We start from the raw sequence: 144179 nt of genomic DNA, 5'->3' as shown, positions 1-144179 counted from the left end.
TACCAATTAAAAAAAAAAATCAAAAGTAACCCCAAAACTCATTAAATCTACTGGTTTAGTGGATGTTTTGTGGTTTGTTGATGTTGGTTTTTTGTCTGCTTTTTCCTTTATGTACTTTGTTTACATTGTATCTCCATCCTGTTAAATAGCTATAATTGCTTACAATTTAATTACTATAGCTCTTCAAACTAAATATTGATTTATTGTTATTGTATTTATTATATAAAACTGCATTAATATAAATATCTTTGCTTCATTTTAATTTTTTTGTTATTTCCATAGATTTTTAAGTTTTTTACAAATTTGAATTTCGCTTCACTTGAAAATAAAACCACTGTAATTCAATTGTCCATTTACTCAGCTTATGTAGGAGAGCAAATTAAGATTTAGAGAAGTTCATCAAGACTTGTCTGTATTCAGTGGTACTTAGTGGTTCTTATAGGAAGACTGAACATAAAAGCCTAGAAAAAGATAACTTACAGAATGGCTCCTGAACAAGCTTGAGTAATCAGGAAATAGTTTATGTAAATATTTCCTATCTCATCAGTGTGTTTTATCTAGAATTGGACTACAAAAGAAAATAAATGGCAATGGACATATATTTCCTTGTTTTCCTATTACTTCATTGCAAACAGGATGCTTTCATTTCCTAGGTATTTTCTGCTAGTATAATTGGAGCTGATGATAAATGTGATAACAATAATCACAACTCACCTTCTTGGGACCATGAAGTGGCTCCACTGGGTGCCATTATTGTTTGACTCATTCTTCTATGAGAAATCAGTCTTAAGACCCCAGTTAAATAAATAAACTGCTTACCACAAAAGTCTATATTATGACGGTCATTATCCCTTTTATAACATCCCTTTTATATCTTTTTATAATGCCTCCCTTTTATAATGCCCCTCTCTTCTATTCATTGTGGGAAGAGCCCTACATTCAGGTTGTTTTATCAGAAAAAAAGGTGGAATCTCTCCGTGACTTATTTCTTGCTAAGACCTAGTCAGAGACATAAGGATTATAACTGACTCAATTCTTTATTTTATTTCAGGATTCAAACCATAATAAGTTAAAATTAATTTGTTTTTACAGGTAGGTCTCAGTGAATAAACCGTAATCAATATTCTACCCTAAACACAAACTTTACTTCTCTTCCAGTGAGACATAGTTATGTCAACATTCAGTGAATTACCCTGGCAGAACTGCTTAGGCTTTTCTTTCTCTTGACCTCCAAAAAGTTTCTCACAAAGAGAATTTTAAGAAATTTATTGCTCATTTTGAACACATGGACACAGGAAGGGGAACATCACACTCTGGGGACTGTTGTGGGGTGGGGGGAGTGGGAAGGGATAGCTTTAGGAGACATACCTAATGCTAAATGACGAGTTAATGGGTGCAGCACACCAGCATGGCACATGTATACATATGTAACTAACCTGCACATTGTGCACATGTACCCTAAAACTTAAAGTATAATAATAATAAAATAAAAAAAGAAATTTATTGTTCATTTTATTTGGTGTAGATTAGTCTAAATAATCTAATAAACAGATACAGGGAATCACATACAAAGAACTTCTGTTTGATAGTAAAACACATCTTATAATTTTACTAGGATAACATTTCTATTACTACTTGTTTACTTTTTGTCCATAATTTGCATTACCACAGTACTTATCAATTGATGAGAAATAATGTGGGCTGGGTTTTTTTAATGTGGCCACTGGATTAAAAAATTAACTTTTCAGTAATCAGCAAAACCTGATAGAATCTATTTTGCTCCTAAGAGAAATCTTTAAGAAAAAGAATTAAAAGAAAAGTTTACAGAATAAATGCCCTATCATAATAGAACTTTGGAATAAATGTTCGCACAGTATTTTTCTTAACTGTTCTACTACCCAGTGAAAGTGGCAAAAATACTCTCTGTTAGATATTTTCTAATCCTTAAGTGACTTGTCATCTTTATAGAGTGAGAGGTCATTTGGCAAGTGGAAGAAAGTTAGCTTAGACAGTGATGGGTAATCTAATAGGGGTGACAATTTGGGACCACCAGGACATTATTGCAAGCATCTAGGCCTACTATTTATACTGGAATATGTCAGGTCGCCAGAGAGGAAGAATAAAGACTTTGAGACTGAGAATCAGCTATAGGATACCAAGGTTAATACACACAAAAAGAGAAGATAAATGGCGTTTCCCAATTTCTCAAGGAAGAGGGTAACTGGTAAGTTTCCATGAGTTAGGAGAAAGTCAAGTTACCTGGGCCTTATCTTGGACCACTGGTTCATAGTTGGCCAGGAAAAGTGTTATGAGTTTCCTGCTGAGTTATCCATCTGCCCACAAATTGAGTTATTCAAGGAAAAGCTTACAAAAATTGAAATATCCAAGTATATTTGAGAAGCTTAATAAATAGTAACATATTCTGGTTCAAATAAATCCTTCCTCATCTTTAAGGACAGCTCAGAATTGGTAAGAATTGTATAGGTTAATATTTGAGCAAACTGGAATCAGTGATAATAGCCATTGTCATAGGAAATCTACAATCAACTCTGATCCTAGATGTGAAATATTGAGAAAGTCTTAAGAAGAAAATACACTCAGGGTTAGGAGGATAACTTGGATCTCTTAAAGGAAATAAGTGGAAGCTCAGAAAAATCAGTGTTTTTTTCTATACAATGGTAAATGTGCTAAGATATAAAAGAGCAGTAGCTGAGCTGAAACACCCCACCATACAGGACAAACAACTCTAGTACCCTTCTTCCCTAGAACTGGACTAGGCTCCCAGAGTCTGACATACCAAAAGACCCCTCTCCCCAGGGAGCTGAGTCATCACTGTGCTGCTCCATTCCTCCAAGGGCCCAAACAACAGCCATGCTCAGTCATTCTGGGATTCTTGCTGCTTCTGCTGCTGCTGCTGCTGTACCTGGCCTCACAGAGTCTGCATTATTGCTAAAACCCACCATCCTGGAGTCTAGAGTCTAGGTTCTACATGGTGCCTCATCCCCAAGGACCCAAGTTGCCACTGAGCCTTAGTGGCTCAGGTTTCCAAATTATAGTTATACCCTGCACCCTGGGATTGAACCTTCAGAGTATCCCTTCCTCCCAGGAGTCAGGCCAGGGCTACCCTCCCCATAGGGGGTGGAATCACAGTACAACTAAACCCCCTGGACCCAAGCTGCCAGGGGGTATCTCAGAGCCACAGATTCTGTTGCTGTGAGCAACCAACCAACCCTGCAACAGAGGGTGAACCTGCATTCCAAGGCCTAAGTGCCACAATAGGTTTGTCAGACTCTGAACCTAGCACCGTCAGCCCCACATTGTCCAAGCACCTGTATCTGCTGGAATCCTGCTGTTTGGAAACTGTAAGACATAATGAGAAAAGGGATCTCTTCAATTAAGTCTCTCCATTGTGAGGAAAGTGAGAATAGAAGGATCTCAGGAGCTTTCATGACAGAGAATATTAATAGCCTACACTGCCACCATGACTACTACAAACTTCCAGAGCCTAGGACACTGACGACCTCCAGTTATTGATTATAATGAAAACAGCTGAAGAAACTGCACGGAGACTATATCACTGCAGCTATGCAGAAACAGAATAACCATACCCTTTCTAACCAGCACACTAAGATCCCACTGCAGGCAAAAATCTTTTTCTATGAAATCCACTCACATGTTGAAAGAGGTGATTGTTCCACCAGATACACAGACATCAATGCAGGGACACAAAAAAAAAAATATGAAAAGGCAAGGAAATATGACATCACCAAAAGACATTAATAACTCTAGTAACTGACATGAATGAAAGGGAAATCAACAAATTGCTGGAAAAGGAATTCAAAATAATGAAAAGGAAACTCAATTAGAAACAAAAATATAGATAGATAAATCAACAAAATAAGAAAAATTAATATATGAACAGGAAATTCAACAAAAAGAAGAAAAGTTGCAGTTGAAGAATTCAATAATTAAATAAAAAATACAATAGAGAGCTGCAACAGGAGACTTGATTGAGCAGAAGAAAGAATCACTAAACTTGAAGATAGGCATTTGAAATTAACCAGTTTGAAAAAAAGATATAAGAATAAAAAAGAGTAAAGAAAGTTTACAAAACTTACCGGACACCATAAGCCTGCAAATTGTAACATGAAAATTCCAAAAGAAGAAATGGAAAAAGTTTGAAAAAAATATTTCGCTGAAATAATAGCTGAAAACTTACCAAGTGTAGGGAAAGATATAGACATCCACATCTTGGGAGACTAAAAGTCCCCAAATAAATTCAACCCTAAAAGTCCTCTCCAAGGCATTTTATAGTCAAAATGGCATAAGTGAAAGACAAAGAGTGAATTCTAAAAACAACAAGAGAATAGCCCCAAGTTACAATAAGGGAATTCCCATAAAATAAATACAGTTTTTGCAGCAGAAACCTCACAGGAGGGGAGAAAATGAAGTTATATTCAAAATATTGAAGGAAGAAAATTGTGATCCATGAATATTATACACAGCCAAGCTATCTTTCAGAAATGAGGGAGAAATAAAATATTTCCCAGACAACAATTATGAAAGTATGAAAAAGCAGGGTGTTACAGCACCCTCAAAAGATTGCACTAACTTTCTAACATTGGATCCTAACCAAAATAAAAATTTTGACATTCCAGAAACAGAATTCAAACTATTGATTTTAAAGAAGCTAATGGAGTTTCAAAAGAAACCTGAAAACTAACACAAAGAAATCAGAAAATCAATTTGGGATATAAAAAAGAAATTGACCAAGTAGATACATATATCTTAATTTAAAAAAAAAGAAATAAAAAAATGTTTTGAAGGAACTTAAAAATACAGTTGAAATTTTCAACAACAGACCAAGCAGAAGATGGAATCTCAGAACTTGAATATAGGTCTTTTTCATTAATTTGGTTAAACAAAAATAAAGAAAAATATTTAAAAAGAATAAACATACCTGGCACATTGGTTCATGCCTGTAATTTCAGGGCAGATCACTTGAGTCCAAGAGTTTGGGAGCAGCTTAAGAAATATAGTGAGACCCAATCTCTGCAAAAAAAAATAAAAGTTTAAAAAATTAGCTAGGCATAGTGGAGTGGCATGTGCCTGTGGTTCCAGCTGCTTGAGACGCTAAGGCAAGAAGATTGCTTGAGCCCAGAAGTTTGAGGCTGCAGTGAGCTATGATGGTACTACTGCACTCCAGGTTGGACAGCAAAACAAGACCTGTCTCAAAAAAAAAAAAAAAAAAAAAATTAGTGAAGCTTTTCAGAAGTATGGGACAAATTGTTCAACTTTATGAATCATTCTTCTTGCCAGGGGACAAAAAAAGACTAAATGATTTGAAAACCTATTTAAGAAAATAATCAAGACTTCCCTAGTATTGCAAGAGATTTAAACATTCAGATACAAGAGGTGAAGTGAACACCAGAAAAATACATTGTAAGATGAATTTTGCCAAGACATGTAGTCAACAGACTATCTAAAGTCAACCTGGAGAAAAAAATATCCTGAAATCAGCAAGAGAAGAGTGTCTAGTCACCTATAAAAGAAATGCCATCAGACTAACAGCAGACTTCTCAGTCCACTGTTACATGCCATTATATATTGGGATTCTATTTTAACAGCGTTTGAAGAAAAAAAACTGTCAACCATGAATTTTATATTCTGTTGGAATAAGCTTCATAAATAAAGCTTTCCAGAAGTGCAAATGCTAAGACAATTCATCACCACTAAACCAACACTACAAGAAATGCTCAGAGTTAAAAACATGGAAACAAAAGGTCAATACTTGTCATCATTAAAACACATAAAAGTGAAAAACTCAAAAGACTTATAAGACAGTTACACAAATGAGGAAGAGAGAAATCAAATGACAACATGACAGAACTCTACCAAACCAAAATTACAAACAGACTATAGACAAAACAATCTACAAAGCAATAAGATAACAATTAATATTATGACCAGAATAAAATTTCACATCTCAATTAACCTTGAATGTAAATACATTAAATTCTCTGCTTAAAAAATATAGATTAGTAAAATGGATTTTAAAAACCATGAACCAACTACATATTGCTTAAAATAAACTCATCTTACTGATACAGACATTTATAGACTAAAGGTAAAGAAATGAAAAAACATATTATATGCAAACAGGAATGAAAAGCAAACAGACTTTAAACCAACAATCATAAAAGATAGAGAAGGTCTTTATATAATAATAAAAAGATAAATTTTTTAAAAATTGATTTTGAAAATTTTAATAAGACCTAATAATCCTAAATACATATGTGTCTAACATTGAAGAACCCAGATTTATAAAACAAATATCAACAGAACTTTAAAAAAAAAAGAGAGAGATAGAAAGCAATACAATAATAGTGGAGGAGAAGGGGTGGCTGGCAAGATGGCCAAATAGAAACAGCTCTGGTCTGCAGTTCCCAGCGAGATCAATGCAGAAGGCGGGTGACTTCTGCATTTCTAACTGAGGTAGTGGGCTCATCTCACTGGGACTGGTTAGACAGTAGGTGCAAGCCAGGGAGGGTGAGCCGAAGCAGGGTATGGTATCGCCTCACCTAGGAAGCACAAGTGGTTGGGGAACTCCCTCCCATAGCCAAGGGAAGCCATGAGGGACTTTACCAAGGGAAACGGTGCATTCCAACTCAGATACTATGCTTTTCCAATGGTCTTTGCAAACCACAGACCAGGAGATTCCCTCGGGTTCTTACACCACCAGGGCCCTGGGTTTCAAGCACAAAACCTGGTGACCATTTGGGCAGACACCGAGCTAGCTGCAGGAATTTATTTTTCATACCCCAGTGGCACCTGGAACGTGAGCAAGACAGAACTGTTCACTGCCCTGGAAAGGGGGCTGAAGCAGGAATTTATTTTTCATACCCCAGTGGCACCTGGAACGTGAGCAAGACAGAACTGTTCACTGCCCTGGAAAGGGGGCTGAAGCCAGGAAAGCAAATGGTCTAGCTAAGCAGATCCCAACCCGTCAGAGCCCAGCAAGCTAAGATCCACTGGCTTGAAATTCTCGCTGCCAGCAGAGCAGTCTGAAGTTGACCTGGGACACTTGAGCTTGGTGGGGGCAGGGGCATCCATCATTGCTGAGGCTTGAGTAGGCGGTTTTCCCCTCACAGTGTAAACAAAGCCTCTGGAAAGTTCAAACTGGGCAAAACCCAACTCAGCTCAGCAAAGCCACTGTAGCCAGACTGCCTCTCTGGATTCCTCCTGTCTGGTCAGGGCATCCCAAAAATAAGGCAGAAACCCCAATCAGAGGCTTATAGATAAAACTCCCATCTCCTTGGGACAGAGGACCTGGGGAAATGGGGGCTGTGGGTGCAGCTTCAGCAGACTTAAATGTTCCTGTCTACTGGATCTGAAAAGAACAGCACAGCGCTCAAGCTCTGCTAAGGGACAGACTGCATCCTCAAGTGGGTCCCTGACCCCTGTGCCTACTAACTGGGAGACATCTCCCTGATGAGATCGACAGACATCTCATACAGAAGAGCTCTGGCTGGCATCTGGTGGGTGCCCCTCAGGGACAGTTTCCAGAGGAAGGAACAGGCAGCAATCCTTGTTCTGCAGCCTCTGCTGGTGATATCCAGGCAAACAGGGTCTGGAGCAGACCTCCAGCAAACTCCAGCAGACCTGCAGCAGAGGGGCCTGTTAGAAGGAAAACTAACAAAACAGAAAAGAGGAGCATCAACATCAACAAAAAGGACGTCCACACAGAAACCTCATCCAAAGGTCACCAACATCAAAGACCAAAGGAAGATAAATCCACGAAGATGAGGAAAAACCACAAAAAGGATAAAAATTCCAAAAGCCAAAACACCTCTTCTCTTCCAAAGGATCACAGCTTCTTGCCAGCAAGGGAACAAAACTGGATGGGGAATGAGTTTGACGAACTGAAAAAAGTAGCCTTCAGAAGGTGGATAACAACAAACTCCTCCGAGATAAAGAAGCATGTTCTAACCGAATGCAAGGAAGCTAAGAACCTTGAATAAAGTTTAGAAGAATTGCTAACTAGAATAACCACTTTAGAGAAGAACATAAATGAACTGATGGAGCTGAAAAACACAGCATGAGAACTTTGTGAAGCATACACAAGTATCAATAGCTGAATTGATCAAGTAGAAGAAAGGATATCACAGACTGAAGATCAACTTAACAAAATAAAGCGTGAAGACAAGATTAGAGAAAAAAGAATGAAAAGGAATGAACAAAGCCCCAAAGAAATATGGTACTATGTGAAAAGAGCAAACCTACATTTGATTGTTGTACCAGAAAGTGACGGGGAGAATGGAATCAAGTTGGAAAACACTCTTCAAAACAGTATACACCAGAACTTTCCTAGCCTAGCAAGACAGGCCAACACTGAAATTCAAGAAACACAGAAAACACTACAAAGACAATCCTCGAGAAGAGCAACTCCAAGACACATAATCACCAGATTCACCAAGGTTGAAATGAAGGAAAAAATATTAAGGACAGCCAGAGGGAAAGGTCAGGTTATCCACAAATGGAGGCTCATCAGACTAGCAACAGATCTTTCTGCAGAAACCCTAAAGGAAGAGAGTGGGGACCAATATTCAACATTCATAACAAAAAGAATTTTCAGCCCAGAATTTCATATCCAGCCAAACTAAGCTTCACAAGTGACGGGAAAATAAAATCCGTTACAGAAAGCAAATGCTGAGAGATTTTGTAACCACCAGGCCTGCCTTACAAAAGCTCCTGAAGGAAGCAGTAAATATAGAAAGGAAAAAAATGGTACCAGCCACTACAAAAACATACCAAATTGTAAAGACCATCAACACTATAAGGAAACTGCATCAACTAACAGGTAAAATAACCAGTAACCAGATAGCATCATAATGACAGGATCAAATTCCCAAATACCAATATTAACCTTAAATGTAAAAGAGCTAAATGCCTCAATTAAAAGACACAGACTGGCAAACTGGATAGTCAAGACCCATCAGTGTGCTGTATTCAGGAGACCCATCTCCTGTGCAAAGACATACGTAGACTCAAAATAAAGGGATGGAGTAATATTTACCAAGCAAAAGGAAGAAAAAAAAAGCCAGGGTTGCAATCCTAGTCTCTGACAAACAGACTTTAAACCAACAAAGATCAAAAGAGACAAAGAAGGGGCATTACATAATGGTAAAGGGATCAATGCAACAGAAGAGCTAACTATCCTAAATATAAATGCACCCAATACAGAAGCACCCAGATTCATAAAGCAAGTTCTTAGAGACCTACAAAGAGACTTAGACTCTCACACAATAATAGTGGGAGATTTTAACACCCTACTGTCAATATAAGACAGACCAACATGACTGAAAATTAACAAGGATATTCAGAACTTGAACTCAGCTCTGGACCAAGCAGACCTAATAGACATCTACAGAACTCTCCACCCCAAATCAAGAGAATATACATTCTTCTTAGCACCACATCACAATTATTCTAAAATTGACCACATAATTAGAAGTAAAACACTCCTCAGCAAATGCAAAAGAACGAAAATCATAACAAACAGTCTCTCAGACCACAGTACAATCAAGTTAGACCTCAGGATTAAGAAACTCACTCAAAACAGCAAAAACACCTGCAAACTGAACAACCTGCTCCTGAATGACTACTGGGTAAATAACGAAATTAAGGCAGAAATAAATAAGTTCTTTGAAAGCATTGAGAATAAGGGCACAACATACCAGAATCTCTGGGACACATTTAAGGCAGTGTTTAGAGGGAAACTTATAGCACAAAATGCCCACAAGAGAAAGCAGCAAATATCTAAAATTGACACCCTAACATCACAATTAAAGGAACTAGAGAAGCAAGAGCAAACAAATTCAAACACTAGAAGAAGACAAGAAATAACTAAGCTCAGAGCAGAAATGAAGGAGGTAGAGACTCGAAAAACCCTTCAAAAAATCAGTGAATCCCGGAGCTGGTTTTTTGAAAAGATCAACAAAATACATAGATCGCTAGCCAGAATAATAAAGAAGAAAAAAGAGAAGAATCAAATAGACACAATAAAAAATGATAAAGAGGATATCACCACCAATCCCATAGAAATAAAAACTACCATCAGAGATTGCTATAAACACCTCTACGCAAATAAACTAGAAAATCTAGAAGAAATGGATAAATTCCTGGACACATACACCCTCCCAAGGCTAAACTAGGAAGAAGTAGAATTTCTGAATAGACCAATAACAAGTTCTGAAATTGAAACAGTATTTAATAGTCTGACAACCAAAAAAAAAACCATGGACCAGACAGATTCACAGCCGAATTCTACAACAGGTACAAAGAGGAGCTCGTATCATTCCTTCTGAAACTATTTGAAACAAAAGAAAAAGAGGGACTCCTCCCTAACTCATTTTATGAGGCCAGCATCATCCTAATACCAAAACTTGTGAGGGACACAACAAAAAAAAAGAAAAATTCTGGCCAATATCCCTGATGAACATCGAAGCAAAAATCCTCAATAAAATACTGGCAAACCGAATCCAGCAGCACATCAAAAAGCTTATCCACCATGATCAAGCTGGCTTCATCCCTGGGATGCAAGGCTGGTTCAACATATGCAAATCAATAAACATAATCCATCACATAAACAGAACCAGTAACAAAAAACACATGATTATCTCAGTAGATACAGAAAAGGCCTTCGATAAGATACAACACCCCTTCATGCTAAAAACTCTCAATAAGCTAGGTAGTGATGGAACTACCTCAAAATAATAAGAGATATTTTTGACAAACCTACAGCCAATTTCATACTGAATGGGCAAAAGCTGGAAGCATTCCCTTTGAAAATCGGCACAAGACGAGGATACCCTCTCTCACCACTCCCATTCAACATAGTATTGGAATTTCTGGCCAGGTCAACCAGGCAAGAGAAAGAAATAAAGCGTATTCAAATAGAATGAGAGGAAGTCAAATTGTCACTTTTTGCAGATGACATGATTGTATATTTAGAAAATTCCATCATCTCAGCCCAAAATCTCCTTAAGGTGACAAGCAACTTCAGAAAAGTCTCAGGATGCAAAATCAACGGGCAAAAATCACAAGCATTCCTATACACCAATAACAGACAAACAGCCAAATCATGAGTGAACTCTCATTCACAACTGCAACAAAGATAATAAAACACCGAGGAATACAACTTACAAAGGATGTGAAGGACCTCTTCAAGAAGAACTACAAACCACTGGTCAAGGAAATAAGAGACTACACAATCAAATGGAAAAACATTCCATGCTCATAGATAGGAAGAATGAATATCATGAAAATGGCCATACTGCCCAAGGTAATTTATAGATTCAATGCCATCCCCATGAAGCTACAAATGACTTTCTTCACAGAATTGGAAGAAACTAAAGTTCATATGGAACCAAAAAAGAGCCTGCATTGCCAAGACAATCCTAAGCAAAAAGAACAAAGCTGGAGGCATCATGCTACCTGACTTCAAACTATACTGCAAGGCTACAGTCACTAAAACAGCATGTTACTGGTACCAAAACAGACATATAGACCAATGGAACAGAACAGAGGCCTCAGAAATAATGTTACACATCTGCAACCATCTGATCTTTGACAAACCTGACAAAAACAAGCAATGGGGAAAGGATTCCCTATTTAATAAATGATGTTGGGAAAACTGGCTAGCCATATGCAGAAAACTGAAACTGGATCCCTTCTTTAGACCTTATGCAAAAATTAACTCAAGATGAACTAAAGACTTAAATGTAAGTCCTAAAACCATAAAAACCCAGAAGAAAAATTAGGCAATACCATTCAGGACATAGGTATGGGCAAAGACTTTATGACAAAAACAACAAAAGCAATGGCAACAAAAGCCAAAATTGACAAACTGGATCTAATTAAACTAAAGAGCTTCTGCAGAGCAAAAGAAACTATCATCAGAGTGAACAGGCAGCCTACAAATTGGGAGAAAATTTTTGCAATCTGTCCATCTGACAAAGGGCTAGTATATCCAGAATCTACAAGGGACATAAACGAATTTACAAGAGAAATTAAACAACCCCAACAAAAAGTGAGTAAATGATATGAACAGACACTTCTCAAAGGAAGACATTTATGCAACCAACAAACTTTTGAAAAAAAGCTCATCATCACTGGTCATTAGAAAAATGGAAATCAAAAACCACAGTGAGATACCATCTCATGCCAGTTAGAATGGTGATCATTAAAAGTCAGGAAACAACTGATGCTGGAGAGGCTGTGGAGAAATAGTAACACTTTTATACTGTTGGTGGGAGTGTAAATTAGTTCAACCATTGTGGAAGACAGTGTGGTGATTTCTCAAGGATTTAGAACCAGAAATACCATTTGACCCAGCAATCCCATTACTGGGTATATACCCAAAGGATTATAAATCATTCTACTATAAAGACTCATGCACACATATCTTTATGGCAACACTATTCACAATAGCAAAGACTTGGAACCAACCCAAATGCCCATCAATGATAGAGTGGATAAAGAAAATGTGGCACATATACACCATGGAATACAATGCAGCCATAAAATGGATGAGTTCATGTACTTTACAGGAACATGGATGAAGCTGGAAACCATAATTCTCAGCAAACTAATGCAGTAACAGAAAACCAAACACCACATGTTCTTACTCATAAGTGAGAGTTAAACAATGAGAACACATGGACACAGGGAGGGAAACATCACATACCAGAGCATGTCATGGGGTGGTGGGCTAGGGGAGGTATAGCATTAGGAGAAATACCTAATGTAGATGATGGGTTGATGGGTGCAGCAAACCACCATGGCACATGTATACCTATGTAAGAAATCTGCATGTTCTGCACATGTATCCCAGAACTTAAAGTACATTTTAAAAAATGAATTTAAAAAAATTTAAGAAATTAACATACTTTATGAAATTAGTCATTGAAAATTGTACACATATCTCTATTAAAATAATTTGTGCTTCAATCATTTTATAATTTTTAATTAAATAATTCCATATTCTTATAAAATCAATTTTTAACTTATACTGATATTACAAAAGTATATTTAAATTGGAGAACCACCAAATTACATTCCTGATAAAAGATTTATCACTAAAAAATTGCTAAAGAACTACTCAGTATTACTGGAACATTGCTTTATTCTCACTGAAAGTCACATTTTTTTTTCTGGAAAAGGCAACTTGTTTTTCATTTTTTTAACAAGTTAACCTCTTGTGACCCAGCTTCTAAACAGACACTGGAAAATAAAAATGGCCAATTCCCATCTTCCAAAATAAACCAAACAGCTTAGAACAGATATTGAAAAAAAAAAAAAAAAAAAGGTGGAGGACTCCAACACCTTCCTGACAGCACTGGATAGATTATTGAGACAGAAATCAACAAAAAACACTGTACATAAATTGGACTTTAGACCAAATACCTAACAGACATTTACAGAACACTTTACTAAATAACCACAGAATATATATTCCTCTCATTAGAGGAATTAGAACATTCTCTAATCTAAAACATTTCTTAGGCCACAAAACAAGACTCAATAAATTTTTAAAAATTAAAATCATACCAAGTTTCTTCTTGGATCACAACAGAATAAAACTAGAAATCAACTCCAAGAGAACCTCTTAAAACTATGCAAATATGCAATAACTAAACAACATACTCCTTAACAATTTTGGGGTCAATGATGGAATCAATTTCTTTTAAAAGAAATTTTTTGAAATAAGTGAAATTGGAAATACCGAAACCTCCATGAAACAGTAAAATCAGTGCTAAAATTAGAGTTTATGGTATTAAATAGCTACATCAAAAAATAGAAAGATCACAAATAAACAACTTAATATCTCACATCAAGGAACTAGAAAAACAAGAACAAACCATACGCAAAGCTAGCAGAAGAAAAAAAACAATGAAGATCAGAGTATAAACAAATAAAATTGAGACCCCAAAAAATACAAAATATCAATGTAACAAAAACTTGGCTATTTGAAAAGATAAATAAAACTGATAGACTGTTAAAAAGAATAAGAAAAGAAGATAAAAGATCCAAGTAATCCTAATCATAAATGAAAAGAAGACATTGCAAATAATCGCAAAGAAATATAAAAGATCAGAGACTACTAGGAAGAACTATATACCCACAAATTAGAAAACTGACAGAAAATTGATAAATTCCTAGAAACATACAATCTCTCAAGAATGAAAAAGGAAGAAATAAAAATTCCAAACAGATCAATGATAAAGTATGAGATTGAATCAGTAATGAAACACCTTACAACAACAAGAAAAGCACAAGACTAGATGGATTCACATGACGTACAAAAAAGAAATGATACAAATCCTCCCAAAACTTTTCTGAAAAATTGAGGAATAGAAATTTCTCCCTAATTCATTCTGTGAAGCCAGTGTAACCTTGATACAGGCTTCCTGTAAGCTACACAGGAACACAACAAATAAAATAATAAAACTTTACACCAATATCCCTGATGTGTAAATACTCAAGAAAATACTAGCAAATTCAACAGCGCATGAAAAAGATAATACAACATGATCAAGTGTTTTATTCCAGGAGTGCAAGGATGATTCAACATACACAAATCAATAGATGGGATTCATCATGTAAACAGAATTAAAGACAAAAACCATATGATAAATTCAATAGAGGCAGAATAAGCAAGCATTCAATAAATATCAGCATCTCTTCTGGATAAAAAATCTCGGCCGGGAGGGCTGGAGCCAAGATGGCCGAACAGGAACAGCTCTGGTCTACAGCTCCCAGCGTGAGCAACGCAGAAGACCGGTGATTTCTGCATTTCCATCTGAGGTACCGGGTTCATCTCACTAGGGAGTGCCAGACAGTGGGCGCAGGACAATGGGTGCTGCACACAGTGCGCAAGCCGAAGCAGGGAGAGGCATTGCCTCACTCGGGAAGCCCAAGGGGTCAGGGAGTTCCCTTTCCTAGTCAAAGAAAGGGGTGACAGACGGCACCTGGAAAATCGGGTCACTCCCACCCCCATACGGCGTTTTTCCGACGGGCTTAAAAAATTGCGCACCAGATTATATCCTGCACCTGACTTGGAGGTCCTACGCCCACGGAGTCTCACTGATTGCTAGCACAGCAGTCTGAGATCAAACTGCAAGGCAGCAGCGAGGCTGGGGGAGGGGCACCCACAATTGCCCAGGCTTGCTTAGGTAAACAAAGCAGCTGGGAAACTCGAACTGGGTGGAGCCCACCACAGCTTAAGGAGGCCTGCCTGCCTCTGTAGGCTCCACCTCTGGGGGCAGGGCACAAACAAAAAGACAGCAGTAACCTCTGCAGACCTAAATGTCCCTGTCTGACAGCTTTGAAGAGAGCAGTGGTTCTCCCAACAGGCAGCTGCAGATCTGAGAACAGGCAGACTGCCTCCTCAAGTGGGTCCCTGAACCCCAAGCAGCCTAACTGGGAGGCACTCCCCAGTAGGGGCAGACTGACACCTCACACGGCCGGGTACTCCTCTGAGACAAAACTTACAGAGGAACAATCAGCAGCATTCGCAGTTCATGGAAATCCACTCTTCTGAAGCCACCGCTGATGGTACCCAGGCAAACAGGGTCTGGAGTGGACATCTAGCAAACTCCAACAGACCTGCAGCTGAGGGTCCTGTGTGTTAGAAGGAAAACTAACAAAGAGAAAGGACATCCACAACAAAAACCCATCTGTACATCACCATCATCAAAGACCAAAACTAGATAAAACCACAAAGATGGGGAAAAAACAGAGCAGAAAACCTGGAAACTCTAAAAAGCAGAGCGTCTTTCCTCCTCCAAAGGAAAGCAGCTCCTCACCAGCAATGGAACAAAGCTGGACAGAGAATGACTTCGATGAGTTGAGAGAAGAAGGCTTCAGACGATCAAACTACTCCGAGGTACAGGAGGAAATTCAAACCAAAGGCAAAGAAGTTAAAAACTTTGAAAAAAAATTTAGACGAATCTATAACTAGAATAACCAATACAGAGAAGTGCTTAAAGTTGCTGATGGAGCTGAAAGCCAAGGCTCGAGAACTCCGTGAAGAATGTAGAGGCCTCAGGAGCTGAGGCGATCAACTGGAAGAAAGGGTACCAGTGATGGAAGATGAAATGAATGAAATGAAGTGAGAAGGGAAGTTTAGAGAAAAAAGAATAAAAAGAAATGAACAAAGCCTCCAAGAAATAGGGGACTATGTGAAAAGACCAAATCTACATGTGATTGGTGTACCTGAAAGTGATGGAGAGAATGGAACCAAGTTGGAAAACACTCTGCAGGATATTATCCAGGAGAACTTCCCCAATCTAGTAAGGCAGGCCAACATTCAGATTCAGGAAATAAAGAGAACACCACAAAGATACTCCTCAAGAACAGCAACTCCAAGACACATAATTGTCAGATTCACCAAAGTTGAAATGAAGGAAAAAATGTTAAGGGCAGCCAGAGAGAAAGGTCGGGTTACCCACAAAGGGAAGCCCATCAGACTAACAGTGGATCTCTCAGCAGAAACTCTACAAGCCAGAAGAGAGTGGGGGCCAATATTCAACATTCTTAAAGAAAAGAATTTTCAACCCAGAATTTCATATCCAGCCAAACTAAGCTTCATAAATGAAGGAGAAATAAAACCCTTTACAGACAAGCAAATGCTGACAGATTTTGTCACCACCAGGCTTGCCCTAAAACAGTTCCTGAAGGAAGCACTAAACATGGAAAAGAACAACCAGTACCAGCCACTGCAAAAACATGCCAAATTGTAAAGACCATTGAGGCTAGGAAGAAACTGCATCAACTAATGTGCAAAATAACCAGCTAACATCATCATGACAGGATCAAATTCACACATAACAATATTAACTTTAAATGTAAATGGACTAAATGCTCCAATTAAAAGACACAGACTGGCAAATTGGATAGAGTCAAGACCCATCAGTGTGCTGTATTCAGGAAACCCATCTCACCTGCAGAGACACACATAGGCTCAAAATAAAAGGATGGAGGAAGATCTACCAAGCAAATGGAAAACAAAAAAAGGCAGGGGTTGCAATCCTAGTCTCTGATAAAACAGACTTTAAACCAACAAAGATCAAAAGACACAAAGAGGCCATTACATAATGGTAAAGGGATCAATTCAACAAGAAGAGCTAACTATCCTAAATATATATGCACCCAATACAGGAGCACCCAGATTCATAAAGCAAGTCCTGAGTGAGCTACAAAGAGACTTAGACTCCCACACAATAATAATGGGAGACTTTAACACCCCACTGTCAACATTAGACAGATCAACGAGACAGAAAGTTAACAAGGATACCCAGGAATTGAACTCAGCTCTGCACCAAGCGGACGTAATAGACATCTACAGAACTCTCTACCCCAAATCAACAGAATATACATTTTTTTCAGCACCACACTACGCCTATTCCAAAATTGACCACATAGTTGGAAGTAAAGCTGTCCTCATCAAATGTAAAAGATCAGAAATTATAACAAACTGTCTCTTAGACCACAGTGCAATCAAACTAGAACTCAGGATTAAGAAACTCACTCAAAACCGCTCAACTACATGGAAACTGAACAACCTGCTCCTCAATGACTACTGGGTATATAACGAAATGAAGGCAGAAATAAAGATGTTCCTTGAAACCAACGAGAAGAAAGACACAACATACCAAAATCTCTGGGACACATTCAAAGCAGTGTGTAGAGGGAAATTTATAGCACTAAATGCCCACAAGAGAAATCAGGAAATATCTAAAATTGACACCCTAACATCACAATTAAAAGAACTACAAAAGCAAGAGCAAACACATTCAAAACCTAGCAGAAGGCAAGAAATAACTAAAATCAGAGCAGAACTGAAGGAAATACAGACACAAAAAACCCTTCAAAAAAATTAATGAATCCAGGAGCTGGTTTTTTGAAAGGATCAACAAAATTGATAGACTGCTAGCAAGACTAATAAAGAAGAAAAGAGAGGAATCAAATAAACGCAATAAAAAATGATAAAGGGGATATCACCACCAATCCCACAGAAATACAAACTACCATCAGAGAATACTACAAACACCTCTATGCAAATAAACTAGAAAATCTAGAAGAAATGGATAAATTCCTGGACACATACACCCTCCCAAGACTAAACCAGGAAAAAGTTGACTCTCTGAATAGACCAATAACAGGCTCTGAAATTGTGGCAATAATCAATAGCTTACCAACGAAAAGGAGTCCAAGACCAGATGGATTAACAGCCAAATTCTACCAGAGGTACAAGGAGGAAATGGTACCATTCCTTCTGAAACTATTCCAATCAATAGAAAAAGAGGGAGTCCTCCCTAACTCATTTTATGAGGCCAGCATCATCCTGATACCAAAGCCGGGCAGAGACACAACCAAAAAAGAGAATTTTAGACCAATATCCTTGATGAACATTGATGCAAAAATCCTCAATAAAATACTGGCAAACTGAATCCTGCAGCACATCAAAAAGCTTATCCACCATGATCAAGTGGGCTTCATCCCTGGAATGCAAGGCTGGTTCAATATACACAAATCAATAAATGTAATCCAGCATATAAACAGAATCAAAGACAAAAACCACATGATTATCTCAATAGATGCAGGAAAGGCCTTTGACAAAATTCAACAACCTTCATGCTAAAAACTCTCAATAAATTAGGTGTTGATGGGACATATCTCAAAATAATAAGAGCTATCTATGACAAACCCACAGCCAATATCATACTGAATGGGCAAAAACTGGTAGCATTCCATTTGAAAACTGGCACAACACAGGGATGCCCTCTCTCACCACTCCTATTCAACATAGTGTTGGAAGTTCTGGCCAGAGCAATTAGGCAGGAGAAGGAAATAAAGGGTATTCAATTAGGAAAAGAGGAAGTCAAATTGTCCCTGTTTGCAGATGACATGATTGTATATCTAGAAAACCCCATTGTCTTAGCCCAAAATCTCCTTAAGCTGATAAGCAACTTCAGCAAAGTCTCAGGATACAAAATCAATGTACAAAAATCACAAGCATTCTTATACACCAATAACAGACAAACAGAGAGCCAAATCACGAGTGAACTGCCATTCACAATTGCTTCAAAGAGAATAAAATACCTAGGAATCCAACTTACAAGGGATGTGAAGGACCTCTTCAAGGAGAACTACAAACCACTGCTCAAGGAAATAAAAGAGGATACAAACAAATGGAAGAACATTCCATACTCATGGGTAGGAAGAATCAATATCGTGAAAATGGCCATACTGCCCAAGGTAATTTATACATTCAATGCCATCCCCATCAAGCTACCAATGACTTTCTTCACAGAATTGGAAAAAGCTACTTTAAAGTTCATATGGAATCAAAAAAGAGCCCACATCGCCAAGTCAATCCTAAGCCAAAAGAACAAAGCTGGAGGCATCACGCTACCTGACTTCAAACTATACTGCAAGGCTACAGTAACCAAAATAGAATGGTACTGGTACCAAATCAGAGATACAGATCAATGGAACAGAACAGAGCCCTCAGAAATAACACCGCATATCTACAACTATGTGATCTTTGACAAACCTGAGAAAAACAAGCAATGGGGAAAGGATTCCCTATTTAATAAATGGTGCTGGGAAAACTGGCTAGCCATATGTAGAAAGCTGACAATGGATCCTTTCCTTACACCTTATACAAAAATTAATTCAAGATGGATTAAAGACTTAAACGTTAGACCTAAAACCATAAAAACCCTAGAAGAAAACCTAGGCATTACCATTCAGGACATAGGCATGGGCAAGGACTTCATGTCTAAAACACCAAAAGCAATGGCAACAAAAGCCAAAATTGACGAATGGGATCTAATTAAACTAAAGAGCTTCTGCACAGCTAAAGAAACTACCATCAGAGTGAACAGGCAACCTACAAAATGGGAGAAAATTTTTGCAACCTCCTCATCTGACAAAGGGCTAATATCCAGAATCTACAATGAACTCAAACAAATTTACAAGAAAAAAACAAACAACCCCATCAAAAAGTGGGTGAAGGACATGAACAGGCACTTCTCAAAAGAAGACATTTATGCAGCCAAAAAACACATGAAAAAATGCTCACCATCACTGGCCATCAGAGAAATGCAAATCAAAACCACAATGAGATACCATCTCACACCAGTTACAATGGCAATCATTAAAAAGTCAGGAAACAACGGGTGCTGGAGAGGATGTGGAGAAATAGGAACACTTTTACACTGTTGGTGGGACTGTAAACTAGTTCAACCCTTGTGGAAGTCAGCGTAGTGATTCCCAGGGATCTAGAACTAGAAATACCATTTGACCCAGTCATCCCATTACTGGGACTATACCCAAAGGACTATAAATCATGGCGCTATAAAGACACATGAACACATATGTTTATTGCGGCACTATTAACAATAGCAAAGACTTGGAACCAACCCAAATGTCCAACAATGACAGACTGGATTAAGAAAATGTGGCACATATATGCCACGGAATACTATGCAGCCATAAAAAATGATGAGTTCATGTCCTTTGTAGGGACATGGATGAAATTGGAAATCATCATTCTCAGTAAACTATCACAAGAACAAAAAAACAAACACCCCATCTTCTCACTCATAGGTGGGAATTGAACAATAAGAACACATGGACACAGGAAGGGGAACATCACACTCTGGGGACTTTTTTGGGGTGGGGGGAGGGGGGAGGGATAGCTTTAGGAGATATACCTAATGCTAAATGACGAGTTAATGGGTGCAGCACACCAGCATGGCACATGTATACATATGTAACTAACCTGCACATTGTGCACATGTACCCTAAAACTTAAAGTAAAAATAATAATAATAATAATAATAATCTCGTCCGGGTGCGGTGGCTCATGCCTGTAATCCCAGCACTTTGGGAGGCCGAGGCGGGCGGATGACGAGGTCAGGACATCAAGACCATCCTGGTTAACACAGTGAAACCCCATTTCTACTAAAAATACAAAAAAATCAGCCAGGCATGATGGCGGGCTCCTGTAGTCCCAGCTACTCGGGAGGCTGAGGCAGGAGAATGGCATGAACCTGGGAGGCAGAGCTTGCAGTGAGCTGAGATCTTGCCTCTACACTCCAGCCTGGGTGACAGAGCGAGACTCCGTCTCAGAAAAAAAAAAAAATCTCAAAAAATAGGCATAGAAGAAACATATCTCAAAATAATAATAGCTGTATACGACAAACCCACAGCCAACATAATAATGAGCAGAAAAAAGTCAAAATAATTCCCATATGAACTGGAACAAGATAAAAATATCCACTTTCACCACTCCTATTCAAAGATAATACTGGAAGGTCTAGCCAGAGCAATCAGATAAGAGAAAATATATAAAAGTCATTTAATTTGAAAAAGGGAAGGACAAATTATCTGTCTTTGCTGATGATATGATCTTGTGTGTAGAAAATCCTTAACAATACTCCAAAAAACTCCTATTTGATAAACAAATTCATAAAGTTTTAAGATCTAAAGTCAAAGTGCAAAATTTAAAGACATTTCAATACCAATAACAATCAAGCTGAGAACCAAATCAAGAAGTCAATTTCATTTACAGTAGCTACAAAAATCTCACCTAGGAATATGTTTTTTGTTGTTGTTTTGTTTATATATATATAATTTACGTTCTGGGATACATGTGCAGAACATGCAGGTTTGTTACAGGAGTATACACATGCCATGGTGGTTTGCTGCACCTATAAACCTGTCAACTACATTAGGTATTTCTCTTAATGCTATTCCTTGCCTAGACCCCCATCTCCCTACAGGCCCTGCTGTGTGATGTTCCTGTCCTCGTGTCCATGTGTTCTCATTGTTCGACTCCTACTTATGAGTGAGAAAATGCAGTGTTTGGTTTTATTTTCCTGTGTTAGTTTGCTGAGAATGATGGTTTCCAGCTTCACGCATGTCCCTGTAAAGTATGTGAACTCATCCTTTTTATGGCTACATAGTATTCTGCCTAGGAATATGTTTAAACAAGTAAGTGAAAGATCTTTACAAGGACAACTACAAAACACTACAGAAGAAATCATAGATGACACAAACGAGTGGAGAAACATTCCATGTTCATGGATCAGAATTAGTATGGTTGAAATGACCATATTGCCCAAAGCAATCTACAGAGTCAAAGCAATCCCTTTCAAAATTCCAATGCCATTTTTCAAAAAATTAGAAAAAAAGAAATCCTAAAAATCATATGAAACCAAAAATGTACTTGAATGGCAAAGCAATCCTAAGTAAAAAGACCAAAGCTGGAGGCATCATATTACCTGACTTCAAGTGTTACTACAAGGCTACAGTAAGCATGGTACTAGTATAAAAATAGATACACAGATCAATGGAATAGAACAAAAAATTCAGAAATAAAGTTACATATCTACAGACAACTGGCCTTTGGCTGTCAACAAAAATATACAATGGGAAAAGAACACCCTTTACATAAAGTGGTCTTGGGAAAATTGGATTGCCATTTGCAAAAGACAAAAATTGGATCCCTATCTCTTACTATATGCCAAAATCAACTCAAGATGAATTATAGGCTTAACTGTAAGACCCGATACTGTAAAAATACTAGCAAAAAACCTAGGAAAACTCTCCTGGACACTGGACTCCATAAAGAAGCCATGACTAAGACCTCAGAAGCATAAGCAATGAAAACAAAAATAGACAAATAGGATGTAATTAAACTATAGAGCTTCTGCACAGCAAAAGAAATAATTGACAGATTTAACAGACAATCTGCAGGATAAAAGAAAATATTTGCAAGCTATTCCTCTGACAGCAGAGTAATATTCCAAATATACAGGAAACTCAAACAAGTCAACAAGAAAATATCTCCTAAATAATCCAATTAAAAAGTAGGCAAAGGACTTTAATAGGTATTTTTCAAGGACGTCACACAAACGGCCAACAAGTATATATAAAAATTATCAATATCAGTAATTATTACAAAAATGCAATCAAAACTGCAATGAGATATCATTTTACCCCAGTGATAACAGCTATTATTAAACAGAAAAAATAATACATGTTGGTGAGGATGTGGAGAAAGGAGAACGCTTATACACTGTTGATAGAAATATAACTTAGTACAACCTCCATGAAAAACAGTATGAAGATTTTTCAAAGGACTAAAACTAGAACTACCATTCAATCCAGCAATCCCACTACTGAACATACACCCAAAGAGAAAAAAAATCATTATATCATTACATTATAAAGATATCTGCACTCATACGTTTATAGCAGCACTATTCACATTAGCAAAAATATGAAAACAACCTAAGTATCCATCAGTGGATGACTGATAAAGAAATTGTAATTCAATTCTTTGCCTTCTACTTTTAAACTTAACTTCCTCGTAAAGCAACATTTTCAATTACCTACTCCACCCTAACTCATTCTGATCACCTGCTCCACCCTAACTCATTCTGATTACCTGCTATCTGCTTTGCCCTGACTCTTGCCAAAGCACTCACCCCATCATTCTCTTTAAATTAGCTAATTGGAATTAGGTTAGCCTGTGCTGTCTAACACTAGTCAATAGGGGAACCACACAGCAGCAGGGGCCATGTGTGTCAGGGATAAGAACTCCTTCCCCTCCCTTGTCCACATGTGGGCTCGCCATTGTTCCATCTGTAAGCGTACACCCTTCTATATAGAAGTAACTTGCCTTGCTGAGAATTAAAAAGAAAATTTAAAAAAAAGAAATTGTAATAAATATAATAGTATAAAATACACACACGCACATGCTAGAATACTATTCAACCATAAAAAGAAAGCAATCATGTCTTTTTCAGCAGCATGGATGGAACTGGAGGCCATTATTTTAAGTGAAACAACTCAGAATCAGAAAGTCAAATACCATACGTTCTCACTTAAAAGTGGGAGTTAAATAAAGTATACATATGGGCTTAGAGTATGGAATAATAGTCATTGGAGACTCAGAGGGTGGAAGGATAGGAGGGGGTTGAAGAATAAGCAATCACTTAATGGGTACAATGTACACTATTCCAGTGATGGATACACTAAAAGCCCAGAGTTCACTGTTACTCAGTATATCCATAGAACAAAAGTGCACTTTTACCACCTAAATTTATACAAATAAAAAGAAACCAATTCAATCTACAAAAAATAAAATACCTAGGATTTAATTGAACCAAAGTGAAAGATCACTATTAGAAAAACTGTAAAATACTGATGAAAGGAATTGAAGAGGAAACCAAAAAATGGAAAGATATCTCATGCTCATGGATTGGAAGAATCAATATTTTGAAAATGTCTATACTGCAAGTGTTCTGCAGATTCAATACAATCTCTATCAAAATACCAATGACATTCTTCACATAAGTAGAAAAACAAATTTTAAAATTCATATGGAACCACAAAAGACCCCAAATAGTTTAATCAATTCTAACCAAAAAAGATGAAACTGAGGTATCATACCACCTGATTTCAAATTGTACTATAAAGCTATAATATCCAAATCAGCCTGATAGTGGCATAAAAACAGACATATAGACTACAGGAACAGAATAGAGAGTCAGAAATAAATCCACACACTTACAGCCAACCCATTTTCAACAAAGGTGCCACAAACATACATTGAGGAAAGGACAATCTCATTAGTAAATGGTGCTGGGTAAACTGGATATACGTATGCAGAAGAATAACCCTAGATCTCTGCATTATAACATATACAAAATTCAACTCAAAATGGCTTGAAGACTTAAAAGTAAGACCTGAACCCATGAAACTACTAGAAGAAAACATTGGGAAAATACTTCAGGACACTGGTCTGGGCAAAGAGTTTTTAAATAAGACCTCAAAAGCACAGGCATCAAAAGAAAAATAGATGAATTAGATTATATCAAGCTAAAAAGCTTCTGTATAGCAAAGAAAATAATTAACAAAGTGAAGAAACAGTTTACAGAATGGGTAAAAATATTTACAAACTATTCATCTGACAAGGAATTAATAACTAAAATATATGAGGAACTTAATAGCAAATAAATGAAGATAGTAATAGTAATCCAATTTTTAAGTAGGCAAAAACCCTGAGTAGATATTTCTTAGATGAAGATATACAAATAACAACCAGTTACATGAAAAAAAATGCTCAACATCAGGTAAATGCCAATCAAAACCACAATGAGACATCATCTCCTCAAGTTAGAATAGATATCATCTAAAAGACAAAAAATTACAAGTGCTAGTAAGGATGCAGAGAAAGCATACACTATTGATGGGCGTGTAAAGTTGTAAAGCCACTATGGGAAATCAGTATGGCATTCATCAAAACACTAAAAATAGAACTACCATATAATCAAGCAAGTCCACCACTGGATATATATCCAAAAGAAAGAAAATCCATTTATCAAAGAGGAATCTGCACTCCCATGTTTACTACAGCACTATTCACAATAGCCAAGACATAGAATCAACCTAAATGCTCACCAACAGATGAATGGATAAAATAAATGTGGTATATATACAAAATTGAATACTATACAGGCATAAAAAAATAATAAAATTCTGTTGTTTGCAGCAACATGGATAGAACTGGAGATCATTATGTTAAGTGAAATGAGCCAGCACAGAAAGACAAATAGTGCATGTTCTCACTCAAATGTATGTGCTAAAAAAGTGGAACTCATGGAGGTAGAGAGTAGAATGGTGCTTACCAGAGACCAGGAAAAGAAAGAGGTGGGAGACGTAGAGATGTTGCTTAATGGGTACAAAAATACAGTTAAATAGAAAGAATATGTTCTAATATTTGATAGTACAGTAGGAAAATTATAGTTAACAATAATTTATTGTATATTTCAAAGTAGCTAGAAGACCAGAATTTTAATGTTCCCAACACAAAGAAAAGAAAAGCATTTGAGTTGATGGATATCCCAATTACCCTGATTTGATAGTTACACATTGTATACATGTATCAAAATATCACATGTCCGATAAAATGTACAGCTATGATATATTAATTAAAAATAACCAAAAAAGTAAAGTGGCTCATGAAGAACAAATTTAAGATACAAAAGTTAACATCCTTAATGCGTTAAAAACTCTTAAAAATGAATTTTAAAAAATTAACAGAAAATTGGCAAAAGACATGAGCATACAAGTCACATCCAACAGAAACATAAATGGTTAAAAAATATATTCTAAAATGTTCAAACAAATTGAAATTAAAGTTGGGAATTGTGATTCTCACCTGTAATCCTGATACTTTGAAAGGCTGAGGTGGTAGGATTGGTTGACCTCAGAAGTTCAAGGCTATAGTGAGTTGTGATCATGCTACTGCACTCCAGCCAGCCTGGGCGACATAACAAGACCCTGTCTCAAAGGAGGGAGGGGAGAGAGACATTTTTCATCTATCAAATAAAAAGAAATGGTACTGTGGGTAAAACACTGGTGCTATGAGAGATGAAATGTCAAAGTCTGCTAGTATGAGTATAAATTGATACTTGTTTGAAGGATAGAGTGGATTCATTATTCAGTCTTTAAATTGTTCATACATTTGCAATCAATTATCCCACTTCTTGAAACCTTATGCAAATAATCAAAGAAAAAAATTTAATGTGGAAAATAAGATATATAAAGGTAAAAAACTTGAAAATAAACTGAATATGAGAATAGCTAAATACATTATGAACCTCTATAAAATGGAATATAATGTCATTCAAATCATAATTTTGAAGAATAAGGCAAATTCTCAAGATGTAATGTTAATGAAAGAACAGGATGAAAAACTACACTAAAAATAACGATGTATTTTAAACTCTTCAGATACATATCAAACAAAAAAGACCAAAAAAAATGTTTTAATGGTTAACAGACATCAATTCTGGGTGTGGTAGTTTTAGTAGTTTTTAATTGCTTTTTACCCTGTTCAGTACATTTCAGGTTTCCTACAGAAAGCATCTATTACTTTTATTTATTATATTTAATAGCATAAAAAGATATTATAACATATCACATTGTTATGTATAAAGGGACTCTGGAATCTATTATATTGACTACACATTGATGATAAGTGCACCATTGGGTAATTTAAGACCAATTACTCTAAATTGCCGACACTGAGGCAAATACACAGGTTGATCTAATCATTGTGTTAAAATTGTATTTGAAATTGAGATAAGTGGTACAAATCACACATTTTCAGAACCACAATCTGTTAGCAAAACATTTTTTTAACATCAGAAAACATCTTGATGTTTATTTGGGTACAAGAATTAAAGGTGAAGTAAGAGAAGATAAAAAACAAGTTCAAAATCATTTAACTGCAATTACCCAATCTAGAATTTTGAAAATTCAATAGTAATTGGACCTTGATCTTTCATTAACAGTACTGAGTCTGGGACACTGAAATCACATCACTCTTCTAACTTTGGCATGTCATTTCTACAACTGATTTATCACCAAAGCAAACCTGACTCCAGCCGTATCTAGAGCAACAGAAGTCTCACCTCTGAGGAACAGAAAAGCAGCCAGAACATCTGATGATCTCTTTTGATTACAATTAATACTGGTGGTTAACTTAATGTCTTCTGGAGCTAACTTAAGTTTCTGAAAATCAGTGCCATTATAATTTTCCTCTGTCCTAATCCTAAAAATAGACAAAGATGGTTTCTAGATCTAAACATGTAAATCCTCTTTTACAGTTGTTTTAAAAACACCAATACATGGCAAAAGCCTGAGAAAGGGTTTTAATGAAGAACGTGAAGAAAATGTTGGTGTGGAGACAACTGTATTAATGAATTCCACTTTACATTCAGTGATACTGAGAAAGGAAGAAGTTTCAAGGGTTAGGAAAAGGTTGATAGCCTTTAGACATTCACAATGATTCACTTTCCCAGCACTTTCTGAAAGAGAATCATGAACTGAGTAACAATCAATAAATACATGAAAAACTATCTTCACTTTATTCTCTAACTTTCTGGTAAGAAGACTGACATCTATATAACCATGGATTTTGAGAAAACCATAATTTATCACTTTAGAAGGAAACATAAGAATAAGAGTAGAATTGAGGCTGGTCACAGTGGCTCACGCCTGTAATCCAACACTTTGGGAGGCTAAGACAGATGGATGACTTGGGCCTAGGAGTTCGAGACTAGCCTGGCCAACATGGTGAAACCCCATCTCTACTAAAAATACAAAAATAGCCAGGCATGGTGGCCCATGCCTGTAATCTCAGCTACTCAGGAGGCTGAGGCAAGAGAATCCCTTGAACCTGGGAGGCAGATCTTGCAGTGAGCCAAGATTGTGCCACTGCATTCTAGCCTGGGTGACAGAGCAAGACTCCATCCCAAAAAAAAAAAAAAAAAAAAAAAAAAGACTTGATTATCACTTTTAAAATTTTATTTGAAGAGAAGTAAAAGGAAAATAGCAACTGGCAGAATAAACAGAATATAACTTACTGATATTTCCTCATTTTTTCACATAAAGAATATGTTGTTAATCTTTCACCTCAAAGCAAATCCTAGTAAGAAATATATTTACTTTGACTGATTTCTGTAACTTCTAAAATTATGTAAAATGTAAAACACATTTTATAAGTTTTAGGAAATTTATATAAAAGGAGTCAGCATATCTACCAGTAAGTATGGTACCTGATTTTACTTGTGGTTACTTGTGATTTTCAGTAAATAAGTTTAATGAGACATATCAAAATGGTACTAAATAGAGATTTTCTCATTTTTGCAGGCTTTACTTTTGATATTATATTATCTTTAAGAGAAAATATTTTTAGCAGGGAATAATATCACTAACATATATAACATTGTCAGGAATTGTTATACAAAATAAAAATTCAACATTCGTTTAATGCAGTAAAATAGTGTACTTTTGATTACAGATTTTAAAAAATTGTTTCCCTAATGGAACAGAAAAAAAGTAAAAAAGAAGCAGCATTAATTCAAGAAGAAATTAAGTATCTAACACCAAAAACATTTTGAGTCAAGACTTGACATAATATTTACACCATAAACAGTCAAACCCTAGCATGGTGAATCTTCATACACACACAAAAACAGAAAAAAAAAAAAAAAAAAAAAAAAAAAAAGGTAACAATTATCAGGGAAAGTTAATCACACAAAATAAGCATGTGAAGAAAAAGTGAGTTTATAATATGCTTTGTTATCTATACAACCAGTATTTGATGGTAAATTATCAGCCAAAAGAAAAAACATTTTTACAAACACTGTGAAAATGAGATTTATTATAGCTTAATTAAGTATAAAGAGTTATTTGTCAAAATACTAAGTAAAATCTGACTGAATCCATTATGTCATTTGCTTAAAACAATAATTTAAAATAGTATCTTTCCTGAATCCTTTTCTTTTTGTTCAAATTTTATTTAAAAAGGAAAGCAACCACTAAATCTGAAATCAGCAACTTGTATGTGTAGTAATAATCCTTGGCTATTTCTGTGTGCTATAAAGATGTGGGCCTGGGAATTTTCACTGGATTGAGGGTAGATTTTTATTTTCATTTACACATAAAAAATCATTGAGTTTGATTTAAGGAAACCTGTAACTGTTAGTATTTCTATTGACATGACATATATACTTCAAGGTTTCATTCTGTCCCTTGACAAACAATAAATAAAAATAAGATTATCATTCTATAAATGGCTTTACACATTGTCATGACAAAAATAAAAGAACTAAAGATGAATGAGAAGGAAGAAGAGAAAATTAAGGAATGGAAAGAGAGAAGGAGAAAGCGAAAGAAAGCAAACATGAGCTTCATGTTCTTGAAGGAAAACTTGACTTTGGGATTAGATTTTTAAATATGGCAGTTACTGCCATAAAAGTACAGTCATCATTCCTAGGTAAGAAGAACTTATGAACACAGAGAAGAAAATTACAGGCACCGGGGTCTACTTGAGGCAGGGGTGGAAAGAGGGAGAAGAGCAGAAAAAATAACTATTGTATAGTGAGCTTAATACCTGGGTGATGAAATAATATGTACAGCAAACCCCTATGACACATGTTTACCTATCTAACAAACCTTCACGTGTATGCCCAAACCTAAAAGTTAAAAAAAAAAAAAAAGAAAGAAAGAACTGGAGACAGACACAGTCTTGGGGAACAAATGACAATTTCTATGCAACTCAAAATTTCTGCTTGTTTTTTAAACTAAAATTGACCATCGCTAAAGCGTAGGTAGCTTAACAGTGCTTGATCAATAGGAAACACTCATTAAATATACTTCTTGATTGACTGAGTGACTGAGGACTTTGAAAAATCAATATTTTATCTATGTTAGTATTTATATAATCACTTTTTAAACTCTGATCTGTGGAAATTAGTTGTGTCTGGGACTTACCCTGGGATAGTAACCATATAAAAGCAGTGACCATCTAGTGACTTTTGGTAAAATAAACCCTTAAAAAAATGCATGTTCTTAACTTTAAAGAAATGTATAAAAATATATTTAATAATATTAATACCTCAATGAAACATTTAACAGATAAAGAATTTTAAAGATACATTTAAATTTTTTCTTATTCTATTTATCATCAGTGAAAACAAACTTCATTAACATTTTCTTTTAAATCAAGGTCAAAAAAGGCAGTGCCATAATTAATTTTTAGTGCCTCATGACTAGATCAGGTTTTTAGTTTTATTTAATTTAAAAATTATAATCACAGACCTCAGAAACTTCACAGCATTTCTCAAGGAGACTAAATTCTTCCAATGTATAATTTTATGATTTCATCTTTTATTTCAGATTCAAGGGGTACATGTGCTTGTTTGTTAGGTGGGTATATTGCATGATACTGAGGTTTGGGTTATGAATGACCCCGTTAGCCAGGTACTGAGCATAGTACCTAATACGTAGATTTTCAGCCCTTTCCCCCTTCCTCTCTCCCCATTCTACTAGTCTCCAGCTTCTGTTGTTGCCATCTTTATGTCCACGTGTACCCAATATTCAGCATTTACTTATAAGTGAAAATGTGGTATTTGCTTTTCTGTTCCTATGTTAATTTGCTTAAGATAATGGCCTTCTGTTGCATCCATGTTGCTGCAAAGGACATAATTTTATTCTTTTTATGGCTGTGTAGTATTTCATGGTGTATATGTACCACATTTTGTTTACCCAGTCCACCATTGATGAGAACCTAGGTTGATTCCCTGTCTTTGCTATTGTGTATAGTGATGCAATGAACATAAGAGTACATGTGTCTTTTGGTAGAACAATTCATTTTCCTTTTAGTATATACACAATAATGGTATTGCTGAGTTTAATGGTAGTTCTGCTTTATGTTCTTTGAGAAATCTCCAAACTGCTTTCCACAGTGAATAAACTCATTTACATTTTCACCAACAGTATATAAGAATTACCTTTTCTCCTCAGCCTTGCTAGCATGTTATCTTTTGACTTTTTAGTAATAGCCATTCTAACTGGTGTGATATGATATGTCATTGTGGTTTTGATTTGCATTTCTCTGATTAGTGATGTTGAGCATTTTTTCATATGCTTGTTGGCTGCTTGCGTGTCTTCTTTTGAGAAGTGTCTGTTTATGTCTTTTGCCCACTTTTAATTAGGTTTTTTTTGGCTTGTTCAATTGTTGCTTATAGACTGTGGATATTAGAATTTTGTTGGATGCATAGTTTGCAAGTATCTTCTTCCATTCTGTAGGTTGTCTGTTTACTCTGTTTATCATGGTTTTTTTTTTTTCTTTTTTTCTTTTTTTTTTTTTTTTTTGGCTATGCAGAAGCTATTTCGTTTCATTAGGCCTCATTTGTCAATTTTTATTTTTGTTGCAATTGCTTTTGAGGAATTAGTCATGATTTCTTTCCTGGGTTGATATACAGAATGGTATTTTCTAGGTTTTCTTCTAGGATTCTTATAGTGTGTGGTCTTACATTTAAACCTTTAATCCAACTTGAGTTAATTTTTGTTTATGGTGAAAGGTAGGGGTCCTGTTTGCATATTCTGCATCTGGCTAGCCAGTTATCCCAGCACCATTTATTGAATAGAGAGTCATTTCCCCATTGCTTATTTTTGTCAACTTCATCAAAGATCAGATGGCTGTAAGTGTGTTATGTTATTTCTGGGTTCTGTATTCTGTTCCATTGATATATCTATTTTTTTCTTTTCTTTTTTTTTTACCTTGGCTAAATCCATTTATTTATTTATTTATTATACTTTAAGTTTTAGGGTACATGTGCACAATATGCAGGTTAGTTACATGTGTATACATGTGACATGCTGGTGCGCTGCACCCACTAACTCGTCATCTAGCATTAGGTTTATCTCCCAGTGCTATCCCTCCCCCCTCCCCCCATCCCACAACAGTCCCCAGAGTGTGATGTTCCCCTTCCTGTGTCCATGTGTTCTCATTGTTCAATTCCCACCTATGAGTGAGAATATGCGGTGTTTGGTTTTTTGTTCTTGTGATGGTTTACTGAGAATGATGATTTCCAATTTCATCCATGTCCCTACAAAGGACATGAACTCATCATTTTTTACGGCTGCATAGTATTCCATGGTGTATATGTGCCACATTTTCTTAATCCAGTCTATCATTGTGAGACAGGGTCTCACTGTGTTGCCCAGGCTGGAGTATAGTGGCACAATCTCAGCTTACTGCATTCTAACCTCCTGGCTCAAGCATCCTCCCACCTCAGCCTCCCAAAGTAGCTAGGACCATAGGCATGCATCGCCACACCTAGCTAATTTTATTTTTTATAGAGAGAAGTTCTCCTTATGTTGTCCAGGCTGGTCTCAAACTCCTGGGCTCAAGTGATCCTCCCGCCTCAGCCTCCCAAAGTGCTAGAATTACAGGTATGAGCCACCACACCTGGCTAATCTATTTTTCTATATAATTTTTGTAATCTATTTTTAATTTATTTTAAAACTTACATACTAATTATGAAAGTATTTTTAGAATTTAATCAAATTGTTAAAATCATTTTATAATATATTGGCATTTACCTTAAACATATTTTTGCCTTCACACAGAAAAGTGGTAACTAATATTTTTATCCACTGCTTAAGTTTGTAATTAGCTGCAAATCAAGTAATGTGGCAAATAACAAGCAATGATTAGTATGAAACTGAAATAATTAAGTAATTCCAAAATATGTTTTTTAACCACTGGGTTTTCTCACTCTTCAATTTTCCAATCACGTATTTAATTGGAGCTATTAAATATTTTCAATAGTCTATTTTTACTTCATTTTCCATATTTCTCTCTCAGATCTCTAGTAGAGACAGGAGAAGAAAAATGACCACTAAGTAAGCATCAAGGAGACTAGATATCAACTGACAACTGTGAGAGCCAACTACACATGAGGCACTATCCTGGGCCATTTTGAATTTGATAAATTTAGCAATCTTTAAATGATTGATAATGGCAAGAGATTTCTACCTTTTCATTTTTCTAAATTAAAACATTTGAAAGCAACAACCATCTAATCTCAAAATCATTTCATGTTTAAAATAAAGATACTTTGACAACAAAAAAATGTTAAAAATTGTCTCAGAATCAGTTACAATCCTTTAAATTCTGCATCTTCAGGTTTATGGAAGACAATGGTTTTACTTTTCTCATTTGGCTGAAGCCTAGAACAAATTTTATCACAGTTCAGTGTTTATCTATGGATCTGTTCTTAGGAAAACCTGGTTTGTGAGTTTGTGGAATGAAAAGATGAATAATACACAGTAGCTGCCTTTAATAAATTTAGGATCTAGGAGAGAGATAAGAGTAGTGCACAAAAAATTAAAATGGGCACAGCAGTTGCACATAATAAAAACTGCAAAAAAGGCATAATTTGCATAGTTATTATGTGTTAAGTCATTCCAGTTGCTTGTCATGAACCCTATGGTAGATACTGTTACTATTCTCATTTCAGATGAGGATACTAAGGCTGGGAAAAGGTATGTAATTTATTCTAAGTGACAGTTTCTAAGTGATAAGCTGGGATTCTCACATATATCAATTTGACACTAAAATTCTCTGTTACTGGAAGAATTCAAGCAGAACCTATAGAATTTGATTTGTGGAAGAAGTTTCAAGTAGATGACCCCCAACCTTTCTCCTCCATTTGTAGCAGGCTATGTTCTCACAGGAGGTTGCAAACTAAAAAGAGGATGCTCGACCAAGAATTCAGAGAGGGGTGTGTGTGTGCATGCATGCATATGCAGACAAGCACGTTCCTGTGTGTGGAGTGGGGGGATGGTTGTTGTCCATATAGAGGGCAGAGTTGCAGCAAGCTGTCTTGAATGAGACTTTCACAGTACAACGTGGAAAGAAAAGAGTAGATATTTTAGAGCCAAACCTTGTGGAATATTTCCATTTGGGGAACAGCAAGATAATATTGTTAAAGCAAATAGAAAAGGAGTAATCAAAGTAATAGAAGAGATAATATTTATGGATAAACCACCCACAAAGAAGCATAGGCAACTGTACATGTATTGAAACATTTGTCATCCCTCTTCAACTAAGACGTCTTTCCATATCATTATAAACTGAAGTCATATCACTCTAAATTTCCAGTGAAAGGCTTTTGTAGAATTATAAAATCGTAAATCAGAGTGGATCTCAGATTCTGTTCCTTTTAAGGCTTAGAGATTTTAGAAATAAATTGTTAGGAAATTTTAAATCCTTTAGAAAGAAGTTGGGAAATTTTAAATCCTTTCTTTTTCTTTTCACATGAGAACCCTGAACTTGCACAATAGAAACAACCTGTCCTTTGAATTTGATTGTCTTTATTTTTTAGTCAATTTGAGGATAAGCTTCAGAGTGTTTTATATTCTCTGAAAAAAAATGTGTCTGCTTCTGAAGCACATGTTTCCTATTGAATATCTTTATAACTCATCATTAAATTTTCAATCTTCTATTCATTTTCAACCTATCTAATTTTCCCAAGCCTTTTGCTCATGAATGTGAATTACTAGACTTCTAAAAGTAATTATATAATTTATCCAAATATAAGTTGAAAGGCTTAGAGTTTATTTAGTCTCTCGGTGGTATCAAGGATTAATGAAAGCCCCCAAGAAAAAGCAAAGGAAATGACATAATTTCAGTATTAGTTTGGGCTCAACATCTCCATATTAAAAAGGAAGAACATCTGAAAACTTTTTCTTGGCAAATCTAAATATTGCTAGGAAAGAGTTCTCAGAACCAGTGATCCAGAGTTTATCAGATCTGAAGGATTTCTCAGACAGAGCCTAAGATGCTGACTAGTGACCATTTCTAAATTATAGAAAAACAAAAACTTAGATATCGTAATTAATACATTTTTGAGAAAAAGAAAGTTAGTTGTAATTTTTCTCAAGGTAACACTGTTACCTGAGTTAATATATATAACAGCAATGCCTCATTGATCCAAAACCCTGCGGGAAAGTGGTACTGCACCAAAGCAGTGTCCAGCTAACCGAAGCTTACTCCTTTAGGCAAGATGTTATTTGAGTCATTCTTATTAGAAATCTTTTAATACCTTCATTGATACCCACCTTACTAAACAGAAAACACTGCTCTTCATCTTTTCTTCATGATTTGAACACTCTTACTATGATCCTCAGTTATTGTCAGGAGAGATGCACAAAAAATAGTGCATGTGCAGCACATGATATAGAAGTACCTCAGAAGCTACTAGGGAATGGTGAGTCATCTGCCTTCAGCTGAGTAGTTTTTATACTTCCTCTGATTCCACTGTCAGCCCTGACAGTGTCTACTGCTGTATCTCTGTCCTTTCTAGTTTCAATTATTTTTATTACTGTGTATAGAATTCTGAAAGAATCATAAGAAGGCCTATTGAAAACTTAAAATGAGTTGTGTGTGTGTGTGTGTGGGCGTGTGTTACTTTTTATTTATTTATTTATTTATTTTGAGATGGAGTCTCGCTCTGTTGCACAGTCTGGAGTGCACTGGCGTGATCTCAGCTCACTGCAACCTCCACCTCCCGGGTTCAAGCAATTCTCCTGCCTCAGCCTCCAGAGAAGCTGGGGCCACAGGTGTGTGCCACCATGCCCAGCTAATTTTTGTATTTTTACTAGAGACAGGGTCTCACCATGTTGGCCAGGCTGGTCTCGAACACCTGACCTCAAGTGATCCACTCACCTCGGCCTCCAAAAGTGCTAAGATTACAGGTGTGAGCCACCATACCCAGCCATGTATAATTTTTTTTACTATATGATAGGTTATCAATAAAGATGTCTTTTGTTTATTCCTGGGATTAAATCTTGTTCCAAAGAAACAGCAATCCAAACTCCAAGTAAGTAATAATTGTAGTTTTTTGTTTTCATTGCATAACTTCCCTATTACCATTTTTGGTCACTGAAACCTGTCAAACAGAGACAATGAGGAGTGTGCTGAGAGCAGTGGCTTACTATGGCCTCACTTGGAGGTCAAGGCACTGGGATTACAGGCATGAGCTACTGCACTCAGGAAGATTGCTTAAGGCCAGGAATTTGAGACCAGCCTGGGATCCTGTCTCTACAAAAAAAAAAAAAAAAAAAAAAAAAATTTAAACATTGACAATAATTAGTCAGGCATGGTGGCACAAACCTGTAGTCCTAGCTACTTGGGAGGCTGTGGCAGGAGGGTCGCTTGAGCCCAGGAGTTCATGGTGACAGTGAGCTATGATCATGCTACTGCACTTCAGCCTATGTGACAGAACAAGACCCTGTCTCAAAAACAAAAAAAGGTGAAACATCAATCAAAATTATACTATATGGTTAGGTAAGCAGAATTACCTTTCATGAACAACTTTTTTTAATATACTTTAAGTTCTGAGATACATGTGCCGAACGTGCAGGTTTGTTACACAGGTATACATGTGCCATGGTGGTTTGCTGCACCCATCAACCCATCAACTATGTTAGGTATTTCTCCTAATGTTATCCCTCCCCTAGCCCCCCAACCACTGAGAGGCCCTGGTGTGTGACATTCCTCTCCCTGTGTCCATGTGTTCTCATTGTTGAAATCCCACTTATGAGTGAGAACATGAAATGTTTGGATTTCTGTTCCTGTGTTAGTTTGCTGAGAATGATGGTTTCCAGCTTTAGCCATGTCCCTGCAAAGGACATGAACTCATTCTTTTTTGTTTTTATTATACTTTAAGTGCTGGGGTACATGTGCAGAACATGCAGGTTTGTTACATAGGTATACATGTGCCAAGGTGGTCTGCTGTACCCATCACCCTGTCATCTACATTAGGTAATTCTCCTAATGCTATCCCTCTCCTAGCTCCACACCCACTGACAGGCCCCAGTGTGTGATGCTCCCCTCCCCTGTGTCCATGTGTTCTCATTGTTCAACTCCCACTTATGAGTAAGAACATGCAGTGTTTGGTTTTCTATTCCTGTGTTAGTTTACTGAGAATGATGGCATCCAGCTTCATCCATGTCCCTGCAAAGGACATGAATTCATCCATTTTTATGGTTGCATAGTATTCCATGGTGTCTATGTGCCACATTTTCTTCATGCAGTCTATCACTGATGGGCATTAGGGTTGGTTCCAAATCGTTGCTATTGTGAACATTACTGCGTAAACATATGTGTGCATGTGTCTTTATAGTAGAATGATTTATAATCCTTTGGTTACATACTCAGTAATGGTGTTTCTGGGACAAATGGTATTTCCGATTCTAGATCCTGAAGGAATCACCACACTGTCATCCACAATGGTCGAACTAATTTACACTCCCACCAATAGTGTAAAAGTGTTCCTATTTCTCCACATACTCTCCAGCATCTGTTGTTCCTAACTTTTTAATGGTCACCATTCTAACTGGCATGAGAGGGTATCTCATTGTGGTTTTGATTTGCATTTCTCCAATGACCAGTGATGATTAGCTTTTTTTCATTTTTCTTGGCCACATAAATGTCTTCTTCTGAGAAGTGTCTGTTGATACGCTTTGCCCACTTTTTGATGGTTTTTTTTTTCTTGTAAATTTGTTTAAGTCCCTTGTAGATTCTGGATATTAGCCCTTTGTCAGATGGATAGATTGTAAAAACTTTCTCCCATTCTGTAGGTTGCCTGTTCACTCTGATGATAGTTTCTTTTGCTGTGCAGAAGCTCTTTAGTTTAATTATATCTCATTTGTCAATTTTGGCTTTTGTTACCGTTGCTTTTGGTATTTTAGTCATAAAGTCTGCCCATGCCTATGTCCTAAATTGTACAGCCTAGGTTTTCTTCTAGGGTTTTTATGGTTTTAGGTTTTATGTTTATGTTTTTAATCCATCTTAAATAAATTTTTGTATAAGTTTTAAGGGAGGGATCCAGTTTCAGTTTTCTGCATATGACTAGCCAGTTTTCCCAATACCATTTATTAAGTAGGGAATCTTTTTCCCATTGCTTGTTTTTGTCAGGTTTGTCAAAGATCAGATGGTTGCAGATGTGTGGCATTATTTCTGAGGCCTCTGTTCTGTTCCATCGGTCTATATATTTGTTTTGGTACCAGGCTATTTTGGTGACTGTAGCCTTGTAGTATAGTTTGAAGTCAGGTAGTGTGATGCCTCCAGCTTTGTTCTTTTTGCTTAGGATTGTCTTGGATAGACTGGCTCTTTTTTGGTTCCACATGAAGTTTAAAGTAGTTTTCTCTAATTCTGTAAAGAAAGTCAATGGTAGCTTGATGGGGATAGCATTGAATCTATAAATTACTTTGGGCAGTATGGCCATTTTCACGATATTGATTCTTCCTATCCATGAGCATGGAATAAGTAGGCAATCTTTTCCCCATTGCTTGTTTTTGTCAGGTTTTGATGGGCAGTATTTTATGAGGATTTTTGCATTGATGTTCCTCAGGTATATTGACCTGAAATTTTCTTGTTGTTGTTGTTGTTGTTTTTCCATTTGATTGTGTCCTCTCTTATTTTCTTGAGCAGTGGTTTGTAGTTCTCCTTGAAGAGGTCCTTTATATCCATTGTAAGTTGTATTCCTAGGTATTTTATTATCTTTGTTGCAATTATGAATGAGAGTTCACTCATGATTTGGCTCTCTATTATTGGTATATAGAAATGTTTGTTATATTTGCAAATTGAATTTGTATTCTGAGAATTTTTCGAAGTTGCTTATCAGCTTAAGGAGATTTGGGGCTGAGACGATGGGGTTTTCTAAATATACAATCATGTCATCTGCAAACAGAGAAAATTTGACTTCCTCTCTTCCTATTTTAATACCCTTTCTTTCTCTTGCCTGATTGCCCTGGCCAGAACTTCCAATACCATGTTGAATAGGAGTGGTGAGAGAGGGCATCCTTGTCTTGTGCCAATTTTCAAAGAGAAAGTTTCCAGCTTTTGCCCATTCAGTATGATATTGGCTGTGGGTTTATCATAAATAGCTTTATTTTGAGATACGTGTCATCAATACTTAGTTATTGAGAGTTTTTAGCATGAAAGGCTGTTTAATTTTATCTAAGGCCTTTTCTGAATCTACTGAGATAATTATGTAGTTTTGTCATTGGTTCTGTTTATGTGATGGATTACGTTTATTGATTTGTGTATGTTGAACCAACTTTGCATCCTAGGGATGAAGCTGACTTGATCGTGGTGGATAAGCTTTTTGATATACTGTTGGATTCGGTTTGCCAGTATTTTATTGAGGATTTTTGCACTGATGTTCCTCAGGTATATTGACCTGAAATTTTCTTTTTTGTTGTTGTTGTTGTTGTGTCTCTGCTAGGTTTTGGCATCAGGATGATGCTGGCCTCATAAAATGAGTTAGTGAGAATTCCCTGTTTTTCTATTGTTTGGAATAGTTTCAGAAGGAATGGTACCAGCTCCTCTTTGTACCTCTGTTAGAATTCGGGTGTGAGTCCATCTGGTCCCGGGTTTTTTTTGGCTATTAACTACTGCCTCAATTTCAGAACTTGTTATTGGTCTATTCAGGGATTTGACTTCTTCCTGGTTTAGTCTTGGGAAGGTATATGTGTAAAGGAATTTATCCATTTCTTCTAAATTATGATGGACTTTTCCTTTCCATTTTGTTCATTTTTGTGTAGTTGATATTTTTAGTGATTATATTTATCCTTCTCTAGAGATAAAATTATATTACATACTAAATATCCTTTTTTAAAACTTGTATTCAAATATGTCCCTCTAGGAACACTGAGAGTCACTGATCTAGTTTTTCAACTGGAAATCAGAAAGTTTTATTATTAAATAGACCCACATATTTATTAATTTAAAATCACTGAACATTACCATAGAATGCTCAGGGAGAAAGCTAAGACTATAAGATATACACAATTGGCTGGGTGCTGTAGCTCACGCCTGTAATCCCAGCACTTTGGGAGGCCGAGGCGGGTAGATCACGAGGTCAGGGCCAGCCTGACCAACATGGTGAAACCCTGTCTCTACTAAAAATACAAAAATTAGCCGGGTGTGGTGGCACACACCTGTAATACCAGCTACTCAGGAGGCTGAGGCAGGAGAATTGCTTGAACCCAGGAGGTGGAGGTTGCAGTGAGTTGAGATCATACCACTGCACTCCAGCCTGGGTGACAGCAAGACTCTGTCTGAAAAAAAAAATAAAAAATACACACAAGTGAATTCTTAGAGAATTAGTGGCTGATTTTTCAAAACGATTAATGGTATTAGAAGGCTTCTTGTCTTTAGCAAGTATAATAATCACATGAACTCTGCTTCAGTGTGCTTTGGAGTGACAGAATATCTATCCCTTACCCCTGGCCAAGCCCTGCCTCAGGGATGGAAGTTGGTAATAGGCTGTGCCTTACATAGAGTGTGAGGATATTGAAGAGCTGCTAATTTTAAAAGCTAAAAATATTAGTTTGCTTGTTAAAATGTATGTGGCCTTTAAATAGCTTTATCAAAATAGCTACATCAAAATATTTCAATGAAAGTGTCCAGTACCTATCCAGACAGTGCATGTTGAACACTGCACACATGCTTGAGCACATAGTAGTGCTCAATAAATGGTGACTGTCAGTATCATTTATCTTCACTACAACCATTCTAGATTCCTAGTGCTGGCAAAAAATTCAGCAAACATTTGCTAAGGACCTACTCTGTCCCTAGGACTGGCCCAGCATCTACGAGGACAGAGAGGAGCTATCAGCTCCAGCAGTAGCTTTCCTTATTTTTCTGGAGCTTTCCCAGGAGCTGACCCGGCAACATAAAAACTCTGCCAAGGCTGGCATGGGGAATGCAAGAACTGGCCTGGAATGTTTTATTTGAGCTCCAACTGATTTATTATTGCGTTTTTATTTATGCTCACAGCTGTGGCTATAGTATTATTTTTAGAAGCTGAAAAACATAAGTAAGGGGAAAGAAAAGGTGCTTTTCCCTACCGAATTCTTTAACATTTGAAAAACAATAAATTGTAAAATTCAGGGGGACATTTAGAGAAAATGGTAAAAACAGAAATTATTTTAAGATACTTTTGTGCTTCCAATGCATTTGGAAAATAGTTTTGAAAAAAGTAATGAAAAATGCAATGCATAGATCCAGGGAGGGCAGGGATTAAAAGCTAAAACATCAGTGTCCGATGCCCCCAATATTCCTACAAAACCAGACACTTGGTTCATACAGTTATGGAATTTTATATTCATAAAAATGATCCAGGCATATTCATATATTTATTTAAGATAAGACATACTTTACATTATACATGGGGACCTAGTTTGTTATGGAGGAAAAATAAAATGTGCTTTCAGTCTAACTAAAATTCTCTCTAAATCTAAAGTTTGAATATACCTCAAGTAATGAGAACTTCAGAATATTCCTATAATTGAAGGTCAGGGAAAATTATACAGTTATAGTCTGTATTTAAAACTTTATGCTGAATACAAATCTACAGTGTTTTTTAGAATTCTTGAGACTGGAGAAAAGCCTTGGTTAGGTATCATCACATAGCAGGAAAGTCAGAGACCTCAAGAAAAGCAAAACTGACAGTTCAGATTTCAAAAACATACCTAGGTTAATGATTAACTGTCCAGAATTGTGGTCAAGTTAAAGTTTACAGGAAGAGGCAGGGATGTATCTAGATTTTTGTGAGATATTGAAGTTTATATAATTGAGAGTAGAGGAGTCCTCTTTAAGAAAAAGAAATAGGCCGGGCGCAATGGCTCACGCCTGTAATCCTAGCACTTTGGGAGGCCGAGGCGGGCGGATTGTCTGAGCTCAGGAGTTTGAGACCAGCCTGAGCAACACGGTGAAACCCCATCTCTACTAAAATACAAAAGAAATTAGCTGGGAGTGGTGGCGTGCGCCTGTAGTCCCAGCTACTTGGGAGGCTGAGGCAGGAGAATTGCTTGAACCCGGGAGGCAGAGGTTGGTTGCGGTAAGCCAAGATCGCATCACTGCACTCCAGCCTGGGCAACAGAGAGAGACTCTCTGTCTCTACAAAAAAAAAAAAAAAGAAAAAAAAAGGAAAAGAAAAGAAAAGGAAATAAAAATTACAAACACAAAATTAGATCCATATGAGTTAGCTATTATGCTAAATGCTGGGGATACTAAAGTTAACAAGACAGGTAAGGCCTCTGTCTTTGTGGGGCTTCATTTGAGTTGAGGGTGAGAGATTACAAATGAGTAAGAAAAAGGTACAGCAAAATGCAGTAATTTCAGCTAGTGTTAATATATCTTAAGAACATAAAACAGGAGAATGGAATAAGGGGCATTCATTTATTAAATTAACTTCTCTGATATATCATTGTAAAACATGCAAGGGTGAAGGAAATGTCATCATGACCCTCAAGAAGCTTATCTAGTCAAACAAATAAAATATTCTACAATGCATGGAAGGCAAGCAGCATCAAATATGGAACGGAAAGTAGAAGAAAAAAAGGCTGGGATGTTCAAAGGAAGGAGGAAGAACAAGGAAGGTTACCTGAAGAAGGATTTGCTATTTCAGCTGGGCTTTAAAAGATGGACAGATTTTACCCAGACAACTATAGGAGTAGAAGAAGCAGTACATCCCATGTGAGTATCTGAAATGCTAAAGTTTAAATACTCAAAGTTCAGTGAGATAACATCCCTGTTTAGAATTCACATTTGAGCATCTTTAAATGTCCAGCAAAATATTTTAACTTTTTTATTTTTTCTAGTGTCATCTATATATTTCACATAGCTATGGTACTTTCTTGAGAAAACTTAGTTGAAGTGCAAGTTAGAGTTCTGTTAATATATATCAGTATTATTTTTCATTAACTGTGTCATAGTTACAGCAGCTTACTAATTAAGGTGCAGTTTATTAACACATTGAAACTGTTTCCACTAATAGCAAAAACTCACTTGCATTGCTAAATAGCATTAATGTTATTTATTGTTGAAAGCATCTTAAATATTTGAGCTGCAAAGATAGTTGTCTGCAAACCAAAATAATTTGAACACAGAGTTGACATACATTTTAAATTTTATTAAAACATTTTAAATGGAAATAAAATTACTTTAAAAACAAATAAAAGATTAGGCAGCTATAAACCTACTCTAGAAGCCAGTGGCAAACTTCAAGTTCCCATTCAAAGACAGCAAGCTTTCTCTTATTATTGTCTTCTCAAACCTAATCCTTTTCAGTTATTTGGTTGTGGTGGTGGCAGTGGTGGTGGTAATAATGGTGGTGGTGGTGATGGCTCTAGCCATCTTCAGCACCTGTCATAATGTGAGCTGCCTTGGGAATGAGGTGTGTCTGACCTTGGCAATATCAGCCAGGGAGAAAGAGGATTTCACCAGAACCAGGTAACAGATCATTAGGAAACAATATATAGACATTATATCCAGAGCATGGTACATAAAGCTCATAGGAGGGTGAGACCTCAAGGTCTCTTGATTGCCATTGAGAGACAATCTTGCAGGTTTATCACAATCCAAGGAAATTCTGCTCTTATGGGGATGCAGTGCCTGCTCTTTAGGAAGCAATAATTAAGTAAAAACTTCTACTTGTTATTTACTATTAGCAATCAAACTGCTGATATACTTCCTGCTCAGAAACTGAAGAATTCTTGGTCTTTCAGTGGGGACAGATATTACGATGTAAATATGAAGGGAAAGGCTGGAGCTGATGGCCAGAAATTTAGAAACTGTCTTAGAGACGTCTCATCTGTTTTTCAGTTGCAAGGGTAAAGTTACTTTAAATCACTTCTCATCAAAACCATGGTCACAGGCTTGCCAATGAGATAACTTTCTTTCTCACATAGAGTACAATTTTAACTAAGATAATTGCTTCTCCAGATTAATACCAAAGATAAATACTACCCCAAGAAGGAAAACTGCAAAAGAGAGTTCTCAGAAGAAAGGGAGTAAGGTTAGAATCCCATTTTAATCATCTTTTCTTGCATTCACGGAAAATCATTTGCAAGGCATCACTTTGGTGGTCACTAGGGGAATGCAACACAAGAGTGCCTGTAGTTTGGTTAAGAAAAGCAACATTCAGTTATTCTTCTACTGGCCCATGTTCCAGTTATGATGATGGCCTCCCTTCCAAGCCCCAGCCCCAGTAGGTCCCCAGGGCAAACAGCCTGCCACTCTCCACTCTGAGAGCCAACTCTGACTCTGGTACTCCTGGACTCTCCATCCTGCTCCTGTTGTAATTACCTTCCTTGCCCAAACCTCAGCCTTTATTCAATGCCTGAATCTCCTGTGTGACTGCCCCCAGAATCCCTACTAATACTCTCTGCCCATTTCTCCATTTCTGGAGACATCTTGGTACTTCATATTGAGCTCTTTGTTGACAACTGTTTGCAGAAGTCTGACTCTGTTGCAGCCTCCAATGGGTACAATTTTAAGTTCTAATCCAGCCAACTTCTGTCAATCCCAAGACACAACACCCTGTCAATAAACCCTAACCATTGCCTCACCTTTTCCATGAAAAGAGAATGCCTTGTACATCCTAGGAAGCTCATAGTCCTGGGGCATAGCAACCCAAACTAAAAATACAGAAAGCATTTAATCGGGTTGGGCGCAGTGGCTCACGCCTGTAATCCCAGCACAATGGGAGGCTGAGGTGGGTGGATCACGAGGTTAGGAGATCGAGACCATCCTGGCTAACATGGTGAAACCCTTGTCTACTAAAAATACAAAATATTAGCCGGACGTGGTGGCGGGCACCTGTAGTCCCAGCTACTGGGTTGGCTGAGGCAGAAAAATGGCATGAACCCGGGAGGCAGAGTTTGCAGTGAGCCGAGATTGTGCCACTGCACTCCAGCCTGGGTGATAGAGAGAGACTCCATCTCAAAAAAAAAAAAAAAAAAAAAAAGCATTTAATCAAAAGTAAGAAAGGGGATGTGTCTGTTTTCTATCCTGCATGTAACTGATGAGATCATGACCAAGATACTCTGAGTATTCTTAAAGAGAATCTGAAATAAGCTAATAAAAACAAAAATGTGTCCAAACATGAAGAGAGTGGTTGATGAAGAAAAACCTTGAAAATATTAAATATCTCAGAAAAGACATAATGAAAGAAGTGTCAATGAGCATTTAAAAATGTAAACTAAGCAAACAAGTGTTTAGTGAAATAAAACAACCAAAAGAAATATAATTGAATTAAGTAAAACATAACATTAAAAAAGTAATAGAAGTAACAGTGAGTTGGATATCAATAATTAACTTTCAAAGGAAAGTTAATTGCTGTCATGTCCATTGCCCACATAGAGCAAATTGACTATAACATAAGAAAGTTTTGCCCAATAGCAATAAAGCAATCACTACATAGCCAGAGCACTTGAATAAGATAGGAGTGAAAGGGCAGCATTATAACCTGTTCCTCTAGGAATTGAGCTCTGCATACCTCTGATCTAAGTATGTGTGATTAGATTTTAATATAGGCAACACCCTAAGCCAACAAACTACTAAATGAGGCTGTTAATAGATACTCAGTCTAAAACCCCAGTTATACTAGAACACTATTGAACGCCAATTTTTTTCATAAAGTAAAGCACAATTTTCCCCCAGAAACTGTCCCTCATCTCATCCAAAAATTGCTTTGCCTTATTAGCCTTGCAACTCTGGAAGCTAAAACTGGAAGTTAAATTCCATTCTGGCCTTGCTCTTCCAAAATCAGTGTAGGGTATGGGACTAGAACGCTAGACTTAGTATAAGGACAGATACTAGTCCTGACCCCATCATTAATAAGCTTTTTGGCCCTGAACAAGTCACTTCTCTTGATCCCCTTCTCATTCATTAACTGAGAATGCTCTTAATTAATAGCTGCCTTTCTTAAATCTTTAGTGCTATGAGTATAAAATGAGATGATGGTTGTAAAAGGGGTTGAAGCGTGGAGGATTTGAGGAGGGCTGCCCAGGGATGCCTAAGCTGACTGAAAGAACAGACAGTAGGCATGTGGCAAGGGGTCATTTAAGGAAGAGGGAACATAGATGCAACAGAAATAATGAGGGTTCCAGAGAACCATAAGTGATGACTTATGTATGTCAGAAGACTGAGCTGCAGAAGGACTCAATTAAGAGAGACTGTGTGCCAGGCTAATTAGCTCACATTTTATCCTTGTGGAGAAAGTTGTGCTCAAGTTTGACCTCTTGCAGTTTTCCTCTCTCAAAGAATCAGCAAGTGCAGAAGCCTCCTAACAGAATGTGGTCACATATATTTTCATTAAAGTATGTTTAACATAGACAAAGGTTGGAGAAAGATCAGCAGTGTGCTGCCTTTTTCAGAGCATTTAGGCTACCAAATCAACAATATTCTGCTGATAACAAACTTCCATGAAGCCATGGAAATAGTTTGATTATATAAAAACTATAACTTAGATGATCTGGTAATCCTGATTCCAGCAAGGATGGGTGGTCAGGGACCTGAGATAAAGCTTGAGTTCTCTTTTCCAAGGCCCTGTGAATTCAATATTCAGATTTAAGGATCTTCCTCTAAAATTACAGAATCGTGATGCCTTAGGCTTTTGAATGAGTGGCACTTCCTCCTAAATTAAAAATGCTTTTGTGGAACACCTTCCACATAGCATACACTGAAGTAGCTACTTTCACATATAATGTCCCTTTTAATTCTCCTAAAAACATGTTTTTTTCCTTTAAATTTAGTATCAAAAATTAATTATATTCCGAGAACTTCATAATATCCTTTGAGATCATTAGCATAGCTCTAGAGGGTCCTCCCTGATACCATAAGAATCACTAGTTTATAGAGAGTCATCTTTCAGTAGCTTTGGCATTATCTACCATTACTCCTAATCTTTGAACACCTGTTTTGAAACAGTTATTAAATCCTCATCCATGTTGCTGCTATTTTTTCTCCTTTTTATTAAATTGCAATAGAAATGGATAGTCAATCCATCCAACATTTTAAGATGTCTCTCTTTTTTGTGAATAGAATGAGTAGCCAATAGCAAAACACATCCTCACATAGAATTCTAAGTTACACTTCTTTTCACAAAATTCTGGTGCCAAAAAATGTCCCCAGAAATAAATAATCTGCAAATATCACTGAAACAGATCAGGACTGATGGATGAATCAGCCATGATCATAAATCTTGAGTGAAAGCTGAAAGGAATAAATAACTTTCCTTTTACTTTCTCATGTCACCAACTCAGTAATGACAAGATCCTCTTTGAAAAGATATAGATTTAAAAGCTGTCTCTCCCATTATATTGTGAGTACATTTTCCCTTCTTCAGACATCTCCAGTTAAGGAGGTATAGAATACCAAATAAAAGGTGATATTAAAATTATTAGCCAAGTTTTCAGCAGTCAGCTAGAATTACTGATATGTTGCAAGAAGTTTCCAAAATTACTGACTGCTGCCCTTAAAAATATTTCAATAAAAGTTACTTCTATGAACAGTATTGTTTATAGTTTCACACCTATTGACCCTTCATAGCTTGATATATTGGGGGAACCTGCCCCCAATATTTTAACATAGGTTCTTTCTATTTTCCATAAGTGTTGGCCAGCTGAAAAATAAAGAGAAAGAGTACAAAGAGAGGAATTTTACAGCTGGGCCACTGGGGCTGACATCACATATGGGTAGGACCGTGATGCCCACCTGAGTCTCAGACCAGCAAGTTTTTATTAAGGGTTTCAAAAGGGGAGGGGGTGTAAGAACAGGGAGTAGGTACAAAGATCACATGCTTCAAATGGCAAAATGCAGAACTACTAATAAGGGTCTAACAAAGATCACATGCTTCTGAGGGAATAGGACAAAAGGAAAAAGCAGAACCACTGATAAGGGTCTATGTTCAGCAGTGCACGTATTGTCTTGATAAACATCTTAAAAAACAGAAAACAGGGTTTGAGAGCAGAGAACCGATCTGACCACAAATTTACCAGGGTGGAGTTTTTCCCCACCCTAGTAAGCCTGAGGGTACTGCAGGAGACCAGGGCATATCTCAGTTCTTATCTCAACCGCATAAGACAGACATTCCCGGAGCGGCCATTTATAGACCTCTCCCCAGGAATGCATTCCTTTCCCAGGGTCTTAATATTAATATTCCTTGCTAGGAAAAGAATTTAGTGATATCTCTCCTACTTGCACGTCTGTTTATAGGCTCTCTGCAAGAAGAAAAATATGGCTCTTTTTGCCCAACCCCGCAGGCAGTCAGACCTTATGGTTGTCTTCCCTTGTTCCCTAAAAATTGCTATTATTCTGTTCTTTTTCAAGGTGAACTGATTTCATATTTTTCGAACACACATGTTTTACAATCAATTTGTAGCTAACACAATTATCACAGTGGTCCTGAGATGACGTATATCCTCAGCTTATAAAGATAACAGGATTAAGAGATTAAAGTAAAGACGGGCATAAGAAATTATAAAAGTATTATTTGGGAACTGATAAATGTCCATGAAATCTTCACAATTTATGTTCCTCTGCTGCGGCTCCAGCTGGTCCCTCCGTTCAGGGTCCCTGACTTCCTGCAACATTGATATGTCTAAAGTTTGCCATTCATGTCAAATTCTTTTCATGAAATTTTGATTACTTTCAGAGCTGCCTCCTCTGGAACATTTATTTATACTTGATTTTTTTCTCAAAAAAAAAAAAAAAAAAAACAAGTACTCCACTAGGGGTTAGGAAAACAATTATCTAATCTACTTAAACTTGTAAGTTAATTAAAATTAATAAAATTCTGTATGTTAGAACTCCCCAAAAGCAGTTTTATGGCCTAAAATTCTGCGTTTGTTTTAATGAAAGCTAGTTTAGGGGCAAGGAATTAACATCATTTCAACTAATTCAAATAAAAAGGAACTCACAGGACAGGGAGCTAGGGATAAGGAAGCCATCAAGAATCCAAGCAAATACTCCCTTGGCCACTTGGTCTGTTTCTTAATCTCTCTCCCCACCACTCCCACCTCACCTCTCCTGCAACCCAGCATTGGCTTCCATCTCTGTTTCTCTTTGCTATATTCTCTCACTGCATTTCTACTCTTATCCATAATTTCTTTGCCCACAACTTTAGCTTCTAGATGGTTTTGGCTCTAAAAACACAGACACTGACCCCAACGTTACATAAACTCAAGATCCAGCACCCATCACAAACTGAGTCTTTTGACTCAAGTTCTTGAGAGGAAGAATTTTGGGGGCACATGCCAGACAACAGAGTCAGCCTGCTGTCCAGATAACCACTGTGGTCCAAACTGCTTGGCCAGATAACAAGGTCACATGGACACTTAGGCACATCATAGCACAGCCTATGTAGAGTGCAGCCCCCAGAGAAAGTGGTGAAGCTGGGCAGCCTCTAGTGTTGCTTCTGAGGTATCATTAGGTTCCCTCAGGAAACTGATGATTTGCATAATTCCTCAGCTACACCCCCAAAATGACTGGAGCTGAATAAAACTGAGAATCTCGGTAGCACTTGGCATGCTGAACGCAGCTTTTCCACTCCTGACACACTCTGCCTCAAAGGACAAATAAAAGCCCCCTGAGTTAGGCAATACTTTTAGTTACAAAGTGTCCTACCCTTACCCTTAATATGACATTGGGTTTAAATGAAATTTCTCCTGAAAAGCAAAACAGTTTTTAGAAATATTACTAAAGTATTGATGTCACTTGACTTTTTTCTCTCAAAAAAAAAAAAAGTACTCCTTTAGGGGTTAGAAAACAATTATCTGAGCTACTTAAACTTGTAAGTTAATTAAAATTAATGAAATTCTGTAATACATTAAAACTCCCCAAAGGTACAGGCATTTGCTTCTGCTACAAGCACAGCTGGCCTCTCCCTAGCTATTCACATACACCTGCCAGATTTATTAGCCTGAAATGAGCATGAAACCTTAACAGAGCTGGGATCCTGGGACATTCGCAGCCCTCCCCGCCCCCCCACCCCCCTTCCTCCCTGGTCTGTGCAGAGCTCCCAGGTCTTTCTGACTAAACCTCAGCAACAGGCTCCAAACCTTTAGCTACAGCGGCCTCACCTGCATCCCACTGCTTGTTTGTCAGAGTCTCTTTGACTGCCTTCCTCATCTCTGGGATTCTGACCTAGCTGACCCACCAGGAGCTCAAAATCCTGTCTCTACCACACACCCCTCTTTCTCACTTCTCACACCTTTTTTCCTGTGTCATGCCTCACACTTGTAAACTGATTCTAACAACTCCAGATTTCATTTTCCTGTCCATATCTGTGGTGTTTTTCCACCCCCTCCCTGTCCAACTGCTCTGATCCCTTGGGCTGACCAGACCTTCCACATCCTGCACCAGCCTGCCTCCACACTTAATTCTCTGCCTGTTCATTTACCAGGTTAAGTGCTGTTATTCAAGTTAATGTCTCAGAGAAATTAGTTCATTTGCCTCTGAGATAAGAACTAAAGAAACTCGAAAGTACTGCATATGACTCAGAACATTTACCAGACTTGTCAAAGCATCCAAACATGAACAAGGAAAACTGACCTCTGAGGTGAAAGTTGCCAAACATTTCAGTCTGCTTGGAAATGCCAACATGGTTGATGTTTCCTATACAAATTCCACAAGGCTGTGAATAGAAATAAAAACATATTTGGCCAGGCACAGTAGCTCAAGCCTATAATCCCCGCCCTTTGGGAGGCCGAGACGAGTGGAGCACCTGAGGTTAGGAGTTCAAGACCAGCCTGGCCAACATGATGTCTCTACTAAAAATACAAAAATTAGCCAGGCGTGGTGGCGGGCGCCTGTAATCCCAGCTACTCGGGAGGCTGAGGCACGAGAATCACTTGAACCCCTGGACTGTCAAGAGATGGAGGCTGCAGTGAGCCGAGATCGCGCCACTGCACTCCAACCTGGGCGACAGAGCGAGACTTCATCTCAAAAAAAAAAAAAAAGAAAAGAAAAGAAAGAAAAACATATTTAACCAAAGAAAAAGACCAGAAGACTAACAGAGTTAAAGGATGACCTGCTCTTTCAGATTCAGATCTTAAATTGCATTATAAAAATCATATTTAAGAATTAAACCTAGTAAAATATCAGTTAAATTATATATTTGAAACTTAGTCCATCAAGTAAACTTGCTTGGTAAAACTGTGTATGTTCTTTGAAAAATAATTGCACTCACATCATAGAGTAGAAAAAAATTATTTTGAAGTGTGGCTTGAATCTTGGACTTGGTAACAATCTTCTATGTTAATTTCCTAAAACAGGTAAAACTTGGAAATACTGTCTTAATAGGGTCTATCCCATTAAACTGTATTCCATTTTATAAAGCCCTCAATGGGATGACACAGAAAAGGTCTGATGTCTTTTGGAGTACTATTCTCACTGTGTTATATACTAAACTTTTTTCTTTTTATTTTTTTGAGACAGGGTCCCACTTTGTCACCCAGGCTGGAGTGCAGTAGCATGATCTCTGCTCACTGCAGCCTCAACCTCCTGGATTCAAGCAATCCCCCTCCCTCAGCCCCCCAAGTAGCTGGTACTACAGATAAGCACCATCACATCCAGCTAATTTTTGTAGAGACAGGGTTTCACCATGTTGCCCAGGCTGTTCCCGAGCTCCTGGGCTCAACCAATCGCCTGCTTCAGCCTTCCAAAGTGCTGGGATTACAGGCATAAGCCACTGCACCTGGCTATAATGAACTTTTTAATGTACTTTCTATAGCCTTAAGTCTTACTTAAATGAGAATTAGTTAATCGTATCGGACAAAAGCGTAATGAAGTATAGGCTAAGATAGAGAATACTGATAACCCACACATTTAAAAAGTTTTTTTTGTTTGTTTGTTTTGAGACAGAGTCTCGTTCAGTCACCCAGGCTGGAGTGCAGTGGCCCAGGCTGGAGTGCAGTGGTGCGATCTCAGTTCACTGCAACCTCTGCCTCTCGGGTTCAAGCAATTCTCCTGCCTCAGCCTCCCAAGTAGCTGGGATTACAGGTACACACCACCATGCCTGGGTAATTTTTGTACTTTTAGTAGAGATGGGATTTTACTATCTTTCTTCAGCTTCAGGTATATATGTGCTGTTGAGAGGCCATTTTTCCCTGATTAACAAATTTGGGGAATGAGAAAAATTTTCAACAACTACTGAAACTGAAAAATTTTTGTCAAGCCAAGAGAATTATTGGGAGACTTGCTGTATTAGTCTTCTAGGGCTACCATAACAAGGTACACAGACTGGGTGGCCTAAAAAACAGAAATTTATCTTCCACAGTTTTGGAGGGTGAAAGTCCAAGATCAAGGTGCCAGCAGGTTTGGTTTCTCCTGAGGCCTCTTGTCTTGGATGGCAAACAGCAACCTTCTCTCTGAACCCTCATATGGCCTTTTCTCTGGGTGTCCCCATCGCTGGTGTCTGTGTGTCCAAATTTCCTGTCTTTATTAGGACACAAGTCATATTGGATTAGGGCCCACCTGAACAACCTCATTTTAACTTTTCATCTCTTTAAAAGTCCTGTCTCCAAATACAGTCATATTCTGAGGTACTGGGGATTAGAGCTTCAACATAAGAATTTTGGAGGGACACATTTCAGCCCATTAAACTTGCCAAGAGATGTTCATAAAATTTAGAATAATTATTAATCAAACAGATTCTTAAATAGAGGAGACAGTCTACTCGCAGCTTCCATAGCATTACCCTGCTGAATTCACAAAACAAAGGAGGACTGTGTTATATCCACCAAGGCCACAAAGCAATGTACTTGTTGATTATGATAGTACAACTGTCACAGGATGCCCTAATTTACAATGCCATAGAGAGCTCCTACATTTACTAAAACTGCGATTTGATTGTTAAACTCTTAAAAATCTAGTTGTATGCCTTCCAAAAGGACAGTGAGGTAAAATTTTTTGCCACATATTCTGATTTTGAGTCTTGAATATTATAATATTCTCATAGATATGGATTTTCAGAGATTCTTTTTAAACAACTTTAAAGCAGTTCTTTACAGATTATAAGTGTATATAACATAATCAAAATAAATGAAACGTGGTATTAAAACTTCTTACATTATTCAACAAAAATGAACCATTAAAAAGGGCTTTATAGCTTTAATTTGCTATAGCATTAATTAAAAGGAACAAATAAAATAAATTATTGGTAACGCAGACAAAAAGTAAGAAAAGCATGTCAATTTCTTAAAAATCAAAGTATTAATGCTTCATACAGAAGGAAAGAATACATTTATGAACAAGAATTAAGGCAATATATGAAATAGAAATAGCAAAATAAAGTTTCTAGTTGTATAGTGTTTCACCAGTAAATCAATTAGAAATTATTTGCACTCTGCAGACAGATAACCTACAAAATGGGAGAAAATATTTGCAAACTATGCATCCGACAAATGTCTAACATCCAGATTGTATAAGAAAGTTAAATTTACAAGCAAAAAACAACCCCTTAAAAAGTGGCAAAGGACATGAACATTTTTCAAAAGAAGACATACATGTGGCCAACAAGCATATGAAAAAATGCTCAACATCACTAATCATTAGAGAAATGCAAATCAAAAAAACTGCAATGTGATACCATCTCACACCAGTAAACAGCTATTATTAAAAAGTCAATAAATAACAGATGCTGGTGAGGTTCTGGTAGAAAGGGAACCCTTATACACCGTTGGTGGGACTGTAAATTAGTTCAACCATTGTGGAAAGCAGTATGGTGATTCCTCAAAAAGCTAAAGGTAGAACTACCATTCAACTTTGCTATCCCATTATTGGGTATATACCCAAAGGAAAATAAATCATTCTGTCATCAAAACACATGCACATGTATGTTCATTGCAGCACTACTCACAATAGCAAAGATATGAAATCAACCTAAATGCCTATCAGTGAAAGACTGGATTTTTTAAAAATGTGTTACATTTGCACCATGGAATACTGCACAGCCATAAAAAAGAATGACATCATGTTCTTTGCAGCAACATGGATGGAACTGGAGGCCATTATCCTAAGTGAACTAACACAGGAACAGAAAACCAAATACTGCATATTCTCACTTGTAAGTGGGAGCTAAACATTGAGTACATATGGACACAATGAAGGGAACAATAGATACCAGGCCTACTTGAGGGTGGAGGGTAGGAGGAGGGTGATGATTGAAAAACTACCTATCAGGTACTGTGCTTATTACCTGGATGACAAAATAATCTGTAAACCAAACCCCCATGACACAGTTTACCTATGACAAACCTGTACATGTACCCCTGAACTTAAAATTAAAAAGGAAATCATTTGTATTCTGGGACAAAAAATAAAAATCACTTTAAAAGATTGAAATGACATGCCAAAAGGAATTTTAAATCACAACTGATGGACATGTAAGGAAGTAGAAATAAACTAAAAATATGAACCTGAATTATAGAAGTAAATAAAATAGATTTCTCTTTAAAAGGAGTTATTATGGGGATTTCAATAAAAATTATAACAAAACAAGCCAAGGAAACAATGACATTAGAATTAGTGCCAACTGAGCCACGTATTTTGTTGCAATTCTCTGCAAAATAAAGGATGATGCCACCATTGAATGCCTAGTTTAAACTGTGCTTTTAAACTACTGTGGAAAAATCTATGGTAATCAGAATAATACATACACAAAAATCTAAGATTTAGAATCTTTCAAAAAATATAAATTTCTCCCCCAAATTTTTTTAATTTAACTCATAGGTATGAAAAATGTTTTAAGTTTGATTTTTTTTTTTTTTGGTTCTTTGCTAACAAAATACAGCAAAGAGATGCCACTCCCAAAAGAGATATTTTCCAAAACGAATGAAATGAAAATGGAATTCCTACTATTTGGCAATTCAATATTTATTAAATACCTAACAGAAAACACCTGAAACCAGGCCAGGCTTTGTGCCAGGCAGATATATCAATGATTAAAATATCAAGTACTTACTAACTGATTCCTATGTGCCAGGCACTGCTGTAAACATTTTATATTCATTATCTCATTAAATTTTCACCAAAAAAGCCTTTGGGGTCACTCCCATGACCAGAGGCAAGGACAGGTGAATGACAGAGCTAGAGCTAGAACCTGGGACATGTGATTTCAGGGCATAAACTCTTCAATGTCACTACCAAGCTAAGGAGGACCCGTTACCTGTGGAAGGTATCTGAGTTACCGGTGGCCTATCCATACAGGTCTGCAGCGATGTCAATTCTTGCCTCCTCAGAAGAAGGAATTCGGCTGAGGGCCATAAGGCAAAGGAGCTGTGAGTGAGTTTTCGAGCAGGAGTGGGAGTTTATTTAAAAAAAAAAAAGGCTTTAGAACAGTAAGGAAAGGAAATAAAAGAAGGAAAGTACAACTTGGAAGAGGGACAAGCAGGCTACTTGAGAAACCAAGTGCTCAGCTTGACCTCTTGACTCTGGATTTTATATGTTGGCATACTTCTGGGATCTTGAGTTACTTCTCCCCACTCCTGAGATCTTACTGGGAAGCCGCTGATCAATTTCAGGTGTTTTCTTTTTCTTTTTTTTTATCTTGCAATCTTATTGGGAAGCTGCTGATCAATTTCAGGTGTTTTCTTTTCCTTTTTTTTTTTTTTTTTTTTCCTTTGGAGACAGAGTCTCACTCTGTTGCCCAGGCTGGCATGCAGTGGAGTGATCTCAGCTCACTGCAACCTCCACCCCCCAGGTTCTAGCGATTCTCGTGCCTCAGCCGCTGCCACCCCCCACCACCCACATTCCCCGCTATAGCTGGGATTACAGGTGTGTGCTACCACCCCTGGCTATTTTTTGTATTTTTAATAGAGATGGGGATTTCACCGTGTTGGCCAGGCTTGTCTCAAACTCCTGGCCTCAAGTGATCCACCTGCCTTTTACTCCAAAACTGCTGGGATTACAGGCATGAGCTGCTGTGCCTGGCCTGGTTTCAGGTGTTTTCTGTTGGGGGCCCGCCATTCCCTGGCACCAGCTGTGACCAATTATTACTTTAGAGAAACAGTTAACAACTACCTGACCATCACCTGATGGTCACCCGACACTCCTAGTGTCTGTGCTGGGGGGTTGGAGAGGGAGCCCTCTCCTGCCCTACTCATACCTAATGCTACCCACTGTAACAGACCCAGGGCTAGGTCCCAGAGGGGTCATAAGTGAGTTATAGAATCATGAATGATAAAATGAAGGTCATAAAGGACATTAAAGAGTCATTTGTTTATTCATTCAACAAATATTTGTTGGGTGGTTACTCAATAAAGGTTCTGTTTTAGATACCAAAGATCCAGCAGTAAAGACAAAATTGCTGGTCTCATGGAATGTGCATTCACTTGAAGAAACACACAATGAAAAAAGTGAACAATTTCAGTTAGTGATAAGTTCAAAGAAGAAAGCCCCTCTCTCTAAGGAGATGGCATCTGGATGGAGACTTGAATCTCAGCAATGAGAAGGCACTACTCCTGCAACTACCCAAGGGAGAACGTTCCAGGTAGAGGGAAAAACGTATGTAAAGACTCTAAGTCTAGACGAAGATGTATGCATTCCAGGTCCCAGGGAGATGGAAAAGCTGAACCAGTCAGATATAAAGTCAAAGAAACAGTAGAAATGAGAGTAAACAGGAACTTTAAGATTACCTTCTTAATCTTCTTTTGGGGAAGAAATTTCATATTTGAAAGAATAACACCACAAAGATCTGCATTCTCTTTATCCAGATTTGTCTAGTGTTAACATTTAACCCATTTGCTTTATCATTTGTTTTCTCTTTACATGTGTCTGGGTGTATGTAGATGCATTTTTTAACCATTTCAGAGTGAGTTGCATGCATCCTGGCCCCTTGCCCCTAAACACATCAATGTGTATTTTCTAACAATAGGAATGTGTCTTACATAACCACCTGATAATAATCAACTTGAGTCAAATTAACATTAATACAGTACTTTTATCTAATCTCCCACCTGTGATCCAATTTAATCAATTGGCCTAAAACTGTCCTTTTTCCCTCTACTCAGAATCTCATCTAGTAATCAGATACTTCATTTTGTTGTTATGTCTCAAATAAAACATTACTCATTTTGGTTTTGTCCAATGGTTCCTTTGTGATTAGGTTCAGGTAATGGATCCCAGCCAGACTAGTACCTTAGTGACGTGTCCTCCTAAGGGTACTGTATATAGAGAAACTCAATGTCCATCTGCCCCTCACTGATAATGTTGATCACCCAGCCAAGGTGTTATCTGATTTCTCCACTATAAAATTATCATTTTTGTTCTTCCAACTAATAAGCAATCTGGAGAAAATCATGCAAACATCCTAGTCTTTGTCCAAGTCTCCCTCTAGATTTATACCCCATTAATGATTTGTGCCTGACCCTATCTTTACTATGACAGTTGCAAAGTGGCTATCTCAAACTCCAGGATTCCTTCCCCATTTACCACTGGTCTTCAGCATTCTACTATAAGCAAGAGTCCTCTCTTCTCTCTAATTTATTTATGTTACTTGTCATCAGTGTGAATGGATTTGTATTCTTCCAATGGTACACAAGTTACTAAAGTTCCTAATCATTTTAATATTTTCTAGTATTTCAATGCCCACATTTTCCTAGTCTTGGCCAGTAGGAGACCCTTTATTCTGGTTTGTATGTCATTGTGATTATTATTTCTTGGAGCATTCCTTTGTACTTGCTAGCATAATGCTGTCCAGTGAACTTTCTGCAATGATGGAAATGTTCCGAATCTGGGCTATTCAGTAGTTTAGCCACTGGCCATGTGTAGCTATTGAGCATTTGAAATGTGGCCAGTGCGACTGAGGAAGTGACTTATTGATTTTATTTAATTTTAATTAATGTAATTTTAAATAGCCACAAGAGGAATGCTTCCAGTTTTTGCCCATTCAGTATGATATTGGCTGTGGGTTTGTCAAAAAGAGGTCTTATTATTTTGAGATACGTCCCATCAATATCTACTTTATTGAGAGTTTTTAGCATGAAGGGCTGTTGAATTTTGTCAAAGGCCTTTTCTGCATCTACTGAGACAATCATATGGTTTTTGTCTTTGGTTCTGTTTATATGCTGGATTACGTTTATTGATTTGCATGTGTTGAACAAGACTTGCATCCCAGGGATGAAGCCAACTTGATCATGGTGGATAAGCTTTTCGATGTGCCGCTGGATTCAGTTTGCCAGTATTTTATTGAGGATTTTTGCATCGATGTTCATCAGGGATATTGGTCTAAAATTCTCTTTTTTGGTTGTGTCTCTGCCAGGCTTTGGTATCCGGATGATGCTGGCCTCATAAAATGAGTTAGGGAGGATTCCCTCTTTTCCTATTGACTGGAATAGTTTCAGAAGGAATGGTAACACTCCTCCTTGTACCTCTCATAGAATTTGACTGTGAATCCGTCTGGCCCTGGACTTTTTTAGGTTGGTAGGCTATTAATTATTGCCTTAATTTCAGAGCCTGTTATTGGTCTATTCAGGGATTCAACTTCTTCCTGGGTTAGTATTGGGAGGGTGTATGTGTCCAGGAATTTATCCATTTCTTCTAGATTTTCTAGTTTATTTGCATAGAGGTGTTTATAGTATTCTCTGATAGTAGTTTGTATTTCTGTGGGATCAGTGGTGATATCCCCTTTGTCATTCTTTATCGTGTCTATTTGATTCTTCTCTCTTTTCTTCTTTATTAGTCTTGCTAGCAGTCTATCAAGATTGCTAAACTTGATCTTTTCAAAAAACCAGCTCCTGGATTCATTAATTTTTGAAGGGTTTTTTGTGTCTCTATTTCCTTCAGTTTTGCTCTGATTTTAGTTATTTCTTGCCTTCTGCTAGCTTTTGAATGTGTTTGGTCTTGCTTCTCTACTTCTTTCAATTGTGATGTTAGGGTGTCAATTTTAGATCTTTCCTGCTTTCTCTTGTGGGCATTTAGTGCTATAAATTTCCCTCTACACACTGCTTTAAATGTGTCCCAGAGATTCTGGTATGTTGTGTCTTTGTTCTTGTTGGTTTCAAAGAACATCCTTATTTCTGCCTTCATTTCATTCTGTACCCAGTAGTCATTGAGGAGCAGGTTGTTCAGTTTCCATGTAGTTGAGTGGTTTTGAGTGACTTTCTTAATCCTGAGTTCTAGTTTGATTGCACTCTGGTCTGATAGACAGTTTGTTATAATTTCTGTTCTTTTACATTTGCTGAGGAGTGCTTTACTTCCAACTATGTGATCAATTTTGGACTAAGTGCGATGTGGTGCTGAGAAGAATGTATATTCTGTTGATTTGGGGTGGAGAGTTTTGTAGATGTCTATTAGGTCTGCTTGGTGCAGAGCTGAGTTCAATTCCTGGGTATCCTTGTTAACTTTCTGTCACGTTGATCTGTCTAATGTTGACAGTGGGGTGTTAAAGTCTCCCATTATTATTGTGTGGGAGTCTAAGTCTCTTTGTATTTCTCTAAGGACTTGCTTTATGAATCTGGGTGCTCCTGTATTGAGTACATATATATTTAGGATAGTTAGCTCTTCTTGTTGAATTGATCCCTTTACCATTATGTAATGGCCTTGTCTCTTTTGGTCTTTGTTAGTTTAAAATCTGTTTTATCAGAGACTAAGATTGCAACCCCTGCCATTTTTTGTTTTCCATTTGCTTGGTAGATCTTCCTCCATCCCTTTATTTTGAGCCTATGTGTGTCTCTGCACGTGAGATGGGTCTCCTGAATACAGCATACTGATGGGTCTGGACTCTTTATCCAATTTGCCAGCCTGTGTCTTTTAATTAGAGTGTTTAACCCATTTACACTTAAGGTTAATATTGTTATGTGTGAATTTAATACTGTCATTATGATGTTAGCTGGTTATTTTGCTCGTTAGTTGATGCAGTTTCTTCCTAGCCTTGATGGTCTTTACAATTTGGCATGTTTTTGCAGTGGCTGGTACCGGTTGTTCCTTTCCATGTTTAGTGCTTCCTTCAGGAGCTCTTTTACAGCAGGCCTGGTGGTGATGAAATCTCTCAGCATTTGCTTGTCTGTAAAGTATTTTATTTCTCCTTCACTTATGAAGCTTAGTTTGGCTGGATATGAAATTCTGGGTCGAAAATTCTTTTCTTTAAGAATGTTGAATATTGGCCCTCACTCTCTTCTGGCTTGTAGAGTTTTTGCTGAGGAAAAGAGGAAGTCAAATTGTCCCTGTTTGCAGATGACATGATTGTACATTTAGCAAACCCCATCGTCTCAGGCCAAAATCTCCTTAAGCTGATAAGCAACTTCAGCAAAGTCTCAGGATACAAAATCGATGTGCAAAAATCACAAGCATTCCTATAAACCAATAACAGACAAACAGCCAAATCATGAGTGAACTCCCATTCACAATTGCTTCAAACAGAATAAAATACCTAGGAATCCAACTTACAAGGGATGTGAAGGACCTCTTCAAGGAGAACTACAAACCACTGCTCAGTGAAATAAAAGAGGACAGAAACAAATGCAAGAACATTCCATGCTCATGGGTAGGAAGAATCAATATCATGAAAATGGCCATACTGCCCAAGGTAATTTATAGATTCAGTGCCATCCCCATCAAGCTACCAATGACTTTCTTCACAGAATTTGAAAAAAACTACTTTAAATTTCATATGGAACCAAAAAAGAGCCTGCATTGCCAAGTCAATCCTAAGCCAAAAGAACAAAGCTGGAGGCATCATGCTACCTGACTTCAAACTATGCTACAAGGCTACAGTACCCAAAACAGCATGGTCCTTGTATGAAAATAGAGGTATAGACCAATGGAACAGAACAGAGGCCTCATAAATAATACCACACATCCACAACCATCTGATCTTTGACAAACCTGACAAAAACAAGAAATGGGGAAAGGATTCCCTATTTAATAAATGGTGCTGGGAAAACTGGCTAGCCATATGTAGAAAGCTGAAACTGGATCCCTTCCTTACACCTTATAGAAAAATTAATTTAAGATGGATTAAAGGCTTAAATGTTAGACCTAACCACAAAAGCCCTAGAAGAAAACCTAGGCAATACCATTCAGGACATAGGCATGGGCAAGGACTTCTTGACTAAAACATCAAAAGCAATGGCAACAAAAGCCAAAATTGACAAATGGGATCTCATTAAACTAAAGAGCTTCTGCACAGCAAAAGAAACTACTATCAGAGTGAACAGGCAACCTACAGAATGGGAGAAAATTTTTGCAATCCACCCATCTGACAAAGGGCTAATATCCAGAATCTACAAAGAACTTAAACAAATTTACAAGAAAAAAACAAACAACCCCATCAAAAAGTGGGCAAAGGATATGAACAGACACTTCTCAAAAGAAGACATTTATGCAGCCAACAGACATATGAAAAAATGCTCATTGTCACTGGCCATCAGAGAAATGCAAATCAAAACCACAGTAAGATACCACCTCAGTTAGAATGGTGATCATTAAAAAGTCAGGAAACAACAGGTGCTGGAGAGGATGTGGAGAAACAGGAACACTTTTTCACTGTTGGTGAGACTGTAAACTAGTTCAACCATTGTGGAAGACAGTGTGGCAATTCCTCAAGGATCTAGAACTAGAAATACCATTTGACCCAGCCATTCCATTACTGGGTATATATCCAAAGGATTATAAATCATGCTGCTGTAAAGACACATGCACACATATGTTTATTGTGGCACTATTCACAATAGCAAAGACTTGGAACCAACCAAAATGTCCATCAGTGATAGACTGGATTAAGAAAATGTGGCACATATACACCGTGGAATACTATGCAGCCATAAAAAAGGATGAGTTCATGTCCTTTGTAGGGACATGGATGAAACTGGAAACCATCATTCTGAGCAAACTATCGCAAGGATAGAAAACCAAACACTGCATGTTCTCACTCACAGGTGGGAATTGAACAATGAAAACACTTGGACACAGGATGAGGATCATCACATACTGGGGCCTGACATGGGGTTGGGGGTGGGAGCAGGGATAGCATTAGGAGATATACCTAATGTAAATTGCGAGTTAATGGATGCAGCACACCAACATGGCAGATGTATACATATGCAACAAACCTGCATGCTGTACACATGTACCCTAGAACTTAAAGCATAATAATAAAAATAAATAAATAAATAGCACAAGAGACTAGTGGCTACCATACTGAACCCCACAGTAATCTAACAGAATGAGATTACTGATTTTAGGATCATGTATTACCTTTTCTGCTACAGCACTGGAATCAGCAATTTCTCCAGCGGATCCTGTTTTTTTTTTAGCAGGGAACAATCTTAGAGACCAAGATCTGCTACAAGATCTTTGCTTGTGGACCCTTTCAGTAGACAAAGCTAGGAAATATATACATGTGTACATATATGTATACATATATATTACACACACATTTAAACATACATACATAAACTTCTGGATATATACAAGCATAGACATCAATATATAACTATTTTAGAATCATGGTTCATACTAATGCTTCCAATTCCAATCCATCTCTTCAGACATCTTCTTTGCCTTCCTCCATTTTATTTTTCTGTGTCTCTTCATCCACTGAGAACTCTGGTTCCCAACAGTCAATATCAACTCATTTCATTGTGTGCTCAAACCTATAGATATCAAAAGTAATTTTAGAATTGTTTCACTCATACCAACATAAAAATCAAACCTATTAAGAAGAGCTGAGGATGTGTTTGCTTTTCCCTCCCTACCTTCCCCCAACTACAATGCAACCCAAGACAGAGGTTATAGTGTTGTTCAAAAAAATTTTTCAAAATTAAACAAAAAGTATACTCAGAGATGTGTCACTGTATGACCTATCCTTTCCACCCTGTTCCCCTTCCCTAACCATTCCATATAGTTAACCAACTTCATCTTTTTGTGGATGATACTTCTGGTGTTTCTTTTTCTAAAGATAGGTAGATTTGTGCACATTTTCTTCTTTCCTCTTATTTGTCACACAAAAGGTAGCATACCATATACACTTTCAGCACTTTGTTTTAGCATTTAACAACAAAGGTGATTAATTTTTACTGTTAGTGTGATGAGAAGCCATTGAAGAGTTTTAAGTCTAAGAGTGATGGAATCTGATTTATGTTTCTGAAAAATCACTTTGGGCTCCTGTACTGGGAGCATGAGAAGAACTGGGGAGACCATTAGGGAGGCTATTGATATCATTCAGGTCAGAGATGATAAAGGCTAGAACCAGGGTGAAGTTGCACAGAGTATTATTTGTTCCCAACTTTTTTCTTCCACTTGGCCTTTGTTGTGGCTTTTCTGCTGGTGAAGTGTACTTCTCTGATCTACTGACTTGTGGCTTGGCCATGTGATTTAGTTTGACCAATAGAATATGAGCAGAAGTGAAAGTGCCAATTTTGAGCAAAGCTGTTAGAAAGCCTTGCCCATTTCTACTTGCCCACGTGTGCTCCTATTCTGTGAGAATAGAGAGAAACATGCTCTGACTAGACTCCACTCTTTTGACCTGTGTCCAAGAATAAGAAACAGATGAGGCATACCTGAACATCATTCATAGTCTTGCAGAGTCATAGACAACCTATAGACTGGTAGGTCAAAAAAAATTTCAGTTCTTAGCCATGAATATTTCGGAGCTATTTTTTACCATCATTACCACAGCAAAGCCTGACTAATGCAAGTGGCAGTAGTAGTGAGCTGAGAGTTGACAGATTTGGGATGGATTTTTATGATAAAGTTTATTGACACTGCTACATTAGATGTAGGGAGTAAGGTAAAGCAAAAAAATCAAGAATGAGATCTAGGTTTGGAGATGGATAGTGGTCCCTTTTACTCAGGTAGAGAAAAATAAGGAGGTTCAGAATTTGTTGAAAGCTAGAATAAAGTACTAGTATTTCATCAGGAGTGATTTTGCCCATGAGGGGAGATTTAACAAGCTCTGGAAACAATTTTTGTTATCACAACTGGGAGGTGGTACTGGCATATAGTGGATAGAGGCCAGGGATGCTTCTAAGCATCCTACAGTGCACAGGACAGTCCCCCAAAACAAGAATTATCCAGCCCAAAATTTCAATAGTCCCAGGACTCAGAGATTCTAGAATACAGTGGTGTGTTATGTTTGAAGTGTCTATTAAATATCCAAGTGGATAAATTGTAAAAGAGATTTCTAGAGATTAGAGGAAGTTCAGGGAGATAGAAGGTTGTGAGTAATTAATATACATAGACAGTATTTAAAATCATGGAACTGAATGAGACCACCTAGGGGAGGATATAAAGAGAGAAAAGAAGAGGCTTGAGGATTTGTCCCTCGTCCCTCCAACATTTAGAGATTGTAATGAAGAGGCAAACCCAGCTAAGGAAATTGAGAATATTTAGTCAATGACGTAGGAGTAGACCAAGAGCCTGATATCCTGGAACCAAGCCAAGAAACTATTTTAAGGAAAAGAACACCTATTATGGTATATTTATTATTTAATATTGAATTTCCATTGTACAATTGGTGATATTTAATATTATAAACTCTGACAATAAAACCTTGCATTTTACACTTTATACATGTCAATGAGCTTTCAGACACCATATCTTGTATGGTTCTCACTACTGCACTGAATGAAATAAGGACAAAATTTGAGGTTACTAAAATTCAAACAGCCTCTGCTCTGATTTTACATAACAAGCTAGTGACAAACCCAGGCCATAATTCATAATGGGAACAATCCAGAGACTGAAACAAATATTCCTGAGGAAAATCAACACTTATTGGAGATAATGAATCAAAATGGTTACAAACATGATTTTAATAGCAACAACTAAAATAAATATTTATCCAGTACATCCTAAATATCTGTCAAAGTTCTAAGACTACAGCAGTGAACAAAACAAAATCACTGCCCTTGTGGTGTTTACCTTACAGGGGCTCTCCAAAAGACCTGGGCTTGTATCCCAGTTCTTCTCTGTGACCTTGAGCAATTAACTTCCTGCAAACTTAGTTTTCTTTTCTAATGGCATTGATGATTCCTACCTCAGATTTCTGATTGAACATGGTGGAGCAAACTCAAGGTTTGCCTCTACACTCTCCTGAAACTCTATACTAAAATTACACTAAAGGAAGCAAAAGGAATAAACCCACAAAGACAAAAAGATTGAAAGAAAATAAAATGATAATGAACTTTGAAACCTAGAAAATAGATCAATAAATGGTAAACAATTTAGTAAATCAGAAAGCACTCAAACCCAAGGTAGCAATAGGGGAAATCCAGAAGCAGGTTGATTCATAATGTAGTGTAGTACAGTTGTCAGTACATTTTTTATGTAAAGGTCCAGATAGTAAATATTTCAAGCTTTCCATGCCATAGGGTCTCTGTCACAACTGTCCGTCTCTGCAGTCATAGATAATACATGTCTATGGGCATGGCTGTGTTCCAAGAAAACTTTATTTATAAAAACAGGCAAAGATTGAAAGGACAAAGCAAATCATGATTTGGTTGGCAGATTACAGTTTGCCAAACCCTGGTATAACACCTCAGGGATGAAGGTACCAAATACTTCTGAAAGCAGCAGAGTAGGATCTAAAAATAGGATTGAAAGTGTGTAAAAAGAGGCAGATAGAATTCCAGGGCTCCTTTTCCACCCATCACAGACAGCTGACAGACCCCCATATCATACCAGGAGTCTCGAGGATTACTATCTGGAAAACTGAATTCAGCGGATGCCGGATGCAGGCACAGATTAAGGTGAATATGAGATTCCCTGATAAAAACAAGGGTATTAACTAAAAGAAATTCTCAAGCCCTAGTCCCCAGTCAGCTGGCAGAACCCGCAAGCAGGCTTAGATTCTTTTGACAAAAGATTAGTGGAGTCCTCTCTGGAGAAAGTTACCAACCCTCCAAAAATACCTAAAGATACTGCAAGTTGATGGCTCTCCAACAAAAAGGCCCAGCCAGAACCTTCTCGAGTAAAGCCTACCAGTTTATATCCATTCTCCATCCAAATACAGTTTCTAGTCTGTTTTGTTATTACTTCTATCTTAAAGAATAGCCCTCTCTTGAAAGACAGGATTCAAAATGAAAACAGAGAGACAAAAATGTTAAAAAGAAAGACAATCCAAGAAACAGAGAAAATAGCCAAGAAAGTTTCAAAATATAATAATTAATCTCCTTGTAAAAGAAGAGAGTATATTGTATCCATGAAATAAAAATAAGAGGCTGAAAAAACAAAGAACCATCAGAGAACAAACAAAAAAAAAAGGCTCTTGGAAATTGAAAATACAATATAGGAAGTGAAGAATTCAAAAGAAGCGTTGAAAAATAAAGTTGAGAAAATCTGCCAGAGACTAGAACAAGAAAATAAGAAAAAATAATAATAAAATGAGATGATTGACCAAGGAGGGTCTAACTTCCAAATAACAATCATTCCACCAGAGACAAATATGCTGTTTTCTAAAACTTTGATGTATTTTTATGAAAGCTTCCATTTTTTGGAGAGCAAAGAAATAATGTTATAAATTCATAACCTGTTAGATTTCTCTGTTGAGGCGAAACCTCCAGACAAGTCAGAAAAGGATCATTCACATTTCACCTCCAGTTTCTTCCGACACATATTATTCAAATCAGAAAAGCACTAACAAGTTAGTTTCCTCTTTTCCCAGACATACAAAAATGTCTCAAAATTTTCAATAAAATTCTCTTAAAATTCTCTACTATTTCTACTGAAAGATTTTATCAAGGCTTGTCATCCCACCTTCATTTGGGCCTGAGCATCCCTAGAATTCATTCTCTCCAGACATAATCCTCCAGTCTTCTGATAGATGTGGGAGGATCTTTCCCTGGCTGCAGTGGTAGGACATGAATACAGGATCCTAGCTGCCTCTTTTGAGCACTTTCAATCCATCATCCTGTTCAGATTCATTGCTCCACCACTTTCAGGTGTATCTCATGCCTTCGATTCCTGCACCTTTTTCATGTGCCTTCTGTTAAATTAGACATTAAACCCTTCAGACATTTGTGCACAAATGACAAATTCCTATAATCAATTAACCCCCAAAAGTTTTCCCATAAAAGTCACTAGACACAGATGCAAAAGGGCTACAGTTATGAATAGACACTTACAAAAAACCAATTCATTTGTATGCAAAAAGAGAAAAGTACTTACAGAGATGTGGCAGCCTGTTTTACAATTTCAGCCAAGGTCAAGAGCAAATACTATAGATCTATGAAAGTCCATTACTGTTTACCTTTCAAATTGTCATGGACCTTCAGATACTTTCACACACAGTCCAAAGACTCTCCAGCACAAATCCTGATTTTCAGTCTCTGAACTGAACTGAACAACAGGAGGTCAATCAGGTCCACCAGGCTCTCATCCTATACACAGCTTCTGGCATCCAGACTAGATCCTTTAGAATGCAGGATTCTCTGTTTAAAAAAAATAGTATTTTTATTATTTAACTGATTTTCAACCAGCAGTCATGATTTATAGAAACAGATTATTTTAGTTTCAATTTTATAAATGATAGAGATGTTTTAACCATGAATGGGTACAAAACAATAGCGTGAATAAGACCTAGTATTTATAGGACAACAGGGTGACTACATTCAATACTAACTTAATTGTACATTTTAAAATAACTAAAAGAGCTTTGCACCATGGCAGTATTGTAGCCAATGAGGTTTATCTGAGGTGTGATTATTGCTAATTGAAAACTTTTCCCAATACTCCACCATTACGACTTGTAACATAGTCAGTATTGGCAATTTTTGACAGTCTCCAGGGATATGGAGACTGAATATTTCAGTAAAAAAAATTATATATATATATATAAAATAAATAAATAAAATACTAATTGGATTGTTTGAAACACAAAGAATAAATGCTTGAGGGGATGGATACTCCACTCGCCATCATGTGATTATTTCACATTGCATGCTTGTATCAAAACATCCCATGTAGCCCATAAATATATACACCTGCTATATACCCATAAAAATTAAAAATTAAAAAACCTAGAAAGAGACATTTTAACGAAGACAGACATGTCAATGGCCATCTTTGACTCATGAACTTTGAAACTGAACACACTTGTCACCCTCTCATTAAAAACTCAATAGTCAGTAGTAACAGCATCAGAACATGAAAATCAAGGAGTCACAAAAGGCTTAAAGTTACAGTTGTTGTGATATTCCTTGATCTAGGGGCTGCTTCTCTGTTACACTGCATGCTTACAAGGTGAGTGAGAGTTTTGTTTTTGTTGTTGTTGTTGTTGTTGTTGAAACCAAGACAAATAGCAAAGATAATTTTATCAGCAATCAGAAAATCAAATATTCAATGGCACAGAAAGTGGTGTGAGTAACTTGTCAACCCCACAGTTGAGAAAGACTATTAGTCCAACTAAACCAAAATCTGGTGGCCTTGAAGCAAACACATGGGTGTCCCAAGTGCCAGGAGATAAGACACTCCTTGAGAAATAAAAAACAAACAAACAAAAAGGTCATATATAAGTACATAAATAGTCATCTATATTGCCTGTTATCTTCTACCAAAAGCAAACACATGCAGTGTTTTTGATAGCAAAGTCAAAAAAACAAAAACATATTTCAACGTTTCCTCCATTAATGAAGGCAATAGAAGAGTGGCTTAAAAAAACAGAACTAGACTTAATCTAGAATCAAAGTAAGTGAAAGTGAAATCTTTATCACAAGATGGTAAGGTTCACCCCGAGAGTTGAGAAAGGCCAATCTGGGTTCAAGGGGCCCATGAGATTGCATATCTCAAACAATACAGTGTAGGTGACTCCAATAATTGGATGGGTCTGCGTAATCTTATCAAGGTCTCCATGGTAACTGTCCAAAGAAGACTCAAAGTTTAGCACTTAAAAAGTAATTTTATTTGCAAAATTTTATAAGGGGTTGTATCTGTTAGACAAAGTGGGTTCTCAATAAAGGGTATACCAAATATTTAAATTTAAAAACCTCTGGCCGGCTGCAGTGGCTCACACCTGTAATCCCAGCACTTTGGGAGGCAGAGGTGGGTGGATCACCTGAGGTCAAGAGTTCGAGACTAGCCTGGCCAACGTGGAGAAACCTCTACTAAAAATACACACAAAAAATTAGCTGGTTGTGGTGGCGCACACCTGTAGTTCCAGCTACTCTGGGAGGCTGAGGCAGGAGAATCACTTGAACCCAGGAGGCAGAGATTGCAGTGAGCCAAGATCGCACCACTGCACTGCAGCCTGGGCAACAGAGGGAGACTCTGTCAAAAAACAACAACAACAACAACAACAACAACAAAACCTTCAAATTTTCAGTCTGTTTATAATTCTCTTTGGTGGAAAATAACAACTACTACACATAATTACCCTGTTTGCAAGGATCTTATGTATCCGTCAATATCAGCATTTTATTTAAGGAATCATCAACTTACAGGAAATGAAATTAAGCCTTCATCTACATTAGAGACTAGAAGAAAATACTGCATTCACAGGCACACATGTGTGTGCATGCACGTGTGTGTGTGGTTTATCTCAGAGAGTTTAAATGTTCTTAAACAAAATTGCAGCAGAGTAGGATATCTGTTTTGCTTCCTCACACTTCTATGACCTAATTGCATCTTCTGTTTAAAGTACTTCACAGATAAAGCTCATATTATAGCCAATACCACAGAGAGCTTTATTTGAATGCCAGTTATGTCTTAGGAACTATTCTAAACGCTGGAAATATAGTGGTTAAGAAGATAGGAAAATCCCCTGCCCTCATCTGTGAAAACTGAGTAACATCCCCCAAAGAAAATTACTCAGTACCTCACATGTACACAAAATAGATGTCTAAGAAATATTTGCTGATTTAACTGAATTTTTATTAGAAGTTGAGTTCTAAGTGAAATTGTATTGTAGCAAGCTATTTGCAAATGGATAGTTGGGTGCATTTACTAAATCAACCAAATGTGAATTAATTAAAACTCATTTTTCACACACATATACACAAATAATGAAGCTAATGTTTGTTAGAAGGAGTCAGCCAAATTAATGATTGTTACATACTAACACATTAGTACCTAACAATAGCTGCCTTAATCTTAATCTTTTGACTATTTCCATTTCTAAGTCATTACAATTAAAAATCCTCTTATATTTGTCCATAGACACCTGAACTCCTCCTTTTAAATTAAAAATGAAGGTCAGGTGTGGTGGCTCACACCTGTAATCCTAACATTCTGGGAGGCCAAGGTGAGCAGATTCCTTGAGTCCAGGAGTTCGAGATCCACCTGGACAACATAACAAAACCCCGTCTCTACTAAAAAATACAAAAAACTAGCCAGGCACAGTGGTGCATGCCTGTAGTCCCAGCTACTCAGAGGCTGAGGTGGGAGGATCACCTGAGCTCAAGAGATCAAGGCTGTAATGAGCTGAGATCACACCAATGCACTCCAGCCTGGGCAACTAGAGTAAGACTCTGTCTCAAAAAAAATAATTAATTAATTAAAAATGAATTGTTGGCTGGGGCGGTGGCTCACACCTGTAATCCCAGCACTTTGGGAGGCCAAGATGGGCGGATCACGAGGTCAGCAGATTGAGACCATCCTGGCTAACATGGTGAAACCCCATCTCTACTAAAAATACAAAAAATAAGCCAAGCGTGTTGGCAGGCACCTGTAGTCCCAGCTACTCAGGAGGCTGAGGCAGGAGAATGGTGTGAACCCGGGAGGTGGAGCTCTCAGTAAGCCGGGATCGCACCACTGCACTCCAGCCTGGGGGACAGAGTGAGACTCCGTCTCAAAAAAAAAAAAAAAAAAAAAAAGAATTGTTGAAGGGATTTCATATATTGCAATTTAGCAAAAGTTTTTTAATGCAAATTTGGCTCACAGTGAGTACAGTTTTTTTCCTCAGTCACTAATATTGACAGATCCCTTCCCAAGTCACCCAAAATTTGTGAAGCTGTGGGCAACTCTGAGGCAAGGATTCTCTCCTCAAAAAGTCCAGCATACCACCAGACATAGAGCAAAACTGAAGCCAATGACTGTTAGATTGGCCAAATTTATTGCTTTCCACTAGAAAGCCAGTGTTAACACAACATTGCAACTAATTTCTTTTCATATTTCTTTTTTAGAATTTGGCTTATGATACAGTGATGTCAGGAAGATGGAGTGAATCCATCCTTTGTCTCTCACATAGAGAACAACTGGACAGCTATCCATGAATAAAAATAGCTCTGGAAGAGCTCAGAAGTCCACTTAAGAAGCTACAGAAATGCAGTGGAAGAAATCCAAAAATAACCACATAAAATGGGGAGGAAAAACAGTTTTTACTTTACCTGCATCATCCTATCCCCTGGCCATCACTTCTAATCACAGAGAGGGAATACTCTAGCTCATGAGTTCCCCTCAAGGAAAAAAAGAATAAGTTAAACAACCGACTTCCTTAGACTTCTGGAGCACTGCCTGAATTACATTCTTCGGCTTCACCCCATCTAGATCACTGGGGAGACTGGCATAACTAAGATGTCTGGAGACAGCTTGGAACAAAGAGTGGGCACTAACAATATCAACCACACAATGGGAGCTACCATGGTTCCCCATGGCCTACTCTGCACAGGAATTCTGAAGCCCCCTCCACTGAGGACTTCAACAGCCCTTGAAGCCATTGTGCAGCCCCACAGCTTTCACTGCTGAAGAACCATCCCCCAACCCTGCCAGAGTTTGCCATGACAGACCCCAGTGGCCTACTCTGCAGAGGACCCTAGCAGCTTTTGCTGGTGAGGAAACCAACAGCCATCACAACTGCAGCAGAATCCCACAACTTTCACCACCAGGTTGTGCCTGCCACCATCCCTGGCTTCTGCAGCTGTGTGTGCCAAGTAGTGGGTCCCAACTCCCACCACCAGTCCCTACCACCATTCTCACTTCTACAGCTGGCCCCTGCAGTCAAACATATATATACCAAAAGCCTGGTTCTCACAGCTGTGCACTTTTGGTATCAAAGTCTATTTTATCTGATATGAGTATAGCTAACTCTGCTCTCTTTTGGTTTTAATTTGCTTGAAATATCTTCTATCTCTTCACTTTTAGTCTATGTTCACTTTTTTTTGTCCTTAAAAGTGAAGTGAGTCTTCTCAGCAGCATATAGTTGGGTCTGTTTTTTATCCATTGAGTCACTGTATGTCTTTTGATTGATAAACCTCACCCCCAACATAAGCTATCACAACCAAATATGGGACCATAGCTGCCTGTGTAGCTATGCACATAATCTGCATCATTCCTGGCCCCTGCAGATGCAAACACACAATCAGCTTGTTCTGACTCCTATTGCCAGCCCCTACTACCAAACACATGCCTGCAGCTGGCCCGTGCAGCTATATACATGTTCGTCAGCAGCCCCAGCCCCCATAGCTGCATATGGGCATGCAATCAGCCCCACTCCCCAGAACCTACACCCACCAGCATGTTTGCACTCACAGCCAGCCCCTGCAACCACACATATGCCCACTGCTAACTTGGGCCCACAGCTGCACACAAACACAATCCCTGTTGCTGTTACCTACTTTTGGGCATGTACTCATAGCTCTCTTTGCAACCACACACATGCATGCTGCTCTGGTTCCTATAGCCATGCACATGCATACCACTGGCCACCACCACCATATGTCTGCCTATAGTCTGCCCCAGACCTCCACCTTGACTCTGGCCCTCACTGCTGTACATGTGCCCTCAACTAGCCTCTATCATCACAAATGTGTTTCAGCCAGCCACTTCAGCCAAGCGTATATACAATGACAGCCCCTACTGCTGAATACCTCATTCCCTTGATGCCAGACTCACAGGCAACATAGAGGATGACAACAGCCCTCACAGCTACTGCAGACATTCTGCAGTTCTTGCCTCCAAGGACCATGTAGTTGTCAATGTCGCAGACCTCAGCTGTGTAAGAAGACAAGTCACCCTACTCTTCCATGACCTGGAGCCACTGCATTCCCCCCAACCTTGGTGTCCCACATCTCTAGATCCAATGTCACAGCACACTTCAGCATGCTCCCCCATAGGTGAATGTCTTTTACTATCAAAGCCAGTCCATTAAGTCTGGAAGATATGAACGCATCTTCAAATGTGTAGAAAAGACTACAAGGATCACAATAAATCAGGAAACATGACATCACTAAAGAAATACAATAAATTTCCAGTAACAAATCCCAAAGAATTGGAGATGTGCATATTTCCTGACAAAGAATTCAAGAAAATTGTTCTAAAGAAACTCAACAAGCTACAAGAGAACATAAATAATTTTATGAATTCATAGAAGAATAAAATAAGTTCAACAAAAAGATAGACAATTTTTAATAAAAGTTTTGAAGATGAAGAATACAATGACAACTATAAAATACAATAGAAAGCTTCAACAATATAATAATCAAACACAAGAGAGAATAGGCAACCTTGGAGAGAGATCATTTTGAATTATCTAGTTGAAAGGGAAAAAAGAAAAAAATAATGAAAGGGAATGTTTTAAGCCTATAGGATTTATGGGACACCATCAAGAGACCTAACATTTACATTATAGGGGTTCCAAAAGAAGAAAAAAGGATAGAAAGTTTATTTGAAAAAATAATGCTTGAAAACTTCCCAAATCTTGGGAAAAATATGGATACCCAGATACAAGAAGCTCAGAGATCTCTAATAACATTCAACCAAATAATATTTAATCAAGGCACATTATCATCAAACTCAAATATCAAAGAAAGAGAGATGTGTTTGAAGGTATCATGAGAAAAGAAGCATACCACATCCAAAGGAACACAAACAAAGCTATCAGCTGATTTCTCAGAAGAAATCTTGCAGGGCAGGAGAAAGTGGGTTGACATATTCAAAGTGGTAAAAGAAAAAGAACTGTGAGCACAAATAATTTACTCAGCAAATCTGCCCTTCAGAAACTAAGGAGAGATAAGGGCTTTCTGAGACAAACAAAAGCTAAGGGACTTTATCACCACTAGACCTGCCTTACAATAAATGTTAAAGAAAATACTTCTAGCTGAAGAAAAGCCACTAATTGGCTGCATAAATGTCTTCTTTTGAGAAGTGTCTGTTCATGTCCTTCGCCCACTTTTTGATGGGGTTGTTTGTTTTTTTCTTGTAAATTTGTTTGAGTTCATTGTAGATTCTGGATATTAGCCCTTTGTCAGATGAGTAGGTTGTGAAAATTTTCTCCCATTTTGTAGGTTGCCTGTTCACTCTGATGGTAGTTTCTTTTGCTGTGCAGAAGCTCTTTAGTTTAATTAGATCCCATTTGTCAATTTTGTCTTTCGTTGCCATTGCTTTTGGTGTTTTGGACATGAAGTCCTTGCCCATGCCTATGTCCTGAATGGTAATGCCTAGGCTTTCTTCTAGGGTTTTTATGGTTTTAGGTCTAACGTTTAAATCTTTAATCCATCTTGAATTGATTTTTATATAAGGTGTAAGGAAGGGATTCAGTTTCAGCTTTCTACATATGGCTAGCCAGTTTTCCCAGCACCATTTATTAAATAGGGAATCCTTTCCCCATGGCTTGTTTTTCTCAGGTTTGTCAAAGATCAGATAGTTGTAGGTATGCGGTGTTATTTCTGAGGGCTCTGTTCTGTTCCATTGATCTATATCTCTGTTTTGGTACCAGTACCATGCTGTTTTGGTTACTGTAGCCTTGTAGTATAGTTTGAAGTCAGGTAGTGTGATGCCTCCAGCTTTGTTCTTTTGGCTTAGGATTGACTTGGCGATGCGGGCTCTTTTTTGGTTCCATATGAACTTTAAAGTAGTTTTTTCCAATTCTGTGAAGAAAGTCATTGGTAGCTTGATGGGGATGGCATTGAATCTGTAAATTACCTTGGACAGTATGGCCATTTTCACGATATTGATTCTTCCTACCCATGAGCATGGAATGTTCTTCCATTTGTTTGTATCCTCTTTTATTTCATTGAGCAGTAGTTCGTAGTTCTCCTTGAAGAGGTCCTTCACATCCCTTGTAAGTTGGATTCCTAGGTATTTTATTCTCTTTGAAGCAATTGTGAATGGGAGTTCACTCACGATTTGGCTCTCCGTTTGTCTGTTGTTGGTGTATAAGAATACTTGTGACATTTATGCAGCCAAAAAACACATGAAAAAATGCTCATCATCACTAGCCATCAGAGAAATGCAAATCAAAACCACTATGAGATACCATCTCACACCAGTTAGAATGGCAATCATTAAAAAGTCAGGAAACAACAGGTGCTGGAGAGGATGTGGAGAAATAGGAACACTTTTACACTGTTGCTGGGACTGTAAACTAGTTCAACCATTGTGGAAGTCAGTGTGGCGATTCCTCAGGGATCTAGAACTAGAAATATCATTTGACCCAGCCATCCCATTACTGGGTATATACCCAAATGACTATAAATCATGCTGCTATAAAGACACATGCACAAGTATGTTTATTGCGGCATTATTCACAATAGCAAAGACTTGGAACCAACCCAAATGTCCAACAATGATAGACTGGATTAAGAAAATGTGGCACATATACACCATGGAATACTATGCAGCCATAAAAAATGATGAGTTCCTGTCCTTTGTAGGGACGTGGATGAAATTGGAAATCATCATTCTCAGTAAACTATCGCAAGAACAAAAAACCAAACACCGCATATTCTCACTCATAGGTGGGACTTGAACAATGAGAACACATGGACACAGGAAGGGGAATATCACACTCTGGGGACTGTGGTGGGGTGGGGGGAGGGGGGAGGGATAGCATTGGGAGATATACCTAATGCTAGATGACGAGTCAGTGGGTGCAGCGCACCAGCATGGCACATGTATACATATGTAACTAACCTGCACAATGTGCACCTGTACCCTAAAACTTAAAGTATAATAAAAAAAAAAAAGGAAAAGCCACTAATTAGTACCATAAAAACACGTGAAAGCATAAAACTCACTATTAAAGTGAATTTGTGCTCAGAATACTCAAATACTGTCATGGTGGTGAATAAGTTACCTATAGCTCTATTATAAAGGTTAAAAGACAAAAGTATTAAAAATAACTATAGATACAATAATTTGTTAATGATACACAATATAAAACAATGTGAATTGTGACATCAAAAACATAAAATGTGGGAGGGATAGTAAAAGTGCACAGCTTTTATATGCTAAAGTTAAGTTGTTGTTAACTTAAAACAGGCTTGTAAAACTATAAGATGTTTTATGATGTTTTATGCATGCCTCATCATAACCACAAAACAAAAACCCATAGTTGATACATAGAAGACAAGGGAATCAAAGCAAACCACTACAGAAAAATCATCAAATCACAGAAGAAGGCAACAAGAGAGAAGGAAAGGAGTTAAGGATCTATAAAACAATCAGAAAATAATTAATAAAATGGCAATAGTGAATTCTTACCTACCAATTATTGCTATAGATGAAAATGGATTAAAATTCACAAATCAAAAAACATAGCATTATGTCTACAAGAGACTCACATTACCTTTAGAAAATGCTGTGATGGTTAACATTAGTTGTCATCCTGACTGGATTAAAGGATTCCTAGATGGCTGGCAAAGTATTGTTTTGGGGTGTGTCTGTGAGGATGTTGCCAAAGGAAATTTACATTTGGGTCAGTGGACTGGAAGAGGAAGACCTAGGTGGAAGAAGTCATGGGGGTAGTCTTGCTTGCTGAGTCTTCTGGCTCCCACTTTCTTTCCATGTCAGACGCTTGCTTCCTCTCCTCCTGCCCTTGGACATCAGACTCCAGGTTTTTCAGCCTTCAGACTCTGAGACTTGCAGAAGTGCCTTTGATATGGGAAAGGGAGTCAATGGAGATTATTTTGGACCTTTTAAGATGTAACAGCTGCCCTGCTGGGTTTTGAACTTGAATGGGGCCTGTAGCCCCTTTCTTTTCTCACTTTTGGAATAGGAATGTTTATACAATGCCTGTATTCCTATTGTATCTTGAAAATAAATAATTTGTTTTTTATTTTATAGGCTCATAGGCAAAAGGAAATTGTGATATCTGAGCATACTTTGGACTTTGGACTTTTGAATTGATGCTGGAATAAGTTAAGACCTGGGGAACAATTAGGAAGGCGTGATTTTATTTTGCAATGGGAGAGGGACATGAGATTTGGGGGTGCCAGAGGCAGAATGATAGAGCTTGGATATTTGTCCCTGCCCAAATCTCATGTTGAAATGTAATACCCAATGTTGGAGATGAGGCTGGTGAAAGGTGTTTGGATTGTAGGGGAGGATCTCTCATGAGTTGGTGTTGTCCTCATGACAGTAAATGAGTTCTCAAGTGATCTGGTTGTTTAAAAGTGTGGCACTTCCCCCTTCCTTGCTCCTGCTTTCACTTTGTGACTTACTGCTTCCACTTTGCTCTCTGCCATGAGTAAAAGCTCACCAGAAGCCGAGCAGGTACTGTCATCATGCTTGTATAGCCTGCAAGAACAGCAAACCAATTAATTCTCTTTTCTTTAAAAATTAACCAGTCTCGGCCGGGCGCGGTGGCTCACGCCTGTAATCCCAGCACTTTGGGAGGCCGAGGCGGGCGGATCACGAGGTCAGGAGATCGAGACCATCCTGGCTAACACGGTACAAAAAATTAGCCGGGCGTGGTAGCGGGCGCCTGTAGTCCCAGCTACTCGGGAGGCTGAGGCAGGAGAATGGCGTGAACCCGGGAGGCGGAGCTTGCAGTGAGCCGAGATCGCGCCACTGCACTCCAGCCTGGGCGACAGAGCGAGACTCCGTCTCAAAAAAAAAAAAAAAAAAAAAAAAAAAAAAAAATTAACCAGTCTCAGGTATTTCTTTATAGTAATACAAGAACAGCCTGATACACGTGCAAACACTTAAAGTGAAGGGAGAGGAGAAGATATTCTATGAAAATGAAAACCAAAAGCATAGCAGGGGTATCTATACTTATACCTAACAAAATAGATTTTAAGTCAAAAACTGTAACAAGAGATTAAAAAATGTTATTATATCATGATAAAGAGGACAACACATCAATAGGACACAACAAATGTAAATATATATGCACCCAACATTGGAGAAATTAGTATATTTTTAAAATATTAACAGGTCTGATGGGAGAAATGCACAGCAGTACAGTAACAGTTGAGAACTTTAATGCCCCACAACAATGGGCAGATCATCTAAACAGAAAATCAATAAGAGAACACTGGACTTGAACTATATACTAAACAGACCTAATAGACATAAAGAACATTCCATCTAACAGCAACAGAACACACATTCTTTTCAAGCACACAGGAAACATTCTCCAGGATATATTATATGTTAGGCCAGAAAATAAGTCCCAAAATACTTAAGAACACTGAAATCATATCAAGTATCTTTTCTGACCACAATGTTATGAAACTAGAAATCAATAAAAGAAGGAAAATTCACAAGTATGTGGAAATTAAATGACATGTTCATAAACAATCATGAATCAAAGTAGCAATTCAAAAACGAAAATAAAAAATATATTAAGAAACACAACATACCAAAACTTATAAGATGCAGCGAAAGCAGTTCTGAGGGAAGATTGTAACAATAAATAACTACATTAAAAAAGACGCCAATTTTTTAATCAGCGTGGCAGATTAGAGGCTTTTAGCATGCCTTGGCCACTTGAAAATAGCAAAATAATGTATAAAGATCAACTCTGTGAGCTTTAATCCAAGAAGTAAAATGGGAATCCACTGAATCATGAAGGACAACCCAGATCCCAGTGAGGATAAAGCTGACAAACAACCACTGTAACAGTGTCCTCTGATAAAGCTGACAAACAACCACTGTAACAGTGTCCATCTGATAAAAATGAGTAAAGCCCAGGTATGTAAGAGAGGCAGAGAGCTTCCCTCTGTGATTCACCTCTCTACTGGTGATCAGAGCAACCCATGCCATGGTAGAACACTTTGATTTTCCCTAGCCCTTGAGTTAACTTGGGGAGAGGCTTGGAGACATCATGAAGAAAAGACACTGGGAAAAGGTGTAGACATTTCCTCAGACCCAGGACCAAGTGCAGGATGCCATTTTTAATATGAGTGCATATAAATTTAGCCATTCTTTAGCAACCTGGCAGCATGGCCATGCAGGCATTTTAGTCTCGGGCCAGAGACAGAAGCACCTGCTCAAGCGTGGGGAAGGAGCCACCACAGCCAGAACTATGGAAAGAGTCTCAGCAGCAGGAGCTGGAAATTTGTTTTCACCTGTTGCAAGCCTGGGGCAGGAGGAGAGCAGGTAGCATTGCAGATTCTTTTGAGCAGTAAGATTTCAGCCAAGGCTAGCTTGCTGTCCTGGAACTGGTCTGTATGTGACATTGCTGGGTGCCCCATACTGCTCACCGGAAATTGTGGTGCAGCAGGACCCTCTCTAATCCATCCCAGGCAGAAATCCAGGCATTTAAAGCACATGTTTGCCTGGACTAGAAGCCTGAGTTGCCCCACAGTTTATGGAAATAGATCAGGGTACAGCAACACCCTCTCTGCCCTTTTACCAGACAGATCACCAGGAATCTCAAGCACTCATGTGCCTAGTTCAGCAGCCTGAGCCATGTCAACCTTCCCATATGTAGATTGAGGTACCATGGGTCCTTCTCCACTCCATGCACATTCAGATATCCAGGGACTTGGAGTACCTAGTCACCTGGATCACTAGCCTGAGCTGCCCTACACTTCCTGTGCAGAAATCCCAGTGGAAGGAGGCCGTCTCAGATTCATGGTCAAGCAGATCTCCAGGCATTCACAGTACCTACTCATCTGGCTCAGTGGCCTGAGCCACTCCACACATTCTGAACATAGATCATGGTGCAGTGAGGCCCTCTCTGTGCCAAACCCAGGCAGATCTCCAGGCATTCGAAGCACCAGTTCACCTTAATCAGCAGCATAAGCTGCATCACCATTTCTTGTGCAGAGATCCATGTATGAGGGGGAAGAAGGCTGTCAGCTACACACCCAGGCAGATCTCCAGGCATTCAGAGCAACTGTCTACTTGGATTAACACCCTGAGTCAGTCCACTCAATCGTGCAGAGATCTTGGTGCAGTGGGAACCTCCCCACAAGCCACAGCAAATCTCCAGGCATTCAGAGCCCACACTAGCCTGCAATAGCAGCCTGAATTGCCCAAATATTCCTGTCAAAACTGTGATATAGGGAACTCTCCCTGCTCCATGTACAAGCAGATCTCCAGGCATCTGGAACACTCACTCTCTTGGGTTAGGAGTGTAGGCAACCTCCCAGCCCCATGCAAGAACCTGGAGGCAAGGAGATCTAACAGATTCATGCCTAGGCACACCTCTGGGTACTTAACAGCTGCTCAGTAGATTCTCCCCTGGCACTGTTGTCATGCCTGTCATTTGGGGACCTGTAGGTGGTCTACCCCAGTTCAATCCCACCCATTTTTGTCCCCACCACCTGGGGACTGAGCAGGGAGCTCAGACCACTGTGCACTGAATTTTGTTCAGTTCTGCTCTGATCATAGTTTTTTCTTTTCTTTTGCTAACTTTGGGGTTAGTTTGTTCTTATCTTTTTGGTTTCTCTAGATGTGGTGTTAGATCGTTAATTTGAGATCTTGCTAACACTTGGAGGTAGGTCTTTAGCATTATACGCTTTCCTCTTAACACTGCTTCTGTTGCACCCCAGGGATTTGGTACATTGTGCCTCTGTTTTCATTTATTTCACAGATTTTTTTGATTTCTGTGTCAATGTTGTTTACCCAAAAGTCATTTAGGAGCAAGTTGTTTAATTTCCATGTAATTTTGCTGTTTTGAGAGAACTTCTTGGTATTAATTACCGTTTTTATTTCACTTTCACTGAGAGTGTGCTTAGTATGATTTTGACTCTTAAAAATATATTGATGTTTGCTCTACATCTGTGCATGTGTTTGATCTTCGAGTTCCATGTGGAGACAAGAATGTATATTCTGTGGCTGATGCATGGAGTGTTCTGTAGATGTCTATTAGGTCTACCTGGTCACATGTCAAGTTAAAGCCCAGAATTTTTTGTCAGTTTTCTGCCTCTATGATCTGTCTAGTGTTGTTTGTGGGGTTTTGAAGTTCCCTACTATTATTTTGTGGCTGTCTATGTCTTTCCATAGGTCTGTAAGTACTTGTTTTATGCATCTGGGTGTGCCCATGTTAGGTGCAGATATATTTAGAATAGTTAAGTCTTCTTGTTGAATTGAACCCTTTATTGGGTTCAATTTATCCTTTTTTTTACTTTTGTTGGTTTAAACTCTGTTTAATCTGATATAAGAATAGTGACCCCTGCTCTTATTTGTTTTCCATTTGTGGGGCTGATCTTTCTCCCTTTACTTTGAGCCTATAGGTATTGTTAAGTGTGAAATGGGTCTCTTGAAGACAGCAGACTGATGGGTCTTTTTTTAGCCACTTTGCCATTCTGCAATTTAAGTGGGGCATTTAGAACATTTATATTCAAGATTCAATATTCATTTAGATTCAGGATTAATATTGATATGTGACCTTTTGATCCTATCATGAAGTTGTTAGCTGGCTGCTTTGTAATTTCTATTGTGTGGTTGCTTTGTAGCATATGTGGACTATGTATGAGTGTTTTTGTGGTAGCAGGTATCTTTGCTTTGTTTCCATGTTTAGAATTCTCTTAAGCATCTCTTGTAAGTCTGGTCTAGTGATTAAGAAAATTCTCTTAGTGCTTGCTTGTCTGGATAAGATGTTATTTCTCCTCTACTTATGAAGCTTTGTTTGGTGAAATATGAAATTCTTGGTTGGAATTTCTTTTTTTAATGAATGCTTAAAATAGGCCCCCAATCTTTCCTGGCTTGTAACTTTTCTGCTGAGAAGTCTGCTCTTAGACTAATTAGGCTCCCTTTTTAGGTTATATGACATGTTTCTTTAACTGGCTTTAAGATTTTTTTATTGAGCATTGACCTTGGACAGTCTGGTGACTCCATGCCTTGGTGATGTTTGTTTTATACAGTATCTCGCAGGTATTCTCTGGATGTCTACCTCTCTAGTAAGATTTGAGAAATTTTCTTGAATTATTCCCTCAAATATGTTTTCCAGGTTGTTTACTTTTTCTCCTTCTCGCTCAGGAATGCCTAAACTTACAGGTTTCCTTGCTTTACATAATCCCATATTTGTCAAGGACTGTTCATTTTTTAAAATTCTTTTTGCTTTATTTTTGTCTGACTGGGCTAGAGTTTGAAAGACTAGTCTTCAAGCTCTGCAATTCTTTCTTCTGCTTGGTCCAGTCTATTACTATAGGTTTCAATTGTATTTTGAAAGTCCTTAAGTAGGTTTATCGATTCCAGCAGCTCTGATTCATTCTTTTTAGTATGCTTATCTCTCCCTACATTTCCTGGAGTGCTTTAGAAATTTATTTGTATTTATTTTGTCTCAGAGCTCATTGAACCTTCCTTGCAGTTGTGAAAGGAAAATATCTTGAGCCCCTTCAAGCTGGGAACCACTCAGGGCAAATCTGCTTCCCATTTTATTCAAAGTCATCCCTTTTGCTCACAGAGATAGATGCATATTCTGATTGCCTCCTTTGGAAAGACTTATCAGAAACTCAAAAGAATGCAACCATCTGTCTCTCACCAACCTGTGACCTGGAATCCCCCAAGGAGTTGAGGCGGGGGGGGGGGGGGGTCATTGCTTTGAGCTGTCTCCGCCTTTCTAGATAGAACTAATGTACTTCTTACATATTGATTGAGGTCTCATGTCTCCCTAAAATGTATAAAACCAAGCTGTGCCCTGACCACCTTGGGCACATGTCATCAGGACTTCCAGAGGCTGTGTCACAGGCACGTCCTCAACCTTGGCAAAACAAACTTTCTAAATTAACTGAGATCTGTCTCAGATTTCCTGGGTTCACACAGTCGTTTCTTTGAATTCTTTATCTGTCATTTCTGAGTCTCCATTTTGGTTAGGAGAGCCAGTGCAGTCCTTTGGTGGTATCAGCACATTCAGATTTTTTGTAGTATCAGAATTCTTGTGCTGGTTCCTTCTCATCTGGAGATGTTGTAACTTCTAACTTTTGTATTTATTTTCATAGGCAGGATTTTTTCCTTTCCTTTCTTTTTCCTATAACATTATTAGGGAGTTTCTCTTTTCCTTTACATCCCTGCCCCCTGCCCTGCTCTCTAGTGAATGTGACTGTAGAGAATGCTGGGTAGGGTCTTTTGGCTTTGCTTTTGCAGCCCTATGCACTTCTAATGGCAGGTTTTATATTGGGCTGTGTAGTGGACCTGCTGGGCTGTAGATGGTGCTTATAAATAAGAGTGAGCTGTAGCCAAAGTGGCTGGGTAAATACTTGATCCTTGTTTACTGGGAGAGGCTTTCTGTTACCTCAGGCAATAGGCTGATCCATGGAGTGCAGAGTGGTCTGAGCTCCCTGCTCAGCCCTAGGGTGGTGGGGACAAAGATGGGTGAGACTGAACTGGGGAAGTCCACATACAGGTCCCCAGATGACAGGCACAAGAACCAATGCCAGGAGAGAATCTAGTGAGCAGCTGCTAAGCACCTAGAGGTGTGCCTAGGCATGAATCTGTTAAACCTCCTTGGCCCCAGGTTCTTGCATGGGGATGGGAGGTTGCCTACACTCCTAATCCAGGAGAGTAAGTGTTCCAGGTGGAATGTCTTTCACAATTCCAGTGCATTCCCATTTTCATCTTGAATTAAAGCTCACAGTTTATGTATTATCTTCCTCACAGTTTATCTTTATGTATTATCTTGCTCTTTTCAACTGGCTAAGGCACACTAAAAGCCTCTAATCTTGGAGGAGAAAAAGTTCCTTATGACTTTTAAAAGTAACTCAGAAGTAGCTTTGGTTTTGTCATTTGGGTTTCCTAGATTATATTAGATGCCTCAAGTTGTTTCTTTGTTTCTGAGGAAAACACTCAGACTCCTCATCATTATTTCTTTGTTCTGATTTGTATTGCAAGAAAGAAAACATTTCTGTTCCTCCCAGACACAAAGCTATTCTCTCTAATACAAAAAAGTATCTCCTGATTAAATATGTTTTACACCAGCACTTTCTTGAAAAGAGGGACACTCCGAACATATGTGTTAGGATAAATGTCCGTATGTTCAGCTATGCAAAAAGCACATATTTATTCTCTTGTAACAATATAATTTTCTTCTTTCTATGACAGATAATATAATCTTAGGCAAACTTGCTAAATTGGGTATTTTAGTTAAAATTCAAAAAACTTAGTTTAAAAATAGGCATAGGACTGGGTGCAGTGGCTCACACCTGTAATCCCAACATTTAGGAGGCCAAGGCTGGCAGATCATGAGGTCAGGAGATCGAGAACATCCTGGCTAACGTGGTGAAACCGTCTCTACTAAAAATACAAAAAATTAGCTGGGCGTGGTGGCACGCACCTGTAATCCCAGATACACGTGAGGCTGAGGCAGGAGAATTGCTTGAACCCAGGAGGCAGAGGTTGCAGTGAGCCAAGATCACGACATTGAACTCCAGCCTGGGCAAAAGAGTGAGACTCCATCTCAAAAAAAATAATAATAAATAGGCATAGAACTTTCCCATCACCATTTTTTCCCTTTAGCATTTTCTAAGCTCCTGAGGCAGGCATTACCTAGCATCATGGCATGAGGAAGAGGCATTTGTGTGTTCTGGATTCTCTGTCCAGACTATATTTGTTTTCCACATTAGCACCCTGTGGTTCTCAGATGTTGTCTTTTATCTACACTGGCATCTATAGAAGTGTCCACACTCTTTGCCAGACTCTGGTTATATACTCTGCTTTATTTCCACCAAGATCATCATTCATCACAACTCTAAACCACTCTAAGTTGGCCATCTCTCTTTCTCAGCCTGGACAGGCAGAAAACCTGACATAATGGGCTAGGGCCCCCTTAGTTCCTCATACCGAAGCTCTCTGTCTACTACGTACAGTGATTATTTCTACTTTCTTGCCCCCACACCAAGGTGGTAACAGGAACTGCAATGTCATGGTTTTAGGAAAGAGGAAGAAAAACCTCCCTACTGTTCTCAGACTCTCACACCTATTGATGGCTCTGTTATCCCTCCTTGGTGTGAATCTGATGGGGAAGGGCAAGAAACAGAGCCTCCATTTCAGAAACCTTCAAAAGTTTCTAAGTATCTTGCTTTTTTCTCCTATAGTTTTTGCCTCCTTCTTACCTTTCAGAATGAGGGGTGGAGTTGGCAGGACTTCCTTGGCCAGTTTAGGGACTTTTGCAAAAGATTCCTGTGACTCAGTGTTTTGAGTTCTTAACCAATCGAGTGAAGGATTCAAAATTAACCATTCCAAGGGAGGATTGAAAAAGAACTACTCTCTGGACAAAAAGAAAGAAAGGGGAGGGGGTAACACAGGGATATAAGCCTTAGCCACCCGAGCCAGCAATAGCAACCCTTCCAAGTCCCCTTCCACCATGTGGAAGCTTTCCTTTCACCTTGTTCAATAAACTGTTCTGCTGCTCACTCTCCTGGTCTGTGGACTCTTCTTGAGCTGTAACATACACCGCGAAGGTCCGTAGCTTCATTCTCCGAAGTTAGTGAGACCACGAACCCATCAGCAGGAAAAACTCCTAACTCATCAAGGGGGCTTGCCTGGGATTTCCGAAGTGGTGAGTAACATCAGAACTCTTTCGCTTGCTACTCTGCTCTATTTTTCTTTAGAATTGGGGGTGAACAACGGCACCTGTCGGCCATTTAAAAGTGACAAGTGCGGCCGCCGGACTAAAGACACAGGTGGAAGGCTTTCTGGGAAAGGGCTCTCTAACAACCCCCCGACCCTTCTGAGTCAGGAGTGTTGGTTTGCCTGGAATGAGTTCTCACTTTCTCTGCATTTTCTGGGTTGAACTGAGGGCCAGCCAAGGGTGGAAAACAGTAGCCCTGAGCTCCTGGTATCACCGGTCGAGATCATGGCGCTGTGTGAAACCTTTGTTAAAAAGCCTCCCAAACGTGCTTCACCCACCCTTCTAGACCCATGCCTCCTGGGTCCAAATGTCTGTAGGGAAGACTTTCTTGAGACCCTGTCTTTCAGGATTTTCTCTACCTCTGGGATGAAAACTCTCTGGATTAGGAATCTAAAACAATTAGGATGGCAACCCTCAGATCCATTTTTCTGGTATCCCATGGCTTATTCTTATGTAGATGGGCAACAGTACAAATATACAGGACCTGTTCCTCATATTCAGCACCTGAGGCAACACCCAGGACAATATAGTGTGTGCCAGTGGTTACTGGAAGACTTAGGCCATTTCTCTTTCTGTCATATCCACCTCACTGGGAACCGTTTCACCTATCATCTTTCTTGTTTGTGATCAGCAATCCGAACTATGGAGCTCTTCCACTTGGGGTACCACTCACTGTTGTGGGAGTTAAGTAATATAATAGACCATTGACTGGGAGATCAAAAGTCATATTCTTATGATGGAAAGCGGGGATAAAAGGCCTTAGTACATGAGATGCTATTTCAACCTTGGCCCAATGCCCTGTTGCCCCCCACCTTAAAATTGCTATGTCTATGTACAATCTTTAAGGAGTTTATCTTACTGGGGCAGTTTCAAGCTCAGAAATATGCCAACTGGAGCCTCGTCAACCACCTAAGAATACACCCTGGACTTAGAACCCACTCACAGGAAGAAAAACTGTTTCAGGCGTGCTGGTAAGAGGCCACTAAACCCAGCAGCCTGGCCTCCTTCTTTGTGGCTAAGAAGGGAGGGAAAAGAGTGTAGTTGAAACTGCTACGTTGGTAAGCACAATTAAATCTGATAAGCAGTGTTCCATGGGTGATTTCGCACCCTGGAAAAAGGACACTAAAACAGTATAGGACTCCCTAGAACCAGTGTCCACAGGGAATGACTAGGGGTGTGGGCATCCCTATGCTCTCCTTTCAGACGGGAGATGTTCCCTCCAAAGCAAAGTTGCCCCTGAGGTGTACTCTGAATAACTGGGACCAATTTGGTCCCCAGACATTGAAAAAGAAGCGGCTCATATTTTTCTGCAGCACTGCCTGACCACAATATCCTCTTCCAGGAGGAGAACAATGGCCACCTGAGGGAAGTATAAACTATAATACCATCCTGCAACTAGATCTTTTTTGTAAATGAGAAGGCAAGTGGAGTGAAGTACCATTATGTTCAGACCTTCTTCTCATTAAGGGGTAACCCATGATTGTGTAAGACATGTAACCTGCACCCCACGAGGAGTCCTCAAAGTCTACTCCCATACCCAGGCCTCCCCACAGCTCCTTCTCCTACTAATGCTGAAGCCTCTCTGGGCTCTACAGCCCAAAAGGGAACAAATAAAAGAGCTTCCAAAGAGCCAAGAGACCCCATTGCTCCCTGCTTCCTGTCCCTGGAGCACGAGTTTTTCTTAATGCAGCTAGCCACCAGTTTGCCTTAGAGGAACCCCATAATATGTCCTTGACAAATTCTATTCAGCTCCAACCACTAGGAGTGGCTCATTTGTCCCGAAGCCTTAAATCATGGGAATGAGAAATTAATGCAGACCGACCTCAGCCCTTATTAGATTTTCAGCTACAGGGGTGTATAGAACCCCAGCAAGGAGTTTTCTTTGTGTGTGGAAGATCCTTCTATATCTGCCTCCCCACCAACTGGATGGGAACTTGTACTTTAGCCTACATAGTACCTCCTGTGACTTGTTCCTTTTCAGAAGAGGCAGTAGCTGTCCCCATTCATGCTAAGCTTCAGCCAAGAGCAATCTCACTACTTCCTCTATCGCCTGGTTTAGGATTTACTATCACGCTAGGAACTGGAACCACTGGACTCACAGTGTCCTTAACACTCTCTAAAGAATTAAGAGAAAGCCTAGATGAAATCTCTCTCCAACTTATTCAAATCCAGGACCAAATAACTCATTAGCAGCCGTGGTTCTCCAGAACCGGCAAGCACTAGATCTCCTCACTGCTGAAAGGGGAAGAACATGCCTTTTTCTGAACGAGGAATCTTGTTTTTATGTCAATAAATCAAGTAGTCAGAGATGGAATTAAATGACTTCAGGATAGAGCCAGCAGACTACACAGTGGGACAACCGAAGCTACCTCATGGTTCTCACAGCATGTTCTCCCCTGGCTTCTTCCATTTTTAGGTCCCCTCCTTGTGATTATTCTGGGAGTAACCTTTGGCCCAAGTCTTTTCAATTCCCTCATCCATTTCATTTCTTCTCGAATAAAATCAATGAAACTACAAATGGTACTGCAGATGGAACCTCAGATGACTTCAACCAGCACCTATTATCAAGGACCTCTAGACCAGCCTGCCAGCCCATACCCGGACGTTGACACCCAAACCACCTCTCATGAGGAAACCTCAGGTGCAGGGCCCCTTCTACACCCCTATTCAGCAGGAAGCAGTTAGAGTGGTCATTGTCCCACACCCCAACAGCAGTTGGGCTCCCCTGTTGAGAGGGAGGACTGAGGGGTGGAATTGGTGGGACTTCCTGGGCCAGTTTGGGGACTTTTGCAAAAGACCCTTGTGACTTAGGTTTTGAGTTCTTAACCAATCGAGTGAAGGATTCAAAATTAATCCCTCCAAGGGAGGATTGAAAAAGAACCACTCTCTGGACAAAAAGAAAGAAAGGGGAGGGGGTAACACAGGGATATAAGCCCTAGCCACCCAAGCCAGCAACAGCAACCCTTCCAGGTCCCCTTCCACTGTGTAGAAGCTTTCCTTTCACTTTGTTCAATAAACTGTGCTGCTGCTCACTGGTCCATGGACTCTTTTTGAGCTGTAACACTCACCGTGAAGGTCCGCAGCTTCATTCTTCGAAGTTAGCAAGACCACGAACCCATCAGCAGGAAAAACTCCTAACTCAAGAATATTTATATAGTCAGAGAGGGAGGCAGAAAATACTTATTGTTTATGAGAAAAAATTTGTGTCCCAAGACCTCTGCATTTGAGAAACCAAAATTCAAGGTCTTAAAGCTCAACATTTTTGTCTCTGCTTTGGCCTTGGAAAGAATACTTTAAAAAAACAAAAACATTTATCAGTAGTCTTTCACTCCTGCACTTCCACAGTGACAATCTAACCTGAAGATAACAATCTTGGTATGTTTCAGCTACCTCGGCTTTAGGAAAGCTAAGATACATGCACAGCTCAGGGTCCAGGGTGTAAAATGGATATTTCAAATGCAAGAAGTTTAATACAGGAAATTGTTTAATAGGCTTTTGAACTCAAAGCTAATAGAACAACAATTAGAGTTTTGGGTAACTCTAGAAGGCAACCACTACCCCTAGGGCTTGGAGGACAGAAGAGAAAAGATAGGGCAGAAGAGGTGGTGCTGTGCAGCTGAGGTTCTGACCATACAAGAGGTGCTCCAAACTCATGTACACCCCTCTGGACCTGGGTGGACCCCGCACAGCTGACACTTGGACCTCTGATGGGACACTGCAATTCAGTGCTTGGACTCCTAAGGAAGGCACCACATGTTAGGCTTTCAGAACATAGAGGAAAGCACTGCTCATCTGGTGCTTGGACCTGACTGGGCTCCTTGAACAACTGGTACTCAAAGATTAGAGATGGCACTGCCCATCTAATTTTTGAGGTTTTGTGGGAGGGGATGTATGTGTCTTACAAAGGCACTCAGATCTCTAAATCAGGGCTTCTTTGGGGCTGTTTTTCAAGTATGTTGAGGAAATACTGCACATCTGGTGCTTAGGCCTTTGAGGGGAGTGCCTTGCAGCTGCTGCTCAGCATACCAAAAAATGCAAGAGCTGGAGTTGTCTGTGGCTTCTGTAGCTACTGCTGTTGGGATGCTTACAAAACCTGGGAACAGGAGGAGTGTGCCTTCTCTCTTCCTCCTTTTTTTGAATCTCCTGCCAACTCCTCCCAGTAGAGCTACAAAGGAGTCCTGAAAATTCAGTTTGCAGATTCAGCCTGGCATCATGAAGCCAAGGATAAGTTAAGAAACGGTAAGTAAGTAGCTAGCACAGCACAAAAAGAAAATGTGTCACTGGAGAAGACAATGAGGATACTCCAAAATGTTGTGAAGGACATACTTTTCAAAGTAACAGATACTGCAGAAGTACTTAGACTGTGGCATGAATTTTCTCATCTGTTTTCAATTGAAGGAGCTTATATTTTTATTAACAAAAGGTTGGTATTTGCTGTCTTAAACTACTCAGACTACTAACACTTGGCTATGCTAAGCATTCAGCAACATCCTAATAAAATGAGACACAGGACAAGTATGTTTTGCTGGAGAAATAAGGGAAACAAAATCCTAGCCTCTGCCCACTTGAGCAAGACCTGCAGTGGGAAGCCTTGGGAGTTTTGATCTATTATCTTTACCATCGCCCAGTGAACTAAGCTAAATCTAAAAAGGCATGATGGGGTCAAGCTCAGCATCAGTACAACTTGTATCTTGTGCTTTTCCAGCCCTGACCAACCAGACATAGCTGTTTACTTCCCATCACAGACACTGAGTTTGTCTATGGCTCTTCTCAGGCTTCTGGCCTAGCTCTTCCTCTTCATGTGGGCTTTCACTGTCCCTCTTTTGGTGCCAATCGTGGTTAATTTTATGTGTCATCTTGGCTAGGCTATGGTGCCCAATCATTTTGTCAAACACTAGTCTACATATTGCTGTGAAGGTATGTTTTAGATGTGATTAACATTAAAATCAGCAGACTCTAAGTGAAGCAGATTATCTTCCCATAGTGTGAGTGAGCCTCATCCGATCAGCTGAAGGCCTTAAGAGAAAACAGACTGAGGTTTCTCAAAGAAGAAATTCTGCCTCAAGACGACAACATAAAAACCCTGACTGCCTCCAACCTGCTGGTCCACTCTAGAGACTTTGGACTTGCTGGCTCCTCAATCGCATTAGCTAATTCTTTAAAATAAATATATTTATACATATATGTGTGTGTGTATATATGTATGTATAACCAATAGAAGATATAGATAAATGTATCTCCTATTGATTCTGTTTCTCTAGAGAACCCTAACAAATAGAGTTACCATAAACCCCGCACTTCTCCCTGCTCCCTCCCACCCTTATTAATTCAAGTCATCTCTGGTTCCTACTATCTGGGGCTTCCAATTTCAACTTCCAGCACAATTTTTGAAATGCACCTTGCTGAGTTAAGTATATCCTTCACCTGATCTATATATGTCAAAACACTTTCAAGGTCTCTGGCAGCCCTAACCCAGCCTCCTGTCCACCTGAGTGACTGGGGATGGAGAGTCATTCCATTATTATTCCATTAATATTTTTTGGCTCCTAATCACTGTGGTATGACCTGCCTAGGATTCTCACATTCTGGCTGAAATTAGTTATGTGGTTGCTGACAGCCTCTTCCCTGGTCTAACTGAGCAGCTGGGGCCCTGGAGGTCTGTTAGAAGAGTAAGTGGAGATGTTGAAAGGAGGGGTCTGGGGACTTACACAGAAATCTGGCAGGGTGAGGGTTGCTGCCAGGACCTTCACCTGCTACCCCACTGTGTGCCCCCAAGGTTTTGGGGATGAGCCTGTCATGAAGGAAAGAACTGTGGCTTTATACCTATATTTTTTTAACATAACTCAAACAGTGAAAGATTAAGTACTGTTCTCATGATGAAGCATCCAGCTGCCAAATCATTTTTACTTTCCTTAGAAAAGAAAGCAAGCCTTGGGTGTTTTCAGACTGATTACAAAGGTTTTGCTCTGAATTTTATTGAAGCAGATGCATTTGGCTGCTTTTTCATGGCTAAAAGCATGCTCACCCAAATCACTCATATCTTTCTGTCACTTTAATTGCCCCACAATTCACTTTGAGAAGCTCTTAACAGCTTTTCTTTCTATTTTGAAGTATTGCAGGGAGAGGTGAGGTTGGTGTTCAAGCATGCAGTTTTACCTTCAAGCCTCTCAATGCCCAGACTGTGAAAGTTAAATATACTTACTAAACCTCCTCTCCCCAAGATCAGCAGAGACCTTCATAAAGACAAATCCAATGACCTTTTATCCATCCTTATTCTATTTAACCTCTTACATTCATTCAGAAAAAAAATATTTACTGAAAGCTTACTGGGTATCTGGCTTTAACTAGGCAGCAGGGACAAAGAAATCGGCAAGACAGATACAGTTCCCATTCCCAAATAGAGTAAAAGAAGAAGGTTGAGATAAACATTAAATAAACAATGTTGAGCTAAACATTAAAATATAATGTGATGGCTCCACAAGAACATGTGAATTAAAGGTATGCGTGAAGGAGCACAGAGAAACACTGCCTTATTCAGGCTGGGATTTAAAGGGATGGCTTCCTGGTAAAGGTAGCAGGAAATAATTTATAAAGCATAATTAAGAATTAGCTCAATGGATAAGGGAAAGAAAGGTGACCCAAAAGAATAAATCACCTGTGTAAAAGTAGCAAGGCATAAGAGAGCAGGAAGCATTCTAAGAACTACCAGAAGAATGACTGGAGGAAAACAAGTTTATGGGAAGTAGCTAGATGTGAGACAGGATAACATGAGGGTAGGGGTGGGGCCCAAAGGATTTTAAAAGAGCATTCTGGCAGCAACATGGAGGTAGATTGCTATCATATGGGGGAATAAGGAGCAAAAAGATTCTTTAGCAAGTTATTAGAATAGTCCATGTAAGAAATAATGAGAACCTGGCCTAGGGTATTTACAGTGAGGGTAGAAAGAAGGGCATGGAGAGGAATTGGTAGTGGTTTGGATTGGGAGGTTTGGAAATGGGAAGGTAGGAGGCCAATGTTGGGGGTTCTGGGGAAAGAAGGAGTCTAAGGTGTCAGTGTGGAACTGGTTGAATTCTCCCACCATTAAATGAGATGGCACACACAAGAGAAGAAAGCATTCACTGGTGAATGGGTTCAGTGTGTTGACTTTGAGGCGCCTACAGATTAACCAGATACAAGGTTCAGGGTTAGAATATAGATTTGGAAAATCAGGGTATGCTTAGCAATTAAAATAATTAGTATGGTTAAGATCATTCAGTACAGAGAATGGGAGGAACAATGGCCTGCAAATGGAACTTTTGAAAGGAGCAATATTTCATAGAGGCACAAAGGGTGATGAGCCTGAAAATTAGAGAAAGAGCAGACAGGAGAAGAAAAATCAAGAAACAGTAATATCAGAGAACCATTTAAAAACATTGGCCAGCTAGGAGAGGATGGTAGAATATGGGTCAAAAGGTAATTGTTTCAAATTTTACAAATGTGCTTTGTTCCTTTTGCTTTTCTGAGTATGTCATACTTTACATTAGGCATCCATCTGCCAATAGGTAGATTAAATTTGTTATATAAGAAATGTAAGGAAAAGAACAAAGAGGAAGTTTGTTTTTTGCCCCTACATACAAATTGGACATACAGCAAGACAATAAATTTTGCTCTCAGAATGTTATCTTGGGGAAGAATGTTTTACTTGTCTTTATTCCCTTCATTAACTTACCAACAACTTAGGCTGATGGATTTAGAATCTAGGGTTTGCTAATGTGGAGGGGTGTCTCATACTCCTACCAACAGCCAGGATCACTCTATAGAAGAAGAAAAGATAAAGTAGAAATAAAATAAGCATCTGGCTTGGGAGACAATGAGAAGAAAACAGAGAGAGGGATTGAAAATTATCAAACTGATGTCTCCCCTTTTACCCTCCCTGGATTTCAGGGGGATGTGTTTCACATAAGTGAAAATAAAATAAATGTTAAAGATAAGAGCTATAGTGACCTACTTCTCATGGAAGACTCTGGAAAATGAGCAACTTTCAAGTTTTTCCCTTCTCCCTAAATACAACAGCCTGGGATGCAGACACAGCTACTTGGCTATGCACTATGTGCAAAAAAAAGAAAGATTATGAGGTTGAGTTTTCCCAAATGTCTCCAGTTCCTGCATGTTTGCAGCTGAGAGACAATGGGCCTGCCACAGGGCCTGCTGGGCAGACAAGTGACCTCACAGAGGAGACTTGGGGGTAGACACCAGGGTGGCAGGCTCACAGAGGAGCGAGGTGAGGCCAGGTCAGCCAGGAGCCCTGCTGAGGGACAGCAAATAGAGTTCCATTAGGTGTACACTGTCTATAACAGGGCGGGCGGCACTCAGTCATCCAAGAGACACTGCCCCTAAGACCAGCAGAAAACAGCAAGCCTATATCCCAGGACGAGCACAAGCCAGGGAGCCCTGTCCTTGACACAACTTAGGGAAAGAAGCCAAGACTGGCGAAGGCCATCTGAGAGACTGAGTAAATATTTATCTCAAAAAAGAAACCAAAAACTCGTCATATTGGTCTTTGTTTATCACACATGACATGAGTCCATTTGTTTCCCTGCTACTTCACAGATAAAATCTTGGGAAAAAGAAGAGATTCATTGTAGATAAAATAATTTACTTTTTCCCCTACATTACAATGTCAGATGCAATACAACCTTGCTGTACAAGTAAAAATGAGGAACAATATTTCCTAAAGTATGTTCCACAGAACACTAATTCCTTAGAACACTGAAAGATTTTATATAGGCCAAAAAAAATTGTGGTCATTGAAATTGAGGGAATTGGTTTAAAAAACAAACAAAAAATTTAATGCAAAGTGTTCAGAGAGCATAGACTAATATGGAATGCCTCATTTCCTGAATATATTTATCCACAGAACTTCATTTTCCTTTTTTTTTTTCTTTTTTTTTTTTTTTCTTTTTTTGAGACAGAGTTTCACTCTTGTTGCCCAGGCTGGAGTGCAATGGTGCAATTTTGGCTCACTGCAATCTCCACCTCCCGAGTTCAAGCAATTCTCCTGCCTCAGCCTCCCGAGTAACTGGGATTACAGGTGCCCACCACCACACCTGGCTAATTTTGTGTATTTTTAGTAGAGACAGGGTTTCACCATGTTGGCCAGAGTGGTCTTGAACTCCTGACCTCTGTTGATCCACCCGCCTCAGCCCCCCAAATTGCTGTGATTACAGGCGTGAGCCACCATGCCTGGCCCAGAGCTTCATTTTCAAAGATCACCTCTCATAAACACTTTTGGAAGTAATTCTCACATTTAAAAAATGGATATACCCCCAAATCTTTAGAACAGTTAAGATCACAAGCCCTACTCCACTGCTTCCCCTATGCTATAGTTCATCAGTTGGTGACATAAGATATTGCCAAACAGAGGCCAGTCACAATGGCTCATGCCTGTAATCCCAGCACTTTGGGAGGCTGAGGTGGGAGGATTGTTTGATCCCAGGAGTTCAAGGCTGCAGTGAGCTATGGTCATACCCCTACACTCCAGCCTGAGCAACAGAATGCAACCCTATCTCTAATATAAAATAACACAAAATAATACCATATTGCCAAACCGAAAAGTACAGCCTTGAGCCAAATGTTAAGACACAAGAAACAAACATTTGATAGGTACAGAATTCCATCTCCCCTCACTTTGGGCACATTTCTTCTTCCTCCCTACCTCCTAATAAAACTTAACTTGTCAGAATTCTCATTTATTCTAAACTACATTGGATCTATTTATGAATCATGACAGTGGACAAACCACACAAATTTGCCTCATCTTTCTCACAGGAATCAAAGGAGTATTGTGTAGTGGGTGAGAGTTGGGAGCCAGACTATCTGAGTTTGAATCTTGCCTTACTACTTCCTAGCTGTGTGATGATCTTGGGAAAGTTAGTAACTTTTCTGACCCTAGCGTCCTTATCTTCAAAGTAGATAGAAGAACAGTACTTACCTGTTGTACTGAGAACAGTTGTTCTCTGTTTATATATATTAAATGAGAGTGTGTGTGTTAGGACATATTTATGCAACATACATTTTAGTGGGGTTTTTTTTTATTTGTTTGTTTGTTGAGACAGGCTCTTGCTTTGTCACCCGGGCTAGAGTATGGTGGCACAATCACAGCTCACTGCAGCCTCAATCTCCTAGGCTCAAGTGATTCTCCTGCCTCGGCCTCTCAAGTAGCATTTTATCCATTTTTTTAGCTTCCCAAAATATTAGCAAAGGAATAAAAATGAAATGAACTGACAACAACAAAGACAAGAGAAGGAGCCATCAATACAGTTGTATCAATGAATATATAAAAGACACAAAGGAGATAAAAGAACACTACTGACAGAACAGAGCAGAGGACCTACCACCTAGTGTCAGGGATGGCAGACTGTTTCTATAAATGCCATATGGTAAACATTTTAGGTTCCGTAGGCCAAGAGGCAAAATAAAGGATATTATTTAAGTCTCTGTTACCACTACTCAATTATGTCATTGTAGCATGAAAGCAGCCATAGACAATATAGACATGAATAAACATGACTACATTCCAATAAAACTTCACTTATGGACACTGAAATTTTAGTTTTATATAATTTTATGTGTCACAAAATATTATTTCTTGGATATATTTTAAAATTCAATTTAAAATATAAATATTAAAGTGTAATTTAAAATGTAGAAACCATTCTTGGCTCTCAGGCTATACAAAAACAGATGACTGGCAAGATTTGGGCCACAGAACATAGCTTGCCAATCCCTATCCTATGAGATGTTAATGTGAGAGATAGTTAAGAAGTTTCTAGACTTAAAAAAATCAGACACCATGGAAAGCAGAAAAAAAGGAGACTAAAAACAGGGGGATTCACTGAAAGTCTATATATGGAACAGCCATTCCCCTGACCCTCCCTAAACTCCTCCAGAGAAAGGAACTTGACTCGAGAAATAAGAAACCCCTCTCCAGTCCCCTTCTCTGCCATTAATTGGAGAGACCATGCATCCTTAGTTACTTGCTAAGTATTTATCTTACCATATGTGATAAAAGGTTTGGTTTCTTTCTTTTTTTATTTTAACATGTTCCTTTTTGTTACCTATGCTGATACCTGAGTAAGTGTCGTGCTTACTTGATTCCTCTCTGGGTTATTTTCAGCACTGCTGACATTAGGGCACCTCTGGAAATACTTTCATCCCTTCCCTGCCCACCCAAGCTCTTCAGGGCTGGAGAGCTGCTCAAATTAGAGCTCCCCATGGCGGGAGCCTATCAGGCACCTTGGGGAATTGTTCTCCCCTGTAGCTTTTCTCTTTGCTTAGCCTTGGGCTCTGTTTCTTCCCTCTCTTTATGAAATCCTAAAGAACATGACTGAGTTTTTGGAGATGCACATATTCATATACAAGCTACATTAAAAACTATACTACCTTTTGGTAATTTCTTAATATCAACACTATTTGAACATTTTAGGAAATTCTAAAAAGGGGTCAGAGGGAAATATACCTTTTCTTTTCTATAGCAGAGAAGGAACAGATTCTAAGAAAAAAGGGGAAAGAGTGAAGCTATATGAGATCAGAAAAGCTGCCATCCAGGAAAAGAGAAGGGGCTAGGAGGAATTGATTTTTAGAATCAAGGACATATCAGATCCTAAAAATTCTTTAAACACCTTAAAAGGAATATTAAATAAATGCAATGCTTCTAGAATTGATTAGTACAGGTATTAGAAAACTATTAGAAAATCATGAATAACATAGATTTAAATATATTAATGTCTTTTTTATTATATTATTCAATTTACTTTTTCTTATGCAGCTACAGTTATACTCCATTGCCTTGAGAGACTAGGATACCTTCCCAACCAGCTAAGTTTGCAGTTAGAGTTTGAAAATCCTAAAAACAAAAACCCTGTCATCATCTCAATAGGTGCAGATAAGGCATTTGATAAAATTCAGTATTCCTTTGTAATAAAAACCCTGAACATACTAGATATTGAGGGAACATGCCTTAAAATAATAAAAACCACATAGGACAAACCCACAGCCAACTTCCTACTGAACATGGAAAAGTTGAAAGCATTCCCCATAAGAACTGGAACAAGACATGGATGCCAGCTTTCACAACTGCTATTCAACATAGTACTGAAAGTCCTAGCCAGAGCAATCAGACAAGAGAAGGAAAAAAGGCATCCAAATAGAAAAAGATGAAGTAAAATTAGCTCTGTTTGCTGATAATCTTATACCTAGAACACCCTAAAGACTCCTCCAAAATACTCCTAAATTTGATAAATGAATTCAGAAAAGTTTCAGAATACAAAATCAATGTAAAAAAATCAGTAGCATTTATATATACCGAAAGTTATTATATTAAACTGAGAACCAAATCAAGAAGTCAATCCCATTTATAATAGCTACAAAACAAATATACTTAGGAATATATATAACTAAGGTGGTAAAAGATCTCTACAAGGAAAACTACAAAACACTGATGAAAGAAATTATAGATGACACAAACAAATAGAAAAACATCCCATACCCATGAATGGGAAGAATCATGACCATACTGCCCAAAACATCTACAGATTCAATGTAATACTTATCAAAATTCCAATGTCATTTTTCACAGAATTAGAAAAACCAATCTTAAAATTGGTTTTTAAATTCAATTCATATTGAACCAAAAAAGAGCCCAAAGAGCCAAAGCAGTCCTAAGAAAAAAGAACAAAGCTGAAGGCACCACATTATGGGACTTCGAATTATGCTATAGGTTATAGTAACCAAAATCGCATGTTACTGGTATAAAAATAGACATAGATCAATGGAATAGAACAGATAACCCAGAAATAAAACCACATACCTACAGCCAGCTGATATTTGACAAAATCACCAAAAACATATACCGAGAAAAGGACATCGTATTCAATAAGTGGTGCTGGGAAAATTGGATTGCCGTAAGCAAAAAAAAAAAAAAAGAAAGAAAGAAACTGGACCCTTATCTCTCGCCACATACAAAAATTAACTCAAGATAGATTAAAGATTTAAATGTAAGATCTGAAACTACAAAAATGCAAGAAGAAAACCTAGGAAAAACTCTTCTGGACATTAACATGGGCAAAGAATTTATGACTAAGACCTCAAAAGCACATGCAAAACCAATAATAAATGAATGTGACTTAATTAAACTAAAAAGCTTATGTACAGTAAAAATAATAATAATCAACAGAATGAACAGACAATCTGCAGAATGGGATAAAATATTTGCAAACTATGTATTCAAGCAACTAATATCCAAAATCTACAAGAAAATCAAACAACTTAACAAATAAAACAACCCCATTAAAAATCTGGCAAATGACATGAAAAGACATTTTTCAAAAGAACACATATAAATGACCAACAAGCATGTGAAATAATGCTCAACATCACTAATCATTACAGAAATGCAAATTAAAACCACAATGAGATAACACTTTACACCAGTCAGAATGGCTATTATTAAAAAGTCAGAAAATAACACCTGTTGGTGAGGATGCAGAGAAAAGGGAATGCCTATATACTGTTGGTGGGAATGTGGGCTAGTACAATCTGATAAAGAATTAACTAATAATTATTAATCCAAATTATTAGATTTAATTTTGTTTTTATGACCTAAACTTTTCCTCTAAAATGGTGCTTAGTCTGAATGTCTTATCTTTACAGAATATCTGATAAAAGAACTATCTTGCCACAGTTTTTTCTCCATACATTTCCTTTCTTTAACCCAATCATCATTTTGTAACCACTTGTTCTGAGTGAGGCAGGTTGGTTTTGTTAAATCTATAGATCTGGGTTACTTTAAGTCACCAAAATTACAACTTCACTATGGATTTGGCCATTAAACCAGACAATATTTATCAGACATGCCTAGATTCATCAGAGGGATGGTTAGGTTAAAGCCTCACTGAGAATATTTTTTAATCTCGCTCAGTTTGTTCTACTGTAGAGATGTTTGGTTATCAAGTACAGGAGCCAAAACATTCATAAAAGAATGGTCTTTATCAGAGCCTTGTTTAACTTGGATTGATGCCTATCTGTAATTAAAACACTGAGGGTACAGTGGGAAAATAAAAGAAAGCTGTCATGGATTTTTCCCTAAACCCTTACCTCTATCCCTTTCCTCTCTCCCAGAGCCAGTTCTACATTTCCTGGTGACTGCTGGAGACTTCTGCCCAGATATTCCACTAATACCTCAACTCAATATGACTGAAACTAAACCTTCTTCCTCAACCCATTCATTTTACTTACTCAAACATCCATTCAATCACCAATAAAAAGGTCCCATAAAATGCTTTCTTCATCTTGTTACCCATTTTTGTTAACTTGGTAACCAATTATAGAAAAAGCTGGACTCTTCTAAGCAAAGAGAAACTCCTCTGTGATAAACCAGATCTGTTGAAAAGTTATTTCCACCCTCAGATGAGATCTTGGGCAGGACTCTTCATTTTACAATCTCTTATTAAGAAAAAGTAATCTGATCATTTACAGATGATAGAGTCTAGAACCATCTAATAATCACACAACTTGTTTGGTGCAGTTAATAATTAAAACTCTGCATGCTGATCTAATATGAAACTTCTCCTTCCTTCTCTGTCCTGACATAGGCTTGGGAGTAGACAGTGGATGCTGTTCAGTCTCAACCTATGTTTCCCAGGTTCCTTTGTTTCTAGAGGAGCCATGCAACTAAGTTCTGGCCAGTGGAATACAGGGAGAAGTGATGTTCGCACTTTCCAGTCTAAACCACAAAATCTCCTCTAAAACCCTCCACAGTCTATCTTTCTCCATACACTGGCTTGAAGCTAAAGATTCTGAGGCTCTAGGGGAAGGTGAAATCATGCAACAGAAGAGCCTAGGTCCCTGAGTCACTTCAGGGAAGACTGCCCATTGAACACCCTCTGAACAAAGCGATTGAGTAATAAATCTCTATTTTATTATGCTGCTGATAGTTCAGGAGCTATCTGATTTAAAACTAGCATTACTGTAAATAATATATTTTGCCTATGCCATTTTGTTGCCAGGAATACCTATTCTATTGTATCTGACTGTCAAAATGCGTAAAAGTCCAGCTCAAATGCCACTTCTTTCTCAGGTTACACAGCCAAAATTATCCTTCCTTCTTCTAACATTGAATATACTCTCCTTTTATCTTTTTATAGCACTGATCACAGTAGACTATATGCTTCCAGAAAGCAAGGGTTATATTTCTTTCATCATTATATGTCCCACGGTATCCGGCAGAGTGACTGGAACACAGACACTGTAGACGTATTGAATTATACAGGCAGTCTGTGTTACACATCATTTATCTCCCTTAAGTCACCTCAGCAAGAGAAGGTCATCAGACTGGTCCTCCTGGGGCATAGTTTGTACATTGGAAACTGATTTTCCATTTCTTGAATGTGATTTTTGCTCTGACTCCACCATTTTTTCTCTGTCCTTTTCTCAGAAAAGCATCCAGGCAGCCTTCCTTCCTAAAACTCCTTTTAAACACTAAATTTTTTCCATATAGAAGTTTCTGCTTCTTACAAACATTTGGCTCAGAAAAATCACTAAAAAAAAAAAAGATTCATTAAAGGAACTCAGTAGGTTCCCCATCCTTCCCACCATGTCTGACAAGAATGAATCATGGTATTCATCCCTAAGCTATACTGTTGTCCAGGGCATCTCTTTGAGTACTACCTCCTAGGACATGTAGAGTCAAGTTTTATTCCCTAGAACTTCCACAGCCAGTTAACTTTGTTTCTCTGCACTACCCTAAGGAATAAGCTTGTCCACTTATCTTTTTTTTTTTTTTTTTTGAGATGGAGTCTCACTCTGTTGTCCAGGCTGGAGTGCAGTGGTGCAATCTCAGCTCACTGCAACTTCCACCTCCCAGGTTCAAGCAATTCTCCTGCCTCAGCCTCCCGAGTAGCTGGGACTACAGGCTCATGCCACCACACCCAACTAATTTTTCATACTTTGAATAGAAACGAGGTTTCACTGTGTTAGCCAGGCTGGTCTCAATCTCCTAACCACATGATCCACCCGCCTTGGCCTCCCAAAGTGCTGGGATTACAGGCACTTTGTTTCTTATCTCTTCTGAAGTCTAATTCTTCTTAAAAATGTTTGTTATAAGAACTAAAAGTATACCTACTATTCAATCCAGCAATCCCACTATATACCCAAAGGAAAAGAAGTCATTCTATCAAAAAGACACCTGCATGCATATGTTTACTGTAGCACCATTCACAATTGCAAAGATATGGAACCAACCTAAGTGTCCATCAACTGATGAGTGGATAAAGAAAATGCGGTCTACATCATAGAATACTACTCAGCCATAAAAAATAATGAAATAGGGGGGAGCCAAGATGGCCAAATAGGAACAGCTCCAGTTTACAGCTCCCAGTGTGAGCGACGCAGAAGACAAACGATTTCTGCATTTCCAACTGAGGTACTGGGTGCATCTCACTGGGGATTCTCGGACAGTGGGGGCAGGACAGTGGGTGCAGTGCACCGAGCCTGAGCCGATGTAGGGCAAGGCATTGCCTCACCCGGGAAGTGCAAGGGGTTGGGGGATTCCTTTCCTAGCCAAGGAAATGGGTGACAGATTGCACCTGGAAAATTGGGTCACTCCCACCCTAATACTGCGCTTTTCTGACAGTCTTAGCAAATGGCACACCAGGATATTATATCCCACGCTTGGCTCAGAAGGTCCTATGCCCATGGAGCCTCACTCATTGCTAGCACAGCAGTCTGAGATTGAACTGCAAGGTGGCAGCGAGGCTGGGGGAGTGAAGCACACCATTGCTGGGGCTTGAGTAGGTAAACAAGGAGGCCGGGAAGCTCGAACTGGGTGGAGCCTACCGCAGCTCAAGGAGGCCTGCCTGCCTCTGTAGACTCCACCTTTGGAGGCAGGGCATAACCAAACAAAAGGCAGCAGAATCCTCTGCAGACTTAAATGTCCCTGTCTGACAGCTTTGAAGAGAGTAGTGGTTCTCCCAGCACACAGCTAGAGATCTGAGAACGGACAGACTGCCTCCTCAAGTGGGTCCCTGAACCCCGAGTAGCCTAACTGGGAGGCACCCCCTAGTAGGGGCAGACTGACACCTCACACGGCTGGGTACTCCTCTGAGACAAAACTTCCCGAGGAAAGATCAGGCAGCAACATTTGCTGTTCCCCAATATCCGCTGTTCTGCAGCCTCTGCTGCTGATACCAAGGCAAACAGGGTCTGGAGTGGACCTCCGGCAAACTCCAACAGACCTGCAGCTGAAGGTCCTGACTGTTAGAAGGAAAACTAACAAACAGAAAGGACACCCACACCAAAACCCCATCTGTATGTCACCATCTTCAAAGACCAAAGGTAGATAAAACCACAAAGATGGGGAAAAAACAGAGCAGAAAAACCAGAAACTCAAAAAATCAGAGCGCCTCTCCTCCTCCAAAGGAATGCAGCTCCTCACCAGCAATGGAACAAAGCTGGATGGAGAATGACTTTGACGAGTTGAGAGAAGAAGGCTTCAGACAATCAAACTATTCCAAGCTAAAGGAGGAAGTTCGAACATGTGGCAAAGAAGTTAAAGACCTTGAAAAAAGATTAGATGAATGGCTAACTAGAATAACCAATGCAGGGAAGTCCTTAAAGGACCTGATGGAGCTGAAAACCATGGCACGAGAACTACGTGACAAATGCACAAGCCTCAGTAGCCGATTTGAACAACTGGAAGAAAGGGTATCTGTGATGGAAGATCAAATGAATGAAATGAAGCAAGAGGAGAAGTTTAGAGAAAAAAGAATAAAAGGAAACAAACAAAGCCTCCAAGAAATATGGGACTATATGAAAAGACCAAATCTACGTCTGATTGGTGTACCTGAGAGTGATGGGGAGAATGGAGCCAAGTTGGAAAACACTCTGCAGGATATTATCCAGGAGAACTTCCCCAATCTAGCAAGGCAGGCCAACATTCAAATTCAGGAAATACAGAGAACGCCACAAAGATACTCCTCAAGAACAGCAACTCCAAGACACATAATTGTCAGATTCACCAAAGTTGAAATGAAGGAAAAAATGTTAAGGGCAGCCAGAGAGAAAGGTCGGGTTACCCACAAAGGGAAGCCCATCAGACTAACAGCTGATCTCTTGGCAGAAACTCTACAAGCCAGAAGAGAGTGGGGGCCAACATTCAACACTCTTAAAGAAAAGAATTTTCAGTCCAGAATTTCATATCCAGCCAAACTAAGCTTCATAAGTGAAGGAGAAATAAAATACTTTACAGACAAGCAAATGCTGAGAGATTTTGTCACCAACAGGCATGCCCTACAAGAGCTCCTGAAGGAAGCAGTAAACATGGAAACGAACAACCGGTACCAGCCACGACAAAAACATGCCAAATTGTAAAGACCATCAAGGCTAGGAAGAAACTGCATCAACCAACGAGCAAAATAACCAACTAACATCATAATGGCAGGATCAAATTCACACATAACAATATTAACCTTAAATGTAAATGGGCTAAATGCTCCAATTAAAAGACACAGAATGGCAAATTGGATAAAGAGTCAAGACCCATCAGTGTGCTGTATTCAGGAAACCCATCTCACGTGCAAAGACATGCATAGGCTCAAAATGAAGGGATGGAAGAAGATCTACCAAGCAAATGGAAAACAAAAAAAGGCAGGGCTTGCAATCCTAGTCTCTGATAAAACAGACTTTAAACCAACGAAGATCAAAAGAGACAAAGAAGGCCATTACATAATGGTAAAGGGATCAATTCAACAAGAAGAGCTAACTATCCTAAATATATATGCACCCAATACAGGAGCACCCAGATTCATAAAGCAAGTCCTGAGTGACCTACAAAGAGACTTAGACTCCCACACAATAATAATGGGAGACTTCAACACCCCACTGTCAACATTAGACAGATCAACGAGACAGAAAGTTAACAAGGATATACAGGAATTGAACTCAGATCTGCACCAAGTGGACCTAATAGACATCTACAGAACTCTCCACCCCAAATCAACAGAATATACATTCTTTTCAGCACATCACACCTATTCCAAAATTGACCACATAGTTGGAAGTAAAGCACTCCCCAGGAAATGTAAAAGAACAGAAATTATAACAAACTGTCTCTCAGACCACAGTGCAATCAAACTAGAACTCAGGATTAAGAAACCCACTCAAAATCACTCAACTACATGGAAACTGAACAACCTGCTCCTGAATGACTACTGGGTACATAACGAAATGAAGGCAGAAATAAAGATATTCTTTGAAACCAACGAGAACAAAGACACAACATACCAGAATCTCTGGGGCACATTCAAAGCAGTGTGTAGGGGGAAATTTATAGCACTAAGTGCCCACAGGAGAAAGCAGGAAACATCTAAAATTGACACCCTAACATCACAATTAAAACAACTAGAGAAGCAAGACCAAACACATTCAAAAGATAGCAGATGGCAAGAAATAACTAAGATCAGAGCAGAACTGAAGGAAATAGAGACATAAAAACCCCTTCAAAAAATCAGTGAATCCAGGAGCTGGTTTTTTTGAAAATAGGAACAAAATTGATAGACCACTAGCAACACTAATAAAGAAGAAAAGAGAGAAGAATCAAATGGATGCAATAAAAAATGAAAAAGGGGATATCACCACCGATCCCACAGAAATACAAACTACCATCAGATAATACTATAAACACCTCTACGCAAATAAACTAGAAAATCTGGAAGAAATTGATAAATTCCTCGACACATACACCCTCTCAAGAGTAAACAAGGAAGAAGTTGAATCTCTGAATAGATCAATAACAGGCTCTGAAATTGGGGCAATAATTAATAGCTTACCAACCAAAAAAAGTCCAGGACCAGATGGATTCACAGCCAAATTCTACCAGAGGTACAAGGAGGAGGTGGTACCATTCCTTCTGAAACTATTCCAATCAATAGAAAAAAGAGGGAATCCTCCCTAACTCATTTTATGAGGCCAGCATCATCCTGATACCAAAGCCTGGCAGAGACACAACAAAAAAAGAGAATTTTAGACCAATATCCCTCATGAACATCAATGAAAAAATCCTCAATAAAATACTGGCAAACCAAATCCAGCAGCACATCAAAAAGCTTAGTCGCCATGATCAAGTGAGCTTCATCCCTAGGATGCAAGGCTGGTTCAACATATGTAAATCAATAAACGTAATCCAGCATATAAACAGAATCAAAGACAAAAACCATATGATTATCTCAATAAATGCAGAAAAGGCCTTCGACAAAATTCAACAGCACTTCATGCTAAAAACTCTCAATAAATTAGGTATTGATGGGATGTATCTCAAAATAATAAGAGCTATCTATGACAAACCCACAGCCAATATCATACTGAATGGGCAAAAACTGGAAACATTCCCTTTGAAAACTGGCACAAGACAGAGATGCCCTCTCTCACCACTCCTATTCAACATAGTGTTGGAAATTCTGGCCAGGGCAATCAGGCAGGAGAAAGAAATAAAGGGCATTCAATTAGGAAAAGAGGAAGTCAAGTTGTCCCTGTTTGCAGATGACATGATTGTATATCTAGAAAACCCCATCATCTCAGCTCAAAGACTCCTTAAGCTGATAAGCAACTTCAGTAAAGTCTCAGGATACGAAATCAATGTGCAAAAATCACAAGCATTCTTATACACCAATAACAGACAAATAGAGAGCCAAATCATGAGTGAATTCCCATTCACAATTGCTTCAAAGAGAATAAAATACCTAGGAATCCAACTTACAAGGGATGTGAAGGACCTCTTCAGGGAGAGCTGCAAACCACTGCTCAGTGAAATAAAACAGGATACAAACAAATGGAAGAACATTCCATGCTCATGGGTAGGAAGAATCAATATCATGAAAATGGCCATACTGCCCAAGGTAATTTATACATTCAATGCCATCCCCATCAAGCTACCAATGACTTTCTTCGCAGAGTTGGAAAAAACTACTTTAAAGTTCATATGGAACCAAAAAAGAGCCCGCATTGCCAAGTCAATCCTAAGCCAAAAGAACAAATCTGGAGGCATCACACTATCTGACTTCAAACTATACTACAAGTCTACAGTACCCAAAACAGCATGGTACTGGTACCAAAACAGAGATATAGACCAATGGAACAGAACAGAGCCCTCAGAAATAATGCCACATATCTACAACTATGTGATCTTTGACAAACCTGACAAAAACAAGAAATGGAGAAAGGATTCCCTGTTTAATAAATGGTGCTGGGAAAACTGGCTAGCCATATGTAGAAAGCTGAAACTGGATCCCTTCCTTACGCATTATACAAAAATTAATTCAAGATGGATTAAGATTTAAATGTTAGACCTAAAACCGTAAAATCCCTAGAAGAAAACCTATGCAATACCATTCAGGACATAGGCATGGGCAAGGACTTCATGTCTAAAACACCAAAAGCAATGGCAACAAAAGACAAAATTGACAAATGGGATCTCATTAAACTAAAGAGCTTCTGCGCAACAAAAGAAACTACCATCAGAGTGAACAGGCAACCTACAGAATGGGAGAAAATTTTTGCAATCTACTCATCTGACAAAGGGCTAATATTCAGAATCTACAATGAACTCCAAAAAATTTACAAGAAAAAAACAAACAACCCCATCAACAAGTGGGTGAAGGATATGAACAGACACTTCTCAAAAGAAGACATTTATGCAGCCAAAAGACACACGAAAAAATGCTCATCATCACTGGCCATCAGAGAAATGCAAACCAAAACCACAATGAGATACCATCTCACACCAGTTAGAATGGCAATCATTAAAAAGTCAGGAAACAACAGGTGCTGGGGAGGATGTGGAGAAATAGGAGCACTTTTACACTGCTGGTGGGACTGTAAACTAGTTCAACCATTGTGGAAGTCAGAGTGGCGATTCCTCAGGGATCTAGAACTAGAAATACCATTTGACCCAGCCATTTCATTACTGGGTATATACCCAAAGGATTATAAATCATGCTGCTGTAAAGACACATGCACACGTATGTTTATTGCGGCACTATTCACAATAACAAAGACTTGGAACCAACCCAAATGTCCAACAATGATAGACTGGATTAAGAAAATGTGGCACATATACACCACAGAATACTATTCAGTCATAAAAAATGATGAGTTCATGTCCTTTGTAGGGACATGGATGAAGCTGGAAACCACCATTCTCAGCAAACTATCACAAGGACAAAAAACCAAACACCCTTGTTCTCACTCATAGGTGGGAATTGAACAATGAGAACACATGGACACAGGAAGGGGAACATCACACACCGGGGCCTGTTGTGGGGTGGGAGGATGAGGGAGGGATAGCATTAGGAGATATACCTAATGTTAAATGACGAGTTAATAGGTGAAGCACACCAACATGGCACATGTATACATATGTAACAAACCTGCACGTTGTGCACATGTACCCTAAAACTTAAAGTATAAAAAAAAAAGAAAGAAACTGAGCTCACACAATATGGCAAAAAAAAAAAATTGCCAACTTAGACAAAATAGAAAAAGGTATTGAAATATGCAAATCCCTAAAAGTGGTTTCAGAAGAAATAGTCAAATGACTTAATATCTGTTAGAGAAATTGAGTTTATTATGTAAAAACCTTGCCAAAAATAAACTATAAGTTTAGATGGTTTTACAAAAACATAATAATAATAATGAAATAATGTCTTTTGCATCAACTTGGATGAAACTGGAAGCCATTATTGTTAATGAAGTAACACAGGAATAAAAAACCAAAACTACATATTGGGTACAATGTACACTATTTGGCTGATGAGTACAGTAAAATTAGAGTTCACAACTATAGAATTTATCTGAGTACAAAAAAACCACTTGTACCCCCCAAGTTACTGAGATAAAAAGTATATATTAAAAATAAACAAGTAAATAAAAATAAAATGTTGTGTTATCTATCTGATGTTCATCACTTTAAGTATACAAATTACCTTGTATATATTATCTCATTTAATCATAATCATATGAGGAATTATTCTTTTTTTGAGGGTCATTTTCTTTTATTATTATTATTATACTTTAAGTTCTGGGATCCATGTGCAGAATGTACAGGTTTGTTACACATGCCATGGTGGTTTGCTGCACCCATCAACCCGTCATCTACATTAGGTATTTCTCCTAATGCTATCCCTCCCCTAGGCCCCCACCCCCCAACAGGCCCCGGTGTGTGATGTTCCCCTCCCTGTGTCCCTGTGTTCTCATTGTTCAACTCCCACTTACAACTAAGAACATGCGGTGTTTGGTTTTCTGTTCCTGTATTAGTTTGCTGAGAATGATGGTTTCCAGCTTCACCCATGCCTCTGCAAAAGACATGAACTCATCCTTTTTATGGATGCATAGTATTCCACGGTGTATATGTGCCATATTTTCTTTATCCAGTCTATCATTAATGAGCATTTGGGTTGGTTCCAAGTTTTGCTATTGTCAATAGTGCTGCAAGAAACATACGTGTGCATGTGTCTTTATAGGAGAATGATTTATAATCCTTTGGGTATATACCCACTAATGGGATTGCTGGGTCAAATGGTATTTCTGGTTCTAGATCCTTGAGGAATCGCCAGTGTCTTCCACAATGGTTGAACTAAATTACACTCCCATCAACAGTGTAAAAGTGTTCCTATTTCTCCACATCCTCTCCAGCATCTGTTGTTTCCTGACTTTTTAATGATCGCCATCGTAACTGGTGTGAGATGGTATCTCATTGTGGTTTTGATTTGCATTTCTCGGATGACCACTGATGATAAGCTTTTTCTCATATGTTTGTTGGCTGCATAAATGTCTTCCTTTGAGAAGTGTCTGTTCATAACCTTCACCCACTTTTTGATGGGATTGTTTGTTTGTTTTTTCCTTGTAAATCTGTTTAACTTTTTTGTAGATTCTGGATATTAGCCCTTTGTAAGATGGATAGAGTGCAAAAATTTTCTCCCATTCTGTAGGTTGCCTGTTCACTCTGAGGATAGTTTCTTTTGCTGTACAGAAGCTCTTTAGTTTAATTAGATCCCATTTGTCAATTTTGGCTTTTTTTGTCATTGCTTTTGGTGTTTTAATCATGAAGTCTTTCCCCATGCCTATGTCCTGAATGTTATTGCCTAGGTTGTCTTCTAAGGTTTTTAGGATTTTAGGTCTTCTGTTTAAGTCTTTAATCCATCTTGAGTTAATTTTTGTATAAGGTGTATGGAAGGATTCCAGTTTCAGTTTTCTGCATGTGGCTAGCCAGTTTTCCCAACACCATTTATTAAATATGGAATCCTTTCCCCATTGCTTGTTTTTGTCAGGTTTGTCAAAGATCAGATGGTTGTAGATGTGTAGTGTTATTATTGAGGCCTCTGTTCTGTTTCATTAGTCTATATATCTGTTTTGGTACCAGTACCATGCTGTTTTGGTTACTGTAGCCTTGTAGTATAGTTTGAAGTCAGGTAGCATGATGCCTCCAGCTTTGCTCTTTTTGCTTAGGATTGTCTTGGCTACATGGGCACTTTTTTTGTTCTATATGAAATTTGAAGTAGTTTTTCTAATTCTTTGAAGAAACTCAATGGTAGCTTAATGGGGATAGCATTGCATCTATAAATTACTTTGCACAGTATGGCCATTTTCACAATATTGGTTCTTCCAATCCACGAGCATGGAATATTTTTCCATTTGTTTGTGTCATCTTGTATTTTCTTGAGCAGTGGTTTCTAGTTCTCCTTAAAGAGGCCCTTCACATCCCTTGTAAGTTGTATTCCTAGGTATTTTATTCCCTTTGTAGCAATTGTGAATGGGAGTTCACTCATGATTTGTCTCTCTGTCTATTATTGATATATAGGAATGTTTGTGATTTTTGCACATCGATTTTGTATCCTGAGACTTTGCTAAAGTTGCTTATCCGCTTAAGGAGATTTTGGGCTGAGACGATGAGGTTTTCTAAATATATAATCATGTCATCTGCAAAGAGAGACAATTTGACTTCCCATATGAGGAATTATTCTTATCCCCAACCTAAATTTTTTAAATTGATGCTCTGAGAGTTTTAGAAGATTACCCTAGTTTACACAACTACAAAGTAACAGAATAAGCTTAAAATAAATAAATAACTTCTCTGCTCACCTCATTTTTCAACTATTCATCTTCATTGTTCTGTTCTTCCAGGGAAAATTTCTGTGTCCCACAGCTTAAGTCCAGTGGACAAGTTGACTGAGGGAACTGTTTCAACCAAGTGATCCGAAGTAAGGTAGCCAAAGACCGGGTCCTGGAGAACTAGAAACACGGCCCAAAAAAAATGCTGCCAAACATAACATTTCAAGAGACAGAAGAGAACAAAAATGGGAAGATTGGCGTGAAAGTTAGTAGGACAAAAGAAGGTGCAAAGAGGAGATCACAGAGGCCAATGAGTGCCTAGAGCTCACCATTTATGCAGCACCTGGAGGAGAGCAGCTAGATTTGAGAGGTCTGGTTTTCAGTTTGGGAAGATAAAGCTTTTAAAGTCCTGTATAGTCCTGAACATGATTTCCAGGTTTTTCTTAGAATTCTGATATCCTGTAGACTTAGATTAAAAGAATATAGATTTGTAGAGAAGAGTTTAAACATTAGTTATATTATTTCATGTGCCTAATTTTGAGATGGAATAAGAAAAAAACACACATATAAAATATAAAGTTCTCCAGTTTATTTAATGGAATGAGATTTGGGGCAGAATTTCATAATTGGAGTATCCAACATATTACTCTTATCTGCCTTTGAAGATCTGGGTAGAACAAGTTTAATATAGACTCTGCATCTCTTTTCAGCCTCTACTTTTATCAGTAGCATTTTAACTTTCACTATGTTTCACATTCAAATTCCTGAGAGAGAGCATTTCCTAGGCTCAGTTGATCACCATCATCTTTGCTGGATAGAACTCTGGGTTTGACCACCTCAAGGTCCACTGCTCAGGCCATCCATGGACTTGCCTTGGATCAGATGCCTGTTCTTCCTGCATCCTATGGCAAGGTGTTTGTGCTATGTTGTGTAGATCATGGCCACTTATTCATTTTTGAAGATGATTTATAGATGAAGGGTTGTTCTACTAGGCAAAAGTTTTTCTATCTATCAAGTTATTCCCTTAAAGGTCTCTATTTTCCTCAAAATTTTTAAGTATGTTTTGTAAGTATAATTCCCTCCTTCCGAGGAAGGTGGAATGCCTTATTTAAACTTAAAAATAATTAAACTCTATGATTTGAAAATTCATTCATACTAACATGCTGAGAGTAAGGTCAACATGAATTTATAAACAAACTTCCTTTAGGTTGCTTTGTAGTTGTTTGAGTATAATTTTAAAAGTCTAGTTTTTCATGTATGTGTTTTTCATAGTTACCCAACTGAAAAATCCTTGAAGGCAAGAACCATAGTTTATTACTTTTTATCCCTGACAACATCTAAGATGCTGTGCTCATCAAGCGTGTTAAATGTTGCTGAGTGACTGAGCCTACGGATCTCTAGGAGTTATTGAATAGTTGACTTTAACTGCTTCATTAGCTGTCTGTATCCACAGAAATTTGAGATCAGCTGTTTGGAATAATGCACACAAAAGCCTTCTGTTCTGTAATGTCAGTAAAAGATATTTAAATTAGAGCAATGGAGTCCTAAACGTGAACCATAAAGGAAATTATTTCCACTCTATGTGAGAAGAACTGGATGCTCCTTATTTCTTTGCAAACTAATAAAATTCTCATTAATAGGCCAATAGCATGCAATTGAAATTTTCTAGGCCCAGAGCAAATTTTGTTTAAAGTGACCCAACTATTTCTTAAGGTTCCAAAGCAAAGGGAAAAGTCAAGCAGGCAAGGATTTTTCTTTTCATGTCAGGGCTTCCTCCTTTAAATGAATCTTGCCCATCTTTGAGATTTTGTTTTTAAGAAACATGCCAGCCCAGTAGAAAGTTATTTTAGGCATTTAGCAAACCCACCAATCTAGGTGACTGTGAATAGTAAAATAAACTTGGTTTACTGCAGCGGCTCTCTTGGGCCTTAGCAGCAAGTACATATGCCTTGTAATCAAGCTTTATATACCATTAAGAGTAATCTGAAACTTGGTATACATAACATTTTAACTGCAAAGTCACATAAATTTTTAAAAAACGCTCCATTTGCTTTAGGTAAAATCTTTGCTTGGAGACTCCCTCCCTCTTTTGTTTTTTTCTTTTCTTCTTCTTCCTTTTTTTTTTTTTTTTTTTTGAGACGGAGTTTTGCTCTCGTTGCCCAGGCTGGAGTGCAATGGCATGATCTCAGCTCACCACAGCCTCCGCCTCCCGGGTTCAAGCGTTTCTCCTGCCTCAGCCTCCCGAGCACCCAGGATTACAAGTATGCACCACCATGCCTGGCTAATTTTGTATTTTTAGTACAGACGGGGTTTCTCCATGTTGGTCAGGCTGGTCTCGAACTCCCAACCTCAGGTGATCCACCCGCCTCGGCCTCCGAAAGTGCTGGGATTACAGGCATGAACCACCAAATCCGGCCTTCTTTTTTTTTTTTTTTTTGAGTCAGACTATTTCTCTGTCGCCAGGCTGGAGTGCAGTGGTGCAATCTTGGCTCACTGCAACCTCTGCCTCCTGGGTTCAAGCAATTCTCCTGCCTCAGCCTCCTGAGTAGCTGGGGCTACAGGCACGCACCGCCAAGCCCAGCTAACTTTTGTATTTTTAGTAGAGACGGGTTTCACCATGTTGGACAGGATGGTCTCAATCTCTTGACCTCATGATCTGCCCGCCTCAGCCTCCCAAAGTGCTTGGATTACAGGCATGAGCCACTGAGCACAGTAAACTCCCACGGTCTTAAAGAGCTGTAGAGATTTTTAGTTTTCTCTCTTATTGAAGAGATTAATAATAGGTTTCTTCACTGTCACCAGAAAAAAAAAAAAATCTCATTTGTCTTTAACCTCAATATATCAGGGTTATCTCAATATTACAATCAGCAAATAACATGAGTTTTTGCTTTTCAATGTGGAATCAGTTCTTCCATGCAAAAGTTGGATAAAAAATTAGATTTTTCTTTTAATCTGCCACATTGGGAAGGGTCTTCTTGCCAAAAATCTTCAGCTCGGAAGTCATGACCTCTCCTCACTACTCTTTATAACTCCACTCACAAACAAATACAAAAGGAAGAAAAATTATACATAATATATAAAGGCACAAACTACAACCCTATGCAGGAAGCTACCTGTAGAAGCATTTTTAACTCTTCCCCAATTGTAATATGCCATGCCTCAAATGTACAATACTACACACTAGATCATAAGTTCCTCCAAGTCAGGATTTTATCCATATTTTATAATTTCACTGCTTCATAGTACCCTTTCCTCTGGCAATTAGAGTCTCATATACTGTAGGCACTGTTTAACAAATACCTTGAAATGCCATTAAATGGAAACAAACTAAGCTACCAGTACAATTATTCGCTTTGATACAGGAAGAGAAAGAGAAGTTTATCCCAGCATTCCCCAAACCATGTACCCACATATTCTACAGAAAATAAATAAATAAATAAATAAATAAATGGTAGTCAAATTGATTTTGGATACTTCATACACTAGATTACATTCCTGGAAATTCACAATGTGCATAAGCATATTGTAGGCTACAAGGTATGTTGTCAAAAAAAATTGTTTAAGTTGATTTAGGACATAATTTCCCATGAGTATTTGACAACAGAGCCCTTTGCAGAGGATACACACCTACTAACATTTAGAGGAACATCAGTGTCCTGTGGAGCAAGATTTGAGAAATCTTTAGTTGTCCAGTATTTTTGTTGCTTTTTTGTCTGTTTGTCCAGCTTTTTGTTCTTCTCCAAAGGAAAGACTACCCATTCCCCTTAGGAGGATAGAAGAAAGAGGAAAGTAGCATTCCCTTAGGATAGTAGTTACTTACAGATATGGGAAAATTAGGAACAATTAGGAATCAGTTCTCTTGTCCTGCAATTAACTGAGAAAACAAAACATAAAATGTATTCTAAAATACTAACTTATCCATACTAAGAAAAGTATAATGGTAAAAGCAAGAGAAATGGGAGATATGGGAAAGACCCTTTTCTGCCAGGCCTATGAAACAGTGAACTTCAGAAGACTGTCTGTGGGTTTGCAAAAGAATAGAACAGCATTTGTATCAAACCCAAACTCTCTGAACATTCTGCACACTTCAGAGCAGGACAGGCTGAACATAAGGTTTTTGTCACCTAACACTGGGGATTTGGGCCTAACTCTAATTCATCAACTGCAGAAATCCAGTCCAACTGAGATATTCAGTTTCTTTTCAGTTGGTATTGATGTGTGGTAACAATATCTCAGTCCTTGACAAAGAACAGACAGCCTGCACCACAGACAGAAAAAAAAAAAAAAAAACTCAAAAGCATTAGAATTGGAAAGATAGATTAGAAAAATTTACTCACCAAATCTCCAACTACTGCATTAGACTTGTCAGCATGTTACACAGGGGTTTAATTTAGTAGCTTTCCAACATATGGGCAACAATATGGTCTCAGTGGTTCCCTGCTACTGGCATGGTTGAGGAGGAGGGAGAAATAATTAGACATCTGACAGGCAAGTGACTGCTCTCACAGCTTAGCCAAGGCTTTTGCAGAGCACACTAGATATTTTTAAACCACATTTCCGTGACAGCTAAATAAATTGTACATTTTTTTCACGTAAATAGGTATTAGTTTCTTTCAGAGTCTGATGATAAAGAAATGAAAGAAGTCATAAACCCTCTAATCCTAATTCTTTCATCTAGTTTCCCATGAAAAATTATGTATGCTGCATATAATATATGAAGGGGGATACTACGAAGCAAAAACATTGATATTATTTTTATTCTTCTCTTCTTGAGAATGCATCCATCTAAACAATTTGGTTTTAGTTGTCAGAATCTTCATTTTGCACATTAAATGAGGGGGAACCTGAGGATTCTGTATAAAGCCGGCAAAACAAATCATAGACATATACATGGGTGAGAGCTAGAGCAAAAAATGCTTTCCTCCATCAACCTGTAAACTGCTCAAGGCCAGTGAATCTATCTTGATTCCCACCCATAACACCACCACAACCATGAGCAACCAGAATAGGACTGGGTATCCAGCAGCATTTCATAAATATCGACCAGTGTATTGATATTTATTCATTATGTAGGCTTTCTGTGCATGAATTCTGGGAAAGTGCAACAAAATCACTCAGGATAAAAGTGTAATGATTTTTCTTTGAGCTCGTCTGTCTTATCACACACAACAGGACCTGACAGAAGGTCAGCCCACAGGAAGGTTTAATTTGTCTGAGATCAGACACTTTTTTGAAAGTAAATAGGATTTTCTCCAAAGAAACCCACATATAAATTTCAACCAAGTTTTACTTCTTATGCTTTCTTTGTAAAACAAAGAGTGTGTACTTTTACGATCTAAAGAAGAAAATTTCTTGTCTAATGCTCATCTCTTGTTCTTATCCAGTGTTGCAGACAATGTTTGTGACTCCACAAAATTCATATGTTGTAGTCCTAAGCCCCCAATGTGATGGTGTTGGGACATGGGGCCTTTTGGAGTTAATTAGGTTTAGATGAGGCCATGAAGATGATGCCCTCTTGATGAAACTGGTGCCCTAATAGGATGAGATACCATCGAGGTTGCTCTCTCTCTCTCTCTCTATCATGTGAGGACACAGAAAGAAATCTGCTTCTCCAAGTCAGGAAGAAGGCCCTCACAAGAACTCAATCATGCTGACACCCTGATCTTGGACTTCCAGGCTTCAGAATTGTGAAAAAATAAATGACTGTTGTTTAAACCACTCGATCTATGGTATTTTGTTACAGAAGCCCAAGAAGACTGACATCCAGTAAAACAATGACTAAGAAACGTGATTAAGAATACAGCTAGTGGTCCAAGGGAAAGGACAGCAGTGATACATATATTCATAATACCAGGATATGTTTTCCCCTGACTCTTTTAAAAGATGAGAAGTTATAGGAATTCTGAGAGTCAGAAAAGGTAAGTCTGCCTTTGTCAAAGGTCACTTTGTTAGAGGGTTAGGCATTACTGCTATGAAAATTTAAAAGTTCTGTGACAGGACACAAAACTTAGTGAGCTTGAAGGTGAACAAACAGGTCTCCAACAGCAACCCTATGAGACAGATACAGACCAACAACATTTGAAAACTCAGATCTTTGATGCAATTTCCAGACTCATTGGAATTTAGTTCTATGGATTCAAAAGTCCAATCAACTCTCAGGCTTCTATTTTCATAAAGAGGAATGAGAGGTCGTTATTATCTAAAACCCCCTAAAGCATTGTACTTGTCTCTATAAATTTGCTCTAGAGAATGGCATTGTATTAGTCAGGTTCTTCAGAAAAACAGAACCAATAAGAGATAGACATAGATACACACACCCACACATACATGGTAGACAGATAGATAGATATAGAGATATACAGAGAGAGAAATTTATTTCAATGAATTGATTCATGTGAGGTGGAGTTTGGCAAGTCCAAAACATATAAGGCAGGCTAGGAATTTAGGTAACAGTTGATGTTGGCCAGGCACGGTGGCTCACTCCTGTAATCCCAGCACTTTGGGAGGCGAGGCGGGTGGATCACGAGGTCAGGAGATCGAGACCATCCTGGCTAACACGGTGAAACCCCGTCTCTACTAAATATACAAAAAATTAGCCGGGCGCGGTGGCGGGCGCCTGTATTCCCAGCTACTCGGGAGGCTGAGGCAGGAGAATGGCGTGAACCCATTGGGCGGAGCTTGCAGTGAGCTGAGATCGCGCCACTGCACTCCAGCCTGGGTGACAGCGAGACTCCGTCTCAAAAAAAAAAAGAGTTGATGCTGCAGTCTTGAGTTTGAAATCTTCAGGCTATCAGGTTAAAAACTCAGGCAGCAATTCTGAATTGCATGCTTGAGAACTTCTTCTTTGGGAAACCTCAGTCTTTGCTCTTAAGACCTTCAACTGATTAGATAAGGCTTATCTACATTACGGGAGAATAATCTGCTTTACTCAAAGTCTAGTGATTATAAATGTTAATCATGTCTAAAACATACCTCCACAGTAATGTATAAACTAGTGTTTAACCAAACAATTGGGCGCCATAGACTTGTCAAGTTGTCACCAAAAATTAATCACCAAAACATAAAATGGGAAGTGAAAGGGACAACAAACTTCCAAATTCTTCAAATTTCTCATCTGTCCTCACTAGCAAATGTTCTTAGGTATATACTTTATTCATTATCTCATTAAACAGCTCCCTGAATGCAAGATGGTCTATTTTGTCCAAATGAGTACCTTGCATTTTTACTAATGTCAACACAGCAATTGCAAGATCAGTTATCTGGGATGCAAGAAATAAACATGGTCAGCCCTGAACCATGAGACATCAAAAGAGTCAACTAAGGCAAATCTTATAAAAAAGATGTGCTCATGAAGGATGTGATACTGCTTCTATGTTCAGCATTTTAGCCTCATGGGCTAGCCTTATGCCCTGGCACATGGTTGGTGCCCCAAAAATATTTGTTAAATGAATACATGAATGAATTAGGGAGGTAAAAGAGCTTAACATTATTGAAGATGCTTCCTACTTTGAGATAACATTGTTTACCTGTTTTTTGCACATCATTACAAAATAGATATTAATAATTACTTCTGCAAATTCAACAAGTTGTGAGTTTACTGTAACTACTCTTAGTTCTTAAGTCAGTAAGATATCTTGGGTATTTTGGACCTATAAACTTTCATCCATGTTGTAGCATTCAGAATTCAGTAAGCATTTTTTTTTTTTTTTTAAGAGGCAGGGTCTTGCTCTCTCGCACAGGCTGGAGTGCAATGGCACAATGTCAGCTCACTGCAACCTCCACCTCCCAGGTTCAAGCGATTCTCCTGCCTCAGCCTCCTGAGTAGCTGGGATTACAGGGGCATGCCACCACGCCTGATTAATTTTTTGTATTTTTAGTAGAGACGGGGTTCCACTGTGTTAGCCAGAATGGTCTTGATCTCCTGAACTCATGATCCACCTGCCTTGGCCTCCCAAGTGCTGCAATTATAGGCATGAGCCACCATGCCCGGCCACAGTAAGCGTTTTTACTAGCTGTGTGACCTAGGCTAATAACAATAATAGCTAACATTTATTGGGCATTTACATAATGCCTAGTCCTGCTCTTATTGTCTATATTTGCCCATTATATTCTCATGGTATGAGTTTTATTATTAGCACCCTTTTTACAGAGAGGAAACTAAAGCAAAAATAACTTCAAGAACTCACTCAAAAGTCAGACTAGTAGTTAATGGCTGGGTTGGAACTTGAGCTCAAACAGTTCCACACATCTCTATACTGCAAGTTACTTAACTACTCAGAGCCTCACTGTGCTCACTTACAAAAGGAAGATAATAGTTCTCCCCCTGCAAAATTCTCTTAGGATTGGAGCCAATTTATATAATGCTCATAGCACTGTCCTGGCTCATGGCTTATAGACCCTGGGTAAATGACAGTAGTCAATAGGACATGTATCATCTCTACAACTTGATTCATAAAATTAATAATAAAACTCACACTAATAAATGTGAATTCAGGAATGCAGATTAATCACTTTAAATTGTGTCATGCCACTCACTGTTAACACAAAATTTTAGACTAAAATTTTAGAATGTGGTAAATTAAAGATGACCACAAATTCTTTGCTACTCCTCTTATTGAAGGCTAGATTTTAATTTCCCTCTCCATGAATCTGGACTAGCCTTAGTGAGTGGCTTGGCCAATAGAATGTGACAGAACTGACAGTTCGCAAATTCTAAGACGAGGTCATGGGAGCCTTTCAGCTTCTTCCTGGGCCACTTGGAATACTTGCCCTAGGAGCCCTGAGCTTCATGGAAGGAGTCTACTTACCTTGAGTCGCTAAGGTCAGTCTTCCAGCCATGTCCATCAAAGTGGCAGACATGTAAGTAAAGCCATCTTGGGCTCTGCAGATCAGCCCATCTGCCAGCTGAATACCACCAAGAGACCTCCATTAATGCCACAGGAAACAGTTGTACCACCCAAATTTCCAAATTTCTGATCAAGAAAATAGAGAGCTGTAATAAACAGTTGTTTTAAGCCTTTTGTTCTGTGGGCAGTTTGTTAAATAGTTTGTTAACTGGACAAAAAGAATTCAAAAACATACCAAATGAGAAATTGCACAGCACTATGTCCTGAGAGAAAATACTTTTGGATTCAGCTGCCAATCAATAAAATCCACATGAATGATGCTGAACAGACAGCCCTCATTGGAGAGGAATATTTTTACTGGAAAAACATTTATCAGGATTAGTAAGTAGGAGTAGAATATGTGATGTCAGTGAATTCAAGGTAATGCTTACAAGTCACCAAGACCAGCTGAAGATAAAATAAGAGAGCAGAAACTACATAATGTTTTCATTCTTGCTATCACAAAATTGAAACAAATCTAGAACAGAATTTGATCAGATGGAGGGTCCAACTGAGACTAAAATACATGTGTCATGTAGATTCCCTTACAAACAGGATTATCTTAGGTTAATAATATTGCAATGAGAGAGTCAGATGTAAAGTAAGTTTACAGTAGTTAAAGGCGAGATGCATGTGTCTTGCAAATGCCACTTTAAGAGGGTCTGGAGAGGAATGAGGGAGCCATTTCTGCAGCAGACAGAAGATGAGATCCTGAGTATAAAAATCACTACAATCCAATACCAAATTATATACTATTTCCCAGCAGTATGAAACCTAAAGAAATTCTGACCCACAAATACTGATTTCTTTATTTGCTAAAAAAATAATAATAATACATTTGAGGAGATATACAGCTTCAGAAATGTCTTTTGCTGGTTTTAGAAATAAAAGAGACTAAAGATTTTGTTATAAATAAAGACAGTCAAAAATCCTTGAGTCACAAACCATTTTCTAAACTATCTTAGAAAAAGTATTCTCTTCCCTACGTAATGTGAACATAGGCTTAAGACAGCCCCAAAGAGAAAGTAAAAGATTTTATTTTTAAATGTTAATTAATAAAATACCAAGTTTTATCTTGTAACTTAAAAATAAATACATAATAAGCTACCGGTAACTTTCTATTTTCTTTTGGATCTATAATCAATTACTGGACAGTTGCCAGTAATTTTCTGTTTTCTTTTGGATCTGTAATCAATTACACCGTCATGTATTGTTTCATCTTTCTTTTCTCTCCAAGAAGGTTTTGAACTCTGAATCTCAGGAACTCTTTCCATTTGAATTCTCACTACAGAAAGTATAATTCTAGACATACAAGATAATCTGTTTTTCTTAATCTAAAATTCACACAAATTGATATAGTACATGTTTGATAATGTGTGACATATCTTTTTCCCAGAATTATGCAAGATTTTTAGAAAGTTGATGACGGATTCTTTATCCAACTATTTAAAACAATTCATTATTGTTTATTAATAATAAATTTATATAAACATGATTAACATTTTTATCCTAGGAAGCAAAAGTTTCAAAGATCAAATAGTGAGTATTACTAATTCCAAGCACATATGCTAAGACCATTTAAAACACTAACAGAAATATTAGAAATATTTTCTATTAATATTTTTGAATATTAACAGGAAATATTTTATTAACAAAATAAATGGAAAAAAATAAGAGGTGAGATATTTAGGCTGTAATCACTAATGAAAGAATGAGAAATAAATTACAGTCTACTAAATTTCCACAGAGATGTCCAGGAAAAAAAATGTGATGTATATACCACTATGATTTCTAGAAGACTTATCCTTTTTTTTTTTTTTTAGAGAGGAGGTCTGGCTTTGTCAACCAGGCTGGGATGCAATAGCATAATCGTAGCTCACTATAACCTTGAACGCTTGGGCTCAAGCAATCCTCTGGTCTCAGTCTCCCAAATAGCTAAGTCTATAGGCATATGCCACCATGCACAGCTAATCTTTTTAATTTTTTTGTAGCAACAGAGTCTCATTATGTTGCTCAGTCTGGTCTCAACTCCTGGCCTCAAGCAGTCCTCCTGCCTCGACCTCCTAAAGTGTTGGAATTACAGGCATAAGCTAATGCTACTGGCCTCCATAAGCATTTTAAATGATTGAATTTGAACTTCCAAATTAATATGTAGACAGATTTTACATGATAGGATAAACCTGAGGGCCGGGTGCTGTGGCTCATGCCTGTAATTCCAGCACTTTGGGAGGCTGAGGCAGGCAGATCACTTGAGGTCAAGAGTTCAAGGCCAGCCTGGTCAACTAAAACTATAAAAATTGGGCATGGTGGTGAGCACTTGTAATCCAAGCTACTCGGGAGGCTGGGGCAAGAGAATCCTTACACCCTGGAGGCGGAAATTGCAGTAGCCGAGAACACGCACCACTGTACTCCAGCCTGGGCAATACAGCAAGACAGCAAGACTCCGTCTCAAAAAAAAAAAAAAAAAAAAGATAAACCTGATAGGCTCCTTCTTAACTTTCTAATAAAATACTTAGGCTTCTTCTTAACTTTCTTTTTTTTTTATTAGACTTTAAGTTTTAGGGTACATGTGCACAATGTGCAGGTTAGTTACATACATATACATGTGCCATGTTGGTGTGCTGCACCCATTAACTCGTCATTTAACATTAGGTATATCTCCTAATGCTCTCCCTCCCCCCTCCCCCCACCCCACAACAGGCCCCAGTGTGTAATGTTCCCCTTCCTGTGTCCATGTGTTCTCATTGTTCAATTCCCACCTACGAGTGAGAACATGCGGTGTTTGGATTTTTGCCCTTGCAATAGTTTGCTGAGAATGATGGTTTCCAGCTTCATCCATGTCCCTACAAAGGACATGAACTCATCATTTTTTATGACTGAATAGTATTCCATGGTGTATATGTGCCACATTTTCTTAATCCAGTCTATCATTGTTGGACATTTGGGTTGGTTCCAAGTCTTTGCAATTCTGAATAGTGCCACAATAAACATATGTGTGCATGTGTCTTTATAGCAGCATGATTTAGAATCCTTTGGGTATATACCCAGTAATGGGATTGCTGGGTCAAATGGTATTTCTAGTTCTAGATCCCTGAGGAATCACCACACTGACTAATACTCTTGAAGACAGACAAAATTGTGAAAGCTTGGACTTGGAACCCCATGGTAAAAGAAGATCTTGGAAAATACTGGTGGAATTTCTACTAAATGCATCACCATTCAAGATAGAGTAGTATGTTATTGAACCACATATTACATACTCTATCCTCTGAAATAGAAGAGAAAGCCACCCCACCCTCAGCAAATCATTATTGAAAAGCAAGAAGCACAAAAGAAAAACAAAGAGAAAACAATGAGAGGAGATAATATATTTGGAAGGTAAAGGACAAAAAGCCAGCTAAGATTATAAATGTTTCAATAAAAGAAAAAAAATTCTTTCTCTGATGTGCTGAACAAAAAGAAAAAATAAATAAAACAGAGTAATAATCAACTAGAAGAAAATATCTTAGCTGCAAAAATATCTGAGCCTATGTGTTCTTAGAGTCCTACGAAAAAATAGAATAAAATGCAAAAATTACATATATAGATGTATACATACGTATGTATGTAGGCTTGCAACATTTCATAATTTCAAAGATAAAGAAAACACTATAAGCATCTGGAGAAAATATCTGACTTCGTATTTTTCCCCATCCCTAAATACACCAGAAGACAGTAAAGCAATCAAAGTCTACTGAATGATGAGATAAAACAGCTGTGACCTAGGAACTACATATTCATCCAAGTAATTATTTATTTGTGACAACAACAGAAAGACTTCCTCAAATAAGTAAATAGCAAAAGATAAACTAATAAGGATGCTCTTTTTTAAATTTGAAGATAATCACAAGCATTTTGTTTAAATAATACATCTGCAGAGTAATTTTATTTTACCTCAACCATGTGAAATAAAAAGGAAATACCAAGGCTTTCCTTCAGACTTCCAGAGTTCACAAATCATACACCTTTTATGAGAAAGTGATGTCTACATCCAAATTATTTCCAATGAAACACACTATTAAGTAAAACAACCAATTAAAGTTAGTTACTAACTTTTCAGAGGTCAAACATTACTGTCAAAGTATTTAGCAACAATCTCTGAAGACCAGGTATCTTATAAGAATTTTTATCTAGCATTAATATAAGCGAGAATAGTTTCTATTTTTCTCTGCAAGTGCAGGGAAAGAGGAACAAACATTTCCTTCTTATATCGAAGTGCCTTCCTTTATTCATGATTGGAAGGCTAAGACTTAAGTACTGGGATTTCATCAGTTAACACTGGCAGAAAAAGAAGCAGACCTGAGAATCTCAAAGCATATAATAAAGAAAAAAAAAAAAAGGAGAAAACAGCATTATATACATCAGAATGTGGGAGGTACAAAGCTTTGCATCTAAACTTTCCCAAACATGCTAACAATAGATTGATTCCAACTGTCTGAAGAAGAAGTCAATATGGGCCACATGTGCTGTTTCATGACTGTAATTCTAGCACTCTAGGAGGCTGAGGTGAGAGGACTGCTTGAGCCCAGGAGTTCCAGTCCAGCCTGGGCAAACAGCAAGACCCTGTATCTACCAAAAAAGTTTAAAACATTAGCCAGGCAGGAGGGTGGAGCCAAGATGGCCGAATAGGAACAGCTCCAGTCCACACCTCCCAGTGTGAGCGATGCAGAAGACGAGTGATTTCTGCATTTCCAACTGAGGTACTGGGTTCATCTCACTGGGGAGTGCCAGACAGTGGGTACAGGACAGTGGGTTCAGCACACTGTGTGTGAGCCAAAGCAGGCCGAGGCATCGCCTCACCTGGGAAGTGCAAGGGGTCAGGGAATTCCCTTTCCTAGTCAAAGAAAGGGGTGACAGACGGCACCTGGAAAATCGGGTCACTCCCACCCTAATACTGCACTTTTCCAATGGGCTTAACAACCGCCACACCAGGAGATTATATCCCGCACCTGGCTCGGAGGGTCCTACGCCCACGGAGCCTCACTCATTGTTAGCACAGCAGTCTGAGATCAAACTGCAAGGTGGCAGCGAGGCTCGGGGAGGCATGTCCGCCATTGCCCAGGCTTGAGTAGGTAAACAAAGCGACCTGGAAGCTCGAACTGGGTGGAGCCCACCACAGCTCAAGGAGGCCTGCCTGCCTCTGTAGGCTCCACCTCTGGGGGCAGGGCACAGACAAACAAAAGGCAGCAATAACCTCTGCAGACTTAAATGTCCCTGTCTGACAGCTTTGAAAAGAGTAGTGGTTCTCCCACCACATAGCTTGAGATCTGAGAATGGGCACACTACCTCCTCAAGTGAGTCCCTGACCCCCGAGGAGCCTAACTGGGAGGCAACCCCCAGTAGAGGCAGGCTGACACCTCACACGGCCGGGTACTCCTCTGAGACAAAACTTCCAGAGGAATGATCAGGCAGCAGCATTTGTGGTTCACCAATATCTGCTGTTCTGCAGCCACTGCTGCTGATACCCAGTCAAAGAGGGTCTGGAGTGGACCTCCAGCAAACTCCAACAGACCTGCAGCTGAAGGTCCTGACTGTTAGAAGGAAAACTAACAAACAGAAAGGACATCCACACCAAAACCCCATCTGTATGTCACCATCATCAAAGACCAAAGGTAGATAAAACCACAAAGACGGGGAAAAAACAGAGCAGAAAAACTAGAAACTCTAAAAATCAGAGAGCCTCTCCTCCTCCAAAGGAATGCCAGCTCCTCACCAGCAATGGAACAAAGCTGGACAGAGAACGACTTTGACGAGTTGAAAGAAGAAAGCTTCAGAAGATCAAACTACACGGAGCTAAAGAAGGAAGTTCGAACCAATGGCAAAGAAGTAAAAAACTTTGAAACAAAATTAGATGAACGGATAACTAGAATAACCAATGCAGAGAAGTCCTTAAAGGAACTCATGGAGCTGAAAACCACAGTATGAGAACCACGTGACAAATGCACAGGCCTCAGTAACCGATGTGATCAACTGGAAGCAAGGGTATCAGCGATGCAAGATGAAAGTAATGAAATGAAGTGGGAAGAGAAGTTTAGAGAAAATAGAACAAAAAGAAATGGACAAATCCTCCAAGAAATATGGGACTATGTGAAAAGACCAAATCTATGTCTGATTGGTGTACCTGAAAGTGATGGGGAGAATGGAACCAAGTTGGAAAACACTCTGCAGGATATTATCCAGGAGAACTTCCCCAACGTAGCAAGGCAGGCCAACAATCAAATTCAGGAAATACCGAGAATGCCACAAAGATACTCCTCAAGAACAGCAACTCCAAGACACATAATTGTCAGATTCACCAAAGTTGAAATGAAGGAAAAAATGTTAAAGGCAGCCAGAGAGAAAGGTCAGGTTACCCACAAAGGGAAGCCCATCAGACTAACAGTGGATCTCTCAGCAGAAACTTTACAAGCCAGAAGAGAGTGGGGGCCAATATTCAACATTCTTAAAGAAAAGAATTTTCAACCCAGAATTTCATATCCAGCCAAACTAAGCTTCGTAAGTGAAGGAGAAATAAAATCCTTTACAGACAAGCAAATGCTGAGAGATTTTGTCACCACCAGGCCTGCCCTAGAAGAGCTCCTGAAGGAAGCACTAAACATGCAAAGGAATAACCGGTACCAGCCACTGCAAAAACATGCCAAATTGTAAAGACCATAGAGGCTACGAACAAACTGCATCAATTAAGGAGCAAAATAACCAGCTAACATGATAATGACAGGATCAAATTCACACATAACAATACTAACCTTAAATGTAAATGGGCTAAATGCTCCAATTAAAAGGCACAGACTGGCAAATTGGATGAAGAGTCAAGACCCATCAGTGTGCTGTATTCAGGAAAACCATCTCACATGCAGAGACACAAATAGGCTCAAAATAAAGGGATGGAGGCAGATCTACCAAGCAAATGGAAAACAGAAAAAGGCAGGGGTTGTAATCCTAGTCTCGGTTAAAACAGACATGAAACCAACAAAGATCAAAAGAGACAAAGAAGGCCATCACATAATGGTAAAGGGATCAATTCAACAAGAAGAACTAACTATCCTAAATATATATGCACCCAATACAGGAGCACCCAGATTCATGAAGCAAGTCCTTAGTGACCTACAAACAGACTTAGACTCCCACACAATAACAATGGGAGATTTCAACACCCCACTGTCAACATTAGATGGATCAACAAGACAGAAAGTTAACAAGGATATCCAGGAATTGAACTCAGCTCTGCACCAAGCAGACCTAATAGACATCTACAGAACTCTCCACCCCAAATCAACAGAATATACATTCTTTTCAGCACCACATCACACCTATTCCAAAATTGACCACATAGTTGGAAATAAAGCACAACTCAGCAAATGTAAAAGAACAGAAATTATAACAAACTGTCTCTCAGACCACAGTGCAATCAAACTAGAACTCAGGATTAAGAAACTCACTCAAAACCACACCACTACATGGAAACTGAGCAACCTGCTCCTGAATGACTACTGCGTACATAACGAAATGAAGGCAAAAATAAAGATGTTCTTTGAAACCAACGAGAACAAAGACACAACATACCAGAATCTCTAGGACACATACAAAGCAGTGTGTAGAGAGAAATTTATAGCACTAAATGCCCACAAGACAAAACAGGAAAGATCTAAAATTGACACCCTAACATCACAATTAAAAGAACTAGAGAAGCAAGAGCAAACACATTCAAAAGCTAGCAGATGGCAAGAAATAACAGATCAGAGCAGAACTGAAGGAAATAGAGACGAAAAAAACCCTTCAAAAAATCAATGAATCCAGGAGCCGGTTTTTTGAAAAGATCAACAAAATTGATAGACCACTAGCAAGACAAATAAAGAAGAAAAGAGAGAAGAATCAAATAGACACAACAAAAAATGACAAAGGAGATTTCACCACCGATCCCACAGAAATACAAACTACCATCAGAGAATACTATAAGCACCTCTATGCAAATAAACTAGAAAATCTAGAAAAAATGGATAACTTCCTCAACACATACACCCTCCCAAGACTAAACCAGGAAGAAGTTGAATCTCTGAATAGACCAATAACAGGATCTGAAATTGAGGCAATAATTAATAGCTTACCAACCAAAAAGAGTCCAGGACCAGATGGATTCACAGCCGAATTCTACCAGAGGTCCAAGGAGGAGCTGGTACCATTCCTTCTAAAACTATTCCAATCAATAGAAAAAAAGGGAATCCTCTCTAACTCATTTTATGAAGCCAGCATCACCCTGATACCAAAGCCTGGCAGAGACACAACAAAAAAAGAGAATTTTAGACCAATATCCTTGATGAACATTGATGCAAAAATCCCCAATAAAATACTGGCAAACTGAATCCAGCAACACATCAAAAAGCTTATCCACCATGATCAAGTGGGCTTCATCCCTGGGATGCAAGGCTGGTTCAACATATGAAAATCAATAAACATAATCCAGCATATAAACAGAACCAAAGACAAAAACCACATGATTATCTCAATAGATGCAGGAAAGGCCTTTGACAAAATTCAACAACGCTTCATGCTAAAAACTCTCAATAAATCAGGTATTGATAATAAGAGCTATCTATGACAAACCCACAGCCAATAACATACTGAATGGACAAAAACTGGAAGCATTCCCTTTGAAAACTGGCACAAGACAGGGATGCCCTCTCTCACCACTCCTATTCAACATAGTGTTGGAAGTTCTGGCCAGGGCAATCAGGCAGGAGAAGGAAATAAAGGGTATTCAATTAGGAAAAGAGGAAGTCAAATTGTCCCTGTTTGCAGATGACATGATTGTATATCCAGAAAACCCCATCATCTCAGCCCAAAATCTCCTTATGCTGATAGGCAACTTCAGCAAAGTCTCAGGATACAAAATCAATGTGCAAAAATCACAAGCATTCTTATACACCAATAACAGACAAATAGAGAGCCAAATCATGAGTGAACTCCCATTCACAATTGCTTCAAAGAGAATAAAATACCTAGGAATCCAACTTACAAGGGATGTGAAGGACCTCTTCAAGAACTACAAACCACTGCTCAATGAAATAAAGGAGGATACAAACAAATGGAAGAATATTCCATGCTCATGGGTAGGAAGAATCAATATCGTGAAAATGGCCATACTGCCCAAGGTAATTTATACATTCAATGCCATCCCATCAAGCTACCAATGACTTTCTTCACAGAATTGGAAAAAAACTACTTTAAAGTTCATATGGAACCAAAAAAGAGCCCAGATTGCCAAGTCAATCCTAAGCCAAAAGAACAAAGATGGAGGCATCACGCTACCTGACTTTGAACTATACTACAATGCTACAGTAACCAAAACAGCACGGTACTGGTACCAAAACAGAGATATAGACCAATGGAACAGAACAGAGCCCTCAGAAACAACACTGCATATCTACAACTATCTGATCTTTGACAAACCTGAGAAAAATAAGCAATGGGGAAAGGATTCCCTATTTAATAAATGGTGCTGGGAAAACTGGCTAGCCATATACAGAAAGCTGAAACTGGATCCCTTCCTTACACCTTATACAAAAATTGATTCAAGATGGATTAAAGACTTACATGTTAGACCTAAAACCATAAAAACCCTAGAAGAAAACCTATGCAATACCATTCAGGACATAGGCATGGGCAAGGACTTCATGTCTAAAACACCAAAAGCAATGGCAACAAAAGACAAAATTGACAATTGGGATCTCATTAAACTAAAGAGCTTCTGCACAGCAAAAGAAACTACCATCAGAGTGAACAGGCAACCTACAGAATGGGAGAAAATTTTTGCAACCTACTCATCTGACAAAGTGCTTGTATCCAGAATCTACAATGAACTCAAACAAATTTACAAGAAAAAAACAAACAACCCCATCAAAAAGTGGGCAAAGGATATGAACAGACACTTCTCAAAAGAAGACATTTCTGCAGCCAAAAAACACATGAAAAAATGCTCATCATCACTGGCCATCAGAGAAATGCAAATCAAAACCACAATGAGATACCATCTCACACCAGTTAGAATGGCAATCATTAAAAAGTCAGGAAACAACAGGTGCTGGAGAGGATGTGGAGAAATAGGAACACTTTTACACTGTTGGTGGGACTGTAAACTAGTTCAGCCGTTGTGGAAGTCGGTGTGGTGATTCCTCAGGGATCTAGAACTAGAAATACCATTTGACCCAGCCATCCCTTTACTGGGCATATACCCAAAGGTTTATAAATCATGGTGCTATAAAGACACATGCACACATATGTTTATTGCTGCACTATTCAGAATTGCAAAGACTTGGAACCAACCCAAATGTCCAACAATGATAGACTGGATTAAGAAAATGTGGCACATATACACCATGGAATACTATGCAGCCATAAAAAAAGGATGAGTTCCTGTCCTTTGTAAGGACATGGATGAAGCTGGAAACCATCATTCTCAGCGAACTATTGCAAGGACAAAAAACCAAACACCGCATGTTCTCACTCATAGGTGGGAAGTGAACAGTGAAAACACATGGGCACAGGAAAGGGAAGGGAACATCACACACCGGGGGGGACTGTTGTGGGGTGGGGGGAGGGGGAGGAATAGCATTAGGAGACATACCTAATGCTAAATGACGAGTTAATGGGTGCAGCACACCAACATGGCACATGTATACATATGTAACAAACCTGCACCTTGTGCACATGTACCCTAAAACTTAAAGTATAATAAAAAAAAAAAAATTAGCCAGGCATGGTGACACACACCTGCGGTCCCAGTTACTTAGAAGACTGAGATGGCAGAATCAGTTGAGCCCAGGAGGCTGAGGCTGCAGTGAGCTATGCTATGCTCACACCACTGCACTCCATCCTGAGTGACAGAGCGAGATCATGTCTCAGAGAAAAAAAAAAAAATAGGACATCTCAACCTAGTGTGGCTTCTCACTTCTGACTGTTGCATTATAATCCTGGCTTTCAGGATTATACATATCCATATGTATATGTATAAGAATCTTGTAAAAATCCGTATCTAGCATTAATATAAAAAAGAATAGTTTCTATTTTTTCTGCAAGTGCAGGGAAAGAGGAACAAACATTTACTTCTTATATCTAAGTGTCATATATTTATATTCTGAATACATTTATATTCTGAATATAAAATCTAATAAATTTGCTTATTTAATTACTTTCAAGCACCTATGCTACTTGACTATGAATCCCTGGGGAATTTTTGCATGATCAAGCTCAAGCTCCATTGATAAGAGCATGGTATTGAGCCACGGTTGATAATCCTAGATCATTCAATTAACCTAACCTAAAAGCAGAAAGGGAACAGAGCCTGTTACAGATTATATTAGTTATCTATTGCTGAGTAACATTACCACAAATTTATCAGCTTAAAATAACATACATGAGTCTGGGACCCAATGGCTTCACTGCTGAATTTTAGCAAGCAATGAAGAAGAACTAATACCAGTCCTATTCAAACTATCCCAAAAAATAGAGGGGAAGGGAATACTTCCAAACTCATTCTACAAGGCAAGTATTATCCTGATAATAAAAGCAGACAAAGACACATTTAAAAATAAAACTACAGGCCAGTATCCCTGATGAGTACTGATGCAAAAAATCCTCAATACTAGCAAACTGAATTCAACAACATATTAAAAAGATCATTCATTGTGACCAAGTGGGATTTATCCCAGGGATGCAAGGGATAAATGTAACACATTGAACCATCCTTGGTTCAACATATGCAAATCAATCAGTGTGACACATCATATCAACAGAATGAAGGACAAGAAACGTAAGATCATTGCAACTGATGTTGAAAAGAATTTGACAAAATTTAACATCGCTTTATGATTTAAAAAGAAAACTCTAAAAACTAGAGTTAGATGGAACATACCTCAACATAAGAAAACCCATATACAGCAGACTCATAGTCAGTATCATACTGAATGGGGAAAAACTGAAAGATTGGGGAGACAATAAGGATGCCCACTTTTGCCACTGTTATTCAACATAGTACTGGAAGTCCTACCTAGAGCAATCATACAAGAGAAAAAAATAAAGCACATCCAAACTGGGAAGGATGAAGTCAAATTATCCTTGCTTGCAAGTAATATGATTTTATATTTAGAAAAACTTAAAGACTCCACCAAAAAAACTATAAGAACTGATAAACAAATTCAGAAAAGTTGCAGGATTCAAAATCAACATACAAAAATCAGTGGCATTTCTATATGCCAATGGCAAACAATCTGAAATGGAAATCAAGAAAGTAATTGCATTTACAATAGCTATAAATAAAATTAAATACCTAGGAATAAACTTAACCAAAGAAGTGAAAGATCTCCATAATGAAAACTACAAAACATTGATGCAAGAAATTAAAGAAGACACCAAAAAAAAAAAAGGAAAGATATTCCATGTTCATGGATTGGAAGACTCAATATTGTTAAAATATCCATACTATCCAAAGAAATCTACAGATTCAATGCAATTCCTATCAAAATACCAATGACATTGTTCACAGAAATAGAAAACAGCAATCCCAAAATGTATATGGAACCACAATAGACCCAGAACAGCCAAAGCTATCCTGAGCAAAAAGAACAAAACCGAAGGAATCACATTACCTGACTTCAAATTACACTACGGAGCTATAGTAACCAAAACAGCAAGATACTGGCATAAAAACAGACATGTAGACCAGTGGAACAGAATAGAGAACTCAGAAACAAATCCATACACCTACAGTGAATTTATTTTCAACAAAGATACCAATAACATACATTGGGAAAAGGATAGTCTCTTCAAAAAATGGTGCTGGGAAAATTGGGTATCCATATGCAGAAGAATGAAACCATATATGAAAAGCAAATCAAAACGGATTAAGAACTTAAATATAAGACCTCAAACTATGAATGTGATCAAAGAAAACTTTGGGAAAACTTCCCAGGACATTGGAACGGGTAAAGATTTCTTGAGTAATGTACCATGAGCACAGGCAACCAAAGCAAAAATGGACAAATGGGATCACATCAAGTTAAAAAGCTTCTGCATAGCAAAGGAAACAATCAATAAAGTGAAGAGACAACCCATAAAATGGGAGAAAATATTTGCAAACTAGTCAGCTGACAAGGGATTAATAACTAGAATACATAAGGAGTTCAAACAACTCTATAGGAAAAAAATCTAATAATCTGATCAAAAATGGGCAAAAGATTTGAATAGACATTCCTTGAAAGAAGATATATAAATGGCAAACAGGCATATGCAAAGGTGCTCAACATCATTGATCTTCAGAGAAATGCAAATCAAAACCGCAATGAGATATCATCTCACCCAAGTTAAAATGGCTTTTATCCAAAAGACAGGCAACAACAAATGCTGACAAGAATGTGGAGAAATGAGAATCTTCCTACATTCTTGTGGGGAATGTCAATTAGTCAAAGAACAGTTTGGAAGTTCCTCAAAATCAATAAATAGAGCTATTATATGATCCAGCAATCCCACTGCTGGGTACATATCCAAAGGAAAGGAAATCAGTATATCAAAGAGATATCTGCACTCCCATGTTAACTGCAGCACTATTCACAATAGCCAATATTTGGAAGCAACCTAAGTGTCCATCAATAGATGAATTGAAAAAGAAAATAGGGTACATATACACAATAAAGTACTATTCAGCCATAGAAAAGAATGAGATTCTGTCATTTACAACAGCATAGATGAAACTGGAGGTCATTATGTTCAGTGAAATAAGCCAGGCACAGAAAGACAAACTTTACAGGTTCTCATTTATTTGCAGGAGCTAAAACAATAACCATACTTGAACTCATGGAGATAAAGAGTAGAATTATGTTTACCAGAGGCTAGGAAGGGGAGTGGGAGTAGGAGAGTGGGGATGGTTAATGGGTACAAAAATAGAGTTCAATAGAATAAATAAGATCTAATATTTGCTAGTACAACAGGGTGACTAAAGTCAGTAATAATTTATTGTACATTTTTAAATAACGAAAATAATATAATTGGAATGTTTGTAACACCCACACACCCACACAATAAAAGCTTGAGTCATATGTAGAAAGCTGAAACTGGATCCCTTCCTTACGCATTATACAAAAATTAATTCAAGATGGATTAAAGACTTAAATGTTAGACCTAAAACCATAAAAACCCTAGAAGAAAATCTAGGCAATACCATTCAGGACATAGGCATGGGCAAGGACTTCATGTCTAAAACACCAAAAGCAATAGCAACAAAAGCCAAAATTGACAAATGGGATCTCATTAAACTAAAGAGCTTCTGCACAGCAAAAGAAACTACCATCAGAGTGAACAGGCAACCTACAGAATGGGAGAAAATTTTTGCAACCTACTCATCTAACAAAGGGCTAATATCCAGAATCTACAATGAACTCAAACAAATTTACAAGAAAAAATCAAACAACCCCATCAAAAAGTGGGCAAAGGATATGAACAGACACTTCTCAAAAGAAAACATTTATGCAGCCAAAAGACACATGAAAAAATGCTGGCCATCAGAGAAATGCAAAATCAAAACCACAATGAGATACCATCTTACACCAGTTAGAATGGCGATCATTAAAAAATCAGGAAACAACAGGTGCTGGAGAGGATGTGGAGAAATAGGAACACTTTTACACTTTTACACTGCTGGTGGGACTGTAAACTAGTTCAACCATTGTGGAAGTCAGTGTGGTGATTCCTCAGGGATCTAGAACTAGAAATACCATTTGACCCAGCCATCCCATTACTGGGCATATACCCAAAGGATTACAAAACATGCTGCTACAAAGACACATGCACACGTATGTTTATTGCAGCACTATTCACAATAGCAAAGACTTGGAACCAACCCAAATGTCCAACAATGACAGACTGGATTAAGAAAATGTGGCACATATACACCATGGAATACTATGCAGCCATAAAAAATGATGAGTTCCTGTTCTTTGTAAGGACATGGATGAAGCTGGAAACCATCATTCTCAGCAAACTATCACAAGGACAAAAAACCAAACACTGCATGTTCTCACTCATAGGTGGGAATTGAACAATGAGAACACATGGGCACAGGAAGGGGAACATCACACACTGGGACCTGTTGTGGGGTGGGGGGAGGGATAGCATTAGGCGATATACCTAATGTTAAATGAAGAGTTAATGGGTGCAGCACACCAACATGGCACATGTATACATATGTAACTAACCTGCACGTTGTGCACATGTACCCTAAAACTTAAAGTATAAAAAAAAAGAAAAGAAAAGAAAAAAAAAAAAGCTTGAGGTGACAGATATCCCATTTACCTTGTGTGATTATGACACATTGTATGCCTGTATCAAAATATCTCATGTATCCCATAAATATATACACCTACTATGTATCCATAAAATTAAAATAAAATATAACACACATGTATTATCTTACAATTTCAGTCCAAGCATCTAAAGGAGGGGGTCACTATGAATCCAAATTGTTTTAAGCATATGAATAGGTGTAAACAAACATGAATTGAACACTTAATATTTGCAATGTCCCACATCATACATTGTAGAAAACTAAAATAAATAAACCATAGTCCATGCTGTCAAAGAGCTGACACTCTAGCAGAAGAGAAACAGGGACATAGTTACAAATCACTATAATAATGTAGAATGCAATAAACATTGCTGAAAAAATTATAGATGACACAAACAAATGGAAACACATCCCATGCTTGTGGATAAGTCAAATCAATATTGTGAAAATGACCATACTGCCAAAAGCAATCTACAAATTCAATGCAATTCCCATCAAAATACCACTATCATTCTTCACAGAACTAGAAAAAAGCAATTCTAAAATTCATGTGGAACCAAAAAAGAGCCTGCATAGCCAAGGCAAGACTAAGCAAAAAGAACAAATCTGGAGGCATTACATTGCCCGACTTCAAACTATACAATAAGGCCATAGTCACCAAAACAGCATGGTACTGGTATAAAAATAGACACACAGACCAGTGGAAGAGAATAGAGAACCCAGAAATAAACCCACATACTTACAGCCAACTGATCTTTGACAAAGCAAACAAAAAAATAAAGTGGAAAAAAGGCACCCTATTCGACAAATGGTGCTGTGATAATTGGCAAGCCACATGTAGCAGAATGTAACTGGATCCTCATCTCCCATCTTACACAAAAATCAATTCAAGATAAATCAAGGACTTAAATCTAAGACCTGAAACTATAAAAATTCAAGAATGTAACATCAGGAAAACCCTTATAGACAATGGCTTAGGCAAAAATTTCATGACCAAGAACCCAAAAGCAAATGCAACAAAAAACAAAGCTAAATAGGTGGGACTTAATTAAACTAAAGAATGTTTGCACAGCAAAAGAAATGGTCAGCAGAGTAAACAGACAACCCACAGAATGAGAGAAAACCTTCACAGTCTATACATCCGTCAAAAGACTAATATCCAGAATCTACAAGGGACTCAAACCAATTAGCAAGAAAAAAGTAAACAACCCCATCAAAAAGTGGGCTAAAGACATGAATCGACAACTCTCAACAAAAGATATACGAATGACCAACAAGCATATGAAAAAAGAATGACCAACAAGCATATGAAAAAATGCTCAATATCACTAATGATCAGGGAAATGCAAAACCACAACGCACTACCACCTTACTCCTACAAGAATGGCCATAATCAAAAAATCAAAAAATAATCGATGTTGGCGTGGATGTGATGAAAAGGGAACACTTCTACACTGTTGGTAGGAATGTAAACTAGTACAACCACTATGGAAGACAGTGTGGAGATTCCTTAAAGAACTAAAAGTAGAACTACCATTTGATCTAGCAATCTCACTACTAGGTATCTCCCCAGAGGAAAAGAAGACATTATACGAAAAAGATACTTGCATATGCATATTTATAGCCACAAAATCTGCAATTGCAAAAATGTGGTACCAGCCCAAATGCCCATCAATCAACGAGTGAATAAAGAAATTGTGGCATGTATGTATACCATGGAACACTACTCAGCCATAAAAAGGAATGAAATAATGGCATTTGCAGCGACCTGGATGGAATTGGAGACCATTATTCTAAGTGAAGTAACTCAAGAATGGGAAACCAAACATTGTATGATCTCACTCATAAGTGGGAGCTAAGTTATGAGGATGCAAAGGCATAAGAATGATACAATGGACTTTGGGGACTATGCGGGAAAGGGTTGTGGGAGGGAGGAGGGATAAAATACTGCACATTGGCTACAGTGTACACTGCTTGGGTAATGGGTACACCGAAATCTCAGAATCACCATCAAATAATTTATTCGTGTAACCAAGCACCAACTGTTCCCCAAAAACCTATTGAAATAAAATAATAAAAAATATTTAAAATTAAAAATTAAAAAATAAAAGTTATAATAGAAAAATCAAAAAGAAAAGTGGTTGGAGCATAGAGGATGGTAAAGTTATAAAATAGTAGAGTTGTAAGTAGGTAATCCTTCCCAAAGAATGGACTGCAGAACGGTCATGAGGAATGTGAAAAGACAAAGAACAAATCTGAGAGCAAGCAGGCCAAGGACAGCACACCAGCTTTCATCTAATCTGGGTTATCAGCCCTTGCTGTCTCAAAGAAGAGCTGTGAAAACACAACATATTGAAGAGGACACAGAGCAACCAGGATCTCAGACATTCATAATAGGAGAATATAACGATGCAACCACTTTGAAAAACTGGAAGTTCCATAAAAAAATGAAACATACATCACCCCCCACATCCCAGAAGTTCTACTCCTAGGTATTTGTTTAAGGGAAATGAAATCTTATGACAGCAAAAAGATTCCACAAGAAGTTTCATGGCAACTTTACATATAATAGCCAAAAACTAGAAACAACCCTGATGTCTATCAACAGGTGAATGGATCAGCAAAATGTGATATAGTTATACAATGAAATACTAGTCGGTAATATAAAGGAAAAATAGATTATAAATAGATAATTAGATAGATAGATAATAGAGACATAGATATGCATGCAACAAGGATGAATCTCAACATTGTGCTGAGTGAAAGGGAAGAGTTCACTTAAGATCTGAGCATTTCATTGCATGTAAGTTGTATCTTATATCTATCAGATTCCGATCAGGAGACAGAACCACACAGTAATTTGAACAGGGGAAGTTTAATATAAAAAATTATTAACTATAAATGGGAATTACCTACTAATAGATAAAGACAAGCTTAAAGGATAAATACACAGAAAACATACATAGCAATCAATACCTCTAGCACTGAAGCACAGCACCTAGGCATGCATCAAATACAGAAGAGGCCTCCAGAGCTGAAATCCAAACTTTCACTGGGAAGGACACCATCCACCTGTGTGTGGATGGTGGAGAAGTTCATGCAGATGCCATGCTGGTAGAACTTACTGAGAAGCTGCCTTCTGGGATGCTGAAGGAAGCCCTCAACAAGGTGTTGTACCTCAGAACTCACTGCAAAGCCTCCCACAGAGATGGTGAGCTGGGAAACTACTTCCTTGTTGCTAGGTGAAGCTGCCCACAGAAAGATGCCATGCTGCAGAGCTCACTGAGAAACTACCCATAGGGGTGGCCCAATAGGAAGCAATCCCCTGGGGTGCTAGGGAATGCTGCCCATGGGGAAGTAAGTATCAGCCAATTGTCCTATATGCTCCTGACTCATGCACTGCAATAGCAATCGCGCAGAGCACACTAGGAACCAGAAGAAAAGCCCTTTCATCCTCCAGCATACCTCCAGTGCCCTCTAGTGACAAAATTTAACATTGTGCCAGCTGATAATGAAAAAATGCTTCAGAATCACAAGGAGGGCAATGAAGGATAGATCTAAAACTGAGAGGCTACAAATAGATAACTAACACATGCCTCAAGGAGATGAAGAAGGGGGCGGGAGGAGAAGAGGAGGAAGAGGAGAAGGAGGAAGAAGAGAAGGTCATCTGTGGGATTTGAGGTATGATGGAAGATCAGAGACTTAAACAGAATAGATATAACTGGCTAAACATGAACAATAAATGATAGCTGGTGAACCTTGAGTATTTGCAAAGAGTGTACTAGGCACAGTATTTCATTTAGTAAAATATTTCTAGAAGTTAGTTATTGTTATTCTCATTTTGGTGAAGAAACTGGGACTCAAAGGGGATGGACAACTTACCCTAGGGTCACACAACCAGATGGTAATAGACCCAAAATTTTCACCCAGAACTCTGACTCCAAAGCCTCACTACATTGCATCTCCTCGGTGATATATAATCCTGCCAATGCCAAAATGGAAAGTCAAGATTCTGGTCCCCCCAGTAATTGCTTTTATACTTATCCCTAAGTCTGTCATTGAATACAAGAAGCTACAGGACTGGTTTCAAGTGGTGCTACATTTTTATAATCTTAGTGCAGAACTGGAAAGAGCAACTTGCCCATTCACCCAAGACTAACATCTGGCATGAAGTGAATTGCTTCTGTAGACAGTAAACGAGAGTAAGCTGGTATTTTTTTCTAAGTCAACTTTAGGACAGCTTTTCAAACAAACACACGTTGCCTTTATTCCCAGGACAAAAACCAGAAACTCTAATAGTCCCTGGCTGTTATAATTTTGATGCTTAATATACTTCTATCTATGTAAGCCGTATCACATACCTTTCTAATAAGGCAAGGAATAGTGAATAACATCAATTATATCATGATTGTTTCTCTTATAAAGTTAATTAATATTAATAATGGTTATTTATATTGGAGTTACCATTATCATTACCTTATATCATTCAATACCTATTCTGAAAGTCAAAGAATTATAATGTGGGTGGAGGGGTACTTGGAATTGTCTTGTTTAATCACCAGTGACCTATGAGTGCATGGCGAACTGTTAAAAAAATAAGCTAATGCTCTCTACTCAATTATTATGCCATAACTGAATCATAATATTTATTCACTTTCTCCCTGAATGACTTCATCCAATTTCTAGACTTCACATATCTATGCTGAAAATTTCCAGATTTGTATTTTCAGCACTGAACTCTCTCATGATCCAGATTTCTTATATCTTATTGACTACTCAGATCTCAAATATGCTTCTCAGATTTAACAATTCCAAAACAGAACTTTCTGTCTGTTTTCCTCCAGTCTTTTAGAGCTAATGAATGGCATTATTATCCACCTACTTGCTCAAGCTGAAAACCTAGAAGTCATTCTTGATTCTTTTCTTTACCTTATCACCCAAATCCAATTCATCAGCTAGTCATACTATCCCTACCTCAAATAATGTATTAATATATCCATTTCTTTCTAGCTACACTGCCATCTTCCTAGTCCAATTTACTACCATTTCTCATTTAGACTATTGATATAGAACGGCTCACCTTGCTTATACCTATGACTGTCCTCAATTCATTCACATTACTGCATGCTGCCAAAAACTATCCAAAAGACTCTTAATGCATTAAGAATAAAATCCACACTCTTTATCATGGCCTATTAGTTCAAACCCTAATTGCCTCCCTGTATCAGGATTCAATCAGAAAAGAGATCCACTATAAGTGATATAGAATAAAGTTTATCATAAGGGTTTGACATTGAGCCCCTAGCAATTGTGAGAGCTAGTAACGATTCTATATAAGGATGTTGCTTCTATATCTGATGCTGGACTGGAAAGAAGGATGAATGGGAAATGTGAAGTGGGGAGAGCAAGAATGAACTGAAACCTGCAAGGATGAGCTGAAGCTCATGAATATGAACTAAAACTTGTATCTATCTTTTGCTACATTCAGGCCTCAATTTCAACATTGTGGGTGACTTGCAGAGGAAGCTAACACTCTTTGTCATAGATTTAGGCCACATACCTGGCATAGGATTAGGAGGAGCTAAAGAAGATGTTTCATCAGCAGTTGAAGTAGCTGTAGGCTTGGCTGCCATCCCGTGCCACTAATGTGAGCCAACAGAGCAGAGACAATGTGTGTGAACTGGAGCAGAGACAATGTGTGTGAACTGCAGCAGAACCTAACTGAACACAAAACAAGTGAACACAAACGCAACTGATGCTTTACTGATGCCTCCCAAATCTCATGCAAATTTTTCTTGTCACCAACCCTAAACAGAACTATATGGGAAAGGGAATTCTTGTAAATGTAGTTCCAACTTAGCTGGGTTAACAAAGTATAAAGCCACCACTAACCACTCTTATCAATGTGGCCTAACCATACTTCTTTTAACCATACCTAATTTCCAAATAAAAATAAATTATGCTTCTGCCTCATATAATGCAACTATCCTTTGTAAAACTGAAAATATGTTAAACTTCTCAAGGGTCTATAAAATTTCTTTGTATATTTTGGGGTAGTATTTATTCTTCTCGTAGCTGAGTCACACTCTCCCTTTGATATTCTGTAATTTAAACACTGAGCTATAAGAAGTGGTTCACTGATAAATGTTTAGCAACCAGTTCTCCAAAGGGGAAAAAGCCCTTACATAGATTTTGCTAGTTTCTATGGTATTAATACTCCCACCATGGCCAGTTTTATCCCAGCAAATGTGATATCACTGAACACAGAGTTAAGAAGAGGTAGGCGGTTGCACATCAATATGTAGTAGTTCCATTATACAGATACAGTATACATAAATAACTTCCAGAGTACAGATAATACTAAACTATCATACAATAATTTAAAATTATGAGACTTTGGGAGCTGGAAAGTCTATCTATAGGGCAAGCTTACAGGTTGGAAATTTAGGTAAGAGTTGGCGTTGCAGTCTTGAATCTTAAATCTGCAAGGCAGACCAGCAGGTGGGAAACTGGCAGTGTTTTTACATTACAGTATTGAGACAGAATTCCTTATTTTCCAAGAAACCTCAATTTTTGTTCTTAAGGACTTCAACTGATTGTATGGAATGCACCCATTTCATGAAAGGTAATCTTCTGCACTTGAAATCAACTGATTGCAAATGTTTGCCATGTTTATAAAATAGCTTCACAGCAACATCTTTACTAGTGGTTGACAAAATAACTGGGCAGTAGCCTAGCCAAGATGACAGATAAAATTTACCTTCACATCATCTGAATGCAATTGCTCTTAATTGTCTTTACTAACAAATATAGGGAAAAAGGCATCCATCAGTTCAATTGCTATGTGCCATGTGTCAGGTGATATGTGTTGATTTGTTCCTGTTGAGAGACAATTCTCTAGGGATCGCTCACATTTCTATACATTATGTATTACATTTTGTTATGCACTATCTTTTCAAGAATGTTTGCTTAAAAACATCAAAAGCAATTGCAACACAAGCAAAAACTGGCAAACGGGACCTGATTAAACTAAAGAGCTTCTGCACAGCTAAAGAAACTATATCAGAGTGAACTGATAACCTATGGAATGGGAGAAAAATTTTGCAATCTATCCATCTGACAAAGGTCTAATATCCAGAATCTACAAGGAACTTAAGGAAATTTGCAAGAAAAAAACAAGCAACCCCATCAAAAAGTGGGCAAAGGACATGGACAGGTACTTCTCAAAAGAAGACATACATGTGGCCAACAAACACACAAATAAAAGCTCAACATCATTGACCATTAGAGAAATGCAAATCAAAACCATAATGAGATACCATTTAACATCAGTCAGAATAGTGATTAAAAAGTCAAGAAACAACAGATGCTGGCGAGGCTGTGGAGAAACAGGAACACTTTTACACTGTTAGTGGGAGTGTAAGTTAGTTCAACCACTGTTGAAGACAGTGTGGCAATTCCTCAAGGATCTAGAACCAGAAATACCATTTGACCCAGCAATCCCATTACTGGGTATATATGAAAAGGAATATAAATCATTCTATTATAAAGATACATGCACACATATTTGCTATTTACAATAGCAAAGACATGGAATCAACCTAAATGTCCATCAATGATAGACTGGATAAAGAAAATGTGGCAGGTATACACCATGGAATACTATGCAGCCATAAAAAGAAATGAGATTATGTCCTTTGTAGAGACACAGATGGAGCTGGAAGCCATTATCCTCAGAAAACTAACTCAGGAACAGAAAACCAAACACTGCGTGTTCTCATTTATAAGTGGGAGCTGAACAATGAGAACACATGGATACAGGGAGGGGAATGACACAAACCACGGCCTGTCAGGGGGTGGGGGAGGGGGAGGGAGAGCATCAGAATAAATAGCCAATGCATGCTGGGCTTAATACCTAGGTGATGGGTTGATAGGTGCAGCAAACCACTATGGCACACGTTTATCTGTGTAACAAACCTGCACGTCCTGCACAAGTATCCTGTAACTTAAAATAAAATAAATAAAAAATTTTTTTAAAAAGTTTGCTTAGCAAAACACGTTGGAAGATAGAAATAGTGTCTCCCTCTGAGAAAGAGGACAGATTTGTTTGTCGTATAAGATAGTAAAGAAAATGTCTTCTTCCAGAGAAAACATTGGACAGGTTTACCAGCAATACTTTTAAAAGGTCAAGATTCCCTAAGCTTAGGGATCCTCAGCTCTAACATAAATCCACTGAATGTTCAGATTTCACCCAGGGTCCTCCACATTGCTTTATGAGACTTTTGAAGCAAGGAGAACCAATGCAAACATGAAACTCATGCTGTTTGCTGTGATGTGAATCATACAAAGGCTATAGTCTCTGATGAAGGAGTCTCATATCATCTGCCAGCATGTATAAAACTATAGTATGCTAACTTATTACCTTGCCAATATAGTAAAACCTCAGACACTTCACAATTCTTGATAGCTCCAGCCATGAAATCATATTTGGAATAGCAGTTGTAATTGGTTACATTTACGATAATTTGGCATTATTCTCCAAGACCCATTATCTTCTGTACAGGACCAAATAGCAGTTTGGAGGAGGATGCTGTAGGAATGACTGTCCTGCATTCTTAAGCCCTTGATTATTGTGTTAATGTCTATACCTTTTACAGAAACAGTGGCTTACTATTGGTAGGTAGAGACAGTTCTAATGGCTTCTACTTGGCCTTTCCCACCATAATAGCCTTAATTCCATGGAGTAGGGAATCAATGTAGAGATTCTTCCAGGCGCCAAGTATCTCTGGCCTAACTCTGCATTCTGGAACTGAAGAAATAAACCACACAGTGGTTTCTGAGACCCACCTGACTCACTATGAGAAAAACCTG

At 38.3% G+C, this 144179-nt stretch overlaps 1 long non-coding RNA gene and 1 other non-coding gene across 3 annotated transcripts; one reads left to right on the top strand and one right to left on the bottom strand.

The window, feature by feature from the left end:
* Window positions 1-61942: 61942 nt before the first annotated feature.
* On the bottom strand, window positions 61943-138677 carry LOC104006898 (uncharacterized). Of its 2 annotated transcripts, XR_001718569.4 has the most exons (4): window positions 138434-138677; window positions 67494-67674; window positions 67001-67229; window positions 61943-62898 (listed from the first exon to the last, which is right to left on the bottom strand). It is a non-coding gene; the product is annotated as an uncharacterized LOC104006898 (long non-coding RNA). The 2 variants fall into 2 exon arrangements; XR_010158102.1 differs by having other exon boundaries at window positions 67001-67674.
* LOC112209553 (U4 spliceosomal RNA) lies at window positions 67895-68041 on the top strand. The gene has a single exon (XR_002944392.2). It is a non-coding gene; the product is annotated as a U4 spliceosomal RNA (small nuclear RNA).
* Window positions 138678-144179: the final 5502 nt, after the last annotated feature.

This window comes from Pan troglodytes, chromosome 5 (genome assembly GCF_028858775.2).
Source record: "Pan troglodytes isolate AG18354 chromosome 5, NHGRI_mPanTro3-v2.0_pri, whole genome shotgun sequence".
Lineage (NCBI taxonomy): Eukaryota > Metazoa > Chordata > Mammalia > Primates > Hominidae > Pan > Pan troglodytes.
Note: the sequence above shows the minus strand (reverse complement) of the source record. Positions and strands in the feature narration are given on the sequence as shown.